General features: G+C 45.2%; 2 protein-coding genes and 1 long non-coding RNA gene across 35 annotated transcripts in view; all 3 read right to left on the bottom strand.

The window, feature by feature from the left end:
- Window positions 1-3342: 3342 nt before the first annotated feature.
- Window positions 3343-68608, bottom strand: mical3a (microtubule associated monooxygenase, calponin and LIM domain containing 3a). 26 transcript variants are annotated; one of them, XM_056417759.1, is made up of 44 exons: window positions 68440-68608; window positions 46971-47347; window positions 45793-46000; window positions 45534-45650; window positions 45330-45431; window positions 44422-44577; window positions 43769-43869; window positions 41948-42205; window positions 41691-41806; window positions 41178-41304; window positions 40981-41080; window positions 40176-40323; window positions 37855-38051; window positions 37617-37735; window positions 37463-37525; window positions 37131-37304; window positions 36057-36158; window positions 33300-33413; window positions 32721-32783; window positions 32417-32524; window positions 32138-32242; window positions 31641-31754; window positions 30495-30596; window positions 29279-29386; window positions 28722-28908; window positions 28162-28256; window positions 27972-28068; window positions 25716-25911; window positions 24645-24895; window positions 24250-24342; window positions 23396-23527; window positions 22883-22945; window positions 21609-21683; window positions 21339-21452; window positions 21170-21243; window positions 18787-20836; window positions 18598-18692; window positions 17099-17149; window positions 16190-16297; window positions 14006-14099; window positions 11956-12006; window positions 6623-6722; window positions 5531-5604; window positions 3343-5412 (listed from the first exon to the last, which is right to left on the bottom strand). In XM_056417759.1, exons 2-44 carry the CDS (start codon window positions 47247-47249, stop codon window positions 5228-5230), a joined length of 7266 nt encoding a protein of 2421 aa, XP_056273734.1. In that variant the 5' UTR covers window positions 47250-47347; window positions 68440-68608; the 3' UTR covers window positions 3343-5227. The 26 variants fall into 26 exon arrangements, with proteins under 26 accessions (XP_056273734.1, XP_056273732.1, XP_056273735.1 ...); XM_056417757.1 differs by lacking the exon at window positions 11956-12006 and adding an exon at window positions 8987-9052; XM_056417760.1 differs by having other exon boundaries at window positions 18796-20836.
- A 6980-nt stretch (window positions 68609-75588) lies between these two features.
- On the bottom strand, window positions 75589-89676 carry LOC130195423 (uncharacterized). Its single transcript, XR_008832059.1, has 3 exons — window positions 89608-89676; window positions 77282-77351; window positions 75589-75801 (listed from the first exon to the last, which is right to left on the bottom strand). It is a non-coding gene; the product is annotated as an uncharacterized LOC130195423 (long non-coding RNA).
- Window positions 89677-94457: 4781 nt separating this feature from the next.
- The window catches only part of si:ch211-1e14.1 (UPF0606 protein KIAA1549), a 41551-nt gene continuing 14112 nt past the window's right edge, over window positions 94458-121896 (bottom strand). For 3 of the 8 annotated variants that reach the window (XM_056416323.1, XM_056416324.1, XM_056416330.1), the window contains 21 exons: window positions 118558-120708; window positions 118301-118389; window positions 117752-117911; window positions 117545-117675; window positions 116617-116809; window positions 116408-116467; window positions 116154-116299; window positions 112359-112536; window positions 109886-110070; window positions 107514-107765; window positions 106178-106389; window positions 105407-105543; window positions 104586-104600; window positions 103992-104197; window positions 103085-103314; window positions 102038-102182; window positions 101194-101517; window positions 99320-99372; window positions 98529-98677; window positions 97883-98040; window positions 94458-96591 (listed from right to left, as the gene is read on the bottom strand). In XM_056416323.1, the coding sequence (XP_056272298.1) occupies window positions 96352-96591; window positions 97883-98040; window positions 98529-98677; window positions 99320-99372; window positions 101194-101517; window positions 102038-102182; window positions 103085-103314; window positions 103992-104197; window positions 104586-104600; window positions 105407-105543; window positions 106178-106389; window positions 107514-107765; window positions 109886-110070; window positions 112359-112536; window positions 116154-116299; window positions 116408-116467; window positions 116617-116809; window positions 117545-117675; window positions 117752-117911; window positions 118301-118389; window positions 118558-120708 (5414 nt within the window). In that variant the 3' untranslated portion in view covers window positions 94458-96351. The remainder of the gene's footprint in view (window positions 96592-97882; window positions 98041-98528; window positions 98678-99319; window positions 99373-101193; window positions 101518-102037; window positions 102183-103084; window positions 103315-103991; window positions 104198-104585; window positions 104601-105406; window positions 105544-106177; window positions 106390-107513; window positions 107766-109885; window positions 110071-112358; window positions 112537-116153; window positions 116300-116407; window positions 116468-116616; window positions 116810-117544; window positions 117676-117751; window positions 117912-118300; window positions 118390-118557; window positions 120709-121896) is intronic. The other 5 variants (XM_056416327.1, XM_056416326.1, XM_056416325.1 and 2 more) reach the window with 5 other exon arrangements.

The following is a 121896-nucleotide window of genomic DNA, read 5'->3' as shown; positions in this document are numbered from 1 at the left end:
AATTGAAATAAGAAAAAAGAATTTATAAATAAGGAAAAAAGAAAAAAACAGAGAAGGTTTAGAAAACCCATATTGAAGAAAATAGGGGTAAATAAGAGCAAATACAAAAGGACACAATACAAAAGATTGTTAAAACAGAAATAGCAGGAAGAAAACAATGGAAGAAAAAACAACAATGCGAAGAAAAGAGAAGAAGAACAAATGATAAAATCAAAAAACAAAATTGGACAGGAAACACGAGAAAAGAAGGATGCAGAAAATTGCTGGCTTTTCAAAAAAAAAAAAAAAAGCAAAGGAAAACAGAAGCAAAGCAAAAGTGAAAAAGAAATTTGAGAGAGAGAATGGATGCTGAATGAAAAAAAAAAAAAGCAAATTCAATTTGAGAGATGACGTCGTGAAAATGAAAACGGAAAAAAACTGGACACGATCAAAAAACAGAAAAAATCAAAATTTCTGAGCATCAATTTCGGGAAAAATCTGGCAACATCCTTTCTTGAGAATCTCCTCTGAAAAGAAAACAACAGAAGGAAACCATTTGACTATTTCAGGATGACAACAACAGAAACTGATCCAAAAAAAGTTGACAGCCAAAACATGAAAAACACAATGCATTGCAAACAAAAAAAAGATGCAGGCATGTCAGCTGCAAAAAGCATTGAGGAAATGGTAAACTGTGCATGTGCAAACCAAAAAAACTCTGAGTACATACAGAGTGTAGAGCCTGAATTTAACACACATAAAAAATTGAGAACTGAAAACATAGAGGTAGGTATTACCAAAGGTCTGAGAGGAGCACACCACAAAAATGGATGGAGGGAGGATCAGATGACATCACTTGAGAAAATGAAACATGACTTCATGTGGACTTGTGAGAGGCAGATGACACAACATATCAAATGGAGAGGCAAATAAGAGCAAATTAGACATTTATAGAATATCGACAAAATACTCCTGTCAGTGAGGAAAGGAATTTCTGTAAACATTCAAATTTTAAGGAAATTACTCCTTGAGGTTCCTCGGTTGATTTTAACACACACTGGTTCCCATCAGTGAGCTTTCTGCCAGACATTCACTCAGCAAACAACCTCACCCAGTCTCCAGTGACTTTCACCGCCCTTTCACCTTTGTTCACCCCAACACGCCCCTGTAGTGGCATGAATTGCCCTGACCTGATGCCTTTGCCCTCCAGAGACCATCACCCTGATATGGTTCTTTAGTACAAACCCCACACTGCCAAAAACCAACAGCTAAAAACTTTAACTTAGTGACTTTCCGAAGATTTAGGCCAAAAAGGCTTCAAGGCGCACAGGAACTTTTTGGGTAACAGAAAGGGTGAACATGGAGATGGTGTAATAGTACGTTAAAAGGAAATGCTGACATTGTCAAAAAAAAATGGAGAAGATATCCCCAATGAACTTTGGAAGTTTAGGGAAAAAAAATCTGGAAGGAGAAAGGGAGAAAAAGGGCGTGGCTTGTGAAGAAGTTGAGAAAAATGGCAGGAAATGTTGGATGGGCAGGAATTGGGTCATTCATAAATCTCCAGGTCACCAAGTCATGGACTCTCTAATATCTTGCCAGGCTGGACCGTGCTAAGGGCTCTGTCCAGCTGTGGGCTGAAGGAGTAAGCAAGCAGTGAAGGGGCGATTCAAGAGGAGCTAGGTAGAGAAAGAAAAGAATTGGGTGAGTCCCCAGAAGGGCCTGGGTGGTGAATCAATAAGATGATGGTGAACCCTTCCCAGAATCATGGTGGAGGTGGAAGAAGACCTGAAGCATTAAAGAAGACATAGAGCCAGTGTGTATGCATAGAAATGCAGTTAATAAAGAGACCAGCCCCAGTGAAGACGGTTGGTACAGAGTTGGTCTCATTACAAGCAGATCCCAATCAATAAGACCATTCAATAAGAGGTCTGTCCAGTTGTTTGAGTCTAGAACAAAGAGTTGCTGGTTTGCTGTGTTGGAGATGTTGATGAATAGATGATTGATAATGGTGAATGGATATATATAATGTATGTTGTTGAATATTATATATGATATTTGTGGACTGGGTGTTTGTTGTTTTGAGTATATTGGATTGTCAGGGGGTGGGGGCGGTGGGTATTATAATAATTCTTATTTTAATTATTGTTAGTATGTTTGGTAAAAAAAGTAAAATAAAAATAATATAATATATATATAAAATAAATTTTTGACACCATATATTATTTGTTAATGAATTATGTTTATGTTTTTATGTTATTGTATAAATATGTTATTATTCCTCCTGTTACTTCCTCCCACCCAAGTCCCCCTGTTACCTTTTGTGTTTCTTTTTTATAAAATTAAAAAATATGAAATATGAATGATGTCTTTGTTATGTCTTTTTGATTTGAATGGGGAATGAAATGAAAAATAAAAATACAATTACATTAAACTTATTTATAAATTATGTTTTATATAAAAACAAATGGGTTGAAAAATGGTTGAACTCAAAATTTTTCAAATTAGTATTTTAAAAAAAAAAAAAAAAAAAAAAATTTGTTTTGTTTTTGACATTATTTAAGAACATGTTAGACATTTAATATTTATAATGATTTATTAGTCATGATTGTGTTTTCTTTTTTTCATAGACATGACAATGTCTGTAACAGGTGTTTTTTTTTTTTTCGCTTGTTGTCGCCGGTTATTATTTAACATTAATATAATGAGCTTGAGCAAGCTTTTTTTTTTTTTTACTTTACAAGCCCATCATTCAGATTAAATAGAAAAAAATGGAAAATTATGTTTTTTTATTTTTGATCAACCTAGCTGAAATGGCACCGAATGCTAGGAATGACTCATATGCTACTAAATTTAAAACTTTGTATCAAAATCCATGCTGACAAAGTGACTGCGAGATATATATATATATCAGTGGCGGGCCGTGCATTTTCTACCTAGGCCTTCAATGCCGTCTTACTACAGCTGAACAACCTAATGTAAGATTAGTTCACCATGTAGATTAAAATGACGGAGGAACGATGAGGTAATACTGTTGTTTTCTTGTGTGATTGAGTCCCTTTAGTCCCGGTCCGGTTGAACGCAGCTGGTTCCACGAGCAGCTGATTCAACGCGCTGTGTGGCGAGTGTTTTATTCGGTTCACGGGGTTTTACGAGCTTCGTTTATTTAAGTGATCACCGAAGGACCTCTCATATCAATGCATTTAACATTGAATCCATTGAATTATATGGCACAACACACTTTGATATATATATATATGGGTTTCCAGTTAATCTCATTGCTACAGTATATCATGTTCTCTGACGAAATAAACAGATTTCAGTCTGACCATAACACTTTAAAAAGTGAGACTTTAGTAGACCAAGCATTTAAAAGAACTGCATTATTTTATTGCCGTTTTTAGCATACATCCAACACCCCTATGCATTTAGCTACATGAAGCACTTACATTACAAGTCATGAGTCAACAGAACAGTTTAAAAATTAGGATTCATTTTCTTTACATATAATACAGTTTGCACACATGTTAATAAATATCAATACAATCATGTCAAACCTGTCACGCATCATCTAAAGCAACAATCACTTTTTTTATTCACATGTCATACCAAGTCATAAATATAGCCTCTAGTGTTTCTGTGCTGTAAGTGACCACCTGGATGTGTAGAGTTGTCAAAAGGCTATTAGAGGTGACTAACCACCAGATAAACCATAGTGTTCCTGTTTGATGCCAGTGGCTCATAAAGCACATTGCATTCCTTCAGCGGCCCCATTTGTTTGGGGACCTGCTGTATAAAGTGTTTGAAAAATAAAAGACAAGTAAAAAAAACCACCTTGAGTTCCAGTGGGATACACACACACACACACACACATGTGACTACCTCAAAAAAAACAAGTCAACTAAGAAAAAATTAAATACTACGTAGAAAAAAAACTGTGAAAATCAAAAAGGCATTTTGTTCAAGGGTAAAGTATTAACACTGCCACATAATGATGAGAGTGGTGTGTGGTGTGCAAGTCTTTGTGGCGTACTCCTCAGATATTGCAGCATATCTACCAACAGAGACATTCCTGTGGCACAAAATGAGTAACGTGAGCTTTGCCGATCTCCCATTAGCAGGGACATCGGATCCATTAATGAAATCCCGATGTTGACACACACGGTTTGAAACATGTCTGAACTTGAGGACCGTTCCTTCAAAAGATAAATCCAATCCACAGTTGATTGACACCAGAGCTGTTGCCAGTCGGAATCATAAACATCCAATCTCGCCCGTGAAGTGTTGGTAAACGCTAACCGTCAGTGTGATGTGCAGCGAACAGCAAGTCAAGGAGAGGGCCATCATTATCCAGTCATGTGAAATGCTTCAGTGTTCATATATATATATATATATATATATATAGAGAGAGAGAATACGTCTGTAGTCTATGTCCTAGCTATAAAAGACAAGGGTAAAGGTAGTCAATGCGCCTGCAGCCTTCATTCCTGACATGCAATGGCTTATGGGTGCATACAAATCATGCACGAGTGCAGGATAATGACATTTGGGGCACTCTCCTGTGAATGCAAAACAAATCAAACATGTTGGTCTGTTAAAAGCAAACAAAAGTAATAAATACATAAAAAAACATGGCCATATTTAATGGATTTTTAGTGTTGACAATCCGTGAGGGGGGGGGGGGGGGGGAGACATTTATGATGTTGTTATAAGGATGCAGGACTCCGTTTGTCACTGGATAGAAAGGCAGCTTCAGGAGAGGAGAGTGCAGACATCACACACCTCTGTAGCCGGCCTTTTAAAATAAAAAAAGAGAGAGGACCCTCATCCGCTTTAAAAAGTGACTTGTCCTACACAACTATACACACACACAGAACACAATTCTTTACATCAGCAGGACCAAACTGCATTATTCCCTTTAGATTATTGAGAGTGGAACAAGTCTTTAAACATTCTCCCAAAGCTCCCTTCCCCTTCCCGTTTGAGACGATCCACTTCGAGGCCGGGATGATAAAGCTGTGAAGTTACTCGCCTCTCCAGGGAGGGAAAGCAAAACGGCAAAGTGATGAACTGGGACTGCTTTGTGTAAACGTGGCGGACTGCGACAATGCCAGGGACAGTCGTAGTGTGTGTGTGTGTGTGTTTTGAGGGAATTGTTGACGCATTCACTGCTGCAGGTGTTCAGCAGACCAGTCTCATCACCATCTGAGGCAGATCACACCGATCCAGAGTCAAGATGATTCCACTCCTCCTAAACCCAGTTGAGGTTGAAGCCCTTGGAGAGCATCACGCCCTCCAGGTCCTTGTCCTCCTCCTTCTCCCGAAGCCTCTGCTCATCCAGGAGGGCCACCAGGGCATCGCGCTGCTCCACCACCTCCAACATCTCATTCAGGATCTGCTTCTCTTGGCTGAGCTCCTTCTCCGTCTTCAGGTTGTCTGAGAGGGGGGTGGGAAGCAAGGGGTTAAAAGAGAGAGAGAGAGAGAGAGAGCAGATCGGAGCGGTACAAACATGTTGCCCTGAAGAGGCCGTGAGATAACTGCCGTTTGCGTTCACCTTCCACGGCCATCCGCTCCCTGAGCTCCTGCTGCAGGCGGCTCTGTCGGTCCTCCAGCTCCAACTCTCTGGCGCTTGAGGACGGGAAAAAAAGGAGAACAAATAATTAACGAGCGAAACGTTTCGGCGATTAATCATCGCTTTCAATATTCAGGCTTTTTGGTTGCATCTGCATATATCTATTATTTTTTGTATTCGTTGTTTTAAAAAGAGATAACTATATAATCTAAAAGCTTTTAGTACCCGATCACGAGAACGCTGGATGATTTAGTCACTTGTCAGAGGAATGAAGTCGTTTTCTTTTAAGCTTCAAACCACACACAGTATCTTATTATTATTTTTGAAAAATGATACGACTTCAACAGGGCTACAGCCTTTTTAAGATTCAGTACGTCATAACCACAAAAGAAAGGCAGTCAGCATTACCTTCTGTACAGTCTAGTTGTAGCTTATAGTTCCCTTGTTCTTAACCCTCCTGTCGCCTTAGGGTCATTTTGACCCGATTCAATGTTTCACCCTCCTGTTACCTTTATATTTACTAACATATTTTACCCTTTGGGTTAAATTTGACACCAGCAATTAAAACCTCCAGAAAATTATTAGAATTAATATTGTTTTCCAAGTTTAAGTGTGAGGCACTTTATGTTTGTTTGTTGACTACCGAAAGAACACCGATATTAAACATTGAATGGGGTCAAATTAATCCTAAGGCGACACAAGGGTGTAATATTGATTCGGGTCAAATTGACCCTAAGGCAACACAAGGGTTAAATAATAGAATATTATAAACATCATATTGTTTCACTGCCTTTTTTAGGATGCCACTATCTCTAATTTCATTGCTTTGCAGACAAACTTGATCCCAGGAATCATCCTCATGACTGTGGAACGAATGCCAATATCTAGAAAGTACAGCTTGGGGAAACTATAGAACGATCAAAATGATATCTTTATGATGAATTAAATGATCGTTATATGATAATGAGAATGCTTGCTAGCGACCAAGAACAGGCAGCTCATGAAAAGCCCCTTTTTTGAATAGTCAGCGCATCGATTAGTTTCTCCATCTCGACAGTCTGGAAATGTACTCACAATATCATGAGCTCTGACTCATAGCGGACCAGGGCGTTCTTCTCCTGCACCAGCTTGAACCACTCCTGCATTAGCTTGGGGTCGTCCTTCTTGCCCATGCCTGGAGGGGGAGGGGGAAGCACAGGGTGGGGGTGAGACCGCCGGAGGGCTTGGAGACGACACCAATGTCACACAAACAAGGACCGACACGGGCAACGCAGTGACGGCCAAGCCGGGATGTCCTCGGATGAGGGATGGCGAGGTGGAAGGATGGACTCGACAGCGCTCAGTCGCACCACGGGGAGGGGGGGGGCGCACAGAAGATGGCGTGGAGCGACAGGTTTCAACTTTGGTATACAAAAACTCAAATACATACAGGCGTGAAAACACACATATGTAAATCACACACACACAGTCAGTCAGACGTAGCTGCTGAAGGAGCAACTCGGTCCTTATAAGAGTTTTGGTGTAAAACACACACACACACACACCAACCGAGACATTACAGAGACGTAAACCCAAGGACCCGATAGCACTTCATCCTCCTCCCCGTCCCACAAATCCTTTTACAGGGAAAAAAGAAAAGAAAACGAAAAGAAGAAAAGTGCATGAATTATTCCGCCGCCTTGACGTATTACACTGATAACGTCAAGTGTTCGTGGGATGACTTATCACCGAGACCAACCAGTGACGCTCGCGCTCCTCCATCAGCTCCGCCTCAGGGCGATGCATGTCCGGCGCTAATGACTTTGTGAACTGCACAGTTTGCAGAATCGGTCCAATCCGTCACAGCAGAGCGGCGGCAGAGGAGACCGGCCTGTGTGGCACGCCGAGGACACGCCTCCTTTCCCTTTATCCGACTGCAGGGGGCGGGGCCGCAAGGCAATCAGACGCGGCGCGACATGATGAACTTAGCCGGGGAAGAGGAGGCTCTTGCCGAAAGGAAAAACAACGCACGCGCGTGAACCGCATGGTGTCGGGGGCGGGCCTTCACCAATTGACAGACAAGAGACGGAGGGGGAGGAGCTGCATACGATATGTGGGTTTCCAGGCCTATTGGACGAATGGATGTTATTTTCCGTCTCTTGAACGACCTCCACTTGTTCCACCGTCACCACCCCTCAGCCCCAAGGCTCCGTACGAGCCGGCAATAACAAGGACCGCAAACACCAGATCACGTTTCAGATACTGGAACAAACCAGAAGATCCATTATTGATTTAGGCCCCGATGTGTGTCAGACTTTAATCTTCATAACAAAATAGTCACGCCAGGCAGGTTTATCGCTCCTTGCGGCACAAAGTCGCCCGCGAGCTCGCCGCGTCTCACGTGTTCACCGCCGGGGCTTCAATGGTTCCACGAGTGCACCGCGACGCCGTAGAGCTTTTTATGGAAGGAATCACAACGGCAAAGACGACAAAAGACGATGCAGCTGCACGATTAATTCGAGCCAAACAGAAGAACACCACATGCTGCAGAGTAATTTCCCCTTTAAGAAAATGATCTTCTTCCCTCGAGTTCTGAGACACTGTGCGTGTACGGTTAACTGTCTGACAACGACACAGCCTAAACATCAGTCTGAAACTGGAGGGTTTGTCATGTGTTGCTAGGCGACACATGACCACGAAGTTTTGACAAAATACCCATTTCACAAAACTAGCCTGAATATTCATTTCTACTTTGGCGACGTACCGGTTACAATAATGAAACTTTAAAAAAAAATGATATTTGCATCTTTGTCCTTGACCACAGAGCTATGACACATGATAACTTCACCTAGTTGTAATAAACTGAGATGGCATTTTGGTGTCACTGTGTGTCATTGCTATCCGCCTAATTACATTAGTTATATTTCTACCTCCAACATGTTGTTGGATTACAGGATACCTGACCTGCTCAGGCCTTGAGCATCCACCCTGGAGGGCACTGTCATGATATCGGTTCCATCCGGCTCCCTATTTGGTTATGGAGAGAATATGACAATCTACATTAAATAACTGTCATGGTCAAGTCAAGTGTAAAATAACCAACCGGCCAGAACCTTTGACAGCAAACATTCTGACGCAGGGAGCGAAATTGTGATGACATTGGAGCTATTTTAAAAAAATGTTTTAAACATTTTAAATCAATTTCCTCATTTCAGAAATGCCTCAATACTTCACTGAGTTTTGGAAACATTCTGGGGAAATCTACTGAGCCTGATCACACACACACACACACACACACACACAAACAGGGTTGCGTCGGGACGGGGAGACGGGGTTGGAGCAGTTGGGGGGAGGGAGGGGGTGGGGGGGGCTCAACGGGGTGGCCCAGTTGTGGAGATCCTTACGGTCGCCATGGTAACCCGCCACAACCGTCAGCGGAGGCGGCAAGGGTTACGTTACCTTCAGGGGAACAGCAGAGGCAGAAGGAGAGAGGTCTTCGGCGTGGCATCCCCACAAAGGGCTCAACTTCCACAAGAAAGGGGGGGGGGGTGAAGAGCATGAGGGGGTGACGCAGATTGGTGCATGGGTGGGTGTGAGAGAGAGAGGTGGAAATAATGCAGGAGGGAGAGCAGAGACATGACAGAGAGAAAAAGAGTCCACAGAGCGTAGGTGGAGGGGGAGGCAGAAGGGGGAGGAGGGGTGTAATGAGGGAGAAAGAAAATTGAGGAGAAAATCAAAAGAGGGTAGGAGTACTGTGCTAGAGAGAAGACAAATCACCTCCACAGAGGAGGTGAGAGAGATCAGCTGTGTGGCGAGAGGATGAAAAAAAGGGGTAATAATAGGAAACAAGAGAAGACAGAACACTCGGTGAAAGGAAAGGAAAGGAAAGGAGGAATCCCCTCATTTAAGCTTTCCTCTGTCGTTCTTCAGATAAACGTGTATGTTACAACGGGAATCTCCTTGGCATGTGGCCGGTGTTCACCCCAGGATCCCATGTATTTAAGCCGTAGCTGATCACCAGTAGATACACACCTCCTTCACAGAGAATTGCTTCTCCCTTAAAGATGTTGCAGCCACTTCTTGTAAACACCAGTCGAACATGTTCGGGCCAATTAGTTGCCGGTGTGGTGACTTTTAAAGTGCAGCTACTAATGAAGTGAAAATCGGCACTTCTTTTTTCTTTCTTCTAAAATGCAGCCGTTAAACTCGTTGTTTCCTTAATGAACCCCCAAAATAAAGACTACAGAATGAGTGTAAAATGGAGGAGATTCAGGGAGAATGTGAAGATAACTGGAGGAAGCAGAGCCGCACACTTGGAAGGACTTGAACCACCGCGTGACACGAAGAGGAGGCAAGCACAATGTCCTCAGGCTGGTGGGTAAAGGAGGAAGAGTGAGACGCCAGATAATTACTGAAAGGGACTATCACAGAGAAACAGTGAACTTTTTGGGGGGAAAAACTGCAGTTTAGAAAATCTATGTTGGACAGATTAGAGTCCTAAAAACTTTTTATGGCTGCAGCAAAACAGATACTTAGGAAGGAATGAAATAATCAGAGGAAAACATGTTGATCCAAGCTTTAGTTTTGGTGCCGCCTTCAAGGCTAAAAAACGACCATGCACCTTACAGCAGAATGTATTATTAAGTCAAATATTCTACGATTCCCCAGCCTGTGATGAAACGAGGCAAGTGGAACTGCTCTTCTCCTTTCTCCATTAGTGCCTCCTCGCTTCCTCTGTCCTCCCTCCTCTTGCCTGTGACCCGGAAAGTGACCTTCGCGAATAATTCTAAAGGATGTCTTTGAATCCTAAAATGCTTCATCAGTGGAGGGCAGCGAGGATGCACATGTGTGTAAAAAGAGCCCAAAAGACAAAACCTCCCCCGCACTCAGAACACCACCGACACACCGCACCGCGCTCGCCTCGCAAAGACTTGCAAAGACACCATTCTTTGATTTTTTTATTTTTAAAGTTAGTCGTCACACATTCTTCATTGAAATTAACTACCTTTATGAACCCCACAAAATTGGATTAGAGCTCAGAACCGTCGAGTCCTGTTAGAACCGGGGTCAACCAGTGAGGCTGGAAAACTCCTCTCAGGTCCATTTGTTCATCTTTGTGTCGGACCTCCACGCAACCGCCCGTCTAGTTTAGTGACAACGACCAGCGGGACAAACCCAACAGAGAAGCACAGGCCTTGCTGAAATATGTGGAAATGCACCTTTAATTCATGTTCCCCCCACACACACACACACACACACTCCTACTGGGACACGAAACCAGCAAAGCCTACTGACTTTGCTGGACACATGTGGAGGGAAAAAATGCATTTGTATTCATATTCAAACAAGACCACCGACTACACAAGAAAACAACAGGTGACACATGGCATCACGGCCAGACACAGTGTTATTGGCTCATAGGAACTACGGGTCAAGGGTTGAAACATGGCCTATTAGCACACACACACACACACACACACACACACTGGGAGTTATGCAACTGAGCAGGTATGAGAAAGTCAGGGGAGCGTTTGCTGGGACTACAGGACAGAAGTTCAGCAGCACTCTGAGGGGAAGCTAAGAGCCATGCCAGCAGATTAGTGTGGGACAGGTTATAGAATACTAATTGCAGAGTGTGTGTGTGTGTGTTTTTCTTCATCTAATATATCCTTTGGTACAACATCAGAAACATCTGAGCCGACATTACTTTAACAAGAGTAAACAGCAATTCTTGGAGAATGTTCTCAGCTGTGGCTCACTGATGTGTTTTTTTAATTAGTTCTTGGTCAACAACGGAGCTCTATGATACAGAAGCGTAAACTGTATCGGCTTAAATGTGCGCATTATATCGTGGCTAGTAAACTACTCTTGTTTTTCTTGTTATGCAATTCACTGACGACGAGAAAATATAGAATATTAACATCTTCAAGCTATAAATCAAGATCCAGCACATTTACACATTTCTTAAAGGTAATCTTTACAGTCAATTGTGCCGCTGCTCTATTCATGAGTTTCGGCTCTTATTTAATTGTTTTCTCTGCAGTGTTACTTCGATTGTTACAGCAGTCTGTATCGCTGCTTAGATTTCAGACTCCGTCGTCGTCTCCACTGCAGCTCACATTACAACATCTGCGTGCCGAGGACTCACGAGTAAAAGTTACTTATTCATGAATGTATCATTTATGAGTGTATGGAGATCAAAGACAAACTTAACAAGACAGCACGAGGCCAAGTGTCTGATCTTTGTTTGATGTAAACTCAGTGCAGGTGGAAGGGGGGGGGAGGTATAGGAGCAGAGAGTATTGCAATGAGGCTAAAAGCCAGTCAGGGTAGATATGAGGGGTACGAAGCTCAAGTAGGGTGAGGGAGAGTAGGACAGGTGGGTTAGCCATTAGGTTAGTTTAAAGCGACAGATTTGAAATACATACCGCCCAGATGCAAGTCCAGGATTTCACTGTAATTAGAATCTCCCCAATAGTCTACAATGACAGGGATATATTAGAGATATGCGTTATTTCACACAGCCCCAAACTGGGCTCAGAATCACACGCACAACAATTCTCCGACAACAGCAACTCATGCATGGTCTTGCAAATAGTCCTTACACACACACACACACACACACACAGTAACAGTCAGAACAGAGAGAGTCCATCGGTAAAATGCAGTCAGGCTGAGCAATACTCATATATGGCTTTTTCTTTTTCTTAAAAAAAATAATTTAAAAAAAGGCCCAGATTTGCTGAGTTGCTGTTTATTGGCTGAGTCGGCTTAATATCACACAAAGCCTCTCTTGTAATGAGTTGAGGAAATTATTATTTTTGGATGGTGTGCACTTCATTTGACAAAGTTGCAGCGAGATGAGCTTTCACGTCTCCAGTTATGCGCTATCCGTGTGCACGCATGTTACATTGCAATCATTTAAATGATTTAATACTTCATTGTTTAGCCTCAAAGAGCAGCTGATTGTTAAATGAGATCTCTGCGTGCAACAGACCAAGTCGCAAACAACTCTGGAATGCTTTACACAGAGAAACAAAAGAAGAAAGAAACATGTCAAGAGGCACAATCTCAAAAAGTCCTCTGCCTCAAGTCAATCAGCCACAGTGAAGGTGGGCAGAAAACATGGCAATAAAGAAGTCGTCAGCCTGAAAACAAATACAGATTTGATTTCTCTCACTCCGATTGTGTTCATCAAACGTAACGTGATCTGAGTCTTGATCAGAGCACGGAAACTCTCGTCACCGGGAGGCAGTGAAGGAGACGCGACACATCCAGAATGAGCTAAACACAAATCTCTGCCGGAACACGCTCCTGATCGCATGCAGCTCGCACTGACGATGGCGGACGAGTTATGAACGGACAAAGACCAACATGTTCGGGGATGGAGACATGTTGCAGTGTGCCCACCACAGATGGAGCCTACGATCACAGTGTGACACGTCCATTAATAAAAAATAATAAAATAAAAAAGGAAACTACAGTAAAAATCTAATACCTGATCTTCTTTTGTGCTCTTTGGGTAACGTATAAGTACCTTTATACAATCCTTTAAGAGAGTAGAGTATTACAAGTTAAAACAGACTCAAACACTTGGCTGGAGACACAGCTGATGGGGAAAGCAAAGAGTTATTTGGCCGGATTTAATGAAACGCTCGCGTTGCGCGCGCTCATTTGCGTGATGGAGGCGTCATCGTTAAGTCGGATGGACTGCACGGTCGGCTCCGTGAAGGAACGCCTTCGGGCCTTTATCGCACACAGAACCGACTATAAGTAAATGATGTTATTACTACGGAGCGCTATTCATGTTTTACAATGTACTAAATAATTAACTGTGCTGCCCTCTAACACATAACGCATTCTTCACCTCGGAAATATATCGTCTGCGATAGTCCCTTGTCCGGACCAATTTTGTTCTTATTACTTTGGAGAAACAAATGTCTTTATGAACCGCTCAAATCTACGCGCGGCCTCAGAAGTTGTAAATGAAGACTCGTGATTGTGGAGTCGGTGCAAATGATTGCAGAGGGACAGCTTTTCTAGGTTAATGCAGTTTCTTGGTCACATCGTCCTAATCATCGATATTATTATTATTATTCCCTCTGGAGCTGTAGAAAAGCCTGAACTCATCTCGCGCTACGTTAAACATGGTTTTCCGCGGAACCTGCGCCGACACAAAAACACAATTTAATTGCCACACACAGAGTAATTCACTTGTAAAATGTTAATTTGAAAACGGTCCTCCGCGTTATGAAACTTACGACACCCTTCGGTTCACTGAACGTGGGTAATTTGCCCACCTGCCGTAGCACTGCTGGTACAGCACGCCACGTGGGATTGACTTAAAATAATTAATCAAGGTAGAAGTGCAAAGGTTAGTTTCAATTAAAATCATTTGAAAGAGCGCCGGAATCACAGCGGAAGTTATCGGGAGACGCCTTCCATGCCGAGCCGGCGCAGGCCGCGGTGATTGGTTACCTGCTTCTCCTCTCAAAGCCTTCTCCACAGCGACGCCCTTCTCCTCCAGCTGCCGCTGCTTCTCCTCCACCTGCTCCAGCTGCCTCTGGATGATCTGAGCGGACAGGAGAGAGTCGCGTCACGAATGGAACGCAGAAACACGACAAAATTACAAGCAATCGAGAGTTATCTCGCGTCGGCCACTAATTACGAGTGCCGCCAGTTTCTCAGGGAGGTTGCTGGAGAGGATGGCTTTAATGTTACCAACGCAACGCTTTGGCCTCATTAGAAATGAAACAAACCAACGGAGCACGGCTAATTAAAGCCGACAAGCACGTCAGTTGTGATCGGCCAATATTGCACAGATTCGAGCAGGAAACGATTGATATTTAATTATTGTGCCCTCGTTGGCCCACGCCACGGGGGGGGGGGGGGGGCAGCGATAGAGGGACGCAGCCTCTGAAGTCGTCTGGGAGGGCCGTGCAGAAGATCTGATGAACCAGTATCAATCTCACGGACATATTTACATTTTGTATGTAGTAGTTCAGACATTATATGAAGAACATCATATTTCCATTATACTTAACTAGAGGGTTGAGTAGTTCAAACAAGTTCAAATTGGTGTTGCATGTCTTTTAATACCCCATTGGTCAAATTAGCGCCACACTCCTTTTGGTGACACATAATTTAATTTGGGATCCCTGGGATTTGGTCCAATTGAATGATATTGAAGGTGGACATAATGGAGAATGACTTGATACATTATTAAGTGGTTCGATGCGAGTGAACGTGATTTAAGAATGAGAGACATGAGCAGAAACGGCTTCCTCCGTTAAGTTTAAGTCCCGCCCCTCAGACTAACTTCCTCTGTCAGTGCTGAAATTTATCAGCGCCATGCGGCAAGAGAAGCGAAACAAGAAGCGTGGTCGGAGGTTCTGCAAATAGCCACAAAAAGGAAGCAGGATTTAGGCCGGCCAACCATTGCTCCGGGAGCAGACTTGGGCTGCGTCAGCGGACAGGAAGCCCGACTGCAGAGTTTTAACATCAATTGGAATGAATTTCCAAACCAAAGTATGAATTTGGCCGCAAACCAAAGACGGCGTTGAAAGTACGCACAAAATGCTGGTACAATATTCAAGTGGTACTCTATGCTGTTAATTTCCAACCCTGGTTGAGTGACATAAGAGTGAGCATATGGTACGGAACAAAAACAAAAGAACGTCGGGACAACACAAGACAATACCTTTGTAGCCCGTTTCCAGCACGCCACTAAACCCATTTTTAAATTGTTTAACACGAATGGCATGAATCATGGTTTGGTGAAACAGTTTGAAGAGCTGTTCAGCTCACAAACCCCCCGGGTAAACAGACGCAGACGACAGCGTCAAGCCTCCTTTCAACACGGCATCAGACGCCCGGCAGTCGAGAGCCGGCAGCCGTGCCGGCAGCTCTGAGTGTGTAATCACAGAGCTGCAAGAAGCTGGGCTTAATCAGCACGCTAACACGCTCCCAATGACAACGGGCACATTCAGGTATCATGTTGTCGCTTCCTCTTTTTTTTTGCATGTTAGCCGGCACTAAATCAAAAAGTAACGCTAAAACTGATGTCAAGTATTTTAGTTGGGAACCAAATTATCAGACCAACTGAAATGTTGACGGGGCGTCAACGATGGAAAGTTAGAGGAGAACGCAAACGTCAATCCACTCGATAACCACGGAGGAAAGGTCACCAGAGGGGCTGTCACCAAAGTGGCGGTTACCAAAGGGGCGGTCACCAAAGGGGCGTTACCAAAGGGGCCTTACCAAAGGGGCCGTTACCAAAGGGGCCTTACCAAAGGGGCCGTTACCAAAGGGGCCTTACCAAAGGGGCCTTACCAAAGGGGCCTTACCAAAGGGGCGTTACCAAAGGGGCCTTACCAAAGGGGCGGTTACCAAAGGGGCCTTACCAAAGGGGCCTTACCAAAGGGGGCGTTACCAAAGGAGCCTTACCAAAGGGGCGGTTACCAAAGGGCCTTACCAAAGGGGTTACCAAAGGGGGCGTTACCAAAGGAGCCTTACCAAAGGGGCCGTTACCAAAGGGGCGGTTACCAAAGGGCCGTACATCAAAGGGCAGTCACCAAAGGGGCGGTTACCAAAGGGGCCTTACCAAAGGGGCGGTTACCAAAGGGGCCTTACCAAAGGGGCAGTTACCAAAGGGGCGGTTACCTGAGCTCGGTGCAGCCTCTTGAGTTCCTCCTGCTTGGCTTGCCGTCGTGCAGCTTTCTGGACCTTTCGCGTCAGCTTGGCATTCAGCTCTTCCTCCGTGTAGGTTTTCTAGTGCAATAATAAAAAATGAGAAACAAGGGGTCAGAGAAGTCTCACTCACAAGCTACTCGTATGTGGAGTTGATTCCATGAGGCCCTTCAGGAAAAGCTGAACAAGCGTGGGGGGGGGAAACGTACAATGACAATCTTTACACCACAACAATAACATCTATACTTGGGATTTCTTAAAACTTCACTCCACAGTGTCCAGCTACACACTACAAATTATCTACAGGCTTTTCTAGTCCTTCAAAGTGCATATTCAAAGGTGTGGAAACATAACAATCGAGAACACAGTGTGACACATTTACCATCAGCAGCACTGTAGCTCTCACACTTATAATCCTTCACATTATGAAACCTTCCAGGAATAATAGGCGGATACAGTACGTGAACGAGCTGTTAGCCGACTAGAGAGGACATAGAGAGCCGGCATGAATCAAGAGAAAAGAGAGGACAGCACCGGTGGAAACAGCCAAAAGTCATTCCTGCATCCAGGCTGGAGTCAAAACTGCGCCGCAGTGACAGAAAGGCAGGTTATTATCACACCAGCCCCCTGATATCAAGCCATGAAGAGCTGTCGCTGGGAACCAGGAAGAAAAAGTGAGCGCGATTGAAAAAGTCGTGTTTTAACAGAGTGGATGTCCAGCGGTGAGTGAGTGGGCGCTGCGGTCCGACTGCCACATGCATACAGAGAGGACGGTTAGTTATAGGCCGGGTGCACGTGAGGCGTTACGACAGGAAACCAGCACATGCGCTGAGGGCTGGTGTGTGTGTGGGGGGTTATCAATGGGAACGTATGTAATACTACCTTTGTGGCGTACGATCTCTTGAACGCCAGTGCGTGAGGGACATAAACAGACTTGGGGAAGACAAAACAAAAAAGGGAGGAAACGATGGTGATTAAAATGGGTTAATGATTATGTTAAATTGGTCAAAATAAACACAAACAAACACAACAAAAATGTAATGATTTAGCTGGTAATTAACAGGCAATGTTAATATCCCACACCACGAAATGACAATGTGCAGCGGCATTTTACACATCTACGCGATTCAGGAATTAGACGAACAAAACAGCACTTACAAAACATATTGTAAGAAAACTGACAAGGATTAAGGCAGATAGACGAGTCTGTTGTTTTCACTACACAATGACCTCTACGACAGGATATCTAATACACCCACTGATCTAGAGAACTACGAACACCACGACGAGTCGACTGGATTCCTCTGGGCGCCGATTGAATTACACAAAGCCTGCCAGGCATGATGCAGCTGTAACATAACATTAGGTCCACATTCAGATCAACGTTATTGAAAAGTAACAAAATGTCAATTCTTCATACGCGTAGTAAAAATGAAGAAGGCAAAGTGTTTGAAAGGAGTGGAAATTAATCTGAATTTCAGTCAAACATAAGAAATACCATTGGATCCAAATAAAGGGACTCGTACGGTAGAAATGTGGATATTCTGTAATTAATTTCTGCATATTTAATCAATGCAGTCTTTTGAACAATTCCCTCGTTTAGTCATTTTGTTATCGTCCTGTTGTGGTGCTGGGTTTTAAATATACTCGTCTGTTCTTAGATTACCTCGGGGCAAGAATTTAAACACTATTATAAAATTTAAATAAAAGGATGGATAAAGTATTGAAGATTCATTTGAGGTGTTTTTTAAAGCCAGATGCAAGCTTTGTGAACTAAACATTTAAACTAAATTCATTCTAAATCATTTAACCCCTTTGTGCACAATACCTCCTCATTGTCTTTCTCCTTTTCTCGATCAACCTCTTTTTCCCGCTCTCTTTTATTATGACTCTCTTTCACCCTCTTTCTGTCCTTTAACTCCCTCCTCCTCTCCTTCTCCAGTTTCTCCTCCTTAATCGCTTCCTTCTGCATGTCTGACACAAGGTCAAAGATGTCCAAGTGCTGCATGGTGGGCGGGGGGGAAGAAATCATTGAAAGAAAAAAAGCTGTTCAGAGGAAGTCGAGCAGGAGAGGATGCAACAGATGTGATGCCTATCCTCGCTAATCCACACATTCATTTCAATCACTACGGTCTGAATATTTACATCGACGAGAGCCAGCGCCTAGAACAAATTGCTCAGAATAGTCAAGAGGTGGTGGTGAATCACGTCCAGGTCCGGGCCGCCGCCGCCGCCTGGAGTCTGCCGCCGGGCTCCGAGCAGCTGCTCTCCGCTGATTGTCAGCAGATGCTTTGCAGACTAAAATGTATCGGCAACATTGAGCTCACGCTGGCGTGGCGAGGCTAAGCGCGACATGTTTTGCCGCGCCTGTTATTACTCACATCAGCCTTCGACTTCTGGGAGGACCTCTCCAGAACGTCGTCGCAGGACAGGTCCGAGTCCTCGGAGAAGCTCAAGTTTCTGCGTGATTTCAACTCTGCAAAAGCAAAAAAAAGCAGTTTTTATTTTTTAAAATATTTTAACAAATACTACTTAAAAAGGTACCACGTTAAAACAGTGCTCTGGGTTACCTTTCTTACCCGACGATTTCCCGATAGGCGAACTTTTCTTCTTCCCAGAGCTCTGAGTGGTGGAGCTCGAGGACGGCGTGCTCGGGCAAGACTTATCCTCCTCCTTCTTCTTCTTGTCCTTCTTGTACCCCGAGAAGACGGCCTTCCACAGGGACTTGTGCTTCGGCGGCGTCTCGTCCGTGCCGGAGAGCCTGCTGCTGTCGTTCTTGGCCTTCTTCTCCTTCTTATTCTTGCGCGGCGAGAAGAGGGAACTCCGTTTCTTGCTCCTACTCGCGGCGGAGCCGTCGGAGGAGGCCACGGAGCTGTCCAGGCTCTTGTTGCCGCTGAAGAAGCGCTCGGGTAAAGTCTCCGCCTTCTTCGAGTCCAGCGCTTTCACGGCGGATGTCTGCGGGGATCCGGCTGACTTTTTACATTTCGCGGCAACGTCTTGGGTGACGCTCCAGGCCACTTTAGGAGAGGCGCCCTTGTCGATGTCGGACTCTTTCATTTTATGGAGCTGCTTGGCCATGGCGTCCTTCAACGCCTGGCTCTTGACCGACTTCTCTCTGGCCTTCATCCTCTCTTCTGCGATCTCCTTGGCCTCTGGGGAGAATTGAGTTGCCCTCTGGTTCTTAAGGGCTTGGTTGACCGGGATATTGGGTTTACCATTTTCCATCGCGAGAGCCAGATGCAGGGGAGGCCTCTCCCTGCTGGGCGGAGTATCGTACTTGTTCACGCTGCTTTCAGGCGTCCGCTCGTCGTACGACTCCTCCACGTCGTCAGCGAACGGAATCTCCTCCACCGTCTCCACGAACGACTTCCTCGCCTCCTGCGGCCGGGGCTTCTTCTTCTCCCTCATGACGACCACGGGAGCTGGTTCCGGATCCGCCTGAGGCGAGGAGACCTTCCGGGGCGCGGGTCTGGGTGCAGACGCGGGGCTCAGTTGGGTCCTCGGCGCGGGAACGGGACTCTTGCTTTTCGCTGGCTCTTCGGCGCGCTCGGCTGGAGGCCGATCCGTTCCGTTGGTCCAGGACACCTGAGGCCTCTGCTGCCGCAGCACGGCTGGAGACTGGTTGGCGGGCACGGGCGGCGGCGGGCTGGAGGGCGGCGTGAGCATGATGGAGTCCGACGTGTTGTAGCCGTCGCTGTTCGCCGTCAGGCTCGTGGCGGTGCTCCCATTCAGCCCCAAACCGGAGCTGCTGCTGAGGTCCCTGCGATCAGAGCCGTTACTCTTGGGCTCGGCGGGGGCGAGGGGGGTGATGACATGCCCTTCAAGAGTGATGTTGAGTCTGCGAATGACAGCTCGGCCCGTAAAGGCGGGCTTCTGTTCCCGTGGCGCGTCTGGAGACTGAGGCTTGACGGGGGCGGGGTCCTGCGATGGAGCAGTGACGGCGCTCTTCTCCAAGATCCTACTGCTGCGGTCCAAGGGAGTCAGGCCGAGGCTCTTCCTGATCTCGGCGCTCTTCAACCAAAACTCCTCGATGATATCCGTCTTTTTCGACAGAGTTTCCTCCGTCGAGGAATCTATGGACGTGGAGGTTTCAGACGTGCCCGTGTCCGTTTTGATCACGGGCGTCGAAGTGACGCCGGGGACAGGCGGATTTCTGACGGGAGAGTCCGAGGTGAGGGGCGACGAGGGTTCCTGGCAGGGCAAAGGCGGAGCACAGATTGGGGAGAGGGGGTTGCCCGTGAGAGGGCAAATAGAGCAGGGAGGGTAGACGGGAGATGTAGGTGTGCAAGTCTCTGGTAGCGGGGTGGGCTGAGAGCAGATTGGGGAGCCAGCGGGGGTCTTGACTGATGATCTGACGGGTGACTCGATGACTGGAGAGTTGATTGGTGATTTGGTGACTGAACTTAGTGGAGATGAGGCAGGGACCTGGACCGGAGAGGCGGCAGCAGCAGCAGCAGGAGAAGGAGAAGGGCCAGAGGACGGAGCGTGGAGCGGAGCAGGAGGAGGAGAGCACAGTGGGCTCCTGGCGGCTGGAGAAGGAGTTGACCCCTCGGCCCTCCTTTCCTCGGGTGTGAAGGGTTCTGGGAAGAAGCGCGTGCCGGGAGACTTCACCGGCGTTATCTGGGAAAAAAGAAACGGAGAAGATGAAGATTCAGCGGTATCTAACGTCACATACCTTCAACTTGGTGTACATAAGTAAGTCAGTAAAGTTTATTTATATTACAAAGTGCAGTACGGTAGTCACTTTAAAAAATTTGGCAATAACAGGGGCAAAACATTTCAACAGTTAAAAGAGAAAAGTACAATACATGGTAAAAGATGGTGCAGTAAAAAACTAACCAAAATAAGAAAGATAAATAAACAAAAAAGATAAAAAGATGGCCATACAATATGTTATTTAACCATATGCGAGTGTAAACAGGTATGTTTTTTGGAGGTGTTGAGTTATCTCACCTGTGGTTGGGGCTCTGGAGACGGTTTGAGTGGAGAAAGAACAACGTCTTCTTTCTGGTCGACGCCGGATGGCTCTGAATGGAACAAGGACAACAATGATGCCTTCTTGTTATTTGTGTACCAATTATTTCTGCGCGTTCAATTTGGATGAATTTTTAGGGACAAGTACCGATACTGGAGGCTGTTTTCAGACTTTCTAATTTCCCGTCTTCCTCAGGAAGCACCGCAGCCCGCTCCGACTGGTGCAAACGAGCCTCAGCTTCAGCATCCGACGGGATGTCGTCTAGAATTCAGACATAACATGGTGAAATATTACATTGTCCCACAGCATCATATTGTTCATATTCCACATTACGTTATCACAATAGAGCAGAGTTCTTTGTGAAGCAAACATGTCGCGATTGAATTGACACACATTGTGATTTGTCCCACCGCTCACCCTGATCCGTCTCTGCACCGGGCTCAACATCCGGACTGTCTGCTTCTGCCTCCAGATCTCCATCCTCAGAGGGCTCTGACGTGACAACGAGATGGAAAGAGTCAGCTGCGTGACACATTCTCTTCAGACGACAATAACAGCAGCAGCCCAGCGTGAACCTTTTCAAAACTTCCTAAATCGTAACTGAACTCTTTCCGGAAATTCTCCCTTCAGGCACAAATGTTAAAAGCAGAGCGCCAGAGTTCAAAGACTGCTCGGTGAAATCAATCTGTCAAAACTAGTGTTGTGGAGTTATAGGAAAGAATTATAGACTGAAAAAAAATGATGAAAAGGCTTCAAAACCAAAAGCCATCGTTTTTTTTCTTCTGAAGACAGCTTTGGGGAAAGTTCTCTGGCGAGAAAATCAGACATTAGTTTTGCGTCAAAGGAAATCCTATAAAACAGTCGATAGATAAATGATTTTGGCTCGGAGCAGCATTAGTAATAGAGACATGCAGTTATCCATTCTTAAATGTGCAAATGGATGACATTTAAACCAAGCAAAAGCAAAACCGAAAAGGTTAATGACATTGGTTAAGTGATGAGCAATAATCCCTCAGTTAAACTAAATGTAATGGGAGAGACTCTGCGTCTGACAAAAGGTGAAACCAATCTATTTAGTTCTAGAATAATATTACAACATTAACGATCACAGTAGACAGGCCTTTGTCCTTGTGGGAGCACCAGCACCAACATCTCGTGGGTTTGAGCGCAAGGAGATTGTCACGAAGCTTTTAACCTACAACACAAGTGTTGCCTCTGAATCCAAATATGTGTGGGGGGACTCATTACTTTCAGACAAGCCATTAAAAAGTCGAGAATACCTCACAGCCTCAATTTAAAAACGATGTGTGGGCACAAGTGCCATTTACGGGTTAGTCCAAAAAAGGAAAGAACCACAGTTATGGCAGATTCCAGCGAGAAACACTGTGGCGTTACGTGTCATCAAGCCTTCGCGGCTCACCCGTCTCTACTTTTCATTACAGTACAGTGATACTCCACAGGTAAAGTGAGAATTCATATTGTTGGGAGTTGGATGGGGTAGGGTGAGAGGTTGGGAAGTGAGACGAGAGCCACAGAGTGCAGAGCTCTGGAGAGCGGCAGCCTGGCAGCATGCGAGCTGTTGTGAGGTTACTGGCATCGGAGCGTGTTCTCTGCATGCTCCCGGAAGAGGCCAGACGGCTCGAGAACGAGCCTAAGGCGGGATGCCGTGATCCCTTAGAAGTCTGTGCTACCTCCAGACATGGACTCCAACCAGACTCTCACTGCCTCGTGTCGGGCGGATGTGTGGGCGGGGGCTACGATCAAACCAGACGATACGGAACAACGAGGGATAGATGGCAGGGAAATAACAGGAAAGTAATTAGACACATGGGAAAGAACATCGCAGAACACAAAAGAACAAAGCTGAACGAAAATCAAAAGGGAACCGACAAGGGGGTTATGGGGGCGCACCGGGACGCGGTTAAACATCACGTTCACCGCAACGACAAATTAAAAGATTGGACACAAAATGAGACATTCTGAGGGGGGGGAATGACAAATGACAAAAATATACAAAATCAGAGATGATTATGAACAACAGGTGAGTTAGTCGGGGGAGGTGGCTCCTCCTGTTGCAGACAAGGACGTACGAAACTGATCAGCAGCCACGTGACACACCCTGAACCGTAACCCAGCCAGGCCTAGAGCCTTGGACTTCGCCCAGAGAAACCGTCCCAGGTGTTCAGCTCCTCCAGGTGGGTTACCTGTGGAGGAGGGCCGCGCGAGCTCAGAGAGCTGGGAGGCTGAGGCCAGCTGGTCCGGGCGCGTTCTCACCAGACCTGGAATGGCCTGGGGATCCACAGGCTGCAGGACTTGTTGGATCTGTAGGTTCCTGGCTAAAGGAGGGAGTCGGCATACGGTGGGCCGCGCGTGTGTGTGTGTATGTGTGTGTGCGTGTGTGTGTGTGTGTGTGTGTGAGGTGTTGTGGTGTAGTTGTGTTTGATCCGAGACGTCAGAGGCAGATGAAGAGAGATGAAGGCAGTTGTGCCAGAAAGGTAGCAGCAGATGACAGAGAGAGGAGGGGTCAAGAACAAAAAATGAAAGAGAAAAAAATGCAGAGAGTCCGTTAGAATACAGTGGCACTCAAATAAAATCATCAGAGAGGTCCAGTAGAGAGAGGCTGCATGCACTAGACTGCAAAGATAAAATAAGATCAAACCATAAACTTCAAAGATACAAGGTTTAAAAGGAAAAAATAATATCCACAGGTTGAAAACGACAATTCTGCAAACTCAATGGCAAAACATAGCTGCGGTGCCTACGGGGGGGACGGGACACAATGATCTCCCAGATTAGTTCATTTAAGCCATACCCAAAAACGGAGGTATTAAAACAGGTTAATGGCAGGTTGAAATGGCCCACAGCGAGTCTGAAAGAAAAGCCATCTCTGAACACAAAACCTCTGTGAGAACACAACTGCAAACGACAAACCGAAACACAAAGACAACCAAAAAAAAAAGGAAAAGCCACACTCTTATTGTAAAAACCCAAACCAGCCAGGATTATATTTCACGCTCATAGACACTGCAAACGCATCCACAGGCCGTTGTGCGGCTACCTTTAAATGTACCAACATCGTCTTCATCTGTGAGGTGCTTCTCCAGCCAAAGGCCTGACTGGAGCTCTTTATCCCACGGGCAGTAGTCCCCCTCTGCCAGCAGGGGGAGACAGAGGCCCGGCAACAACACAGATACACACATTCGTGCACACACACACACACACAGACACAGCGGACACGGGGAGGGGGTGGAGTCGTGAAGAGGAGGGGATGGAAGAGGAGGAAATCAGAGAGGATGAGGAGAACAACGTTTGAGACATCGACACTTCACATGAAACAGATTGCGGGTCGGATGGAGTTCGGACCGGGTGTTAACGTAACAACAGACTACATGTCCAATCTTTACGGGAAAACCGTCTTCAAATCGCAGCCCAAGAGTGAAAAAACTAATTTACCATCGCTCGACTCGTCGTCGTCGTCTTCGTCCTCATCTTCGTCCTCATACTCTTCATCGTCTTCGTCTACCTCCCGGTCTCTGCTGACTGCGTCGGCCAGAGCCTCGTCCTCGTTGCCTCTCAGTTTGGAGTGGAGCTCCACCGCCTCCCTCCAGGGAACGCCGCCGAGGTCCGAGGGGCTGAGAGGCTCCTGTTCCTCCAGATCCAGATCCTCCTCCTCGTCCTCCTCCTCCATGTCGGACTCCGAGCTACTGTTGGAAGAGAAGAGGAGGAATCCCAGGAGTGTGAGAGGAGAACACAGACACATTGAAGGTTCAGTGAAGGAACGAACTTCAGCTTATTGGAGAGTGCGTGAATAATATTTCTCTTTCAAGAATGTCCACCTGCATACTCTTCGGGCAATTATTTCTGGATTTACATTTATTTTTAATTATTTGATTAAACTCTTAACCTGTAGAATGTCAGGAAAAATAAGGTTTTAAAAAAGGACATCTCAAATCGCCCACCGTGACATTTTCTCCTTCCATTTCTGTTTTTTTTTCTATTAATTAATGCTTCACTGTCTGATGAAGCGTGCTTGACTGAAAATGAGCTTTCCAATATAAACAGAGTGCAGGAGCTGATTTATTATTGAGAAGAAAAAAAACTGTGGTTTCAGCTCCTTAAATGTACATTTTTACTCCGTCTATAAGTGAATATCTTTGGGTTTCGGCCTGTTGATCAGACACAACGAGACATTTCAGGACAGCCATGGGCTCTGGGAGCATGTTGGCTATTTACTTACATGCTACCTAATGATTAATAGATTGATTAATAACATGATCAGTAGATGAATCCGTATTGAAAATGTTTCTATGTTGCAGTTTATTAGTGCTTACTGCTGGATGGAGTTATTCAGTCACTCTCTCTCAAACAATAATGAGGATTTTTGTGTGAATCTGACCAACTAGAAACAATCCATCAAATGATCAATATCAGAATTCAAGCAAACTCGAAAATCCCCAAACTCAGCATTCACTAACGGTGCCATTTTTGTTTAAAGTGCCCATTGAGTTGTTTCCAGGCTGTTACCTGGAGCCCAAGTCGCCGTCTGTGGGCTTGTCCAGCACACTGCTGAGGTTGTGTTCTGCCAGCGTCTCCTCAGGCACCTCCTCCAGCTCCTCCTCCCTCTGCATGGACAGACGGTAGTTCTCCAACTCGATGCGCTCTGGAGTTCCCCGCAGACGTTTGGCGAGACTGGGGTCCTGCAGACCGTTGGCCACCGGGGCTGTCGATCGAGCGCAGGGGGAATGGTGACATCACGGGGAGGGGGGGGGGGGGGCACACAAAACAAAAAGGCAACTGAGAATCATATCGGTGCAACAGTAGAGGAGCAGAGGAGAACATCACCCTGACTGCTCTGCATCCGTCTGTGTGCATGAACTCAACCAACACAGTGTGACAATCCACCACGCAGCCAACAAGGTCACGCATGTTGTACTTTCACACACGCATGTCTCCCCCCCCCCTCCCACCACTTAACCCCCACTAAACCAAAGCAACTCGGTATTTTAAGAACAAACTGACAAGGACACACCAATTGAAGATCTATAACTGAATTTATTGCATTAGATTATATTCCTACAGCAAATATTATCAACAAACACACATAAGTTTGACATCCTAGAATTATTCTGTCACACTACAGTTGTGAGTACCAGTTTGGTGCCTTTCCTTTTTCCCATCCCGAGAAGCAAATCTTAAAACTGCTTTTGCCTAAATTTGTCATTTGAATTTACTTTCCACTAAAACAAAACCAAACCTGAACTACAGCCTTTGGTTTTATATATTTAAAATTATATATATATTTCAATACATAGACATCTACCTTAAATATAAAAAATAGTGAACATTAAGAACCCTATTAAATTTTGAAAATAATAATAAAAATAGTTGTTGTTAAATGCATGTTACCATGTAATCCTTTGCCTTTCATAACACTATTTTTCCATGACGCCTATCGATAATCATTTAAAATTAATGTTGCATATCTTCATATAATATTAGTACACAATTTCAATTCATAATACTAAACTTGCCACACAATGCAGCAGGCCTATACATAACTAGAATAATTTAAATTAAAACGAATATTCTTAATCTTACCGGCCTGTTCAGCTCTTTCTAGTGTTATTGATTATACATAACAATAATACGCTATCCAATTAATGATGCAAAGATGCACTACATTAAGCAAAGTCAAGAAGTTCTTGGCAGCGATGCGTCGAGGGTGAAAGGTCGAGGGATGCAGGAGGAAGGGTCAGCCAGGAAGGTCGGACAGAGGAGTGAACAAGAGAACCAATCACAGGCACCGATTCACGCACTAGTAGGAGCTCTCAGTTTTAAGCTGCTCTGATAGGAGGGGGAAAGGTAAAGCTCACAAAAGCACTAATACAGGCACTTCATTACAGTATGGAGGAGTTTTAGTATAAAATGGACACTGTAGGTGCAAAACAGCTTACAGAGAAAGAAACACATCACGAAGCAGGCTCTAAAAGAATCAGATCACACGGGACGAAGGTAGAGCTAAAAGAAAGCAGTCACAGACCACTCAAGGTTACAAGCACCACGGAATAAATAAAGCTTTGCTCTTCATTAAAACACAACGTGTCGATGTAATTACCTTAGATGATAGGAATGTATTGCTCTATATGAGTTTTAACTGATGTTTGGTGTAAAACAGCTGTCAAATTATCTGATAATAAAATCAGGGCAGGAGGAGAGTAACAAATAGCTGATACTGTCGCCTGGAGAGACGACCAGAAGGAACTCTGTCCAACTCTTATTTTTGTAATTACCAAGCCAAGAAAAATAAAAAATGTATTTAAGATGCACCATTAAATTCTAAAAATACGCTGCCGGTGGGCTGCTTAACTGCCGCGACCAATCACAAGTCAGAAAGTATCTGAGACGGAAAAGAATAATCTTCAAATGAGGAAATCAAATCACCGAGACAAGGAATCACAGGATTTACATGAACAGGCCGCAGGCTCGGTGAGTCAACACAGTCGGCAAGATCTAAACAATCCCACTGGCGTTAGTTGGCAACGGATGGGAGGAAGGGAAGAAGAGGAGGGGCAAGAGAGTCATGCTAGAGGAGGTTGAGCAGGGCATTGATGGTGAAACAGCAGAAGAGGTAGATGCAGTAGGTACACAGAAAGGGAGAGTCTAGGGGGTTGTGCGCCACCTGGTGGCAGGTCCAGGAGAGCGTACGGCGGAGGGCACGCAGCCGGACTCCCGCGCCCTTGACCAGACGGTAGGGCGCCGCAAGAGAGGAAAGTGGGGTACCTGAGGGATGGAGCTCGGCCGAGGGCGCTGCCGCCGCCGCCATCGACCTCCCGGGGGCATCCACGGTCGCCGTGGGAGTTTGGGGCGCCTGGTTCTCCTGCAAAGACAGACGACGTCAACCTATACGCAATCTGCATGTTTCCTCCTCGGACAAACAAAACAGTTAATGTCTTCCCGGGGAAACGGGTACCTTAGCAGTGATCAGAGTCGGGGAGGGAGCAGGCCTCTTTCTCTGAGCGTAGCCAGACAGGCGGTAGCAGAAGTGGGGCTTGCAGTAAAATTTCCCTGCAGGGTAAAAGGAGACACATAGCAGCAGAGCAAATACATTCAATACACAAAATAAATGTGTACAATGCACAGTCTGCACATTTCCCCTCACAGAGTCCGCGGGCTTCATCTCTTCTACAGAAGTGCACTGTCTGTTTGACATTTTGAGTCAAAAAGATCTTCAGACCGTCAGTGGGTTTAAGTCCCACGGCTGACTCTGAAAAACAGCTTCCCTTTCTAAATAAACAATCTGCCGCCTGTCCTTGAGCAACTCCCTTGGGAGATTTTGGGTTGCATTGTCTGGCAGAGTCTCACACTTTCAAATTGTACAAATAGAGGCTTAAAAGGCGCATTTGTTTTTTTTTCCCCCCTTAGATTGTTTTGCTTTTATGACAAGTTCGGTTCGTCTCGTCGACAGTCAGGAACTTTTACGACTTCACAAAGATAAAGATAAGAAAAAAGTTATCTCAACAGCAGTCTCACCGTCCTCCACATCAAAGGCGTAGGAGGACAGTCGGAGCGTGGTGCTGCAGTATTCACACTTGAAGCAGCTGCGATGGAAGAACTTCCCCTCTGCACTCAGCCTCTCCATCACGTACACACGCTTCCGGCAGAAGAAGCACACGTCGCTGCCCCCGATGTTGGCGGGGAACTCTTTTCTGAGCGAGCCCTGCGGAAGGGAGAGGAGGAAATGCATCAAAGCATTTTGTGGACGTCACATGCCGGATAAACGCTGGGTGCTGAGCTACTTTATAATCCAAGGACAAGACCACAACAGAGGTTATTTGTCAGAAGGAACGGGGATCTCTTATCTTTATGAAAATGATCTACAACTACAACAGTTTCCCAAACAGCAGGTACTTGTGGAGGAGCAAACACACACACACACACACACACAGGAAATGGATTAATGTTGAACTGTGACGGACAACTAACACGTCAATGTGTTAACGACATATCAGGGTTTGAACCCACACGCTGCTCGACACTGGCGATCTATGCAAACCACATGCCTCCTACCACTGGGGCAGCACGCTTACCAAGTCCCTCTTTTCAGGTAAAGGCTGAGGATCTCCCTGAGATTGAAGCCGATTGGCTATCTGCTCAGCCAATGAGCTAACACCGCCTGTGTACATCCTGACATAGCGCTAATAACAGCATTAACAGGAGGAAAAAGAAAGATACATGTGAGAGAGGGTAGAAGTTAAGAGAAGAACGTTAAACACAGCAGGCGTTCACAAACACTCGTGTCTGACAGGACATTTCGCAATGTGTTCATGCTCGATTGGCCCAGTGCTTAGATGTGCCGGGAGCCCCGCCCCACCACCAAAACAAACATCGCTTCAGGAGCTAAAGACGCACTGCGTATTTATTTGCCAACACAGAGCATTATTGGATTTGGGACATCAGGAAAAGAGAGAGACCATTACCGGATTTCAAAAGCGGAGGCACAACTAAGTGCAGGCGTGTTTCTGTAACGTCAATGTCTCTGAAGAACAAGTCAAGCAGTCAAGCGTTTTTGTCTTCACATGCACACACACTCACACACTCTCACACACTCGTATCGCACTGTTGCATTATTAATCAAACAATAAAGATGAAGAAAATGTTGGCGGGGACCAGTCAACTTGTTTTGTTATTATTACTCAACCTTAGTCAAAATCCTGCATTAATATACGTCAGGATGAAGGTAAGATCGATGGGAAGTCAAAACGAGCTTTGCGTCATCCCCTACAGGGGAGGAATTGAGGTCAGTTTGTTTGAGGCAATCCTAAACCACGCAAACGAGTTCTGTGGAGGGGATCGGAGCGTTGCAGTCCCACCGCGCCGCAACGTTGTTACCCTGACGCAATTGGAACAGTGCTCGTCAACATGGGAATTGTACTACATTGTTTCTGGAGCCAAGCTGCTCTTGCAAATCCAGAACAACTAGAGACTCCCTTGGCAAAATAACTGCGGGAAGTCTAATTAAGTTCAAGCGTGTGCCAGCTGAGACTATTTTGACATCCGTCCAGATAGTCACAGGCACAAGGACCGATGACTCACCCACACGACGACAAGAGGAAACAATTAACAGGTTGCAAATTAGTGTCTTAACATTTTACAACAAGCAGACGGCTTTTAAAGCAAGTCTCGAGGGAGCTTAAGTCACGTTAGGCGACAAGTAATTAAGTGAGTCGAGGCAGCTTTGTGAATGGCGGCGTGCAGCGTATTAGCGTCACCACACTGCAACGCTAACGGGCGTGAAACCACTACCTGTCTATAGGTGTCGGAGGTGGAGGGGGGAGAACCAGGGGGAGAACGGGCTCGGGCCAGGTGCCATTGTTCCGTTAAAAAACGGGAGTTTTTTTTCTTTAGCTCCACAAAAGAGAGAGAGAGAAGAGAGTTGTTTCAAAACAGTAATTTTACAATTAAGAGACTCAATAAGAATTGTTTCACAGCTTTTTATGAAATCAACCTATCAAACTAAATTGTGAAGAGCAGCCTCTCGGTCAGGTCCTTCACCTCGGGGGAACTACGCTAACACGCTAGCATAAATTGCTGAGTTCAGCTATTTCTATTTAATGTAGCCTCCATGATCTTAAAATAATAATAATAATACAAAATGTCTATTACTTTTGGCATACCTTTGCTAAATGGCAAATACAAATCCCTTGAACTTGATTTAAAGATCAAGTGTGTCTATTGTTGCTGTTGAGTCATTTCCTCTAATGTTCGATGCTACAGCGTATGCATAAATTTCTGAGTAAGAAAAGGCAGCTAGGCTATTTCTATTTATGCTTTCATAAACTGTCCTTACATCCAGTTTACATATGAAATGTCATATTAACCCTAGTTGCTAGTTTATATACAGAAAATAAACAGAAACTGATACCATTTGTGAGAAATCTTATCCATCATAGATTTTTTTTTATGCACTTACTGCTAATATGAATTGTTATTTACATGCTGCCCTTTTACAATTGATAGTTTAGCCTAATAAGAATTTAAGAATATACACTTTTATTAATCCCCAAGGGGAAATTAGTTCTCTGCATTTAACCCATCCTTAGTTATTAAGGAGCAGTGGGCTGCGGTGAAGCGCCCGGGAAGCAACTGGGGTTCAGTGCCTTGCTCAAGGACACTTCGACTTGCAACTAATGGGGAGAGCGGGGATCGAACCCACAACCCTGCGGTTGCAGGACGGCCCTCTTACCCCACTGAGCTAAAGCCGCCCCGGAGTATTGTCTACTGGAGCAGCACCAACAAACATCTGGGATTACATGGACGATGGTCATGTCTACTCCTGAAAAGGTAAAGTCGACCAACAGATCAAGTCTCGCAAAATTAGTGTGCTCCTTTATCAAAATGTATAAATATTGGATTATCAATCAGATGCCTGTGTTTATGGGGAAATGTCACCTGTGGTCCGGCTGGCTTGCCCTCAAACTGAGAGGCGAGTAGCTCAGCCCTCTCCTGAATACTAAGCACATATAAGGGCATTTCATCATCGGAGAGCAGAGGCCTTGCCGGCTCCTGCGGAGAAATAGATGATTCAGTCACAAAAGGGATCTACAAAGCAGAAAATGTCATTCTTCTTCCCATTTTGTTTAGTTTCCAAAAATAGAATAATCTCCTTGTCATTGTGGTAAAAACCACAGATGGTTTGAAGGCCATCGTTTTTTATCGTTCGAGTTGTCGCCTTTAATTCAAGCATTAAGTTAATCCGATGTGGGTAAAACGATGAACGCGAAGGAATGCACTAAGTGGGGCTATCCAGCAGAAACACCGAGCTAAACAACAGAGCACACTTGAGATAAACAGGGACTGAACGGGAGAGGGCTTGAAGTGAGGCGACGTTCTCAAAAGTAAAAGCTTGCATCGGGGGGGGTTTACTTAAAGTGCCACCTAAACCAAACCTTTCTAGAAGAGTCCGGAGAGGAAAGTGGGGAACCAGGACTCGCAGTCGGGTCCCGGGACAAGTGCCACTGCTCTAAAAAGAAACGGGACGGCTTTTTCATCAGCTTCAGGGCGGGAAGAGGAATGGTTGAAAGAGGGAATTAGACTCAGGAGGATGTGCATACGAACACCAGTTGCATGCCCTTTCCATACAGTGCAGGCCAAGAAGTATAACCAATAGAAGAAAGTCTGAATATTGTAAAGCGCGTTCTCCTAAAACGTCCATGCACGGCGTTCACCTTCGGCGGCTTGTCGGGTTTGCCCTTAAACCTGGAGATTAGGCGGTCCGCCCTCTCTTGTATGCCAGGTATGTGAATGGGTCGTGTCAGGTGGGGCAGCTTCCTCTCCTGCCAAAGGAAGCTCTGTTGAGACTTGATGATGACTCGGGTGTAGCTAAAGGGCTCGTGCTGTTAGACGCCTGATTTGTTCCACGAGGCGGTCGGTTTACAGCTGCTAAACCATGATCTCATGAAGGACATCCAACCACAAACAACTGCAGAGACGAGCTGAACACGTAACCATGCAATCACTCGTGTACTCTACCCCGTATTTCAGAGGCATCTCGTAGTACTCGAGCTCCTCTTCCTCCGGACTTTTACGCAAATGCTTGAAGGCAGAGAAATGAGCAGACACACACGCACTATATTAACACTTTGGGTTTCGAATCGAGCGCAAGACACATCGTCACAAAAGGGGTTGTTGTGTTGGAGAACAGCGTGTTATGCAGAGTCTCTCGACAGTGCCTGGCAGTAAGTTAAAATTACCCAAGATCCCCCTGGAGACTTGCATTTATTCACAAGCTGTCACATCCAAACGGCATAACCTTCCACATGAAAACAAGCAGGTCGTCTTGATAACGACTCACACCCACACACTCACAGGGTCAAGGGAAGTAAACAAGACTGTAACCTCTCGAGGTTGTTTTCTTTATTTACAACGCATGCTGCAGAGGTCAAATCTGAGGTGCTGCAGACACAATTAGAGGATGGTTTCAGAGAGGACACAAGGGGAGTGGGGGGGGGAGGTAAGAGGGCTGCTAGATGGGCTTGCTATGGACTTGTGGCAGAGATAGACACACACACAGAAGAGAGAGAGAGAGACAGACAGCAGACCGTGTGTCACCTCTGAGTGAAGAGAGAGCGAGGAAGTGGATGAAGAAGAAGGGAGCAGAATGGTTTTCTTTGGGCAGCTCCGAGAGCCCGAGCTGCTGCACAGTTGGTCGGCACCACCTCTGGCCTTGAGAGATGAGGGACAGGGACAGCAGGTTCAGCAGAAGATGAGGAGAATGACGATGAAAATCATACTGCCAAGAGCAAATAGGCGAGTTTTGAAAACCTTGCGGAACAAAAAAGGTAAAATTATAGCTGCAGATATTTGCATGAGCACAAATTGTGTAATCCATTTGTTTAATAGAATTAGTGCGGGGCACTTACAGGACAAGCATCGTTAGCCACACGCACGCACACACACACGTTTCCATACACATCACTTTTGAAACAGACCACCCACAAAGTGAATATGGCAAAAATAAAATGTCTGTAAATACAGTCCAATGGTCGAAAGGGAAAATAATTCACTGGCTCTGTAATTAACCTAGAAATATATCCAAGGTCTCTCATATTGGGAGAGCACAACAAGCACAGAAAAGGGGTGCAAGGAAACCATAAAAACAACGCGTTGTGAAAAGCCTTTTCAAAGTTTTACGTTTAAAAGAATATAAAAACTGACAACTGAATACAAGTAGCTTTTTTTTTTTAAATCAACTAAAGTGTGTCGAGTAAGTGTTTAGGATTATCACGATTATCTCCAGTCTTTACATTTAAGTTAATTACCTTTGCTGTGCGGCGAGAGGACATTTGAGAACACCCGGGAATTAAATCCCTTTAACCCTTGTGTTGCCTTCGGGTCATTTTGACCCGATTCAATATTTAACCCTCCTGTCGCCTTCGGGTCAATTTGACCCGATTCAATGTTTAATGTCGGTGTTCTTTTGGGAGTCAACAAACAAACATAAAGTACCTCACACTTAAACTTGGAAAACAATATTAATTCTAATAATTTTCTGGAGATTTTAATAGCTGGGGTCATATTGACCTCAAGGGTAAAATATGTTAGTAAATATAAAGGTAACAGGAGGGTTAAACATTGAATCGGGTCATATTGACCCGAAGGCGACAGGAGGGTGAAACATTGAATCGGGTCAAATTGACCCGAAGGCAACACAAGGGTTAAAGAGGGACGTTTGGAGTTTAAATACGTCTCTGTGAGAAGAATGCTTAATCTAGCGACGAGAGCACGAAAAAAGGACGACTTTCTTAGCATCAGCAGAGGACAGGCGCTGCTGGCACTCCACCGTGTTGAGTCTGATTATTTGCATGAGAGAACATTAAAGCAGGAGGACAACCCGGCAGGCCAGCTGCCTTCTGCTGAGGCTGGAGGAGTGGATGTAGCACGGGAGACACGCATAATAGCATTTCCACACCTAGGAGTCTGGTTGGTGGCCAACAGAATAGGTAAGCTTAATTTGATCTACTTCCACAGTGAGGGCAGAAGCATTGCGGGGAGCCAACAAGAAAAAGGGGGATATTATCGTCACAGAAGAGTTCTTTTTTTCTCCATACTTCTCAGGCACCTTGAGAGGTGGTCTGAATGTGCCAGGCAAAGTGTAGGGATGAAGACAACTCCAAGGACCCTAATCAATGCCGATTTCAAATAAATAAAAGAAGAAGAAATGCCTCTGCTAATGTTTTATGTGAAAGGAAACAAACACACACGTTTTGCTCGTGCTCAAGGGTACCTACACCCCAAAACTCTTTCTTATTTTTATGTATACAATGTTTATGATTCCTTCTGTACACGTGACATCTATTGCACCTGTCCATCCTGGAGAGGGATCCTCCTCTGTTGCTTTGTGTACAGATTGTAAAGCCCTGAGGCAAATTTGTAATTTGTGATATTGGGCTACACAAAATAAAATGAATTGAATTATGTCTACAATGTTCTTCTAAGCTATTTGGTGTTTTAATCATCACAACAAATTGCTGCCCCGTAAGCATTCTACGAACATGGATTGGACTTTTTCTTCGGTTATATTCTGGCTTCAATGCAGTTACATGATCATGTTTCATTTTAGATTTGCAACACGTGGTTTATACAGTTATATAACCATCTGGACATGTTGCCGATTGATCTGCTCGGGGCTCAGTTAGCCCTCAATGGAGATGTTGTCTGGCTTGGGGAGGCCATCCATTTGCTCTTGTGGGTGGTGGTGGTGGTGGAGGGACGGGGAGACGACGACTATGTGGACTTAATGACGATTCAATGTGTCAACAAACAAACAAAGTACTCACACTTGAAAACAATATTAATTCTAATAATTTTCTGGAGATTTTAATTGACCTCAAGGGAAAATATAAAGGTAACAGGAGGGTTATTAATGTGAGGTGATAGTTGTTGGAGGACTACCAGGCCAGCGTAGCTAACCATACCTGCTCCCCTCTGTGGGGCAGCGTCTGACCCTTGACCATTTCTTTGTAGCGAATGCTCAGCTGCTCCTGCTGCGTCTCTGAACTAGGTCAGGAGAAGCAGAGGAGAGACCATGAAGGTGTCACTCTCTCTCTCACACACACACACACACTCACACACACACACAGCTATTTGACTGAGAAGTTAAAAGCACTCACACACTTTTGTTAACCACACAACACGTGCTATTGAGTGAATTCCTGCAAGTGGTCTACAGGGGAAGGTGAGGCTCAGACTAGTACAGGTCAGCACAAAGCAGCTTTCCCCGCTATGACACACCACAGGGACATATGGTTAGAAGGTCAGCTGTAAGTCTCCATGGGGACGAGGATGCGGGGCGGTCCCACTCTTTACCTTTCTCCATGCTGGGACAGGTGCCAGGCGCACTGGCTCATTCACAGGGGTTTGTGGCGAGGTAAGGGGGAAAAGGCGATCCAGGTTGGGCAGAGAATCCCCCTTTGTGGTCAGACAAAAGGTGAGGGACATCGAGCGGGGCCAGTGAGAGGGCCCGGATAACCATGCAAGGAGGCACCATGACAGAGTCCACGATGAGAGGTGGAAACGAGGAGAGAGAAAAACAGAAAGAAGGAAGTGAATCATGGGAGGATGGAGTCAAAGTGGCTCGGAAAATCATGTGTTCAGGAAATCAGGAAATGACCGAGTCATAGTCATAAAAAGACCGTGAAGAGAGTTGCGTAGTACTTGGAATAGCACTTGGAGATATATATAAAAGGAAATGTCATGCAGATGGTGCATCAACAGTACCTGGAAAGAGAGGACAAACACTAATGTGTGCATAAAGTATCTTTAGCCAAACAAATGTTCCGTTATTCAGCCTTTATAAATCCTCAAAGACTTACCATGAAGTTAAGTTCTCAACACCATCATAAAATCATCTATTATCAAATACACCAAATATAACATCTCTTTCTCAACTCAAAATCAGAAGCAGCTATTCCAATACACATAAGACATTTTCACAAACAGCCCCCGCCCCCCCCCCCCCCCATATACAATACCGTCTAGTGTTCCCATAGGCCCACTGCTCCCTCCCACTCTGTGGCAAGCGAACCAAAACCCTGCGAACCAATTCACCTCCGAGTCCTCCGAGCCCGGCCATCGCTGCCTACATGACCCAGGAACAATACCCAGCCTGACCAATAGCAGCATTCTGGACCTCAGCTCATTAATACAGTGGCCTACAGGTCGTCCATCATGAGACCAGAGCCATCGACATGTTCATCAAACTATTCATTGAAGGGAAAAACAAACCACAAAGAGTTTGTGGAAAAGTCACGGGAACTCCAACAAAGTCCAGAAGGTCTGGCCGTCTATTCCCTGCTGCTTTATCTTCCCTCAGTGGAAAGACGGTGTTTCCATCTCGTCCGCAGTAATTCCACAAAATGAACCGCGTGACTTCCTCCGTACCTGTCGCTTGAGTCCGCTCGGCTGTGCAGCGTTCTCCTCGAACTTGGCGAGCAGCTGGGTGGCCATCACTTTGACTTTGTTGTGGTTCCCCACAGCGCTCAAGTCCATCTTCCTCTCCGACAGGACGGCCGGGGCCGACGGCCTGTCGTCACGGCCGGCTCTGGATACCTCCTCCTGTGAGAAAGTGGAAGAACTGCTTTTCAAAACTGCGTTTTGCCTGTTGCCGTCTGTCTCGTGGGATTAATTAGTCTGTTCTGGTGGGGTAGGCTCCTCAAACAAACAATCCATCACAAACTCAGCATCTGAGACGCTTCGCTGTCAGAACTACTCACGTCTTCAGACTGGCTGGTTTTCCTTCTCTTCCCCAAACCGTCAACATCCTTCTCCTTTTGGTCCTGTTGATGACACGTCACGAGTTATTTCCGCTCCACCGACAACGACGAGGCAATTAAGTGCCAATTTTGACATTTGACGTCAAACACTGACCTTTGGATTCCGTTTCCTGGATATTGCGATGCTCTGACCAAGTTTGCTGAGGAAGGAGATGGGGGACTTTGTGCTGGATATCAGTGCCGCCTTCTCCTCAGGACTCAAATTTTGGTTTTCTGTACAGAGATAATAATAGAACAAAATTGGAACACTAAGTATGTATGAAGAGTATGAAGGGCAGTTGAGTACAGACGCCTCCCAGAAGCAGCAGCGCCGCTGCATCACCCACTCTCACCTCCGGGTGGCACTGTGTCCTTAAACATCTCGTAGAACTGGCTGAGGTACATGACCATGGAGAGTTTGTCTGGCTCCATGACAGAAGACATCTCCTTGCCCGTCATGCAGGGCGAGATGCCAAACTCCCTCTCGGCCACGTCGAAACCCAACTGGTTGTTCTTCTCCTGGTCTCGCTCGTCCAGGGAATCAAAGTCACTGAGGGAAGAGGGCAGAGGGCATGAGGGCAGAGGGCAGAGGGCATGAGGTAGGACAGTATAGGTGCAGTGCATGACATCACCGAGATAAGAGGCAGACAGATAAAGATAATCACAAGCACACAAGCACTCATCTTATCTAAATAACTTTAAATCGCTGCTGCTCCTGTAAATGGAACACCAATTACATTTAGCAGATGTTTTTACACCAGATTACGTTGTTGTTCTTTAATATAATATTACTGACAGTCATGTCAAGGCGATTATATTTAATCAAAGTATTACGCCACAGCCTTTAAGGTGTTCTTTAGTTGTACTAAAGTGTGATTTTCTTTCGCCACTTGGGGGCAACAGAAACAAGCTGTGGACACAGTGTTGACATGGTGTCACCAGATTGAGATGACAAACCGGTACTTATTTACAAATCTAACAAATACACAGCAAAGTCATCATTCAGTATCCATTTGGAGTCATGTTTCTGATGAGTGGAAGTCCAATAATCACTTGCCCTGCTGTGCGCTCGACTGCCTCCTGAGGGGAAACATCTGGATCTTTATCTGCTAAACGCTTAACTATGTTCACCAGCTTACTGCTAAATTATTAACCGTCTGCGAGCATATTTTAGTTTTAAAGTTGTGTCTCTAAAAGAAAAGACAGCAGCCTGTTGTGGCTGCAACCTACGCTATGAGAGCGAGGGCAGAGTCCACTAAGCGCGACCCCTTCACATTACACTCTCTCATTTGATTGTCAATTAAAAAAGGTATTGACTAATGAAGCTTTCTTTAAATTATTGAATACAAGCTAAACATGATCTCCTAATGTAATATGTGATTTGCAACGAGCTGATGATGTGTGATCATCTCGCACAGCAAATCAATGAAGAACTTTGTGATGAGTCTGCAAAAAAAGCTAATCGATATTTTCCAACCACAATTGAACGGCAGCATCGGATAGGAGGGACGTGAGCGGACATCGAGCCGGCTGCATTTAACACTAATGAAGAAGCATTTCTGTACTTTACATGTAGGGGAAAGCATTGCCGTGAATGTCATTGCACTGCAGCGCAACAACAACATTAAGATGGGCCATCGATACATTGGGACCGCTCATGCAGTCCATTTAAAAGGCATCAGCGTTAGATCATTACATGAGGCACAGAGAGGACGCTCCACCCGGGCTACGCCCATCTTATACACGAGTACACGTGAATGCAGCATCCCAAAGGGACCTCCGGTCATCACTCCCCCCATCAACCGGCCCATCAAGTGCAGCAGAGCACAACCGCTGCTCTACTTGGTAAAGGTCAGGCTGGACATGGATACTAATAGCTTATAATGCTAATCGCCTCTTTGCCTCCAGAGGGTAACAAACTACATTAGGCTGGAGGCTGTGTGGTTTTTACTGTGTGTGTATGTGTGTGTGTGTGTGTGTGTGTGTGTGTGTGTGTGTGTGTGTGTGTGTGTGTGTGTGTGTGTGACAAAGCCAGGACATGAGAAGGGCTCCCTTCAGGGAGCCAGGAGGTCATTACGCCTGGCAGCTGTCAACTCATTTACAGTGATGTACGACTCAATACAAAAGGTCCCAACCAGACAATAAACATTATTGCTAACCAACAAGGGCTCACGTAAAGCGCAGCGGGCGCGTCATTACCGGCACGGCAGGAGTTTTCACCCGTTCTCTCCGACCGTGAAGGGACACGCTTGCACATTTTTTCTTGCCAAACAAATCTGCCGCCTGTATCGATGCGGGATCAGGATGCACCGATCCAACTTCTGCAGCACCGCTAGTGGAACCTCCACGCAGAACACCGGTCATGTGACCAGCCTTTAATTAATAAGCTAAATGCCTCACTGTGTGGAAGAGACTGGGATCATCAGGCTTGACCTACACATTGCTTAATTACTTTGTAAAATATACCAATTATTTAGATATCAATTTGGTGAATTGTTATTCTGTAGTAAAATAATCAATTATTGTACACCGTAAATCTTCTAAATTAAGAGTAATTACTATTCAAGTGTTATACTTATTATAGCTATAGAGTTTATCACCGATTCCTGATCCAGCTATCCGAGTCGGTACGGGCCCTTCCATAGTTCTGCGTGCATCTCTTTACGATACTCACATGAGGTCCGGTCGGTACCGGTCGATGAGGGCGCACAGGGCCAGACCGCTCTTCCAAGACATCGTGAGGTCGCTCACACTAACATTCCTGTAACCCTCCGTCTGTCTCTGGCACCAGTTCAGCAGCTTACTGGGTCGAGCTATGGATTCTGGTGAGGCGGAGAGGGAGAAAAGGAAATGCTTGATGGCAAAGCAGCAGGTGGAACAGAATCGGGATGAAACATAGAAAAGAAATAAAAACTGTTTCTGGGCAGCACTACACAGCTCTTGCTGGGCACTCTCATGTCCTTGGTCAGGGGAGGCCGAGCGTAGGATCATTAAGTTCTGTCATCATCCATGTTAGGAGTAGGACTAGTTTTAGCCAGCCAATGAGGAAGCTTTATGAACTGTAAGAGTTTTAAAAAGGAGGAAAAGGATACAAATGAGAGGTTAGGAGATGATGCGGAACCCACAGGAAACTTAAACCTTAAAAACAGCTGGAACGGACATTAAATAAAACTGCCGACCACGGAGCCTGAGTGGGGGTATCAATGCAGAATTAAATTAAGAGGCTGCAATCAGCCCATCCACAAAGTGCCATCATTCCACTATTCATTGTGCATTACTCATTCATAGCAGGTAGACTTTCAAACTGTTAAAACTGTAAGGAATCCCTGGAAAGCAACTCCGCGTGACCTCGCAACTGCTTCTCAACCAGGCAAAAAGAAATTGTTTAATAAAAAAAATAAAAACATTTGTTCAGAACGTCTTTTCCCACGACCGAAACAGTTTAGAGTCTCTTTTTGAGGCACGGAAAAGGTACAAACCATTCCTGGCCAACTTTGGTGTCGACGAGTTGATCACGTTCTCCATTTCAATGCGCATTTCCCGGGACTCTCCCGTGTCCGTGTCGCAGAGGTGCCTCACCTGCAACACACACACACACACACACACAGCCATTGCTATAGGACATGAACAACGCGTAAAAGCATGGCGGCGGAGACCTGTTGGCCGTCACACTCACCTGGCTCGGCTTGAGGAAGTTAAGGCTGATGTTGGGGTAGCGCGTGGTGGGGTCCACGCTGTAATGACTGAAGTTCTTACTGATGTTTTCTGGCGTGGTTTGGGGCAGTAGGCGGTATATACTCTCCCTAAAGCACAGAGGAAAACACTGAATATATGTCCATGGGCTGTATAAACAAAGTATTGTTGATGGGAGGAAAACATAAGGAGATACATAAGGAATCGATTAGGAAAACTCATTAGCATCGTTATCAAAGAGCAGAGAGAGTTATTGCAGCAGAGTCACATTCCATGCAGTCCTGATGTGAACCTCTTATCCCATTAGTACTGGGAGAAGTGGGACTGGTGCTTGAAATCACATACAGGCACATTTCCTAGTAAAGCACTTAGAGATAAAAGGGTGTGTTTGTACAGAGTGTCCATGTATGTGTGTGCGTGTGTGTGTGTGTGTGTGTGTGTGTGTGTGCGTGCAAGCACAAGAGAAGGGGGAGTCTCTGTGTTTCCACACCCTCACCTCTCAGCTAGCACCTCAAGAGGGGTTTTGCCCTGAGCCCAGCTCCTCACCATCCAGCCCGAGTCCATGGCTGCCAGGAAGCCGCGGGCGATGCCAGTGCCCATGGGCCAGAAGGGCTGGAGACAACAGCGGACACCACATTCAACTACCAAACATGGCCACAGAACAACCACGGATTTATGAACACAAAAAGAGGGGGGGCGGGACTACGACGCAACATTTCGAAGGACATGAACTTCACAAGTCCTCTCTCTCACCTCCAACAGGCTGTCGCCCACGAGCGCCACCAGCAGCTTGTGGCCGTGGCGTTGGCGCAGCATGGCGGCGTTCTCCGAGGCGTACATGCAGGTGAAGTCGAACATGGCGACGTCGGGCTGGCCGTAGTGGTTGATGGCGAAGTCCAGCGTGGGCAGCTGGTGGTTGGTGGAGAAATCGGCAGCCTCGCAGGCGTAGGACAGCAGGGCCGCCTGGTCCACGTTGGCCCGGGACAGCAGCAGCTCTGTGTCGGCATAGTCCTGCAGCGAGGGCGGGCGCCGTTAGAAGAGGAGGCAGCGTGCGATGTTACAACTCAGGACGGAGCAAGAGAGTCACGAGAGAAACTCATGCTAGCCAAGTCTGTAACGGACATAATGCCGTTATTACACGGGACACAAAAGACCCCATTTACACTTTATAACAGCCAGTCGGCATGGAGATATCTCCTCTGGATCAGGAGAAACATGCTTTTGTCTAGCATAGAGAATACTTTGAGATTGGAGATTGTCTGGCTCACGAAATAAGTGACATTTAAAAACGGCACAGCAATCATTGAGGGATACTTGACGTTTGGCAATAGTGGAATTGTGTAAAGTGTACACTTCAAATTGTAGCCGTGTCTACACTTACTTTGGTTTATTTGAGAAGGGACGGTGCACATTAATGAAAACATTTCTGTAAATGTGCCAGTTAGCCAAGAGGCCATTTTTCATCCGTAGTCCCAAAAAAAAGCCTGCGGTTTCCTGGCACACTGTGAATGTTGAACGTGTCGTTTACACCGTGAACCGAGGCACGTGTAGTTCACGCCGTAAACAAAAGAGGAGCGTGTTGAAGCGGACCGCCCCTGTGAGACTCCTCTGTGCTACAAAGCTGTCGTAGTGGAATAAACCGAGCCGTTCGCGAGTCTCTCCGACATGGAGCATCAAATCACATGTCACTCTGAAAGAATGCAGTGTTCACAGAGCGCATCAGAGGCCCATTCCTCCACCTTCAATCTCCCTGGTTGTCCAGTGCCAGGCCGGTGGTGGTGGTGGTGGGTGAGGAGAAGGGGAAGGGATAGGACAGGGTGGTGGAAGATATGAGAGTTGTTTTCTGCTACCTTGAACTGTGTGGACCTCTGCCATCTCTTCCACCCTTCCTCTATCCCGTTCCAAGGGGCAGGACAGAGTCAACTTCATTGCTATAAAAGGATTCGTCTTGGACTTTCTATCAAAAGGGAACTTCCAGCACTTGCGACATCAATAAATTATGACATTTCATTAACACAAGCCTCCATACTCCAAATCCCCCTCAGGGCTCAGACTTGTGTAGAGCAAAAACCTCATGAATGTCATCCGCTCACTATGAAAACACACACACACCTCAAAATTATCCAGAGAACAACGATGACTGTGTCTGGTGCCGCAAAAACGCTAATTCAAGAGACTTCTTGGGCAACTTTGAATCCCAAAAAAGCCAACACGCAAACAGAGCACACCTTCAGTTGGGTTTGTGCATGAAGACATTAAGAAAAACAAGGTCTTTCCCATTTCCTGTGGAATGTGGCCATGGAAAGGAAACCAGCGTGTACAGTGAGGACACAAACACTCAGTGAGTGTGCTTGAGTTGCCTGAACGCCGTTGGCTCGGTCAGACCATTAGGCCGACGTCGGGCAGAAACAGAAGGAAATTAAAAAGGCGGGGAGAATGAAAGAGAGGGGAGACAAAACAGAAAAGGCGGAGACAGACTTGTGATTTTGTCGGCCTGCATTCCGGCTTCATGTCGAGCCCAGAGAGACAGAATGAGATCTCACAATCACACGGACCCGGGCTTCGGTCACTCACATGCAGAATGACTCCTTTCTCCAGCAGGCTCTGCTTTTTGGCGGTCATCACAAAGTAGTGCGTGTCGTCCTTGTAGTAGACGATGTTTTCCAGGTCGACACCTGACAACAACCCGGGAGAAAGACGCTCTGTTAACATCGAGAAACAATCGTTTTCCTTCGTGCCGTCGCTGGCTGTCATGCCGTCATCCGAGGAGCAATTACCCGAGGCCCCGGGGACATCGGCTGCGGCAGGCTTGGCATCAGGCCGAATGTTAAGCATTTTAATTGGAGGAGCCGATTTATCCAGTTTACTTTTACTTTACCAAATAAAGCACCGATTCCAGGAACCAGTTAAGAGATCTTAAAATTTAAAGAATAAATATGTTATGCTGTATCCTGAGGGCTTTTGTTTTTATAGGTCCCGGAAGAAAACAAAACGCAAAGTCACTAAATCAAGAATGAATAGAATAGAAAATAGAATAGAATATATACTTTATTAATCCCCAAGAGGAAATTAGTTCTCTGCATTTAACCCATCCTTAGTTATTCAGGAGCAGTGGGCTGCAGTGATGCGCCCGGGAAGCAACTGGGGGTTCAGTGCCTTGCTCAAGGACACTTCGACTTGCAACAACTAATGGGGAGAGCCAGGAGCAGAACAGAGCTGTGACCGACCTGTCGCTTCTCTGAGGTCTTGGAAGAACTTCTGGTTGAAGATGAAGGCGACCCCGCTGATCTCCTCCACCTTCGCCTCCGCCGACGTGTTCCTGTTGATGAAGTTCGCGGTGATGGCGATGGCGAGCTTTCCTCTGAACTCCTTACGCCGAAACCCTGGGGGAAGTTACAAAGAGGATGAGGAAGCGGTCCTCAAGGTCAGGAAACAGCGGGCATGGGACCTTGAGAGGGGATCCAGGAATATTAAAAAAATAAAACGGAGTGTAAGCCCACCCAAGTGTTTACGTTCGCTTTTACACCACACGTGACGTACAACATGATCTGTAAATGCAACCAGATGCTCTGGATCATGGCAACGTAAACAGGTTTTATTAACAGTTTGAATTTCTATGCGATTGCAGTTCATGGTTATGCCAGAAGGAGCTGCTTCCCTTCACCGATGCAGCAGTCAGGAGTACAGACAGGGCTCATGGTACTCTACTCCACAGGGGTGTGGCTGTGTGAGTGTGCGTGCGTGTGTGTGTGTGTGTATTTGCATGTGTGTGTGTGTGTGCGTACGTGAGGCCTCAACACAGAGGAAACAGACAGTCAATTCAACAATTCCTACTCTGCTGGGAGAGCCGTCAGAAATACACTTTGGATGTAGCAGCCAGACAAAAAACAACAAACACACGCATACACACACACACACACAGATGTGCACACATGTTCATTCATACGCGAGGATCGGAGGAGTGAGGTCAGCCGCCCGACCACAGCTGGACACAAGTGAGATCATCATCACTCAGTGACCTCCGAGTAAGTTTAGGGAGAAAACAAATAATGCTCTTCGTGCTTCGTGTCGTTTGGTGAAGGAAAACAAACAGTTTGGCTCGCGCCGTCTTCCCACTCAGCACGCGAGGACTTGCCTGGCAGCGTGTTCCTCCTTCCATCGGCCCCGACGATGACGTCGAACTCCAGCTCGTTGACAGGGTGTGTCCTGGGGTGGACCTCAGCCCTCCAGCCTATCCCTGAGAAAACACAGGGCGTGTGCAATCGGAGAAATGCATCACTGCAGCCAGCGTCGCGGCGGACATCACGGTCCGTTTCCGCTCGTCTTTTGACTCACTTACTTTCAGTCTCTTGATCTTCCGGGGGCTCAATAAGACCCTTGAACTCGACGTTGACATGGATCTCGATGCCCACCAGGAGAGCCACTTTGAGCAGAATCAACTGTAGCTGACGAATACCTGCGACACAACACGGAGGAGGAGAGGGAATGCGAATGAACCGCAGGACCCACGGATGCATCTCCTCTCCCGTGACTCAGCAAATCCTGTCCTCCGAGCAAATCATGTCAAAACCAGAGGGACACGGGTCAAGTGCACTCACTGATATGATCGATGGCACCGGCGCAGAACTTCCCGTAGAACTTCTTGGCCCCGAGGCCCCTGAGGTCCTGGATGGTGAAGGGCCAGAGGTGCAGCACATTGTTCCGAGAGAAGGCGTCTCTCTTCTCCAGCAGCACCACTTTGGCCCCGAGGAAACCCAGCTCGATGGCTGTACGTAAGCCGCATGGCCCCGCACCGATGATCAGACACTAAACACAGAGAGGGGCGGATGGAACGGACGGGCTTTAAGACATGGGTGGAGTCGGGACAGCAGAGCCACTGCCCAGCTTTCGCCACAGGCTCAAACCCACCTATTCAGAGTGGGAAGAAAAAAAAAAACGAACTAGCTTGTTTTTGTTCACTGTATTTGGGGGGTGCACTTCAAACCCTTGCTCTTTTAGAGTTTGAGCACACATATTGCAAGCCACTAGATAATGGGATGCGACGCATGACGAGAGCACGAGTCGTTAAAGCAACAGCAGTTACCGTTAACAAGCAACGCTGACTTAAGAGAAGGCCGTGATCCATCTGTAAATCGCAGTTCCAGGCTGCACGAGTGTTTCAATTCATTAGCAGTCAAATTTTAATTTCCCCTTGGGGATTAATAAAAGTGTATATTTAAAAAAAAAAAAAAAAAGTGCCGGCTTTAGCTCAGTGGGGTAAGAGGGCCGTCCTTCAACCGCAAGGTCGTGGGTTCGATCCCCGCTCTCCCCATTAGCTGCAAGTCGAAGTGTCCTTGAGCAAGGCACTGAACCCCCAGTTGCTTCCCGGGCGCTTCACCGCAGCCCACTGCTCCTTAATAACTAAGGATGGGTTAAATGCAGAGAACTAATTTCCCCTTGGGGATTAATAAAAGTGTATATTTATTTTTTAACTTTTCAACAGAAACAACAACCGGTTCATCAGCCCCGACGACTATTTTGGGGTTGTATATACTGGAAACCAGAGCCGCTGACGAAGCAAGATCCCCAGACTGAACTGAGGTCAACCGTCTTCTTAAAAGAAATGAAAAGGTGTCCCTGCAGTCCACTCGCCCATTATCACCCACCCACACCCCCCCCCCCACACACACACACGATTCCTTAACATGGAGAATCACATTGTCGCTCTCATTGAACTTGAGCCCGAGGCAAAGCCGTCCCCGAAGGAACCCGGCAGTTTGTCGAGATCACCGCGTACCTTTGAGTTGGCACAGACGCGGCCCTTCTTGTACTCCTTCTGGCAGGCCCGCTTGTCCAACTTTGCCCAGAGCGCCTTGGCCTTCCAGTAGTTGAGTTTGGACTTGAGCTTGTGATAGAAGACCCTGTACCCGCAGGGCTTGACCTCGAGGTGGTCGCACAGCTCCTGGAAGGCCTTGAGCGTGCCCTTGCACGTGGTCCCGTGGACGAACTTGTCGAACAGCACATGGGCCGTGTTCACCCCGTCTCCTCCAGCTGCACCGGCGCCTCCATCCCCCATAGTTCAGACTCAGGCAGGGGTCTCTGGGTCCAGCCCCCAGCCCTGGAAAAGCTCTCTCTGGTGGAGGGCTCTAACTCCCGGTCTCGGGCATCTTCATTCTGTTCGCAAGAGGGGGAGAGAATTCAAACTCAATGAATCACAGAAGATAATGCAGAAGAGCAGACATCCAGGATTGAGATTGACGAGGACTTCTGGCGCCCTGTTAATGGACCGTGCTCCGAATTTCTCAAACCAGACCACCATATGTATGACGGCCGGTCGGACAAGCAATCGAAGCAGCAATTGAGGACGAGGACCAGATCATTCATGGTCTTGTGTCATTCTTCGGCAGCAACACGACCCCAAACAACCCCAAACAACCCCTTATCTGTCGAGGAACGAGGCTGCCGGACACAGGAAAGGGCACCGAACTCACAGAAAGCCAAACAGGAAGCACTCGGTGACAGATATGCGTCTGTGGTGGCGCAAATCACTCCAGACACAGGAAATAGCCGGTTCAACCCAAAACACGATGAAACAAAATACTAAGAAAGAAAAAATATTTGGCGATAAAACAATGTTTCGTTTAACTGCTATGACTTGGAAGCAGTGCAACTTTATGCGCTGCATTGTGGGGGCAGGCATCATCCATGTTTGGAGTCTGTGGTGTCGTGGCTCTTGAAACTCAAGGTTTCCCTTCAACATATCCCAAAGAAGTAGCGTCAATTAGGAAAAGAGACTAAAATATGAAACGTATAGTTTGACATTTTGGTCCACGTTCTCATATCATAATATCTAGACTGTTAGATTAGCTTTCCTCAAAGATGAAAACACAAGTTCTCTGCCTACCAGTATTACTTGAGCTCACGAATAAACGTGTTATTACCTTCGCATTGAAAATGCGGAAGGTAATGTTTTGATCGCCGTGTATTTATTTGTATGCGTGTTATTCGCATCAGTCCAAAAGTATTAAACCGAATCGCATGATATTTGGTGGGATGATTGGTTATTATCCGGGGACCATTTGATTCGATTTTGGCATAGATCGGGTCAAAGGTCAAGGTCATGAAAAGGTCAAAATCTTCTTTGAAACGCATGAAATTTGGTGGGATGATTGGTTATTATCCGGGGACCATTTGATTAGATTTTGGGATCGATCGGGTCAAAGTCATGAAAAGGTCAAAATCTTCTTTTTACCATAGCACGGTCAATTTGTATCCAATTGGCATGCAACTAATGCCAAAATGTTCATAATTCAATGCCCAATCTTGTGATATACGAAGGTATGCGCTCTACCGAGTACCCGTTCTAGTTATCTCAGTTATTGTGCAGACTACTCGAGACATAACATGTGCATGTGTGAGCTTTGTGAGGTGCTAGTGGGCAGAGTGTGTTACCTTTGGAGAGAGCAAAGCCGTTTCCGGTCTTTACACTAAGCTAAGCTAAGGCGGCTATCTCTGGCTTCACCTTACAATACACTAGAGTTATGGTCAGTGGTTAGCAGGTCCGTCTTTCAATCAGGGTGTTGGCAGTTCAATCCCCGCCCTAGTCGATGAGTCCTTGAGCAAGACACGTAACCCTGCATTGCTCCCGTAGCTGTGTCTACGGTGTATGACTGTAACCATGATTGTATACTGCTTTGGATAAGAGCGTTAGCTAAATGAAATGATCAATCATCTCATCTCACTATTTACATCAAAGGAAATGTGTTTCCCCAGAAAGGTCAAACGATTCCTTTCAAGGCCATAAAGTATTGTGTGCACGAGTCATCACTTTAATTTCAGGTAAAGATGAATGTAGGTTCAGGTTACCTTATGTTTACCTGTAGGTAGACGTGTTGTTTCGCAATGTCAAGCGAGGCATTCATCTCGACATACATTACAATCAACACAGGCATGACGATAAAAGTACACAAAGCGACAGATCAGTGCACTGTTATAATCATAATGTGTTCAACTGAACTGGCTGCTGGAACAAAGCTGTTTTTATACCGCCTTGTTCTAATCTACACCGTGGGAGTAAATACCTCCGTCTAGAAGGAAGAAGCCGATATTCTCTGGTTCCTACCCAGAGTCTTTGTGACTTCACGTCTCACAGGGTCCATTGGACCTGGCTGGGTCTGATGCCATGGCCCTGCTGATGCCCCGCCCACTCCTCCTCTCTACCTACATCTGCCTGATGGATCATGGAGGTCTGGATCGTGGTCCATGCCTACTACCAACTATTCATACACTCTGTCATACTCATTGAATGTGTTTTAACTCTAATCTGTCCTTCTGGTCACATGACATCTATTGCATCTGTCCATCCTGGAGAGGGATCCTCCTCTGTTGCTCTCCTAAAGGTTTCTTCTCTTTTTTTCCCCGTGAAGGGTTATTTTCCATTTCTTGGGAGTTGTTCCTGATCCGATGTGAGAGGGACAGGGATGTCTATGTGTACAGATTGTAAAGCCCTCCGAGTCAAATGTGAAATTTGTGATAATTGGCTATACAAAATGAACTGAATGTAATTGAATATTCGCGGTGCAAAGGGTGGGAGTCGTCCTTTAAGATGGAGCCGGTTATCCGTTGTAACTGTGTTGTGTTCAAGGACTCTGAGCTCAGCTGTGACTCACCAATCAGCCTGCTGGACCATTTCACAATCTGATGTAGAGAGTTGCTGTTCTTTAAAGACAGGCCTCCAAACCATGACACAAAATAAAAATATTACATTGATTCAATAAAAGCACGATAAATTAAGGTCATCATGGTTTTGTCAACGTTGACATATGACAGTTTCCTCTGTCAAAACAAATGCTGGTGCCCCTCTTTGCACACGGCTTTGGGAGAATAATTGTCCCAAAATATTTGTAGGATTTCACACATTCCACCTTAAGGGAAAGGACATGTGTGGTCATGTTTTTTTTTTAAATCAATCATTACGTCTTTAGTTTTGGAAATGTATGATTGAAGATAGGACTCCTCACACCACTTCACAAAGTCGTGGATGACCAGACAATAACAGAATCGTCTGCATACTTTAAAATGGTCCTATTGTCACACCTGGTCTGACACATATTTGTATCGAGGATGAATAATAGGGGCGAAAGCACACGTCCTTGGTGTGACCATTTAACCTCAGTCTTTGCGTCCTATTGGTTAAAAAGTCAAGAATCCGTCAAATTGTTCTAAAAGCCAACTGGTTAAAATATGGGGTTGTATTGTGTTAAAAGCAGAGGAGAAATAAACCAATTAAAAAAAACTTACTTGAGATCCATTTCCCTCCAAGTATTACATTTAAAATTACGAAAATAAAATTAAACAAAGTGACTGTGGCATCTTCTACTCCTCTGTGTGTCCTATAGGCGAACTGCATGGGATCAAGGGATTGCTCAGTTTTCCTTAAAACTTCTGACCTTACCAGTTTTTCCAAAGTTTTCATGTGGTCTAAAATCATCATAGACTTTTGGGGCAAGTGGATTTAGGACCAGGGACCACCACAACATTATTCTAGACCTCAGGTACATGCTGTGCCTATAAGGACTGTTTAAAAGTTTTAAGTACACAACCACATATGTTGGTCAGGTGTCTTATGTACATGTATAGAAAGGAAGGCCTTTTCCACATCCTTCTGGTCTATATCAAAGTGTTGGTTCTCCTCCAGTTTGTAATTCAGTTCCTGAGTTTCATGAGTAAAATCAAAAAAGTATTAAAAATGAATATAAAACCCATTGAGGGCAGACTCTGTATCTGAATTGAAGCCTTCCAGAGTGACATGACTTGTTGGATCCCCGAGGACCGCTTCAGTGTTTATGCTGAGCCAAGGTTATTTGCAGCCAACTTCTTCTCTTGTTCTTTTTTGCAACTATGTTTTGCTTGTAAAATGTCTATTGTCAGCTCTTTGGTAGCTATATGCAGATCAGAGGGGTTTCCCTGTTTAAAAGCAAGTTTATTTTTCTGTATGCTGGATTTCAACGGATTTCACATGGTTGGTTATTCGGGTAGATTTGAACTCGCTTGCCAGGTATGATCATGTCCCTGCAAGAGGTAGCATATGAGCACGTTACATCAGCAAGTTCATCCGAATTCTTCCCACAAGACTGGTTCAACATGTCCCTGTCAGTGCAGTCACAACATTCCTGCAGAGCACCGATTCCTCTGTCCGGTCTTTTATGCCCCTCGTCTGTGCTTTCTCTCTCTTTAACACCATTTTATATATGTGGGCAGATGCACGCAGTTATGATCCGCACCAAGACTGAGCCAAAAGGTGAATAACGGAGAGGTAAAACATTCATGATCACCGATCAGGGGAAGACAGGACTCTAGGTACTTAATTCCAGAGGAAAACACGTGGAATATTTACACCGTCAGCCACTTTCTCTGGAAAACCTTGAGCTTTTTATATATATATTTCACTGTCCAGGATGTCGAGCCGCTCCATGACGCACAAACTAGTCCCAGTGGCAACGCACGAGGCAGGCACAGAGGTCAGCTCGCCTCCCTTTCACACATTGCCAACTCCTCACTGCGGTGGAAGCGGCGGCTCTGCCTCGGTCGGCCCGGGTCCGGGCCGCGAGGTGCAGAGCCAGCACAAAGGAAAGGGGCCTCCTCCAACACAAGCAGACAGACAACCTGCAACATCATTATTGCTACGAGAAGAAGAAAACCTGTACGGTCCGTCTGCACCTGCAGCAGACGAGGTCTGTGGTTACGCACAGTGGCGGCTGGTGAATTTTTTTTTTGGGGGGGCGCAGTTGGGCGACGCGGTTTAAATAGCACTCAACAATGAGAAGAAAAGAGGTTTTGAGTAGAATATTGTAAAAACCAAAGCTTTATTTCAAGAACACAGCGTGCTCATCAACACTGTCCAATAACAACTATCAACACACTGTAACTTTGGGCATGAGAGGTTCAGAGCAGAATTCTTTAAGAAACATTGGGTTGGGTTTTAGAGGTTTGCAAAATAAAAGAGTTTCACCCTCACATGAAAGAGGTTCAGAGCAGATGTTACAGATGTGGAACGGGCATGGAAGAAGTCGGCTCAGATGGTGGATTTTCCCAGCACTTATTTATTCTGCAGAAGACAACAGAACACACACATTTGCCTTCTGATCTGTCTCTGCACTTCCACTTCCCTCAGCAAAATAAAACCATTGTCCATGGAAGACAGGACCACATTAAATCTAAATAATAACAATTCTCATCAAAAACCATGACATGTAACATACAAGGGAAAACAGAGACCCTAATGGACAAAATAAATAACTACATGAGCTAGAGTCATTTCAGCAGAAACAGAGAAAATTCTAACTTTGAACAAAAGGAAACACATACCTGCAGAAGACAACAGAACACACACATTTGCCTTCTGATCTGTCTCTGCACTTCCACTTCCTAGACACGCAAAACACAATTTACACAAGGAAAATATACGTCGGGCGACCGGATGTAGCTAAACAAACGGTGCCAAAGTGGCTCAATGAGACCGCCACCAAACGTATATGTTGACGGTCTAAATGACACGACAGCTGGACGCCGTGATCGTATTTGCGACCATTACTGTATGTAACATAAACGGTTAATTTTATAAAAGAATATAGCCAAAATAGTGCAACATCGTTTTCACTCAACTCACCCTCAGCAATATAAAACCATTGTGAGCAGGGTTGCCAGGTCTGTGTGACAAAACCAGCCCAATGGCCAATCAAAACCAGCCCAAAACCAGCCCAATATCAGAACTCAAAATATGCCCGTGCCAAACCATATACACTGCTTTTAAAGTCCAACAGCATTGCTATCATTGCCAAATATATTGTAATATCTACAAAGTAACAACATATGTTTAGTTTGCCAGCATTAAAAGCAGTTTTCCCTAAACAGTTATTTCCCCTATGTCCTAAAATGGCCTTGTGTAATTAGATACAGTATATTATCATAAATAAAATGTGTACGTGCTGATCTGGAGTCAGTTTGGTAGGATTTGGGTATGAATAAATTATTTCATTTAAAATATGGATTTTTATTTAAAGATATTCATGTAATTTGCATGCAAAATAGGTCTACCCGAACCAAGGACAAAAAATTCAACCCGCGCAACACTTCAAAAGTGGCCCGATTCCGCAGGAAAACCGCGGACCTGGCAACACTGCTCTATGGGCTGAGGGAACATACGGGTCTCTGATCTGCCGAATAATCCAATCACGGCGCACATTTTTGCGACCCAAGATTCACGGTTTCATCCGCCAATGAGAAGCCGTCATTGCCAAAACGACTGAAATGTTGTATCAATGCCGTACACACGTTAGACCAGCGCCCGAAAAGGGAGGGGCTTCTCTCCGTGATAATGGCGATATATTATATTTTTTCACATTAACTTAAGTGGTTGTTGACAGGGGCTTACGGTCTCCCACACACATTTAGCGCGTCAACACGGTATATTTACTATTTAAATGATTTGGCATATAATGTTTTTTGACAGATTTTTTTTTTCTTCTTCTTCTTTTTTTTTCATCTCCAAATTTTAAGAGGGGCGGCGCCCTAGCGCCCCCTATGGACGAGCCGCCACTGGTTACGCATGAGTGTGGAAAGTATCATTTTAGCAGATTATACTCGAAATACTGTCTTAACACTGGTGAGACGGCACCACTAAACATAACAGGGGTCAATCAGGGGTCATGGAAACTGCCAGTGTTCATTACAAATGACTCATCTATGGCGCTTAAGTGGCTAGTCAATAATAATGACTGTGTGGTAATGGGCAGATACATAAACGTCCCTCAATAGATATTATATTGGGCACCTTAAGCCCTTTTCTGTTTAGGTGCTGCGGTTGATGACAGTTCAGACTGAGATTCAGTGCTGGGGGCCCGTCATAAAACGCCGAGTATGAACAGATATGAAACACAGTTTCAAGGATATTTTCAGGCCACTGTATTTCCGCACTCTCTAGCCGTGTAAACTGTAATCTCATCAACCACCAAAAGCCTGACGAGACAAGTCTGAAAGCGCTCGGCTCTCTGAGCCCGGCTGGTGGTTGCAAACTCGCTGACGGAGGGCGAGCGAGGAGATCGCAGCTCGGCGGCGGCATCGAGGCCGTTTCGTGAGAAAGAGGTCGTCTCAAACTCAAAAAAAACTGGTGGAGCCGACGTTAAAGAAAGAAAAAAAAGACACCAAACAAAAGAGGAACCCGAGAGGACGCTCTCAGAGGGGCAATAATTCACTTCATGGTGGAAGTGCATCTTTTTTTCGGAGAGTCGCTCCTCTCCCAGTCCACAGCGGACCTAAGTGATTCCCTCTGCGGACTTTTCATTTGTCCATTAAGGACACAAATCATCAAAAGCCAAGCAGGGGAGATGAAGAGTGTGTGTTATATAACCTTTATGACACACACCTGAGAAAGCACACAGGAAACCTTTAACAGCTCTTTGAGGGTGATGCAACTGCTGGCGGACATGCTGTGTGTGTGTGTGAGTGGTCAATAGACAGTGTGGCTCAGGCAGGTCTGCTGTAACATGCTCCACCCTGACCCAGTTTATTGTCAACAATAACCCCGGCCTATAATTTGAATAACAGCAGCGCCTCCTGCAGAGACCCATGTGCTCACTCAGTAAATGTTGCACCATGCGTCTCCAGATTAGCACGTCGTTGCCCATTGATGCTGCTGGACAGTAGCACCATGACATTACCAGGATTAAGTGAGGGTGGTGGGAGGGTATATGACATTTGTTTTTCTACAATACTAAAATTCCAACTAAACCAACTTTAAGTGGACTGCACTAAAAATCAAAGCAGCTTTAGCTCAGTACGCACTCAAAATGTCCCGACATCAGGATGAGCTGCAGGATTTCTCGCATTCACAGGATTCACAGGAGAATTTACACTCAGCTTTACACACACACACACACACACACACACACATGCACAGCACACACCACAGAAATGCAGACACACACACACACACACACACAAACACATGCACAGACCACAGAAATGCAGACACACACCATGCCTCTGCTTTTTACTGGAAGTATTATATCATCCTCTACTCTAAAAATAGAGCCAGAGATTAGGCCACTGGGCTACACGTTTTACATGCTTTACAGCACTGCTTTTACACATGAGTGCTGCGACTGCCAAACAGACTATGAATAAGAATTGATTTATAAAGCCTGGATACAAAAATAATATGTCAATTCATATTATTTAAAACGTAGAGTGGCTGTATACGCTTCGTCGTTTTCTTTGCAAGTTTGGCGGTCACCGTTTTGGGAACAGAAATCTGCGATGCCACATTGATCATTAAGCATCTGATTTTTTAATTTTCATTCTCGGCTTTAAGCCCCCGGACTGAGAGGATTCACAACAACATACAAACAGAGAACAGAAGACTGAGGACGATGAGACGTGTTTGGTGTGGCGCTCTCTTTCTGCAGACAAAAAAAATGAATACAAACACAACACGGGAAGCTTTGAGGGAAACTCGTGAAGTAAATGGATTCACCGCCATAGCGGCACTAAATAGCCGGGATGACTGTACGCTTGCGTCTGCGTCCTGAAATGGCGCGTTGTCCTCCGTCGGACTCCAGCTCGATGACGACCGGGAGACGGAGACGACACCCTGGAGACGAACATGATATCCAGATCCGTCTCCTCCCGTCATCCAGCAGGAGGTCGTCCTCCATGAGCAGCGGACGTCTCCACAATGACGGCCGAACACGCGGAACATTTAGTCCGGCAAACTTGTGGCAGACCACGCCTTGTTCGCCAGGTCTAAAGCCCCGTAAGAACGGCTGGATCAGACTGATTTACGTCTGCGTCTATTTCTTCCTGTTCGCTTTAAGAGAACTGCTGTTTAACAGCTAATCATCACCTTCACATCTCTTTTGTACTCGGTATAAGTCCCTGGGGACGGCATGGGATACCTTATAGTTTGACTATATTGTTAATGACAGAGAAATGCCGAAGCAGGTGTGGCCTATTCATGGGCTGCGAGGCTACACGTTCATAACCGCCATGATTGATTTAATAATACATATTATCAAGATACATTTATTTTATAGGGCCTCTCGGCGTTCTCACCATACCCGCTTGTTTTGCTTATTTCTCCATCTGCTGTCATCTGTGTCATCATAGTATGTCGATTCTGAAATATTTAAACTTCTATAAAGCAAACGGGGTGTTATGATTTTGTGGGTAACCCACATATTACTTAACCCTTGTGTTGCCTTAGGGTCATTTTGACCCGAATCAATATTACACACTCCCCCCGCCTTAGGATTAATTTGACCCCATTCAATGTTTAATGTCGGTGTTCTTTCGGTAGTCAACAAACAAACATAAAGTGCCTCACACTTAAACTTGGAAAACAATATTAATTCTAATAATTTTCTGGAGGTTTTAATTGCTGGCGTCAAATTGAACCCAAAGGGTAAAATATGTTAGTAAATATAAAGGTAACAGGAGGGTGAAACATTGAATCGGGTCAAAATGACCCAAAGGCGGGGGGAGGGTGTAATATTGATTCGGGTCAAAATGACCCTAAGGCAACACAAGGGTTAAACCATGACACAGTCAGTCAGCCTCCAACGACAATTTCCTCATCAAAGTGTTGCGAGAGAGAGAGCGAGAGAGAGAGATAAAGACAGAGCAGGGCTCCAGACTAACTTTTTTTACTAGGAGCACAGTGGCCCCTAACTTAAAATTTTAGGGGCGCAAGCAGAAAATTTAGGGGCGCACACAGGGTTTTTCCTGGGTCAAAATGGGTCTTCGGTGCTCCCCAAAAAAAATTTTTGCGCGCTGCGCGCACCGTCCATTCATACAGGTCGAGCTGATGAGTGAGTGATCAGCAGCTGGCCGCTCTGTCCATTCACGCACCTCACAGTTGTATATTGATCAGACAAGAAGACACGCTTATCAACTCCAGTGTTTCCCCTACCATTATAACAGGGTGAAATCTCCACCCGCCACTCTGTAATTTCGTCACACCTCAGTGTTAAATTAAGCTCAGGGCACCAACATGGCTAGCGGCACTAGTCCCGCCCCCCTGAAGCTGTAAACCTCGGGGAAACACTCTACTCGATTACTATTGATCAAAACAGAACGAGGGTTCGGCTGTAGCCGACTTGAAACATACTATTGAGAACATATTCGCTGACATGCACGTGATGAACACAGTTTTTATTTTTTTTCATCGCAGACTTTTTTTTGCCTTAGGCGCTCGGGATTTGTCATAGGCGCTCGGGAAAACAGCTTAGGCGCGCGCCCAAATTTTCTCTGCAGGAAAAACCCTGACACACTATAAAACGACTTGCAAAGTTTTCCCATCATTTTTACTGTATTACTGATAAATAATTTGACAATATACAATCTTATGCCTGTTTGCCTTCATGAACTGCAAAACATTCACAACAGAGAACTCTTCAGAAGTTACTGTTTTGAGTTTAAACATATTTTAAGAGAAAACATACCTTGAGCATGTGCATGTTGCACTTCGATGTGGCCAATCAAAACATTTGTTGGTTTCTAGAGATGCACCGATCAGGTTTTTGGTGCCGATCACCGATCACTGAAATCAGTATCTGCCGATCACCGATAATACCGATCACTGAAATCTGTATCTGCCGATCCGATAATACCGATCACCGATCACGGTGTTGATTGAAGCATTCTATTTATTGTGTAGCATTATTGCCTAGGACTATGAGGAAATACATATATAAAGCAACTCAAACATTAAAGAAATTACCGATTTCTTTAAACATTTAGGACTTTTACTTTGAAAAATGTCCTAATTGATACATTAAAATTGTTTGATTGCTATTGTAGGGGATTTCAGATATGTATGGAACACATCTGCATTATTCATTTCCTGGAACTCTTGGGGAAATCTATATACAGGACTTTTCTTAACATACAAAAGACTTACTAATTTGTATAAACTCTTCCTTGGTCCAGTAAAAATGTTTTAATGTAAGCATAATTTAAGCTAAATCTCAGAAACGATCTCTAAAGATACAAAATCAGTTAATTGTTTACTTTTATATGTTCGTGTATGATTTGTCGACATCTTCTTTTGAAAAACGGATGTTGTTTCACGTGGTTCTTTCCGCTAACTTTGCAAAACCGGATGTTGTCACTTAAATCCTTCCGCTAACTTTATCAAAATCCTCGCGCGCTCCCGATCGAATGCGTTTACCGTGAGCATCAGTCTATAGGGGCAGACATGTGAGAGTCGGCTGAGTCGACCCAGAGATTCAACTCGGGGGACGGGGACGCCGCTCGCTGGTGAGGATCCCCTCGTGGACCTCTCACTCTGCGGCCCTCGCCCTCGTTGTGTCTCCGCTGCGGTGCGCCTCTTTTCACGCATTAGCACCCCCCCCCACACACACACACACACACAGGCCAGCCTTCTTCTTCTGTTTTCGTCTCCTTTCTTCTTCTTCTGGAGTTAATGTCGGTTAGCAAACCAGTCATTCAGGCATTACCGCTAACTATAGTGGGCTGAAGTGTAGAACAAGTTTGTAAGCAACAAAAATATTTAATAAAAAAAAAAGAAATCTGCTAATTTACTGGTCGCGCATGCGCGAGTTGATGAAAAATTTACTCGCACTGTGTCTAATTTTAGGCGCAAAATGCGACCATTTGGTCGCAGTCTGGAGCCCTGCAGAGAGAGAGGTTTTTTTTAGAATTGGGATTTTTTTCCCATGTACTTAAAAGCATCAGACTTACATGTCTTCAAGTGTATTTTTTGTATTCATATTTCAAAAAGGAGCGAATCTGTGTCAGTCGCTGTAAACAGAAGAAGGGCATTCAGAGCCCCGGGTCAAAGGTCGGAGATGTATTATCCATATTCAAGTCGATCAACAAGCGAGTAGAAAGATCAAAAACGAGCGGAAATATAATTACCTGAAATGACAGTAATAACGGAGCGTCACGTCAAACATTGTCCCTGCGTGTCAACAGAAAGATTACAGACACGAAGCTGAAGTCAACAAGATGAATGACTCTGTGACTGTTACTGTCCAGATGTATTCACGATGTAAAACCACCATGCTGTGTTCTGTTATCCATACACACTGGATCGGCCTCCAGGAGGACAGACACTAGTGTGTCTATCCACATCAGAGATAAACACTTTTTTAAAGAACACAAATATTTGACGACTGAATCTCAACTCGCTTCTGCCGGAGGCCGTCTCAATACGTCCGGTTTTGGAATCACTCCCGCTCCCGACAGTCAGGCCGAACGCTTTCCTTCTAGCTCCCGTAACCGATGGGAATCTTTCACCGACTCCAGCTACAGATCGGCCACCGAGTCGATGAATGAATCAATTCCATGTTCTTGTTCCTTAAAATCTCGACCCAGACTGACACTTCAATAGCGACCGGGCCGTTCCAGGCCTTTAATAAAGGGCACCGCGTGCTGTGCATGCAGCCTCATCCCCGGTGCCGTGTGTTCATCTTCTCACTTCCCTGACCGACGCCACATGGGCTTTTACTTTTCTGACCCGGAGGTTGCAGCAGGCCCCCAGTCTGCTCAGTTGTGCTGCCACGGCAACGCAAAAACAAAAAAGCGGAACCGAATCTGAGCCCCAATACGCGTCTGTAGCGTACAACAGACCCGATCCAACCATGTCGGAGTATTTCAAATCAATTGGTCTCGAAGCTCAAAACAGCACAGCCAATAAAAGAAATGGACATCCAATCTCTGTCCGAGACGACAAAGGGTCTTTCTTATGAAATTCACATTAGTAAAACATGCTCGATTACAGCTGCCTGCCAGAACTCGCCGCAGCTATTTGATTTGGAGAGCTTCTATACGACCCCGACTCCAATGCCCCTTCTCCCACCTTCCACAGGAAGAGTGGGAGGCCGCCGCAGCTCTGCAGCCAGAAACACCACGAGAACCACGAGAAGGAGAAACACCAGGAAGCACGGCTTGTACAAAACAAAATCCTTGTGGATTGAAACATTTGATTATCTGTTCTTTATTTGCAAATTTCACACCGCAATGTGTGTGGAGTGAGATGGAGGCGATGATGTGGTTACTCATTTACACCCGGATCGAGGGGTGGGAATCTCTCCTAGCGATGACGTTCCCATTCAGAGCGGCTACGACGCAATTATAAAACGATAATCGATCTTATTGATTATTTTCTTCCCCATCTTACTGCAACTATATATATATTAAAATATCACTTCCATTACCTTTTCTATTTGTTACTAATATTACATTAATAGGAGATGTGTTAACTGGAGGGTCAACTCTTCAAGCACTGCAAAGAACACCAACAATAAATGATATATTTTATATTTAATATTTAATTTAATTTGTCATTAGTATTGTGTATTGTGTATGCATATATGTTATATATATACATATATATTTTATTTTATATTTTACTTTGTATACTCCTATATCTTTCATCCCTGTTTTTTATATTTTATTTTTTATTCTTGTGTGTTTAGTTTATTGGTGCTGCTACTGTGATGACAAATTTCCCCTTGGGGATTAATAAAGTATATATCTATCTATCTATCTATCTAAGTGTGGCCTGTAGCAGCATCCTCGTCGTAAAAACACACGTCAGCAGATCAAGGTGCGCTTAAAAACTTTTCTTCACTCTCCACCAAACCTCTGCTGGTATTTAGTTCAGAACGTAAACAAGACGCACAGGTCTGTTGCGTTCAGGGTCAGCGGTCAGGAACGCATAGCCCGCCGTCACGGGCGATCATAACGTTGAGAACAGAGCTCGATTTAGTCTTCGAGTCACAATCTTTCATGAGAGAATCGGTCCCGACTCGTATCCATCTTCCCCTGTGAACTAGGAAGCGTAACCTGAAACCTGGAGGCAAACAGTCAACACAGACCAGTCTCCAAGGCTTAGTCATGACCGCTGTGGAATGGAGGCATGCAGGAGAGAAGAGGAGGAGAAAGTCTTCAAAGACGAAGATCAAAATAATCAAAAAGGTGGATCAAAACTAGGCCTGTGGTACATTTAACAATATCTCCCACGTCAATCAGAAACCGACTTCTTTTCTCCCCGACAAAGCAAACATCTCGTTCTTTTGTCTGTCTGTGTGTTCAGACGTGAAGGGTGATGGACAGGAGCATAAACAGCCGGGCCGAGATATGAAAACCAACCTTCGCCGGCCTCATAACTAGATCACACATGAAATACACAAAGGCCGAACCAACGCTGTGTTTCTTCTCATTTCTCCTGGCACACCCTGGGAATCTACAGTACAACTCTGTCGCGCTCCTTTCTTCCCCGTATTAATTACAAAGCTAACAGTTAAACCTCCAAGAGGCTCAGCCCAGTCTGCGTGGACCGAATGTAACAACAGGCAAAGGAGTAATCCGGTGTCCCGGCCACTTCTTTGCCAGTTGACTGAACTGAGAGGCTGAACTTGTGCCAACGATACTATTAAAAAGGTTATTTGGTGGGGATTGTTTTTCCCCAGAAGAAATAACATAAGAGAAGCGACAGAAGTAAGTGAGCATACGTCTTTCTTTTTTAAGAAAGATTTACAAACACACAGTGTGAGCAGTTGACAACACGCAGACCACAAAGGAAGAGCAGGACAACGCTGCAATATTCTGACGTTAAACATTTATCAAAATAATCAGTGAAAGAGCAAAAAAGAACAAATACGTGAGTCTTCACCGGCCTCCTGTTCGATCGCGATTCACGACTCAAATGCAGTTATTTCCTATCATACTTCACATCTTCTGCACACAAAATAAGCTTTTTAATACCAGTATCTGTGTGATTCTCATCCGCACATAAATATTACAAAAACTTAATATAAATCCGGCAAAGTGTGGTGTAATCTACAAAAAATAAGGATCACATAGCACTTAACTTAATGTTAGAGGACTGCCCAGTGTGGTGTGTGTGTGTGTGTGTGTGTGTGTGTGTGTGTGTGTGTGTGTGTGTGTGTAAGCTCCTCCCTCTGGGAAACGCCAACGAAGAGGAGAGGAACTAGTGTGACAGTAGCTGAGAGCGAAACAACGCAATTGAGAATCCCAATAACCTTCCGTGATGCATCTTAGAATCCAGAAACTCACGACACACAACCGGCCATAATAATCCCGTCACATCCACACTTGATGTCTCTAATCTCGGCGCGTGGGCGCGGCGGCTGTGAGCCGTTCAGATGGCAAACAAGCTGCAGGATGTGAGGTGATTGATAAAAATGTGGGGGGGGGGGGGGGGGGGGGATTGACGGAAGGAGCCGTTGGCGGAATGCCTTGAGCTTTCTCAAAAGGACTCCCGACATCCTCGGCTTTGGACTTGCGACAGCCTGTCGGAGGGCTGCAAAGCAGCTGCAGGGAGCAGGCGACCCACAGGGCTCCAGTTGCAGTCGAGGAGGAGGTTGTGTGCTCACTGAAGCCACCACTCGAGGGAGGAGCGGGATACCCAATAGGTTGACCGTAAACCGAGGACTGTGGAGCGCAGGTACACAAATATCAGCTATCCCCGTTGGTATGAGCGAGAGCACACGGATACATTACCGCCGCGGCAGACTGTCAGCGGCACTGCTTCGCTGCATAGTGCGTCTTTTGCCAGACTTTATGATGTTTATGTCCCCATCGTTATCTCACACCCACCAGGAAAACCTGTAAATGTGTCGCAGAGTGTAGACCGCCACTGCACGCATCATACGCTCAATCCGCCCCCCCCTATCTCTCCTCGTGTGCCAGTGACACTAAATAGTTCAGCACACCCAGGACCCAGAGGGAAGTCGGCCTTCCTGTGCGCACTGGGCCGACCCGCCGGCTGATCCAGGAGGAAGGTAACCGAACACCCGCACAGAGCCGTGCAGCACGATGCCGATGGCTTTACAGAAGAGAGCACGGACACAGATTCCTTCACGCTTTAATCCCTGGCTCACGTATCGCAAGAAGCACAATCGGGTGCAAAACCGATTACATTTAACACACCGGATGGCCAGTAATCGGCGTTAAATCGCGGTTCAATAAATACAAAAAATGAGGGAGAGGGTGGATGAACTAGAAATGAGGTGAGGAGAGGCGCCATAGAGGCAGAGTTCAATCCAATGTGAGAAGGTACACGAGGGAAATCTTAGCTTTCATAAACAAATACAGGAAATCCTTTTTTGCTGAGGTAGAACCAAGAGCAATACAAAGGTGAGGTTGATTGATGACATCAGGGTTACGTTTCTTTCTTCTTCTTTTTATGTAAAGCTGAGTTATATATGTCCTTACGGTAAATCTGCAAAGATCTTTTAAAGTGCATGTCTACCTCGCCTCCATCTCGCAATGTATTGGCCATAACAACGCCGTGTGCATCATTAAATACCATTTTGCATCCCTTTGTAGGTCTTGATTACCCATTCAAAAAAACACTTTGTGGATACTGTAGAAACAACCTGAAAATAGGTCATAGCGTAAGCACAGACCTACCAGAAGTGTAAGTTTAAGTAACCAGATTATAAAAAGGAATAATTTAACACAAATGCAAAAAAATAATGACTACATGTGATTTTAGGAGAACCCTGAATTAAGGAGACATGCATCCGTCGGGTTTGGCCCAACGGTGCCTGTAAAGAAGCCAAAGCACAAAACATATCTGGCTACCCTTCTTATCCGAGACATGGCACCGAAATACGAGGCGCGCAGCAGGCAGATGAGATGTAGTTTTGCCAAGAAACCATTTCTGGTTGCGTCCAGGTGAGAACAACGAGGTACACAAGGTGTAAATACATGAGCTCTGGAGGTGTGTAGCTCTCCCGATACCATGGCCTTTGGGTAGAAGCACATTTCCCGACTACATTGACACAACTCACCTTGCGTTTGTAGTTCAGACAGCTGCTGGTCGAAGCGGGTGTAAGTTAGCATCCATCTGTATAATTAAGCAGGCAGGGCCCTCCAGTTACCACCCAGCCTAATATTACAGGGCCAAGACTCAGACTCACCGGTTGCCTTCAGTCACGCGGGTAAAGGAGGAGCTGTGGCCGACGCCGGTTACCCGACAGACGGATACCCGGCCCCACTCCGAGGAAAGAAAAGACTTGCTTTCTTCTGGGAAAGAGCCTTTAGTGGGCTGGTTTCTCCATCAGGTCTGCCTGAGAAGAATCCATCTCTTGTCCAGGCAGATAATAAGACCCCGGGACTGACTGACTAACCACCCACCCACCCACACACACACAGAGAATGTGAAACATGATGTGGTCTGGAGAGGGGCGGACGGTTAACTGGAGTGAGAGGGCTTGACGTGAGAGGACGGTTTGCGGCGACGGGCTGAGCCGATGTTCGATGCTTCCTTGAAGCCCGATGGGTGAAACGGACGAGCGGGTTGCGGAGGCTTCAGAATAAAGCCTTTGAGTCAATAAGACCTGGCGAGTTAGAGGAGATATATCAGTCTGTGTCTGTTGGAGTACAGAGACACGGAGTCTTTATTGGGGCTATTAGTCAATCTAATGTCGTTTTAGTAAAAGTCGCTATGCTTCTTTTTATCTCACACCGAATTACTCATTTCCAAGAAAACATATGAACACAAAGAGCTATTCAGCCCACACGAGGCATGATTGTCAGCAGTCAGCGCACACAAACAAAGCAAATACAAATATGACAAAGTCACGTGACCAAAGGTTATGTTTGAGATACACACGGTCTTTGTCAATGGCGGCCTGCATCGCAAGGCCGGATGAATACGTTGAATTATTACTTTCAAGTTGCTATATATGTACGGAGGGAAAGATTTGTGTTAAAGTAACAAATGGAACAGCCGTAGATATCGTCACAACCGGTTTAGTTGCACGCGGGTTTGGTGCGATGAGCGTCATAAAAAGGACCAGAGATATATTATCGAGTTGTTAAAAGACCTCCCATGCAACAGGTAGCGACAGGTAACAGGGCAGGTATACTGTCCAGCGCTTTATATTAGCAAACAATGAGCGTAAACATTTTTAAGGTACTGAAAACAGCTGTAGAGCCGAGTGATAAGTCTTCACTTCACGCAGCAGCTTTGAGAAAGTGCCACTCTGCTAAAAGAAGCGCGTCACCGCTGCATGAGTCACGGCAAGTTCCACTGAACAAGAACATCAACCTGCAATAATCTGGATAAGTGTTTGTTCACCGGAGCTTTAAATTGGATTGATGGGGCGACATGACAGAAAGCACGTGCAGGACGCAACTCATGAGTCACCTGCTCACACACACACACACACACACACACGTTTGGTTGAGGGTCAGCAGACCGGCAGAGAGCTCGTACGGTCTCACGAGCCTACGTCTGACCTGCAAAGTGCAACAAGAAAGGAAGCCTTTAATCCGGGAGCTGTGAGAAGTCGCCAGAAGCAAATGTACGTCAGACACACAACATCAGCCAGTGGCTTTGCCGTTAGTCCTCCAAATCTGATCTGCATAAAGCCAAGCTAAAAAAAATATGTAAAAAAGCTTCTGTAGGATGGAAGTGGAACATGTGATGGATTCAGTTTCTCCTGTAGCCTACTGACCTCAAATGGTATCTTCATGGCTTCTAGCGGGCTGTTTGGGTTTACGACGCGCGTCTGACTCAACGCTCCAAACGACGCGTGACCTCATTTAGTCAATGACACATGGGAGGGAGAAGCCTGGGAGTTGTCCTTCATCACGCTGGCTTCCTCACAGCACGCACTCGCTGCAGATCACAACTCCGTAACGGCCGTCAGAGTGGAGCTGCGGACTCCTTTTAGGGGCCTCGCTGGCTGCAGGCTACAATATGCACGTCGGCTTGACATCGGCCTCCGATGAGTCGACCACAGCAACGGACCTGGCAGTCGAGGTACATCCAGCCGCTCGCGACGCAGCAGGAGCTGCTTCCAGAGCACTTCCTTCCTTCCTTCCTTGTGTCCTTTCATCTCGCTGTGCGTTTCCATACCGGTGGTACTTTGCAGGGTCATGGGGAGGTCAGAGCTGGACAGGATCTCACTTTCTGAGTTGATCTGCACTTCACACATTTCATTTGTTTGCACTACACACATACATTTCATTTGCACTGCACACATGCACACACTTTGCATTTTGCACACTGTCTATATTTAATATTTTTGTATTTGATTTGATTTGTCATTGATGTTGTGTGTTGTATATGTACATATATATTTTGTTTTGTATTTTACTTTGTATACTTTTATATCTTTCATCCCTGTTTTTTATATTTTGTGTTTTTTTTATTTTATTCTTCTGTGTTTGGTTTATTGGTACTGCTACTGTTACAACAAATTTCCCCTTGGGGATTAATAAAGTATATATCTATCTATCTATCTATCTATCTTCTCTCTCCCTCTGAGAGACAGTTAGCGTGGGGTCAGAGTGACTCAGCTTCACGCCTACCTCTCTATTTCCACCTGCCGCAGACCCGGTGGAAATAAAGAAAATCGCACTCTAAAGTCAAGCTGGCCTCATTAATGTTATACTGAGCAGTTTCAGCACATTTAGGGTGGCCCATGAGACCACTTTGTGACGAGGAAACGGCTCTTTAATGTGGTTCTGTTTCCAAAAAGAGGAAAAGGGAGACATAGCAGGGATGTGTTGGTCCTCACTGAACACAGACTAATACAGAAGGAAACCTTCATTACATTGCAGCATGAAGAAGGGTTTAATGCAAGTCTAAACAAAGTCCACTAAACTGTAGATTTGATTGACGGACAACCGTCCTCACGTCCGAGTTAACAACCGGGACCACGGCCTCCTCCATTTATTTATCGTGGCCGAGTTGGCCGTCGGGTAAACATCCTCCTCCTTCTCCGCTCCACATCCTGATCTCTTAAGAGGTAAACAGTGAGTTATGAAAACACACGGTGGCTTAACAGCGGGGCAGCACATCCCAATTAGCGTCTGCCTGAGCTGCAACGCCCTGTGACCTAAAAGAGAAGATGCCCAAAATGTTTCTTGCATTAAAGCTCCGGCCACATTAAGGTGGATGAAATACGCCAACGGTCAATATCATGGATCAATAGAACAAATGCTCCGTCACTCGACTGAGACCAGATAAGGATCTCTGGCCTGCCGGGTCAGGTCAGGGACCTTACCGCCCCGCTAAGCCACAGACCGCCTCTTGTGGCTGAGCGTGGAGGTGAGGTCCATTCTGGGTCAGCTGGAATCACATCTGATGCTGTAGTCAGTGTCAATGAGCAGTCGCACAACAGACTGGCCACAAAAAAACCAGCCGCATCGCATAGTGACTTAATGTATGATGTGATGCCGAACACAAAAGACCTCTGGGCACAGACCAGGTGCATCACAACCACACCCCTCACTCTCTTGGAGCAGCAACATCATCACAGCTGCTTCCGTCTGGTTCCTCACCTCCAACACAGTGCATAATTCAGTGTGGTACTTTGATCAGAGTAGGAGAACGAGCTGTTACGTTTATTACGAAATAGTGTATTTTGAGTTTCTGCTTTTCAATGAACACACCTCAGAGAGAGCAGTACAAACAACTGATATGGCTTGCCTTCAACTGGAAACGTTGCTACATTGCCTATATATATATATACATACATACATACAAACACACATCTATTGTACGTTTAACACAATCGTGGAACGACTTATATTGTCATCCAGTATTATGCAACATGTGTGTGTGCGTGCGTGCGTGTGCGTGTGTGTAAAATATGATGCCAAGTCACGTATGGGGTTGCAGTAAGAGGAACATCCTACCATAACAACAGGTTTTCTCCCCATGAGAGTTAGGTCATGGACACATCAACATATGGGTTTGTTTAATTATGACATTTATTTTAAAAAACATGTTCTCAAAATGATTAGAACTAAGCATATCTGAATCATTTAAAACGTGATCTGTCCTTGCCCATTCAATAATAGCCATCAGCTATACGTCCCCGAGATGAAGGCACACTTCCAGGGGCAACAAACCACATGATTGTGTCCGAGATGAGGATATTTCCATATGACTGACTGAGGGGTAAATAGTGCCACCATGCAACACATTCCACAGGCTGTCCCTTCCACCGCGGGACAGACGGGTAGCGCAACTGAGTTAGATGGCAGATGTCCTCTGGTGCACCATTTCAACAACGTGCACGTACAGTGCAGTTTTTTTACAGGACCGCGTAGTTAAAACCGTGAGTCGCTCCACTGAAACCGGCCGACCGTGACATTCCCAAACACCCCGAGGTGCAGTCCGCGCAGCCCCGGGTAACGTTCCCACAACGCACCGCGTGAGTCAGGCGACCGGGAGGAACGAGGTCTCCTCTTACCTCTGAATCCAGTGTGTTTGTGATTCACTCGTACATGGCGGGAATCAATCCATGTCCGTGTGTGGTATCCAGATATATCCCCCGTATATTTAAAAAAATCCACAATAGCGGTGTATTATTGAAGTAGTTTATGCTCGTTGAGGCCAGAGCAAGGAGCCATACAGCAGAGCAGAAGGCGCGACTTGAAACTGACAGAGAGGGATCGGGCGAAACCATTACCACGGCAAGGAGGGGGGCAGCGAGCAGGTCTATACAAAACAACACGTTCCCGGAACATCGCAATCTCATTTATTTCGGATTAAAGGGATATTTCTAATAGTATCTTATGTTGTACTATGTTGAACATGTTGTGTTGGATTGTGTCGGGATTTGTTTGATAGTTTGAGGTGTAAAACCCCCACTACTCCTTGGAGTGAGCCTGCGTGTTTTAACTCAGTTTAATCCGATTGGTCTCTTCCAACGTGACGCAGCGGAACGGCTGCCTTCACATGGTGTCCGAAATATGAAAACTGGTTTACACAACAAGGAAAGGCGGCGGCGAACATGGGCGATAGCCGAATTGCAGATATTGTATCCCTATTCTCGTTTACTGTGCGGTACTCCTTGATACCTTATGTCTGATTGTGCACCCTAAATGATGACCGACTCGACTTGACACGTTTAGGCAGGTTAGTGTCAACAATGGTTCCTGAAGAGAGCTTAATGATGAATTATTAATAATAATACAAATTGCGCAGAACATTGACTGACAACCGTCAATTACATTCCAAACAATAAGATTAATTGATGTGACATATGTAGGTCTACTTACAACGTATCTTTGTTGGGATTGAAATTAAAAGTAATGCATGGTCCGCTGCGGAGGCGGGCGGCATTCAAGCAAAACATTTATTTAATTCGTTGCATTAGTCATGAATCTAATTCCTCAGTCTCAATGAGTGTGTTGTGTCCGTCTGAAAGTGTCTTTTCCACTGCATTGCATCTTGAAAAACATACATTTCCCACTGAAGCCTATTTGTTTGTTTTCTAACAAAGCATAACCATGGATTTGGCCGTGGTCTTTGAGTGCAGGCTGAGGTGAAAACCACTTAAGATTACAACTCGGGATAATAATAATAAGCTTCAAACAATCTCTCATGGAAAACAGTGAGTCTCTGGTTACTTCCCACAGACAGAAGTATGCATCATTGATGCACCGCTTTGTTCTCTCTCTCAATCAAGACACAATCCAAGACTTATATTCATATTACAGAAACATATTGTAGTTTACAACTCGACAGCATAGCAATCCGGATAGAAAATGAGGACCTATTAAAAGCTGCAATGATTATCAATTATTATTAAGTGTCTTGGCTGATTCAATGGAAAGGCCAATGACATGCAGGCCCCTTCATAACATAAAACCCACTCAACCACCAAAGTCACTGCTCCTCTAAACGTGTCACTACCAACATCCGGTTCACAGGCAAAAACAGAGGAATCTCAATATATGATGGCTCATTCACCTTGATCAGAAACAGGCTTTTATCTGTGTCCTCTACTGAAGATGGAAGGAGGAAACTTTCTACTATACTATCAGCTGTCTGCACATTACAGAGTCGGTCTCTCCCTCTCAAGCATCCAGCAAGACGGACACCTTCCTGTCCCATGTGTCTCTAGGTAGGCCCGTGTGGCTGGGACTAGCCAGTGACGTATGGCGTTTGTTATCTCTCACAAAGTTGTTGTGTCTTTAACTTCAAAGTCAGCCACGTGGAAGGATCAGTGCTCTGTTATTTGTGTTCATTCGACACACCGTATTACTTATCTCACGGAATTAGAGATAAGAGAAGTGATATGTATCAAATTAGGCACAATGTGATACTACATGAGTGTATGGTTAGATCATACAGGATACTGTGCTGCTAGTTCACAGGCAATCTTCTTAGGCAGTCTGCCTTTTTTTTATGTTGTAATGTTTTCTTGTAGGATGGTACAACAAATTTCAACTTCTCACTTACTCTTATATCATAGTGAATTTGGTTCTGTAATGCCGCATACCTGTGTAAGTGTAGACTAACTATATAATTTCCTGCAACTCAAAACAAGAATTTCTTCAAATTGTCCTTGAAAGCATTTGTCAGCTTGAGTTATGAGTTTACGGTTATGTGCTTACTAAAAATGTAGCTCTGTCTCATGTTATTGAAAACATGAACATTACATCACATCTTTCACGTGCCATTACGACACACATCTGAGGTTAACACCTGTGTTCATTCACAACAGCAGCATTTTGACTGTGAGAGGACGTTCCACATATGAAGTCTCCAATCAGAACAAGCTGTCCTAGTTGGATTTGCACGGATTTGCTAATTAAACAAACCTCAGCGGACACAGGAGGTCAACCGGGTCTGCTTGTGAGAGAGAGAGAGAGAGAGAGAGAGAGAGAGAGAGAGAGACTTGGAAGCAATAAAGAAAAAACAACAGACTGGGAAAAAAAAAGGAGTGGGATCAGGAGTGAGGAGCAGGATGCTCGCTGCCGGCTCACAATACATCAGAGAGAGTTTCGCCACATGATGAAACCGCTTCCGATTGTGATGAGCACCGGTGCCCACCACGCCTCTGTTCCTTAACAGAGGTTAGCCTTTCACTGAGGATCAGCGGACGCTGACTGAAGCCTTCAGACAAAGGGTTGTCTGCCTGTAAGGTGAGGCAGGTTGCAGACATTCCCAACATAACAAAGGAAATACACATGATGTCATCGTTGAAAACTTCAAAGGCATCTGCCATTTCACATTATCAAATACAGATGGCGATGGGCTGCATCAAATCTCCATTCATTCGCCCAGGATGAAGCGGCCGAAAGAGGACAATGAAGGCAAAGTACTCACTGTACAAGGGAAGACAGACACACGGTATTCCTCCGGCTGGGATTTGGTCTCTTTCTATTTATATCTCCGTCCCTGTCCTCGTCTCTCCTCCCGCCTTCTCCCCCCTTTCTTCCCACCACAGCAAGATGCTGCCTGGACCAGTGCTCGTTGTCATGGTAACCCAGACTGGGGGGGGATTCTCACGTGACCGTTTCTCCCTGGGCACTGATTGGTCTGACGCATTTAAGGGGAGGAGGGAGGGATGGATGGATGGGGAGGAAGGGGGCGGGGTGGGTGATGTCACTCAAATGGGAGGGATCCTCACTCACGGCTGTCTGCGAGCACACTCAGACACAATGGGTGTCTCTTTAAGGTGGGGTTGAGCTAAAGTGGAGCTTTATTAGATGGACAGGGATGATCCTACTTGACTGACTGACTCACAGGACATCTGGCTGGCTGGTCTGAGGTGTCTGGCTCGACGGTCCCTGCACTGTTTGCTCTCATCTGCGATGGTGCCACTGACATGTGCTCCAGGAGTCCAAACTGCCGGGGACCAGAATGCAGAAATAACACACAAGTGTTACAAGACATACGAGAGCCGCCATATGTGGCAGCTTGACCTGATGACCTAGCACACTTCAACCTCTCCTACAGAGGGGACTATTTATAGCACTGCAGAAAGCAGCCCGATGCACAACTGCTGCTATTCACACAGTAACATTCGTACTGCACACAAAGACAACGTGAAACAAAGGAAGCTTGGGTCACTGAAACATACAATCCAGAGCAAACTGCCATTTACGTTCCCTGAATGGATTTCCTGAATTAAGAGATTACCTCAATGATACACTCCTTATGCGTCTCGCTTCGACAGTGATAAAGATACAAAAACTAACACAGCACCACGGGCATGTAGCAGCCAAAGTTCCATCGTTGCATAACGATAAGCGCCCGGCTGTCATTTTCTAAGCGTTTTAGACTTGAAAGCTGAGGAGAAAACTTGGCACAAGAACTGCAGCAATGAAAGCTGTTGAGTGAAACTTTCCATGTTCATCGACGCAATAAAATATTTCAAAAAAGAGAGCGTGGGGGTTTTTGCATCCCATTTGAGGGAAATAAGTTCTCTTTCAATTGTTCTCATTCCCAACGATGACACGAGTAATCTTGTTCCAGGCATGTTGTCCAGACTGTTGTGTAACGGTCTGAGATCGGTCCAGCTCTGCCAGACATGGGAAATGATCATGTTCTTGGAGGATGTCCGATGTGGGTTTATTCAAAGCTGATGTCAAGTGTTGGAAAAATGTGTTTTAAAAAAGGAGGCGCAGAGTTTTTTTCTTTGTTTGTGTTTATTTATGCCCATATTGTGTCACAGTGAAAATGTAAAGAGGCCTTTTTTGTGTATAGCCTTCGTTTCCTGATGGGCATTTTGACACTTTTCTCACTTTGGACAAAGATCCAGACACCTCATAGCTTTGAGTGTGTCATTATATGCAGTACAGAGCAATTATACACACCAATTAATAAATACACATGTTCCTCAGGCATGTTTTGAATTTGTTTCAATAAATATAACTAGAACTATAAAATATGATGTGGGAGTCAATTAAAAACACCCAAATGTTTCTACTCTTCCATGCAAATAAATCCTGAAATAGGATCTAGATTAGAACATATTTCCACTGTGATCTAAAACAAGTAACTGTTTGATGTCTTGAATATCCATTGTTGTTGTGTATTATTCTCACAGAGGCTGTCTGAATCAATCAGAAATGCAGCTCAACCATAGGAGAAGCAACCAGAAATATGCTTTATGCAGACATGTTTCTTCCAATGCCATAACTGGCCAGGAAGCTTCATTAATAAAACATACACCCACCGCTGTCTCAAAAGCCATCTGTTTGGAGACAGCAGGCACTGCACACATACATTTGATATTCACTCGAATTATATACAAATTTCAACAATGCTATAGACCTTTTATATATACACAATAAAATAAATGTGTCAAATTACAGGTTTGAAATGTCAGTAAATGCATACATACTACAACAGAACAGCATGTTGGTGCCTGCATGTGTGTGTGGTGGTCATGACAGGACTGGCACAGCATGAGAGTCCATCGGCCGCAGTGAAGGAACAGGAGTCAGTCATTAACCCATTAAGACGTATGCTCTCTCTGCCCTCTGTCACTATGAGCATACATGGTGGAGAGACTTATGAGAGCAGGAATACAAACAGACGGTATCATCATGGTCACGGCTTGCCATCAGGAACCTGGAACGGGTCAGTGAGCACTGGAGGAGGAGGAGGAGGAGGAGGAGGAGGAGGAGGGCAGAGGTACTACTGCAGATCAATGGAACTCATTGTGATGATAATTGTTTCTCACAAATTGGTCTGTTTGGGGTTCTTCATTTTTTTGCACATACAAACAGAAATCAGAAATACACATTTGAGTCAAATACTTTTTACGAGTCAGTAATTTAGCGGCTTCATGTCAGATATAACCACACGTTGAAAGAAAATAGTGTTGCAAAAGAAGGGTCCAGGACAATTGACCTGCCCTCTGACATCTGATGTCATATAGAGTGTTAGCATGCTAAAAGGCTGCTGTTTAGCAGCTCCACCGCCATATAGAGTGTTAGCGCGCAAACATTTGCTAATTAGTGCTTAACACAAAGTACAACTGAGGCTAACGGGTTTTTTCAGAGAGCAAACTTTAGCCTATATGAAAAGGCAGGGGATCATTAAAGTCTTTATTTTCTGAGGAACAAGTGTCTGTACAATACAACCCATCTAACAGTTGTTATTAATAGTATTCATTCATTACGGGGAAAAGTAGTTTTCTTGCTGCTTTAGTGTAAGAAACAGGATTATCGTTAGTGGATGATGCAAGTTGCCCATCTCGCACTGAAACAAACACATATACTGGCACACACGAACTGTAGCTCTAACTGAATAAAAAACAAAAAAGTTCACAAATGTATGAATATACAGAATAATATCTGAATTCCCAGTAAGCACACTAAAACAAAGACAGACCAGTGAGGCGGGGAGAAGGTGTCCAGCCTTCCTAAGAAGCGAATCGTTTCAACCCAGAGATGAACACAATGTGAACTATCTCGGTCGAAACAACTGATATTTGTAAAAAAGATCTTCCCAGAATCACATCAGTACTTTAGGTCACTTCTTCCAGCTCGTGGTGTAACTTGAACATTTAATTTTATCCAGAACAACGTGTGCTTTGGTAGGCTGCCCCTGAGAGTGAGGAAAGACCAATGAGGTCAGATTTCAGGAGGTCTAGCTTTGTGTGTGGTCAGTCTGAGTCTAAATCCAACTGAATGTGTTTAACCCTTGTGTTGCCTTAGGGTCATTTTGACCCGATTCAATGTTTCACCCTCCTGTTACCTTTATATTTACTAACATATTTTACCCTTTGGGTTCAATTTGACGCCAGCAATTAAAACCTCCAGAAAATTATTAGAATTAATATTGTTTTCCAAGTTTAAGTGTGAGGCACTTTATGTTTGTTTGTTGACTCCCGAAAGAACACCAACATTAAACATTGAATGGGGTCAAATTAATCCTAAGGAGGGGCGAGGGTGTAATATTGATTCGGGTCAAAATGACCCTAAGGCAACACAAGGGTTAAGAGACCTCAAACCAGGGCTCTGTGACGACTGGATCAGCAATGGTCAGGGCCCGCCACACCGGACACATTTCTCATACTGCGAGCTGTTTACTGTGTCCGTGCACTGCTGGAATCTTCTCCTATAAGTTCAACCCTGCCTAGATGTTAAATTAATCAAAAGCCAAGGCCGTGACCCTCTGTCCCCGACCTCTTCGTGACCCTCAGTGTGGCTGTGAGCGCATTGACTCCGGATGTTTAAGGGTTAAAGGTAAACTGCTGCAGATGTCTGAATGGGATGTCTCTGACTGGTTCCCATGCTGAGCGGGGAAAGTGTCCAAATCAAATATTATTGTTCCGTTTGTGTTCCACAGCGCACCGTTTAAGACGCTAGGCACTTATTCTTAGAAACAACAAAGAGAACAAAATTACATCTTAAAGGACCAGTTCACCCAAATTACAAAACAAATCTCACTCGGTAATCTTTTGATTTTATACATTTTTACCAGCATTTTTCTTTTTGTTCTTCCACACCAATAGAATATGGGTGCATTTAATTTGGTTTTCTGTACACACAGCACGGAAAAATTATATTTAAAGAAGACAAAGTGTCTTCTTGCTCGTGGCCCTGTACTTGTGGAGTAGCTGTAACATGCTGATGTTTAGCAGGTAATTGTATTAGTATGTTAACATGCTGTCATTTGCTATAGTATAAACATTCTGTGGAGCTGCAGCTGATGGGGATGTCAATAGTTAGGTATGAAAAGTTAAAGGGGACATAATAAGAAACTCACTTTTCACGTTTTTGTGCTGCCTGCATCAGAAAACAAAACAAGCCATTCAGATTTTCAGGAGGTGCTGAACCAGAGCATTTTAGAGGAAGACCTGTCCCTGTTCAGGTACACACAGACAAACAGAATGGGAAAATAGGGATAAAGTAAAAAGATGCAGGTTTTTTAACTGAACCAATATTTATACAGGATTAATTTCTTCACTCTGCTATCACAGTCACGAGCGTGTACTCAGAATGGATCTTTCCATAGTTCATGTGGAAGACCAACAGGATGCACAGCCGGTAATTATCTGATGCGCTCTCACAGTACAGCACAATAATGCTACACAGCAGTTTAAAACCACTCAGTGTATACGATACTAAATTGCACTCCATTTTCAAATGCAATAAAACAATGAATGTGTGCGACTTGGTCTTGATGAACATTTAAGCCAGTTTTCACAACAGCGTTCCAAGGTCGGCCATGAAAATACAGATCGGAAACACATGTCCTGGCTAAAAACCTCGACAGCCCATAATGTCCTCTCGCACATCGTACAGGCAAGAAGCAGTTGTTAGGTGTTAGCTCTGCTCATTTAGGCCCTCATTAAAAGGTTGAACATACTGTTCCATTCACTCTAATGACTGCTGAAGTATGCTGGATTCCTGTTTTACCCGTACTGTTTTACCCTTCGACAGAAAGTCATCTTAAAATAACCAAGTCTTAATTTAATAGGATCATACTTACTGAAGACCATATGCTGGCACAGGCAAAACATGCCAGACACAGCATGGAAATGGATAATTGCGCCTAAATCCAAGGAATTAGATGGTTTAATAAGGTGAATTACATCCACACGGTTTTACTGAAGCCACCCATGACTGTGGACTTGATGGTTCAGTTGTCTTACAACCGAGAACCGGTCGACATGATGCATAATATGTTGCATTTTAACCCTGTCATTAGTTATGGGGATGGCTTGTTTTAGACGTCACAGGTCCAGTTATGTAATAGTTACTCTCGGCTGATTAAGCTAAAACACTCATGCTTCCCTGAAGGGAAATGTGTATCATATATTCATGAGTAAGATGCACTTCATTACGGCACATTTGACTATATGACGCCCTCCTGCTCAACATATGAATATCATAGTCTGTGAGATGCATTTAGGAATAACTTGGCGTGACAAATAAAATGCATGGTTTGCGACATGTTCACAGTGTCAGGCTGGAGGTAAAACACTTGAGTCCTCTACTTTTGCACCTATGTCTTATATGCATTAATAGAAATACAGTATACTTATGCACATTACAAAGCGAAGAGCCGACAGTTTGACCTGCCAAGCATGACGAAGAGGGTGTCGTTAAGCAGCTCCCCATCATAACAAAGACAGGAGAGGAATATTAATTGTAGTCTGCTCTGCACTGCCAAGGTGCCCCCCTCTCTCTTTCCATGCACTCGACCCCTCCCCTCACCGCGGCCATGAAGCTGCTGTGTACTGAGCAGACCATCAGCAGTCAGTAAACACAGTCCTGAGCACAAAGCTTGTGTCTCCAGTCAGAGACAATGCAGAGCTCAGCTGGGGTCTGCACACTGACCTCCTGGCCCGGTAAGAATCACTCCACACACGCAGCGCCCTGGAGGGGCCCGCGAGAGGACCGCGTCCATCTGAAATCAAAAACGTGAGCTTATCACATAAGACAACATAAGCCGGGCTGAAGTGCTGTTTGCTCGTTCTGCATCAGAGCTGAAATGTTCTTGACCCCGCAACACGACCTTGACTCATAATGCGAAGAGAAAAAGATCCGCCCTGCGCTGTTTATCCAACGTTCCGCTTTTGGGCTTTTCAGGTCATGGTCTCAGTCGATTTTTGAACCGGATCCAGATCGGCCATGATTGGTCACGTTCTGCCTCCTTCACAACGGGGCTGTTCACAATCACAGCCCAAGGACAGAAACCAAATCTGTCTTTGCGTTGACACTGTACACAAACACACAAGGAGACACACAGACACACACACACACACACACTGTGGCTCAGTGGTCAATCAATCAAAAGATCGGTGGTTCGATGCCCGGCTCCACTAGCCCATGCCGATGTGTCCTTTGGCAAGACGCTCAACCCCAAATGGCTCCCGTAGCTGTGTGTATGAATGTTAGTTAGTCCTGATGTGCAGGTGGAACCGTAGCCCCTCCCATCAGTGTATGAAGGGGTGTGTGAGAGAATGATGTCATGTAGTGGTGAAGCACTTTGAGTGGACTAGAAAAGCACTATACACAGATCCATTTACCATTACACACACACACACACACACACACACAACGAATACCTCTCACACACAGAAACATTACCATATTTGGTGTCCCCCTATTATCACTGATCACTGTTGCAGGAGGCCGCCTATCACAACAATGGCAGCTCTTGTCTTGCAGCTTTAAAGAGACAGACACAGTATTTGACCTCCTTCAGCTCGTATCAACACTTCTTTTTAAATCTTTAAAAGCTGTGACCTACATTCAAGGCGGACCCATCAGTTGTACAATGTTCAGAGGCTCAACCTACACTGGGGTCGTGCAGGTATTAGTTCCTGTTGTGACCATTTTCTTTCTCAGAGCCCTGTGTGCCGCACGTCTCCGGAGCAGCCTCCTGCTGCCAGCCCTCCGGCTCGGGGTCAGTTTCAGGGACCTAATAACACAACAGGACATGTCTGCAAGACGGAGGCGGAGTCAGGGTTAACTTGGGTTTCTCCCAAGTTAATGCGGCGTCAGGGTCCTTCTGTGTGGAGTTTGAATGTTCTCCCGTGTCAGCGTGGGTTCCCTCCGTGATCTCCGGCTTCCTCTTAATTTCATGTTACTTGGACTTTAAATTGTCCCGTAGGTGTGAATGTCAGCGTGATATGTGCCCTGCGATAAACTGGCGACCTGGCAGATGAACCCCAGTGTCCATTTGGATAATGTAATATATATTACTCATACTTCTTAAGCTAAATAAAAGTATATAAAAAGCCTCTTGGAGAATGCATCGTCACAGAGCCGACGGCTGTTTTTCTGAGCTCTGGAAAAGCGAGAGACACAGTGTGGGGTGAGTACTTACTTACGTAAAGGATCGGAGCACTTCTTCCATCACTGCACCCAGCGGACGTGCATACGAGGTGAGTCATGTTCCCGGCTCTGATATTGACAGGTTTCAGTTGAGTGGCAGCCTGTCAATGACTCTCCTGACAGGGTTTCCAACACGAGGCATCTGGTGTCTTATAGACACTAATTGATCTTGCACCATTTCGACACGTTCACCCAGGGGACGATCCTCAGACGGCTCTTGATGGTCCGCTTCTCAATCTTGTATTGGATTATACTGGTAGGACTACTGTGTGTGGGAGTGGGGCTGTAATGGACTAGTCTTTGGCGTAATCTATTGTAAACTATATATATACACACTACTATTCAAAAGTTTGGGGTCACTTAGAAAAAAGAAAAAAGCACTTGTCCCACAAATGTCCTTCTTTTTCAAAGTAAAGCACTGATGTTTTCAATGAAGATAACATTATATTAGCCAAAAATACACGATACATCGCTAATGTGGTAAATTACTATTCTAGGTGGAAACGTCTGTTAGCACAACTGAAAACAGTTATGCTGGTGAGAGAAGCTATACAACTGGCCTTCCTTTGAGCTAGAAGTTTGAAGAACAAAGTTAATATTTCAAATGAAAAACAATACTTCTAACCTTGTCCATGTCTTGACTATATTTTATTTTCATTTTGCAATTAATTTGTTATATAAAAGTGTGAGTTTTCATGGAAACCACAAAATTGTCTGGGTGACCCCAAACTTTGAACGGTAGTGTATATATATATATATATATACACTACCGTTCAAAAGTTTGGGGTTAGAAATGTCTTTATTTTTCAAAGAAAAGTACTGTTTTTTCAATAAAGATAACATTAATCAAAAATACACACTATACAGTGTTAATGTGGTAAATGACTATTCTAGGTGGAAACGTCTGGTTTCTAATGAAATATCTCCATAGGTGTATAGAGGCCCATTTCCATCAACGATCACTCCAGTGTTCTAATGGTACATTGTGTTTGCTAATCGCCTTAGAAGACTAATATCTGATTAGAAAACCCTTGTGCAATTATGTTAGCACAGCTGAAAACAGTTATGCTGGTGATATAAGCTATACAACTGGCCTTCCTTTGAGCTTGAAGAACACTAACCTTGTCAATGTCTTGACTATATTTTCTATTCAATTTTCAATTCATTTGATAAATAAAAGTGAGTTTTCATTGAAGACACGAAATTGTCTGGATGACCCCAAACTTTTGAACGGTAGTGTATATATATATATATATATATATATCACACTGACTTAAACAGTGACAGTAAAGGAAGTGAAGACAGTCCCAAACCATATTGTCAAGTTCTCTTGTCCTCACACTCCATCTTATCAAACCAGATCTCTGCCCTCTGTGTCGACGGGAAAGAGCAAACAAACAACTATCGTCTGCAGCTGTTCACATATTGTGACATGTGACCTCTGGGCTGGCACAAAGAGCGCTTGTCGTGAGCGGGACTGGGACACAAAGACTGGGAGAGAGCGGGGAGCTCATCTCTGTGCGGCCTGCCCCCAAAACAGACACACAAACACACAGCATTGTATTTATTGTCTCCGCGCACTCTGACCGATAGCCGCGCGGCCAGAAGCTTCGCTCACACTCAGCGTTTGCTCCACAGGACTGTCGCCAGCTCACGGCCCACATCAGGCGGCGCAAACACGGCAATCGGGAGATCGGAGGAGAAGCGTTATCTCCGTAAACCATGCGTTGAATAAACGTGACATTGAGCGCTGGGTTTTAAACAGAAATCGTCTCGTGTAATTTAATTCCTTATCTGGTGAAAGAACAAACCTGCTTTTCTTTGTTTGCTCCGCTCCGTCACTCCTTGACAAGACGCTCACGTTCATGCCACTGCCAACGCTCGTGTTTTCTGTGCTTTGTAGCTTCTATTACAAGCATATAGCTGGGATCACACGGACAAAGCCTCGGTCTCTAGGCTCTCCTGACACTTAAAATAATCTGACATTAAATCCTTCCTCTCAAAATCTACAACTGAAACTAATACTGAGATCTGACAGGATTATCTCGGGCTGAGTGAAAGAAAACGTTCAGCTAGTCACTGGAAGTAAGGGCGGTTCACATTTTTACAGTTGAATAGACCAAAGAAGACCCCTTCAGAAGGTCACGGCGACGGTGACCTCTACACTCAAAGAAATGACTCATTGGATGAACTCAATTAAATTGTTGGCAGGTTTTCCATCCAATAATTATATGCAACTCCAACTCAAATTTAGGACATCAGTGCAATAAAATGTAATTAAGTGAGTCCAACTCATTTGTATCAAATACATCTCAAATAAAATAACGATATTCATTAAATTAAATACATTTGTGTTTGTCCAACTCAAAATATAAACTAACTAACAAAATATGCAAACTCCACAAAGAAGGAACGCCCAGACTGGGAATTGAACCCAAAGACCTTTGGCTGTGAGGCGACAGTGCTAGCCACTACACCACTGTACATCCCTGAAAGTGTCTTCACCTTGTAAACAACTGATTTTCAGCTGGCGCATGCGCAAAGGGTAGTCCCCAATGAAACACATTTATTTTGAGTTGATATGCACACCATCTAACCTAAATAAATCTAATAAATGAAAGTATTCATACATTTTGTGTTACACCCATTCAATATAAATATCTTCGTTTTGTAATTGATTTATTTAAATGTATCAAACAATATTTAAATGTGTCATCTCTAAGAAGGGCTTGAATCGTTTTTTTTGAGTGTCGGAGGAGTCTACAGACATCCAGTGACTTGTGATGCTGTAATGAGGACCAGCTGTGCGTTGAGCTAAATGCTCAATCTAACATGCTCCCATGACAATGCTGACATGCTAGTTTAGCGTGTTGGCATGATAGCGCTAATTCACATAAAAAAGGAAGTACACTTGGGAGTGTCAGAAGTAGTGCAGGTGTTTTGGTCAAAACACAAATACAAATGTAGACTTGATGACAGCACGTCGTGAAAAGCTAAAGGGATCATCCAAGGTTAGTCCAATTCACCCTGAGGGGGTGAAGGTCAGCGACAAATTTCACACCAATTTCTCCAATCGTCACTCACAAGTCAACCTCATGGTGACGCCAGACGCCAAGTCAGCGGATCACTCCTGTGGGAACCACAGATGTCTGTACAACATGATCCTTGAGCACCAAATTAAAAGAAGAGGAACCCTTCAGATTCACACTTTATGTAAGAGTCTGAAATATGAAAATCTCTGGGTGTTAAATTATAGTGCTTCCTAGTTTACACAAGTTCAGCCAGTCTGCACAGAGGGACGCTCTCAATTTAAATCTGGTCATGGAGAACAATATTATATTGCATTGAATTCAAAATTCAACATTCTATTGAGCGCTGGAAATGAAGATAAATGCTTTTCACACATAGCTTTGTTGGGATCTAAGACATCCATCCCATACACTTGTAATGACTCTTTATGCAGCCTCTGCACACGGAGCAAACACCATCGCAGCCAAATGTATCGATTCACCAAATGGAAAGCAGATCGGTCGAGAACGCAGCCTTTCATTGACAGTGGTCAGACTCCAGCTGTTGATGATCCCAGGGTTGAGGCATGACCTCACTGAAGAGGCCTGGACTCGTGTATGTCATGTACGCTTTTCTTCTTGGCCTGACGAGGCTCTACAGACTTGGCTCCTCGTGAGGCACGGAGGTATGAAATCATACTTTGATCTGAGGGGATTCTGGCACATTGGGTTGCCGCAGAGAGCCTGGATACCTTAATACAGAACAGGGCTCAGTGAGGCTATAAAACACACCTGTTTCAGGGGAGAAAAGGCCCCATCAGGGATAATAAACATCCATGAAAACACTTGTCGAACTGCATATTTAGTTTGAAAGCAGGATATAAAGGAGGCCTTCTCTTCTGACAGGATTGCTCGCATGAACGTCAAGTGAGTAAGTAATCATAATTATGATAACTGGATGCTCTCATTTCAACTTTTAAAATAATGACTGATAATCTTTTTGGTAATAAATCCACAGTACAGTCATCAGCTATAGTTTTAAGTGAAACACAAATCTAGCAAAAATGAAGCAACATCTGGACATCAGATGCAAATGAACAACTTAATCACGGCAAACTGATGTCATGGCTTCTCTTTATAATTTGAATTTACCTACAATATCATTCTAGCACACATGTTCAGTAGGTGGTCAGTATATTGGCATGACGTCCCCTGAATACATGCTTGTAAGTGTGTGAGAGAATCCCATCAGCTGATTCAGCTCTGACCTGTGACCTCATGTCGTTGACCCCCCCCCCCCCCTCCCAATAAACCACAGATTGTATAATCAAGAGAGAAAAGTAAAGGTTTCTATTATCAACGCTTAATAAAAAAATGAAATCCTCTCCAACATTCACTGTGCGTGTCAATTCTGTGGAGAAACCCAAGTTACATAACGGTAAAGTGTTTTCTTTGAGTCAAAGTCCTTATCTTCACGGATCAGACGGGGACTGCCCTGGCATGCCGCTGGGTCGAATGTGAGAACATAATTGCGGGGCAGACACAAGCTGCATGTCACCCATGAGAACAACGCTCGTCTCAGCTGCAGCAGGCATGCCATCATTTTGTTATCCGGTCAGGGTGTGGAGCAGAAAGTCGGGAAACTCTAAATCCCGTCGTCAGCCTTACTGTGGTGTGAGTTACCGTGGTAACCGTGCACTCTCGGACAGCGGCCCCGTCGGCAGCTCTCACCGCAACGTGTTGAAATGCTCTGCTCTTCCTCTCTAGCCTTCAGAGAGACAAGAGAGGAGACAGGCGTCAGTGAAGTTGCGTGACACCCTGTAATAACTGGAATATGGGGCAGGCAGATACATGGTTTCAGAGGTGCAGGCAGCGAAGTGTGAAAGCCTGACATGAACCCATTGTCCCCTCGCAGAGGGGAAAAAATCCACTGAAGCCAAGAATACAAGGCAGCCCAACCGCACCCAGAGCATCTGACCACACTCAACGGGACTTGACACAGAATACATCTGGTGGAAAGAAGATTCCCACAATCCATGTGGCAGGTTGGCCCGCGCTCAACCACTTCATGGAAGTACAGAGATGTGGATTATGAAAATGGGATGAACATTATTCCCTGCACAATCCCTGCTGTTCTCCCGCCGAGGGCTGCTCGCGCTCAGCCCTACGCCTGACTTCCCTCAGTTGTTGAACCTGCATGAGTGCCCAGCTGGAATCCCTCACCCGGTCAGACGGGCTTTCTTTAATCCAGCGTTCAATTGGGACTCTCGCATCACTTTCACAACCGCACTGTCCCCTCCCAGTGGGTTGAGTCACTGTGGAGAGTTACTGGATAGAAGTCCCTGTTTGTTTAGTGCTGTGGTGATGAAGAAGAACAATGCAAGACGATTACATTACATTACATGTCATTTAGCAGACACTTTTATCCAAAGTGACTTACAATAAGTGCATCAACCATGAGTACAAACTCAGAACTACAAGAATAAAAAAAGTAATATTTCTTCAAGAAAGCCAAACTACAAAAATACCATAAGTAATACCATGAGTAATACCATAAGTAACACCATAAGTAATACCATGAGTAATACCATAAGTAATACCATAAGTAATACCATGAGTAAAACCATGAGTAATACCATAAGTAATACCATGAGTAAAACCATGAGTAATACCATAAGTAATACCATAAGTAATACCATGAGTAAAACCATGAGTAATACCATGAGTAACATCATAAATTATACCATAAGTAATACCATGAGTAAAACCATAAGTAATACCATAAGTATTACCATGAGTAATACCATGAGTAATACCATGTTGTGTCATGTAGATTCATCTTTTTGAGTAAAAACCACTGATATTAGCTCAGTAGTGATATTCATCCCCATCAGTATTACTACAGTGTGACTACCGATGGTGCGTTTCATAACTCTGGTTGTCGTGTGACTGACACACACCGCCTGTCCGAAAGTTGATCCCGGTGGGATTGGGAAGAAGAACCGGGCAGACAGCTGCAGCGGAGCCGTAAGTCCAGTTGGGACTCGCTCCCCTCTCTGTTGTGTGGACATGAATCACATGTCAAAATGTGCGTTGCGTCTATTTATGAACTTCTGACCCCGAGTCTGACCTCATGCCGACGCCCGCTGCTCTGTGTACGTGTTGAGGTGTGTAACTCGCTCCTTCTCGCTCTTCTTAAAGTTTACAGCGCTGCCACATCCTGTTTTCTGCCTGTCTGCCCGTCTGACCTTCACTCCCTGCTGACCTCCTTCAGACACGAGCACAACCACACACTTACGAAACAGATAGCTTAAAGTAATTAAAGCTGCACTGTATTTAAAATAAACATATACACTACCGTTCAAAAGTTTGGGGTCATCCAGACAATTTCGTGTCTTCCATGAAAACTCACTTTTATTTATCAAATGAATTGAAAATTGAATAGAAAATATAGTCAAGACATTGACAAGGTTAGAAATAATGATTAATATTTGAAGTATTAATTTTGTTCTTCAAACTTCAAGCTCAAAGGAAGGCCAGTTGTATAGCTTATATCACCAGCATAACTGTTTTCAGCTGTGCTAACATAATTGCACAAGGGTTTTCTAATCAGACATTAGTCTTCTAAGGCGATTAGCAAACACAATGTACCATTAGAACACTGGAGTGATCGTTGATGGAAATGGGCCTCTATACACCTCTGGAGATATTTCATTAGAAACCAGACGTTTCCACCTAGAATAGTCATTTACCACATTAACAATGTATAGTGTGTATTTTTGATTAATGTTGAGTCACGGATCCATTGTTGAAGTAAGAACTTTAATTGATATATAATTACTATATATTCATTTCTATATATGCACATGTCTCATCACCAAATGTGCTTTCTAAATGAATGAAACAAGCTAAAATAATTAAATACAGAACCTTTTATACCCAAGTCAGTGATGCCCAGGTGATCTGCAGCTGACAGTAGCGTCACATCGGAGCCGTCCTGCTTCCCTGAACGCTTTGTGCCGAGGTCAGCGGATGGTTTCAGGTCCGGGACACAGCAGATTGGGGTTGGGTGAGGGTACGTTGAGGGTACGACATTGGAAAAGTCAACAGATTGGGGTTGTGGCTCCGGTTGGGGGTGGGGGGGGGGGGGAGAAATACAATAGTGATACAGGCTTTGAAACAACCGTGACTCTGGACCCATATCTGCCAGATGTGGAAGTGTGGCTGATGTCAGTAAAGAATCAAAACCCAGTTCGTCAAACAGCCCTTGGGCTGACTTCAGTCTGCAGGTGGTCCTTGGCGTGTCCTCCGTGGAGAGTCCTGCCAAAGGGGTGGAGGAATTTAGGACTTCTGAGAAATGTTACCAGCCTCTTTTAGACTTGCGCCATCAATCACTAAAGTCTCACTTTCTCACTTATGCTACAGAGTAAGAATGGAGGTCAGATAAAATGATCCATAACTGTGTTCATTATTGAATGAATACTCAGCACTTTATTTTCCTGGACACTTGGACCTGCTGGAAATTCACTTTGGTCACTGCCTTGTGTATATATTTTGTTTCTTCTGTATATTTAATATTTTAGTATTAGTATTTAGTATTGTTATTGTGTTTTTAATTAATTCTCTTATGTTCACTCACTGCTGTGATCCAGACATTTCCCCACTGTGGGACTAATAAAGGAATATATAATCTAATCTAATCTAAAATATGCAGAGAACTGGGCCCAGACCTGCCGCGGTGCCCTTCGACCTCTTTCTTGCCACAAGTCGCCCACATGTGAAGCCGGTTAGCGTGACCATGTGTAAACAACAACGACAGCACACGACACATCCGCCAAGTATCACATCGATTGGAAATGTTTCTTCATCACAGACTGCAATCTAAACTTCACCAGATGTGTCTTTGTCTATTAGAAATAGCAACGCCTCTGAGAGAGGAACTCTTACCGGCTTAGTGTTGTTTAGTTTTTCGACTTATTTACCGGCATGTTCGATCATTTTCACGTCTTCTTGCGTGTGTCTTTGTTCTAAATAAAAAAAGTGTTTGACAATATCAACAATGTTTTCAGCAGAAGTCAGCAGTGTGATCCCATATGGTGTCCGTGTGTTTCCCGTGTCGTCCAATGAGCATACAGCTCATGATTAGGCACCATTGTAGCGTAATAGCAAGCTGTTACTTTTGAGAATGATGAAAATTGTCGGCTCATTAAAATGAAAAGTTGGTTTCCTGTCGTTGCTGTTCTCCTCATTCGACTCTCGCTCTCTTTCCGCGTGTCCTTCACAAACTTCCCCAAAGACGAACACAGACGACCTTCATCCACGCTTGAGGATGAGAGGGGAGCACCTCACTCAGCGAGGCCCGGAGAGTCAAATAAACATCTGACTCAGTGGGGGAGGGTATCAAAACAACAATGGCCGACTGTCCCCATGGTGATGAGCTCATGGACTTGTGTTGCAGTGAAGAACTCTGTTTACTTGCAGCAAATACATCTCATCAAATAAGTGTGTGACGATAATATACGCATCTTCCATTTCACTTCATTTCAAACTATCGATCAATACTTTATTGATGTAAATACACCATTTGTTTTCACACACACGTGTACACGTGGACACGCAGAGACGACATGTGTTTGACTAACACACTGACAACTCGCCTGTAGACGAGCTCCTCCAGGAGCAGCACCACCTCCTCCAGGAGCAGCACCACCTCCTCCAGGAGCACATGACACATGCACCAAAAGCACTGCTCATACTGCAGAAGTCTCCTCTCCCACACAAACACACACACACACACACACACACACACACACACACACACTAGCACAGCCCTGACGTGTCCTGCAGAAGTCTCCTCTCCACACACACACCCACACACACACACACACACACACACACACACACTAGCACAGCCCTGACGTGTCCTGCAGAAGTCTCCTCTCCACACACACACACACACACTGACGTGTCCTGTCAGCGCTGCATTCTGCTGCTCTGAGGACACCCAGAGGCTGCGGTCTGCAGGACGCGGTGCAGAGAGCTCCAGTGTCTGCCAGCGGGGATGAAGGCTGTCAGATGACCAGCTGTAGCGTACCGGGCCGTATTATGCACTCCATATCGTACAGTGGGATGTCTCCACTCGTCTCTCTGTTTACTGAAGAAATGGAGGCTAGAAATCATAAAGAAGTCCAATTATTTTTGAATGACAACTCCGGGAGAGGGAGAGCCCTCCACCACAACACTTATCACAGCGCAATCAACACGCTTAAAGTAACAAGCCTGTGGTGGGGGGCTCGGGGGGGGGGGGGGGGCAGCAGCTGACTGGCAGCATCAGTGTGTGAAGTCAGAGCGGAGGGCAGCTGCCGAGCAAACGGCCACTCTCTGGTGAATGACATCTATTCAACCCCCCCCCCCCCCCCCCGTGGACATCACATGAGCGCTGCCTCCTACTCAGCACAGTGCGGCACAATATGGCACTGTGTGTGTGTGTAAGTGTGTGTGTGTGTGTGTCCTGATACAGTAGAGCCTGGTGCGGAGGGAGACGGAGATAACCTGCGCCGCGACCTTGACGACAGAGATCTGGCGTCAGGAGGCGAGGAGAGTTTGTGTCAGAGAGAATTGCGACGACCACAGAGGGATGGAGGCGGCACAAGCGGCGAGTTCAGCTTCTGAAGCTCCGAGTAAACACAGCTCTGCGTCACGCAGCAGCAGCCACTGGCCAGAGAGACAAGCCTCCCACCTTCATATTCCTGTTAACCCTTATCCTTCCCTCCTTCCCAGCTGCTTCGTCATCTGTTATGAAAACAGACAGCGCTGGGGGTCCCCTCCTCCTCTGTTATGTCAGACGCACACACACACCCACACACACACACACACGCTCAACATGTAACCTTTACCTCACGGCCTTGTCTTTCTGCACTGCCAGCAAGGAAATCAAGGTCTCCCCCCCCCCCCCCTCTTTGCTGTGTTTCCTGACGCCAACAAGATGAGAAAATGACCCAATTATGGCGTGAAGACAACCTGCCCTGGGAGGGCCGCTGGAGAGGGAGCGGGGCTGATGATGATGATGGTGGGAGAGAGAGAGAAGAAAGAATCGGGGGTGGGAGGGGTCGGTGGTTGGAGAAGAGCTGCAGTGACATCATCACCAGTGGACTTGTGATCATAACAAAAAAAAGATGGTGGAAAATTCAGATATTGGTGGATAGATGTGTTGAGTTTGGTTGACCCCCCCCCCCCCCCCCCCCCCGGTAAAATTCACTCACACACACACACACACACACACACAAAGTGAGACTGAAAGTCAGCACAGTGACACCCCTCTGTGACAGCGGTGCCAGTTGGCACACAGCTGGATGCTGCAGGAGATGCTGCAGCATCGCTGTAACCTCCTGATGCCATCGATGCACCAGCAGCAACTCTGAGGCTGCGGAGCAACGCAGCATGCAGAGAGTTGCATCACAACAATAATAAATATTTTTAAAAGCTGGGAAACGAGGAGGGCCGCGACCACGTCGTCACACTGCAACGAGGCTTACGGCTGCAGGCCGCTAGGATACAGAATACTTGCTCTTGGATCCTGATCATTCATCCTCATCAAACCTCAGATAACTGGAGGGACACGTGCTATGGTGGCCACACACACACACACACAGACTGCATGAAGCAAACACATGTCTGCATCGAGCTCCGTCGCCCCACTGGAGAAAACAAGCATGCACCGTGGTGGCTGTAACACACACTGTGGAACACAGTGAGAAACTCTTCTTCGGCACATTCCTGAGGTGTAGCGCGAGGCAGCGATAGGGCTCTACTCACAAGTGCTTCTGAATCTGTGCTGGGATCAGTGCGACGGCAGATATCCTCTCTCCTCTTGTGCCAAAGGATTTGTCTCACACTCGTCCTCCTCCCTGCTCTCCCTGCTCTTCCCGTCTTTCACCGGCAGACTAAAAAAACGAGTGTTGTGAAGACAGAGATCTGCAGTGCTGGAGCTCTGGTGTGCCTCCCTCTCTGTTTCTCTCCTCCCTCCCTCCCTTCCGCCCTCATAGTTTGCTCCAAGGTCAGTGGGAAGATTTGACTATTTGACTCCACCCTTCGTTGACCAGCGCTCCCTCCCCTTCAGCCTCCTCAGGCTGGACACCGGGGCAGTAATTAGCGTCATGATCCAGATTAACTGGGTGTGCTCTTGGTGTGCTCCACCTGGGCCGCACTCAGCGAGCAGAGCTGGGACGGGACAACACACAGACAGGATTACTGTGTGTGTGTGTGTGTGTGTGTGTGTGTGTGTGTGTGTGTGTGTGTGTGTGTGTGTGTGTGAGGGCCAGAGGCAGCCAGACAGGACGGGACACTCTTAAGCCCCGCAGGAGACAAGACACTGAGCTCTCAGCATGAAGATACCAACAACTCTGCGCCCACGAGGACACGCGTGTCAAATTTGCCCCACGTGTTCTAATGCAGAGCGTGATGAATCAATAACACACACACACACACACACACACATTAAAGTACATTCACCCGTATGCGTGGATAATAAACACAGATATTAAAGATGATCACAGGGATAAAACTTCCCTCCATGGACTCCATGTATGTGCAGCGCCGTCGGAAAGAGACTCACTCCACCAGCTCACTCTCTGCTCACACACACACACACACACACACACTGCACACACAACCTGAGACACAGCGTCGTCACCCACAGGACACGTTTTATTTCAACAGTTTCCTCCCTGCCAGTCAGACTGATGGCAAAACAGAACTCTTGAAAATGTGTTCTATCTGAGAAAATGTGCAATATTCCCACATAACCTTCCCACACCTCTCGAAATGTGCAATATTCCCACACTACTCTCCCCTTTCCTCTCTTTCTTTTCACAAGCTAGGAGCAGCATTCAGCATTGGCCTATTTATTTATCAACCTCTGCCCTCTCCTTTTTTATGTTAATAACCTGTTTTTTTTTTAAACTGTACCTACTACTCTGTATATCCTACCTACTTATGTACAGTGTGTTTTTATATATTTTCTTTTTATGATAATGTGTTTGTACCTCTGCAAAACAATCCCAATGTGTCTGGACTGTTGGTCTAGGCACACATGGCAAATAAAAAAACCTTGAACCTTGATCACTTGGAAGTGACACTAATCTGCCACCGGCTCTTTAACATCATCTCCTCGAGCTGCAGTGCTGGAGTCTCACAGTAACGCACGGAGGGGAAGAGCTCAGGAGGTCAGGAGGTCAGGAGGAGACTCGGCTGTGGAAGTGATCACCTGAATCAGGGCTCCAGACTGCGACCAAATGGTCGCATTTTGCGCCTAAAATTAGACACAGTGCGAGTAAATTTTTCATCAACTCGCGCATGCGCGACCAGTAAATAAGCAGATTTCTTTTTTTTGTTATGAAATATTTTTGTTGCTTACAAACTTGTTCTACACTTCAGCCCACTATAGTTAGCGGTAATGCCTGAATGACTGGTTTGCTAACCGACATTAACTCCAGAAGAAGAAGAAAGGAGACGAAAACCGAAGCAGAAGGCTGGCCTGTGTGTGTGGGGGGGGGGGGGCTAATGCGTGAAAAGAGGCGCACCGCAGCGGAGACGCAACGAGGGCGAGGGCCGCAGAGTGAGAGGTCCACGAGGGGATCCTCACCACCGAGCGGCGTCCCCGTCCCCCGAGTTGAATCTTTGGGTCAACTCAGCCGACTCTCACATGTCTGAGCTCCTAGAGACTGATGCTCACGGTAAACGCATTCGATCGGGAGCGCGCGAGGATTTTGATAAAGTTAGCGGAAGGATCTAAGTGACAACATCCGGTTTTGCAAAGTTAGCGGAAAGAACCACGTGAAACAACATCCGTTTATCAAAATAAGATGTCGACAAATCATACACGAACATATAAAAGTAAACAATGAACTGATGTATCTTTATAGATCATTTCTGAGATTTAGCTTAAATTATGCTAACATTAAAACATTTTTACTGGACCAAGGAAGAGTTTATAAAATTAGTCAGACTTTTGTATGTTAAGAAAAGTCCTGTATATAGATTTCCCAAGAGTTCCAGGAAATGAATAATGCAGATGTGTTCCATACATATCTGAAATCCCTACAATAGCAATCAAACAATTTTAATGTATCAATTAGGACATTTTTCAAAGTAAAAGTCCTAAATGTTTAAAGAAATCTGTAATTTCTTTAATGTTTGAGTTGCTTTATATATGTATTTCCTCATAGTCCTAGGCAATAATGCTACACAATCAATAGAATGCTTCAATCGACTCGGTGATCGGTATTATCGGTGATCGGCAGATACTGATTTCAGTGATCGGTGATCGGCACCAAAAACCTGATCGGTGCATCTCTAATCATAACATCATCAAACCCTAGATGGTATTGAAAAGAGAACATGCTGCATAGTAATATTTATTTTTGATTCCGTTTCCTAAAAGAAACTGCTTTCTATGAATGCATTCAATCAATGGGTGGGGGGGGGGTGGTGAGTGTGCTCACCCGTGTGCGCGCATCACGGCAGAACTTCGATGTCGGTGCGCGCATCGCTCTGTCACGCGAGCCGAGAATTGTTGACGGGGGGGGGGGGGGGGGGGTAGACGAAAATTACAGAGTGGCGGGTGGAGATTTCACCCTGTTATAATGGTAGGGGAAACACTGGAGTTGATAAGCGTGTCTTCTTGTCTGATCAATACACAACAGTGAGGTGCGTGAATGGACAGAGCGGCCAGCTGCTGATCACTCACTCAATAGCTCGACCTGCACGAATAGATGGTGCGCGCACAGCGCGCAAACATTTTTTTTGGGGAGCACCGAAGACCCATTTTGACCCAGGAAAAACCCTGTGTGCGCCCCTAAATTTTCTGCTTGCGCCCCTAAAATTTTAAGTTAGGGGCCACTGTGCTCCTAGTAAAAAAAGTTAGTCTGGAGCCCTGTGAATAGTCACCAATTCTATTGGTTCAAACGGAGACTAGATTAAATTGTGTCATTTAGATATACAAGTCATGACAGTCAGACTGTGAACAGCGTCAACGCCCTGACTGTCTGATACCTGCTGAGTGGTGTGCGGTCCAACGCCTGCAGAGGGACTCGGGGAGCTTTGCTGACTGTTTAGCTGCTTCACTCGGTGGCTTTGGATCCTGTGATAGGATTAGAGGGGAGACGCATCTGAGGAGAGAGGGAAGACCTCAATATATGACCAGGAAGTACTCCTTGAGTGGAAGTACAGGATAAACAGGACTCACAGATAATCACACTGATTGACACCAAAAACACCGCATTGTTTCCAGTAATAGTTCAACTTTACCACGGTGTACACACTGCACATGTATGGACTCATGAGTCTGAAATTGATAAATATACACTGGTCTCCATTTATATTCATCGATATAAATAGATTATTGCCAACTATTGCTTGTGCTGTACAATAAAGACATCTTCCCTTTTGCGTATCAGTCATCCACATGGAACTATTCCTCCTCAACAAACGCCACTTCCACACTTCACTGATGATTATTATTATTACAGGAATTGTGAATATTTCCACCAATAATAATAACAATGAAGAGTACATATAATAATCTCTTTTCAGCCTCACTGAAACATCCTCAGGAATTGGTGACATCATCCCAGTCAGGGGTGAAGTCTTCGTTGTGAATAGTGTATTTGGTTTGTGACGTGCTGACACCTGCTGGTGATGTGAGGTAAGTACATGCTAGAGTGCCTTGATGTTGAATGAATGACGTGAGATATGATGATGTGGGCGTGGTAAGCAACATGTAGCTCACCTTCAGGATGGAGTATGAGTAGTGTACAAAAGAGTATGCTACACAATGTTGTCATAAACTTTACGACAACATTTCGTGTGAAAACATTTTAGCCTCTGTGAAAGTTCATATATAAAAAAAAAAAGTAACAGTGTAGGATTTAGGGTTATTTATGGGCAGAACTTGAATAGAAGTCATAATGTATATTATTCTTCGCACTACTCCTTTAACGTGGCAGTTTGGCCACTGTTCTGGGTGAGTGAAGAGAGATTGAGCTGGATGATGATATGATGCGATTTGAAGATCATTGCTCTCCAAACATCTCACTTTGCACATATTTAGATCAGAGAAGTCTTTTTTTCTGGTGGTGTGCCCACAAACCCTTTTAATAAGAATATAATAGATATATATACATACTATTAATAGAATAGTTACAACACCTTGAAAGATGATGGTGAACCAGGTAAGATGGCCGCTACACCTTGAAATATTCAGTAATATATATTTTGCATGGGCCCAGGTGTAAGCGACAATCACACGGGTTAAAAAGTCCAACGGTACACTATTTTACAAATCAAGTAACTTCCTGAATTAAAAATGTAAAAATAAAAAAAAGCTGGAACCATAACATGTTTTTTTTAATTATTTAAAGTGAAATTATTAACAATCTATATATATAGTTTTCTTCTCTTAAGCAACTAATTGATTAATCTAATAATATTTTTTGCTGAACTTTGGTAGTTTTACAACAAAATGTATAAAGTGGAATTATTATTTACCAGTGTCGTATAAGGCTGGTTCCCCCATCACGTCTACTAATGCAATGAGGAGGATGTGTGAGAACTCATAAGACACAGCACATCAACTTGTGGTTATTAACTTAAACTCTGAGGACACATCAAGTGAGTTTCTTTTGTATTTCAAGAACTTTGGAACAGCATGCTCAAAAAAGAACAAAAGGAAATACAATAATTAAACATGCAACATCCATCAAACATAAAGTTGGGCCAGCCAACAGATCAATTTTTACAAAATACAAGATGTAGAAATAGATGAAAAAAACTACAACAACACCAACAAATAAAGAATGATCATAAAAAGGAGTTGAAGATGAACACAGGAGTATGTTGGGATGTTGTGACAGTACATGACCAGCAGATGGAGGCAGGCAGTGTGAGATTAGAAACACAACACGTGACCATAACGTGGGATCGAAAACCAGACAGTAACCATCTCCCCGCATGTCGAAGGAGACACGATGACCGTGTTTGTTGTCGTTTGTTTCCTGAATGGATTCATCCCGACGCTCCCGAGAGCACCAACAGACCAGAACTGTAACATCTACGTGATAGACCGGACCGCTGCAGCAGAACCTCGGATACCATGACAGTGACGGTTAAACGGGACCCAGGACCGAACGGGTCCAGGTGAGTCCAAAAGGCACGACACATTGAAACAAGAAAGGCTTGTTTACCCCCCTCTCCTCAAACATAATCCCCAGCGCTGCTTTACGCCATCCATCATTTTCTCTTTTATTTAATTTAAATATAATATCACTTCAGGCCCCAAAATATCACAACATGTCGAGGGAGGGGCATGTACAAAATATATCGGTGACCTCGGATGATTTCCCACCGGTCCGATGACTGAGAGACTCTGAGAGGAAACAAGGAGGCGAGGTCAAGCCCAAGACATGAAAATACAACAAAACACAAAGCTGGCCGAAGTAAATGGTAAACGACAGCAAACACAGAACACGTCTTCCCCTTCCTGTGTGAACAAAGAGCATGTTGAATACTGCATGGAGCAGACATGGTGGTTGAGTACATAGTAAGTACAGGTTCATGTCAAAGGAAAGAATCGTGGTCTCTGGGACTCCCTCGCGAACAGTTCTCACACGTCACCGTTCAGACGTGACCTGAGCTCGGAGTCGGCATTCAGTGCATCAAACTACGACCCAACACAATACACCCTGATTCTCAAGTGCAGACCACAAATCGTCACTTATTATTCGGAACACATCTGCGTCTCATGAAAAAACGAATGTGATGTCAAGGCCATGTTTGTCATATTGGCTACGAAACATAAATCAAAACACGGGACATGAATGCAAGTTGTCCAGAAAGCGTATTTACTGTAAGTCAAAGAGTTTAAAGACTATCGACGTCACACTAGCTGTGCTACTGCCGTGAGTACGGACCGACGAGGGAGTGTTAATACGTCTGCCCCTCCGTGCCTCCTGGCTCGCTGCGAGCTTTGACCTCACTGCAGGCTCGTACAACAGATCGGGTCGGGTGAACTCCATCACAGTGTCAAGGCGTAGCGTGGCTCATCGTGGCAGGAAACAGGAAGTAGCACCCGGTGGTGGTAACGAGGTTAAGGGCCTGCATGGTATTGTAATGCGTCTTGGGGGGTGTTCCTGTGAAGGCAGCGAGAGAATGAAACCACGAGTCTGAATCAATGCAGCACAACCTCAAACAGATCCTGGACCTGATCTACGACGGGGTGCGGGACTGACCCGTCACGTCGTCTCACCGGTCAGCAGCTCCGGTCATATTGTTCTTGGCTTCATAACACTGTCTTTGATTGGACGCACTGCAGCTGTGGCGACCATCCCGTCCTTCAGTTCTCCGGCTGTACATCTCTATGAGCCACCTCCTCGTTTCAGTTGAGCGGGATTATCTCTCCGCTGCACACCCTCGGGGACTTCCATGGGAAGTGGTTTCAGATTAGGCGCGGCAGGCGGGGGCGGGGTCAGTGGCGTGACTGGTGAGAGCGACAGGCTGCAGGCCTCAGCTGTGGTAGCTGGGCACAGCTGCCTGTTTCTGGGAGAGTCGCAACAGCTCCTCCCTGATGGCCTTGATCAGGGAGGCGGAGGAGTGGGTCGGGGGAGATGTATCCAGGGGGGGAGGGGCCGACAGATATCCCACCCCCGGAGTGTCGAGGTGGCCCGGGGGCGCCGAAGGCTCCCTGATACCACCTCTGGGCTTCTGGAAGACAGAGGAGGACGTGAAGTCAGGACAGTCCAGGAACTGAAGGCACAAAGGAAGGAAGGAGAAGAGGAGGGAAACAGTCGAGAAGAAAATGCAAGGAAACATTTTAAGTGACAGAACTGGAGATTATGAGCGAAGGCGTGTGCATCAAATATAATACAGACATAAAGGAACGGAGAGAGCTTAGAGGATAGGGCCGGCATGACTCCCTCCTAATACTGTCTGCTTTCTGTTGTGGAGCCTGTCTGTTGCTCTCAGCCTGTCTGTTGCTCTCAGCCTGTCTGTTGCTCTCAGTCTATCTGTTGCTCTCAGTCTGTCTGTTGCTCTCAGTCTATCTGTTGCTCTCAGTCTATCTGTTGCTCTGTCTGTCTGTTGCTCTCAGCCTGTCTGTTGCTCTCAGCCTGTCTGTTGCTCTCAGTCTGTCTGTTGCTCTCAGCCTGTCTGTTGCTCTCAGCCTGTCTGTTGCTCTCAGTCTGTCTGTTGCTCTCAGTCTATCTGTTGCTCTCAATCTGTCTGTTGCTCTCAGTCTATCTGTTGCTCTCAATCTGTCTGTTGCTCTCAGCCTGTCTGTTGCTCTCAGTCTGTCTGTTGCTCTCAGCCTGTCTGTTGCTCTCAGTCTGTCTGTTGCTCTCAGCCTGTCTGTTGCTCTCAGCCTGTCTGTTGCTCTCAGCCTGTCTGTTGCTCTCAGTCTGTCTGTTGCTCTCAGCCTGTCTGTTGCTCTCAGTCTGTCTGTTGCTCTCAGTCTGTCTGTTGCTCTCAGTCTATCTGTTGCTCTCAATCTGTCTGTTGCTCTCAGCCTGTCTGTTGCTCTCAATCTGTCTGTTGCTCTCAGTCTATCTGTTGCTCTCAGCCTGTCTGTTGCTCTCAGCCCCGATCCCATTCGTTCCTCCTGGAGATGTTTATTTTTAACATTAGGTCACAAATACATATACGTGGCAATTTTCTGAAGCTGATGGGCTCTGTTGTTTTTAGCAAGCATCACTCAAACCGGATTAAAAAGTTTTTTTGGGGGACAATTTCCAGCTTTAGATTGATCTCCATGTGGTGCAGCAGGGCGGCGTGTGTGGTCGTGACTCAGTGCCCAGTTTCATGGTAATTAAAGGAGCAGTGTGGCTAACTGATGTGTTTCTAATAGTTTCTGAACACACACATGGCACAGAGGAATACGCTGCTGTGTACCAGCTTTAGATGCACAGACAATCATTGTTTTCAGGATCAGTTCATCTTTGGTTTTTTGCTGTTTTCATGAGATTCGTTGCCGTGATGCATCGATTTTACACTTTATTTTCAAGTCCAAATGAACGAAGAATGACATCTGTGTTTCACTCACTGCATCTTTTTCCGGCTCCGCCCTGGTGGAGAAGTTGTCGCCATGGTAGTGGTTCCAGCCGATGCCTCCGTTCTGCCCCGGAGCCGGCCTGACCCCCGCTGGGTAACCATTCATCCGGCTGGACAACCCCACCTGTGTAAGATGATGGAGCTGGGCGCCTACACACACACACACACACACACACACCACATCAGAGCGACACTCAATCCTCGGCTGCCCCTTTAATATACTTTGATGCAATCACTGCAGTCTGAGTAGCACTCCGTCTCTGCTGTGCTGCACTCTGGGGAGTAAATGCCAGAATCCATTTCTGTTACTGTAAGTCACGTGACGGCAGCAAAATCACGTTAGCTCCCTTAATGATTTAGGAGAGAGACGAGGCTCCTTCAGTTTGACAGGTTTGTGGGGTGGAGGTGTGCGTCCGTATTTAATGAACGGCGCTGTGGCCTACATCCAGGAGTGATCTTCAATAAACTGTGTCGACGGACGAAAAAATATGTTTATCAACCGATACGTGTTAACAAATGTTGTTATTCCAGACACAAATAAATAAATGTTGTACTTAAATGAAGACGAGAGAAGTGTAAATGAGATTCAGGCGTCTGTATGGACACCATGGGCTCATGTGTGCGGTTCCCTCGCGTACCTGTCGTTCCGCCCACTGGTCGCGGTCGGGCGGAGGAGGGCAGCTCGTCAGCGTAGAGGCCCCTGCTGGAGTACAGGCTGTCTGGCTGGAGCTGCTCACACTGCCCCGCAGATTCTCCTGGTGGCAGGTAGCTGGAGCCGGGGCCCTGCCTGGAGCACACGGTCGGGGAGCTTTCATTCACATTTAAGGGAACATGTCTGTGACACATTGATTGGAGTTTCTGCTCAGTTGCAGTCTGTGCAACAGTGCCTTGAAAACTAAAAAAAGGTGTACCTCTGGGTCCAACTCAACACAAGCAGTGACAACATGGAGGTCTGCAGATCAACTCATGAAAATCATTCACATAAAACTACTTGCTGAACTGATGTCAATCCGGCATTTAGCATGTTACAATATGTTCATATTGTGTGTTTGCATGTGAACGACATGGTCGCTGCTCACCCTCATTGACAAGATAAAAATCCCCTCATTGGTCACATTACTATTACAATTAACATCCATAAATGATGACAGCCGCTGATGATAAGTTGCTCTTTCGGGAGCCAGTTCAGAGACAAATGTTTGGACCCGATCCATTAATGCAATATAATAAATATAACTCCTCCTTCACTATTCATGAGGTCCAACTCACTAGGTGTCCCGAAAGGAAAACATTCCCCCCGGTAAAGTGGTGGAAATCACGACTGATCAATAAGAAATCACTTTGGTGTGGCGAGAGATGAACATCAAAGAGGCATATTAGTTATTAATTCATACACGAACACTCCATTTCCATCGCTCACTCTACTCACCGTGGTGTCAGGCCTTGGACCGGAGGAGGGGACAAGCTCGGCTCAGTGAACCTCTGGGGAAGACAAGGAAAGACACACGAGTGCTCAGGAGGACGTGAGCAGCAACAATCATGACAAAGACGACGGCGTGTGTGTGACAGCTTGTATCGAGACAAAGATCAGACTCATCATACGAGCATACTAACACTGCAATGGATACAAAGACAGCTCACGCTGGGTGTTGATAGCAATGCTGTGGGGATTGCTTTGTGCACTATATTTGGGTCTTGGGGCTCACATTGTTGTTTTTACCAAGCATAGTTATATTTTATTTTTTTCACAGCCTTTAAAGCTCCAAACCTGCAAAAAGCAGAACCAGCAAATACTTTTTTGTTATGGCTCCACTGCTAACTATTAGGTTTCTCTCTATATTTGTGTGGCGTTGGACTATCGGAGAACGAGTCGTGAGTCATGGATGATGAGAGCTGTGAAATGCAAGCAGACATTTTAATAACACAAGTAGAGGTAACTAAGCTAGAGGCAAGACAGGAATGTGTTACGTGGTCCTCCTATTAAATTAAACATTATATCATAACTGTGACACTGCCTCTAATGTAACGGGCAATAACCGGAGCAGCTTCCTGTCATGCTGACTTGTGCTCTGCCATCTCTAAACTACTCTCAACTTTTTCCTCTGCATATCTAGCAAAGAAGGTGGTATGCTACAGACTGTAACAGTTTAGCTCCACTCCTTCCTTTTTGTCATAGTTGTTTTCATCCTGTCGCACCATCTCGTCAATCCAACTCCCCTCACCTGCCTCTGATCACCTCGTTAGTCCCTCATTCCCTTCACCTGGTCCTCACGCCCTTCTCACCTGCAGCCCATCCCCTCATTAGTCCCTCACTATTTAGCTCCCTCACTTCCACTTGTCCTCTGCCAGATTGTCTTGTGTTTTCGTGCCAAGTTCTCCAGTGTTATTAGTGTATATTCCTGACCTGCGTGTTCTGACCCTGCCTGCCTACCCTGCCTGCCTGCCCTGACCTCTGATTCTCTGCCCCTCCCCTTTTTGGACTTGTTTGCTTCTTCGACTGATCTCCCGGTTTTGACCCAGACTGTTTCCAACCAAAGACAGTATTCTTTGTTACTCCTGTCTGAGTCAAGCTATTGGGTCCACTCTAATAGCGCCGTGACAACAGACAACTACCAGATAACTGCTGCCCCCTTAGCATGGAACACGAGGAGTGTGTGCGGCACATGAGCAGTATTATGCACTTCAGGTTGAATCTATTAACCAACTGCAACATTGCATGAAAAGTGCTGATTTGCCAGGGCCCTTATTTTCTACAAATAGAATAAATAAAACAAGTACAAACACAGAGCTTTACTCCAGCAGCCTTCAGGGCAGTTCTACGCCTGCTCTGTCTTTGAAACCAACGCAACAGGAGAAAACGCACATGAAGCATGTGCAGGGTATATTCACTACAGAGTCTTAGGACTTGTAGATCCTAGGGGTTGTAAGGTCGCAGCTTCGTGGGGGCGACAGATGGTGGAATACTTAACTGATTAGTTTGCTAAGAGGACACGAATAAACATGGAGCCACAGGCCTCATGCTGCGAATGAGCTTGAGAAAGGGAGGAGATAGAGAATAGAAAGGATTTCACATGTGTCTCTTTCCTGTTTTGCTATTAAAAGTTTTAACAGGGAGCCGATCCCGCTTTACTCTGTGGCCAGATTAGTGATATAATACATTTTACGGGAACTTATATGAGCAAATGTGCCGTTGTAAAGGAGAACCATTTGCTGCAGACACATAACGGGAAAGCAGCCTGATCTACAGTTGACAGGACGGTTCATTCTCTTTTCAAAGCATCCTGCCGATGGATGGCGACTTACACCGGGGAAAGGACAAAGCGCTTGGTAAGAGGGACCCCAAGGCCTGGAACCACGGCCTAGGGGGCTGGAGACCGGCGGGTTGGTGTTGACCCCAGGGAGAGTGATCCCTGACGTGCTGCCCTGGGAGTTGGGCGACACCAGGGCAAAGGCGTCGTCCAGCAGGGAGTGCATCTGCTGTCGTGCCTCCTCGATGGTCGGCTGTGGAGGCATGTAGGGGGGCGGGGGAGGGGCGTGGCCTGGAGGGGAGGAAGCGGGACCCAGGAAGATGTCATCGGTGGGGGAGGGGCTCTCGTGAGGGGACCCTGGGCTTTGGTCAGGGTCCGACTGGAATAAACACGACACATTTACAGTTAAGAGGAGATACTGCATTTGTAATAAATCAGGGTTCATACACATTTTGACGAAAGCATTTCCATAACTTTAAACCAAATTTCCAAGACCAAACATTTTTTCAAATCTCGGTGCATACATGAAAAAGTGAGAAAATGTAGTATTTAAACTAACAATGCGAATTTCAAAGCTTACAGTATAACCTTAAATGACACAAATGAATGAGAGACAATAATTTTATTAAAAGAATAAACATGTCTTTTCAGGTCAGGTGCGTTCACTTGCAGCGCGAGAAATGTGCAAGTGTGAGAGCGTATACCGGCGTATATTTTGAGCGCCATTCTTTTAAAAGCATATTCATTATTTAAAACTCAGCGTGAATGCACATATGAATAGAACACATTTCCATGACTTTTCCAAAACGTTGGGCCTTTTTTTTCTTCCCAGGACTTTTCCAGGTTTTCCATGAGCGTACGTGCCCTGATAATTGTAATAATTCTCCAGGACTACTCACCACGTAGGCCACGTTGTGGACTCCAGGACACTTTCTGTAGACGGCATCGCCGTCTTCAGTGATGAGGTGGTCTTTGTCGGGCTCCAATCGGCCTCCGTTCAGCTGCCCCTTCATTCTATGTTTGGGAGAGCGCCGACCACGATAACTGAGAAACAAGGGAAGAAATGTGACTAATCTAATTATTTGTAATAATTTTATTCACTTAAACAAGCAGTTAACCCCAAATTATAAACGCATGTATTCCTCTCACCTGTCGTGTTATGTATCAATCTCGATTGTTTTGGTGAGTTTTGTAGATATTGACTGTGTAGAAGTCTGCCATCTCCAGTATAATGGGATAAAATAAGAGCTCCTACGTATGGATGAGGGTGGTGCTCATGACAGCTGGAGATGTAAATAGAGACCTCCTCAGCTGAGCTGTAGCGTTAGCTAGATCAGTGGTGCTGGAAGACCAATAAGTATGGATACGCCTCCTTCTGCACATGATACGGTTGTCGGGTGTAGTGCGGAAGGAAGAAAATAATGTTGAGTAACAGGGTCATGATTTCTGGAAAGAGACATTGCGGTTGAATTTATCCAAATGTATTTTCTTGCCAAGCGCCATGTGGTCGCATTATATTTGAGAGAAGGCCGACATCGCTCCCGACAATATCTCCCAAACTAGGCAATTCAACCCAAAACAATCTAGATTGATAAAGCATACAGGAAAACACGTGAGAGGGGAACACATTGTTTTAGATTTTAGGGTGAATTGTCCCTTTAAAACCCGGCTAGATGTAGTCCTACAAAGCCATATACACATCTAATAATAATACAATAGTTATCTGCATTTAATTATGAAGGATGGGTGGGCTGCAGTGAAGCGCCCGGGGAGCAACGGGGTTCAGTGTCTTGCTCAAGGGCACTTCAACATGCGACTAATGGGGAGAGCGGGGATTGAACCGGCTACCTTGTGGTTGCTGGACATTCCCCATGAGCTACAGCCGACCCCAACACCCTCATATCAATACATCGACCACAAAACCAACCAGGTGCAATGACCCAAACCTTTTCTTGGATTCCATGAAGATGGGCGGCATCTGGGCGTCCGGGTCCAGGATCTTATCGATCTGTATCTGTGCTTTATGATAGATGCAATCCTGGTCCCTCGCATCTCCGAGGCCACTGGCCGTGTCATCCATAGCAGGGAAGTCGTAGTGGCCCTTCCTCTTGGCACGCAGACGGATCTTATTACGATGGTGCTCGATCTCTGACTTGTGCCTCAACGCGACCTGGATCTGAGGAGACAATTACCTCATCAGATGCCATCCTTCATTACGCAGCAGCTTAACCAACTTTAAGGAGGAATACACCTTCAGTGACAAATCACAAGAACTACAGCAGCATCAGATGATGAATACTATGAGGTCTATTTTAACCAGAATATGATATATTCTAAAGGACTTGAAGGCTGTCATCCGCACCGACAAGGTCTTCTGTATGCACTGATGAAAGTAATACAAATCTTTGATTCCTCTGTAACTGACAGGGAGCCAAATTGGGCTTGAAACATTATAATGTGCCTTTGTATTGCAGAAGAATAATTAACAGGAGCAGATGACAGAGCTGCCAGTCCTTTGTGGGATGATTCACAATCACTGTTCCAATGTGGCTGCACGAGTTTAATGAAGATACGTTTGATAAAAATACAAAATGCGCTCCTGTTTTCTGGGGGCTTTTGTTTGTCACGTTCTTCTTGTGTTGCAAACTGCATTTCGTTGTGCATCTCTGTTGCATAATGACTATAAATGATCCTTGAATGCTTGAATAATGACCCACCTGTATCAATAAAAAGACGCTCGACTCGAGAACCGTAGCAGATTTTCTTTCATATTCGAAAGAACCAATGTTGAATAATCTATTTGCAGAAAGAAAGGACCCATTTTTGCCAAGCAAGGAAGTCAAGAGAGCAAACCTCTTTGTTGATTTGGTTGCTGTCGGACAGTTTGCCGTTGATGGGTGGGTTGTGCAGTGGGGGGACAGGCATGGGCTGCATGGCGATGAGCTGGATTTTGTTTGGTAGTCTCCTGCTTGCGTCTGTGGCACGAGACATCCGATCAACATGTTCAAAGATGGAGGCTGAGGACAGCTGCTCGTTTGTAGCATTCATAGGAGGAGGACCTGAGGAAGGAAGCAAGGAAGTACAAAATAAAATCAGCTCAGTGTCGTCATTGTAGGGCTAAACGCTCATGCCGATGACTACTGTGTTAACATATTAAGACTATATTTGAAATATTACAGAAGTGTGGTGATGGTGACGTAAAATGAACACAGATTGTTATTTCCAAAAGCTAAACTTCATTTCAAACAACGGCGTTGCCTTTGTTTGTGAGGCCGGTTCTCTGGACGCTGTGATTGACGGCTCAGCCGACGGTGACGGACGGTGAGAGCAAGCGGCGCACAAAACGAGCACAGAAACAAACGGACAACACACAGACACAGCTGCTGGAGGTCGAGCCCGAGGTCTCCGGGGACACAGAAGAGAGGCGGGAAGAGGACAGACTCTTACCAATTCTATTCTTGCCTGCCAGCCGCAATAGAAAAGGAAAAACAGTTTTATTGAGGTGAAAAAGAACAAATAAGATAGAAGTGGTTAAAAAAAAAAGCCGAGGGAATTGAGGTGTGTCGCCACCATGAGTGCTGTTAAAACCTTTAGGATTAAAAAGAAATTTGTGTGGGAATGTCAAGCTTCTCTTCACTTCATTAATCAGAGAGAAGAGGGGAGCACAGGCAGAATGAGCAGACAGAAAGACGGTACATGACTAAATACTGCGAGTCTTATATACAACCTCCTTCTAAACATTGAAGCAGAGCATATACAGTCCCAGGCGGAGCGTTATCATAACAAAGACCATTCCTCTGTGGGTGAGTCAGGCTGCAGGCTGTGTGCCTGAATGCTTCTGGCTCCAGCACGGAGCCTCGGACTGGCATTGCAGGCTTGAATATATCAACAGGCTGTCAGATGGAGTAACTTCAGCTATTTCTCCCCTCCTACTCCGCTCTCCCTCCTCTCTCGGGACTTCTCTCGACCGCCGGATAGAGTTGCTACCAGGTGTTTCTTTTACCGCTGCTCCCCCCTGTGACCTTCATGTCACTGCTTGGCAGTTGACACGCCACTTTTTCTCGGCCTTCCTCTGCGTCCTCTTTTTTTCCACCTCTTTAAAGTCTCTGCTGCCCTCGATCCGGCCCTCTTGTCAATCAAATCCAGCTGGAGTCGGTCTCTTTGTGTCCCTTTATGTCCGACCCAGTGCCTTCTCATTCCCCTCCCCCGCCCTTGTTATCTCTCTCTGTGTTTGGAGGATGGACGGGAGGGTTGCCACGGCTACTTGCCATTTAAAACATTGATGGGGACCTTACGGGTCTGCTTGCCGTCGTTGGGCGTGGCGTGGGCTCTCAGGTTCTCCTCAGTTGATTCCCGCTCGCTGGAAGGGTCGCTTACCACAGAGTCCCCATCAGACGGCGAGATCCTACAGGGAACACACACACACACACACATAAATAATAGAAGCCCAAGAACACACTAACATGGTGAAATGACATGCATAATCGGAAATAGTGCTTTCCCCGAAAGATAAAAACTGAGGAGCCTTCTAAGAATTACTGATCTGATTTGAAGCGTGTAGTGCCGACATGATGAAAGGTATTCCCACTGACGGAATTATATAATTCCTGATGAATTTGCCCTGGCTGGCTATCAAGTGGCAAAAGCGATATAGACAGCATGACAATAACCATCAATGTCTAGTGCATCAATAATTGATCGGAGGATCTGTCAAAAGCTTTTTGTCTGTCCCAACTGAGGTGGGTGGAAAATCAGCGCGATGGGAAGGGGAAAAAAGGAAGAAAAAGCAGTTAAATGTCTAAATAAATATCTTAGATGTTGTAGAGGATTAAAAAACAAACAAAGAAGACACATTTATGATATTAAAACAAGTGTTTTGAGGAGGAGGTGGAGGAAAAAAAGAGAGAGATTATGAGCCATCGGGTGAGAATAATGAGAGTAAAACGAACTGGTGGTGCTAATTGTTTTACTAATTGTTTTGTATGACAGCATAAACCAAAAAGACAAAGCCTAATGTCCTTTAATGTATTTGGACTGACCTTTCTCGCCTGCGACCGCTGCGGGACGCCTTGGTGGAGGTCTTGGACACGGGTGTGGGCATCTCCCCGTTCTCAGATGGACTGAGGCCGTCTTTAAGGGACAGGTGGAGGGGGCCGGGGCCGGGCTCCTGGATCACCATGACATCATCCTTACTGTTCTGGCCAAGGTGCAGCTTGGCAAAGTCGAATCCTTTCACACTAGGAGCCTGCAACTGAGGACACATCCAGAGGAGAAGGAATATTCAGTTTTAGGACATAGGAAAAGGAAATCAAGTCGGAAAGCGATATAGCAGACGTTACAGAGGACTGTTAGTGTATACTTAATGACAGAAGCATGTTTAGTCATGTCATCATCTTCAAATGGAATCATCTAATATGACACTTTGGCCTCATGACAATAACCGGTAAGTCCATCCATACAAGAAAAACAAAAATATGGTATTAAAGTGTATGCTTTTACATCGCATAGGTCAAATCAAAACATACAGGTTGAATTGCACCAAATCCTACTTCCATGAGACATAATTAGACTGAATAACTGATGAATGGGTGTCGAGGAAAGAGACTCAGACAGGCATTCATTATTAAAAAGAAAGAATATGAAAAAGAGGGCCAGGGAGCGCTGTGGGGAAACACTGAGCGGCTTGCTTTCCTTTGAGGCGGTGGGGGTGGAGGCTGACGGTGGGAGCAGTGAGACCAGTTGAGTCTCAAAGCCCTCTGGACTTCCCAACAGCAAGAGAGTAAACAAAGGGTGTCGGATCTCAGGACGTGTGCTTGCAGTTTGTGAAACTCTGGTCTTCTGCCCCATGAGCAGAGACATGACACCGACGCACACTCACTGACTTCACTGACGCAAAACGTCTGGCTTAGAGGAGGCTTGTTGGTATGAAACTGCTAATCTAGTGTGATCCTTGCCAGTATGAAACTGCTAATCCTGAGAGAGAGAGAGAGAGAGAGAGAGAATACGTTTGTGTGTGCTGCTCTCAGGCCGCTCTTTGAAAGGGTTAGCATTCAGAAAGCTGCAGCTGATACAGTAAGAGCTGTTTCATTAGAATTAAGACTGAAACTCAGCTGGTGACATCCCCCATCGACTCACTAAATAATGCTCAGCCTGGCCTGATGGTAAATTGGGGATTTACTCACAACAGACCACGTCTATTAATCTATTCATCAGGATCTATAGAGGATAAAGACAACATGAACAAATCCACAGCGAAATCCAACGTAATCTCTAATACTGGATTTCCTGTGGTCTGGATATCATAACCGGGTAAAGCGGAGTCCTAATATCTATTAGTGCAACAACAAGACTATCTATGACGACTGAACATTGTACCTCGTCCTTGGTTCTCCTCCCTTTAGGGAACACTTTCATTTTGTCTTCCTTCTTCCGCTCTCCTGTTTTCATCAGCATTGATTTGCTCTCTTGTCTTTTTTGTTCTTCTCGTTTAACTCCTTTCTTTTTAAATGTCTCTTTTTCCTCATCTTTGTCTTCGTCTTCTTCCTCCTCTTCCACTTCTTCCTCTTCCTCTTCTTCCTCCTCCTCCGTGCTCATTCTCCGTTTGCTCTTGGGAAGAGCTACTGGTGTCTGAGCAGAAGCAATGTGGATAGGATCAATATTTCTCGTGATGCTATTTACTCTGTGTCCGACATTTAAAACCACGACTATGAACTATTGATTATGGTGTTGTTATTCATATATATATATATATATATATAAATATATGCAAGATCTTAACAACTTCAAACACACAGAAACTAGGTCCCTTCTACATCTTCTAAAAACCAGACACGGCTATGTACCTTCCCTCCTTTAACCTCCTCCTCCTCCTCTTCTTCCTCCTCCTTCTCATACTCCCCCTCTTCCTCCTCACTAAAACCTATTTCCTTTTTGGTTGGTTCCGCCGGAGACTGAAAACACACCTTTTCCGACTACATCTGGATTAAAACACAGATTTGCACTTCAGTGACACTGGGATGGCATTTATTATGGTACTTTTGTAGTTCGACTGAGTTGAGGAAATGTTACTTCCTGCATTCTTGTTGTTCTTAGTTCATACTCAAGGTTGAAATGCACTTATTGTAAGTCGCTTTGGATAAAAGCGTCTGCTAAATGACATGTAATGTAAATGGTCGGAGGGAGAGTCTGCTGAAGAGAGGTCCTTGATTCTCTGAAGGAGGTGGTAGACTGAGAGAGGGGGGCACGGTGTTGCGTGACAGATGATCGTGTAAAGCAGAGGGGGCGGGGCTTAGTGAGGGTTACTTCAGCACATGAGATCTGTTGCATTTACCCATCTGGAGAGTTGAGGTCACAGCTCAACTCAATATAAGAACATTGAAGTGGAGGGAAAAGAAAGCCAGACACAGAGAACGACCAGTCGGGAAGCAGAAGAACACAATAACAACCCTCCACAACAGGCCAGTTGGAACTCTCCATTCAAAGAAAATCTATTTTAGTCGACGACATCTGATTTAGTGATGAAAGAGTTCGGGGGACTTGACTGCAGAGCGGCAGCTGAGACTGAGATCCAGTGACTGCGGCTCTCTGGTGGTCGGTGCAGTTGCCACGCAGCTGTGCGTCAGTCCTTCACGTGAATGCAAGACACTTTTAAACTGTTTTGACATAGTAGGAACTTAAAATGATAGTTTGGCTTCTCAAGCTTTGGGCTTCTTTAGGCATCGAGATTGCTTTCAAGTATCACAATAAATTATCAATAATAGTGAGCTGACTATATTGCCCGTCATTTTATTGTTGGATAAAACCATTTTGTTTATCAGGATGAACATAATTATTTTTAGTTTTAGACCCCTCAGTTTGAGGGTCCTCAAAGAGCAGAGGAAATGTCTTGTGTCAATCATCTTCAGGGCAAAAGGGGCGAGAGGCAATATTCAGACAGGAAATGACCTCTGAGCATTATTTCTATTTCAAGTGAAGGCAGAAGGGAAGAAGTTGTTCACTCGTCTCAACTGACGATACAAATGTGACAGGAGCGAACTGAAGGGCAGGGTTGTTGGCGCTTTCAGTGAAAGAGTGTGTCTGAGCACACCCAAAAAAGATTTGAATAAAATAAAAGAGCAGCAGAGGCCCGTTAAATGCACCAGGAGCATCGTGACTCCTACTCCAGCTCATGTCCCCTAACAAGTCTCTCTCATAAAAGTTTCACTAATCCCATCTAAAAGAAGAAATGATGAGGTCCAGACTGCATTCATGACAATGACTGATACGCCTAATTAATTAGAAGTTCCTTTGAATTTAAAAGTGGTCTGGTCTTTCTTCTGCCTTGAACCCTTCTATGCAGAAACACAGTAACGTTTAGAAAACGGGTCGTGAACTCATCCCAATATTGTGTTAATCAATACGTGTTTATCAACCACGTGCACTGCAATGATCCAGTAAGGAAGTAATATACATTAATCTCATATCAAAAATGTACTCGGAGCGCTGCGGTCACTTTTTGACCCCCTGTGATATTTTCTCGTAAGCTCGGCCAGAACCAGTACGACCAGTACGACCAGGGCATCACTACGGCCCAATGAAACACCTTCAACACATACACCAGCTGTTCAAATGCAGCCAGTAGACTTCATGGGTGACTGTTGTGCTAATTACTTAAATATTTCTAATATATCTTTAAAGGAATTAATTGTATATCTGAAAATACTTTAAAAACACGAACACAGCCTTGAAGCCAGATATTGCGTAACTACCTTCTGTCTCTGCTGGATGGAGGTCATGGCGTCCGGCTGGAACTCCAGCTTGTCTGTCCGACACAGTTTCCAGTACAGGATGGAAATGATGACGAGGACGACGAGGAGGGGAATCACAACCCCGATGACGATCCACGTGTTGGTGTTCTCGGCGTCAGAGGGCGACGGCGCCGTCTTCTCTACAGCTGTGGAGCGAGGAACGCAGAGGCTTTAGTTTAAAGACACAAATATGCACCGTAATGACTCGCTTCATTTGTGTTCAACGCTTCAAGCACAACCGTGTGTTGCCTTCAGGCTCGGACACAAACACCCAGAGAACGCTAAGCTTAACATGCGTGTATGGCTGCCTCTCCTCTCAGTGCTGTACTCTTTAATGCAGACCTTCGTTAGTTTTAATTAACACTCATTGCATCCCCTGGGAAAGTCGTGTAAGAGAACACGGGCAGCGCAGAGGCAGAGCTCCCTTGAGGGGCTTTCTTTAGGCACTCATCCCTTGTTTAGATTCTTAATGAGGAAGACGGGCTTGTGGTACATTGTGTACAAAGGATGGTAATTAGCTCAAATGTTACTATAAACATACACAGGAACACATGGAGCCAGCAGCTGCATTGTGTTCTTTTGTTATGACTCATGAGGAGCTGGTGGAGGATCCGGTCCTTTCTCTTTCCATCCCTCTGGTCCAACAGGGATTCAGCTCAACTCCGTTTGGTGCAACTAGATCAGGGGTCAATGGTGTCCGCTCGTCAGCTCAAGGGCCATCGGTCATATCATGTATTATGTTATTTGCATTCATGATAATGGTCAATAAATAATAACGGAAAAAAAAATATAAATAAATCCTCCTTTCTAAAATAATGGCCTGCGTAAATCACCTGGCGAACCCTTCTCCATGCTGCCTCGCCGAGGAAACGGCAAAAAAGATTAAAAAAAAAGGAAAAAGTTGTGGAGATACCGGTGTTCCCCAGGAGCCAGACGAGGGTAAGGGTGGCCTGCACAGTCTATCAGGTTCTACAACAAAAGTAATGTCATAATGCTTTATTCAACTAGCGACAAGTACATTATTGATGTATATCGACATTGATCGATGTCATTTCTGTCATGTCACTTCTCCACATTTCTGCGTCTCTCCTGGTGGCATGACTCCTTATCCCTCACCGGTGCGCACAGACAGGCGGCACGCACAGACAGAGCTCGCCACCAGGTGGCCACAGCGCGCCAACCGCCCAACTAGCCCTCAGTGAAGCGACTGAGAGCGCTCCCAGTGGTCAGTCTCGACACGCCGATTCGTGCCGAGAGCAGGGTCCTCGCTCGAGAGACGAGGGGAAGATGAGGAGGCGAGGGAATTTGTGGCAAGACCTTGTTTGAGAACTTCACATATTACAAACTACACGGATAACATAAAACTATAAATAAAACAACTAAAATAATAATAAAAAAGCGAATAATGTACGTCGGTAAATGTGTATGTTACATACGTAAACAACCAACTTTATTGGCGATGCAGAGACATTTTGACGGACAGGCCAGGTGCCTCAGCGTTCAGCAGCGACGAGCTTAAAACAAGACATCAAATTGAGAGTGGCCTGCAAGAGCATTTAAAAAAAGGGCCTAAAACCCGGGTTTAAAAACCATTTTATCACACACAGTTAAGCGTGATGACTCAAAACTCGATGATTGTTTGTTTTTTCAAAGTTTTTTTTTTTTTTTTATGCAAAAATATATTTTACTAACCATGCAGTCAGGACTCTACTAAACCAAACTCTTTTCTTATTCTTATTTATTCTGTCACAGGTTTGTGATATTATCTATTAATTGATATTATTAGCAAAAACCAGTTAATTTCAAAAACAATAACAATAATGTGAAAGTGTGTGAAGAAGTAACATATGTCATTAATGTAAACCACAAAAAAATGTGAGATTGTGTTTCTGTTGAAAAGATCTAAAAAAGAAAAAAAGATAGATAAGGGCAAATTTAGTTAGTGTAATGACTATAAGACCACTCTCATTTATTTATAACTCCTAAAATTGTTAAACGTTATGTAACGTTATAGAAATGTAAGGTATTCTATTATATATATTTTTCATTGTTATCTGACTGAATGAAAGATGAACTTGGTTCTGTTCTATTATATGTGGTTACATTGTCAAAATAAAATAAAAAGTAATGACAGTTAAAAAAATACATTTGTTTATAAACAGTATATATGTGTGTTTTTTGTGGTTTAAAATTTAAATGATGAACTGGCCCTCGGGTATCTTTGACTTTTATCAATTTTGGCCCTCATTGCAAAAAGTTTGGACACCCCTGAACTAGACGCTTCACAGTTTCACATGAATATATTTACAGTGCAGGGATTGTTTTGCAAATGTAGTTTGTCCATGTCGAGGGCCATCTTGTACTTTTGTACTAATCACGACGTCGCTCTGCTGCCACTTAAATGGCAGTTATCTAATATGCAAGCGGTACTCACGCTGTGCCAAAATGCCCTGGACACGATATCCCAAGACGATGGCCGCCCTTTGAACATCCAGGCCGTTGAGTAGGTTGGCTGTATGCGCTGCAGGCATCCTCTGACCACCAGGACTCTCCACAAAATACACCATCTCCAAGGGATGGTCCGCACCCACCAGTCGGCTCGCACTTACAACCTGGGAGTGGTGGTGGTGGTGGGGGAGAGAAAAAAGCGCTGTGTCATTCGTCCAACCATTGTTTTTAACTGATGTAAAAGATGTGAAAATGCCTTTAAATATATGGACATCCACAACATAAATACACAATACCTAAAAAGATGCAAGGCCAACCCTCGTCCACAGAGCAACTTTAATCCATCTCTGGATCCTGTTATCTCAGCTCCTGAGCTGGTTTCACCATGTAAAACGCATTTGAACACGTAACAAAGAAAATGTATTAATATTATTGATGTTCTTGTTATTATCATTAACGTTGAGTTACTGGAGTAAAAATATGTTGTGATAATTCAGGAGGCTTGAATCATTATTATTTTTTTACATTGTCTTGTATGTTGGCCGTCTTACCATTACAGAGCAACCACCAGGCCGACAAGATGGCCGCCGGCACTGGCCACAACTCTTTTAAGACATCGTATCTCTTTTTCCAAAAATGAACATGTGGAGGGAGGAAAAAGTCTGACGGTCATCCAATAACCCCCACTACTGATTCACATTGCCCAGGCACACACATGCTTGAAATCTGCTTTTTTTTAATAACAATTATGCTGTTGAAGGTCAACTGGAAACTGTGGTTCCTAAAATTAACAAAGGACTCATGGAAGATGAGGCACTGCACTCTCAACATTAAACATGTACATTCTGATGACGGTCCTAATGAGAGAAGTGTCCCCATTTTATTAAAATAGATGACTTTTTAATGCAGTGCGGTGCCTCATTTTCTACGGCGTCCGGAGACATTAATCACTTTGGGAATTTTCGTGACTGCAGAAACCAAAATTCAGGCACCAAGTATTTGGCTTCCTTAGCTGCCACATGATGATGGATACTTGTTATATAAAGCATCCAAGTGAAGATTAATGTTCTGTTCATCCGTACACATGTCATCTATTGCTTCTGTCCATCCAGGTAGAGGAATCCTCCTCCGATGCTGAAGGGTTATTGTTGGGGGATTTTTTTATTGTTCCGATGTGAGGTCCCAGAGGATGTCGTATGTTTCCCTCTGAGGCAGAGTTTTGATTATGGGCTATACAAAATAAATTAAAATTGAAATCACATGTACTTTATATTGTACATACATGTTGCTACTCGCTTGTCTTCAATGTCTTTTTTATATTTATCCTGCTATTTGTAAATTCTACGTATGTATGACGAGAGCATAAGTGTAACTGGAGTCAAATTCCATGTATGTGCTCACATACATGGCCAATAAAGCTGATTTATGTCTTCAGGCACAGAAACCACATGTTAAATAGTGTAATTATATTAGAGGTATTTGTATGATTTGTAGAGCCCTTTAATTTAACTTGCCTGTGCAAGGCATTTTACACGAGGTGTTTTATGTACAAAAAACATTGACATGCATTGACACACTGACATACACACACACAAGTTCATATTGAGGTGAACTACCCGAAATAGACTTTACCGTTTTAAACAACATGCACAACTAGACGGCAAACAAACCGCAGACGTTATGTCATCTTTCTTTGTAGTCAGGGGACGACGAGCTTCACGGAGAAGAGTTGATAACAGTGGCCTGAAGGTTGAGACAGCAATCTTACGACTGGAAGGTCGCCGGTTACGTCGGCCTTGAGCAAGGCACACAATCAAACCTCCAGCGCAGCTGCTCAGAAGCCCACAAACAAGACCGCGGTTGTTCGGAGCGTCTCTAGATGTTGACGTGTGTAATCGTCTCAATTATTGCAGAAAGTAGGCAAACTAAACTAATCTACCCGGGGTAAATAGAGGTTGAATAAAAAAATCTATAGGAAGATAGTTACGTTTTGTAATTTACTGGTACTCTGCAAGCACACACATACACAAAAACACACACACACACAAAGCAAATCGGCTCGCATTCTGTAGCCCCATTAGAGTATTCATTGTTTAAATATTTGTCCATGTTGTCGAATATGTCTGTGTGTGTGTGTGCGTGTGTGTGTGTGTGTGTGCGGTCGCCCTCCGGGTGCCCTGAGGCACAGCACAGTCTGCTGTCTGCATTACTGGAGAGAGTAGAGTGCAGGTCATGCCTGGGCTGACACAGAGAAGCGGCGATGCCGGCGCTCTGGTGCGGGGTCTAATCCAGTCCATGCATGGTTATTAGAGTGGAAAGACGGCCGGGTGAGTGTGTGATATCGCACGACCCCAATTCAACCGCCTCTTTTATCTGTCTAGGCAGACTCATAACACATCATCAAAGGTGACAACACCACACTGCTTCTGTCAAATGATGTCTATGACATCTGTTTGAGATAGTGCCTGTGTGTGGTTGTGTGTGTGTGTGTGTGTGTGTGGTGTGTGAGTGCAAGAGAGCGAGTTAAAGGATTCTTCTGAAGTTTAGATGCTCAGTTATTTAACTCTCATTATATTCAACAGACATTCAAGGAGGAGTGTCTTTGAAATGCGAAAAAAGGAAACAAAGAAAACATACACGAAGCCTTTGATGTATGACATATTCATCTTTGAAAGATAGACGGGATGCCAAAGTCTAAAATTAAAGATCTTATCTTAGCACAGAGACAAGTACGAAGATTTAGCCACCGATAAGATCAACTGTTTTCCTAAATTGCTCTGTGGGTTTTATGGCGACAACAATTCAGGAGACAGAAGGAGTGAGGCCAACACTTCTCATGACTTCTCATGATCACTCTGATTGCATCCCTGTTTAAAGATCACCACATGTCCCCTGATTTCTAAATATTTGTTTCACCCCCGTCTCTGTATCTCTCCCTCCGTAATGTCGAACCTCTCAACAACAGATGTGCACTCTTAATCATCCCAACTGCAGGATGCAGACAGATAAAGAGAAACAATTAATAATTGATCCGCTCTTAGCAGTCCAGTGGCTTACAGGAGACGTCAAGTAACGGGACAGGAGAAACGAGGAAGGGGAAAAAGAACAAGGACTCATGAGGTTGTGGTCTTTGAGTGGCTTGCCCCTGGGCTGAATGGGATGCTGTTGCCATGGAGACAGAGCACCATCCTGTCCCCTCACCATCCTGTCCCCTCAGAGATGAGCAGGTGCGGGGCAAACCCACAAAAGCTAGTGCCTGATTAGTAAAGCGGGAGGGCTTTCAGTCGTTAGGAGCGCTGCTGCGCTCTCATAATGAGCTCTCAGTGCTCGAGACAAGGTAGTTGGAGAGCTTTCCTCGGGGAGCAATGATATAAAAAGCTAAGGGAAGGAAGCTTTATCAATATTTAGTAAGTAATCCTTTAACAAACGTCCTGTTAAAGAGTTTTTAAAGATTTCTTATAAACAAGAAATTAAACTTGTATTTATTTTGTATCATAAGTCTAATGTTGAGTTTAATCATTTTGATTTATGATCAACAAGTCTGCCTGTAACTAATTTATATAAAATAATGTATATTATGTACCCTGGTTGCCTTACACCCCCCCCCCCCCAAAAACCCCCCAACTAAAACACTTGATATGAGATTACTACGTCATTATTTGTTTCTGATTTCTAGGGATGCTATATATGTTTTTCATTGTATGTATCATATCCTCCAAAGGCTACGCAGCTGTAAGTAACCACTCACAATATTGAGTACATGTATAGATAGATTCACTACCTGAACACTGCTGTTGCCTATAAGGGTCGCTCTCTTAACACGTCGGATTAATCCCGTTGCCTCCCCGAGCAACATGGCCACCCGGCGCTCCATGTTGGCCTGGAAGGTCCTCTCGCCCACTTTCTGGTCCATCACACCCAGGAGCACTGTGTAGGCAGACAGCAGCAACACTCATCCATCGAATCCGCACACAGTGTCTCAGCTTTAAGGAGCTGGAGCAGCTTTTAACCACGACATGAACTGAAATCAGGTACCTGTTCTAACCCAGGAGGAGCGAAGCACCTGGCTGGTGTTCAATTCTGGATAATGAAAAGCTGGTAGAAAAAGTACAAAATGAGGTTTAGAGTAAAGTTTTACACACGTTAAATGTTGTTGATCAGAGAGGACCAGATATTACAGTAAAGGTGACATACGAGAAATAGGAAATAGTTCAAATAAAGAGGGACAACTCTGTGTTACTCACGCTCAGCAATCTGCAGTACAGGAAAGCCCATGTAGTAGCTGAATTCCACCATTGTGAGCTTCATCAGAGCATTGCTGACCTCTGACCCCACCAGATAACCCCTTGGAGCACGCACTGTGAAGGTCAAGTCCACTGGTTGCCTCACCAGCCGTTGCTCCTGATATTTAGGAGCAGCCGTGGTGATGTTTACAATCTAAAAATCAATCAGACAGACATGCACTGTTCAGTGGCCTGACGATTACGCAACAGACGGTACCAAACAATTTACAATCTGATGTTGATGTTGTTTCTAGAAAAGCTCGTAAGCCTCTGTAAGAGTTCAAATGAAGTTCTCAATCTGAAAACCACTGGTTTCAGTGATTGGAAAGGAGAACTCAACATTGGGCATTGTGGACACACAATGGACAACTAGCACAGTTTGCTCGTTGTCCATAGAGCATTTCCATGCTGCAAAGAAAATGCTTGATTTGATACTTAACGATAATACAGGCGTCAGTGTAATAGGATTACACGCAACTCTACCGAAACCAACTAACCACGGAGCCAAATAAGCTCTTTATTAACAAACAGTAAGCTTCTTTAATACTCCAGTACGAGGATACAAGTGAAGTATTCTGGTGTCTTGTTTATGAGTGATGGTAAGATGGACAATGAGGAGGGAAGGATGAAGAATGTGTGGACAGTCAGAATAAGGAAAGAGTATCAGTGTAGTGACCTGAAAGACTACGATTGTGAATATAGCTTTCTAATTAGGATGATATCTGACAAGAAGAAAAGAGCATGGGCGGGGAGAGTGACGTCTGGACTGCGTGCTTGCCGTGCTGATAGTTTCACCCAGACCCCTGATGAATTATGGGAAATTGATGGGATGGATATATTTGGCAGGAGCGAGGCTAACCAAGCTCCCCTGCTCTCTGGTCCCACTCACATGCACTGTGAAGTCGGTTGACTGCTTTGAGCGCCGGCGCACTTCTGCAAAGGCCATGGTCAAACCTTTCTCGACGCTCTCACTGAAGTTGCAGAACCGCACATCGATGTCGCTGGGAACAAACTGCAGCACTGCATGGAGAGAAGACATCAGGTTTAAACACTGAAGGTGTAAAACATCTTGACAGCTTGTTGAAAGGCATTCGACCTGTGTGGACTTGATATCTTCTGTCGGGTGTTGTCCAGCTGGGAGACACAGACAGGAATCGGCGTCCTGACCTCCGTAGAGCATTAATGACGGATATGGCCGTGTACACGACTGGACCGGACACCACTCGAAACACAAACTTTGGTGGGGGGTCCACAACCTTCAGAGACAAAGCAAGAATATATGACGGAGTCATTCACTCAGTTAAATTACTTAATAAGCAGCTGGTGTTTGTGGAAGGTCAAAATGAAGGTCAAAACGAGTAGTTGATGCGACTACTCGTGTGGTTTGTTTATCACAGAACCGCTGATCAAATATTTAGGAAGTGGTCTGGCCTTCATGGCTCATCTGACCACTTAATATAGACACTCATACAAAACCATCCACCTCAGAATCATATTAATATTAATATCATTTATATTCTAATAGGATCTCTTTTACATTAAGTTGTGCATGTGTTGCCCTTAAAGATCCTTCTTAAAATCACCAAAAGAAGGCAAACATCTTGCCTAGTATTACCTTACAATGAATAGAATATCTTAAATGTACCTGCAGCTCCATAGACTTGTTGAATTCCCCTTTCAGTATGTCTCTCACTTGAGATTTGGCATATCCAACAGTGGCCCCGGAAGGAAAACCTTAAGAAGGAAGCGTAAGCATGTTATCATGGCTTATTCCATTATTGTTCTCATATGCATACATTTTAATAAAAAATGATAGTTTTCCGTCACAATTCTGAGAAATTGTACAAGTGGATTACATGTTTTCTAATATAAACACAAAGCATAACCAAGTGTCAACCGTACCAATTTTGACTAAATAAGCAGGCCTGTCAAGGTTGCAGGAGTCGGGTCTTGACGTTGGTGCTGTTGTTGTGGTCCTTCCTCTGCTGGTGGAGATGACGTTGACACTCGAGGCTTCGGTGGTGGCAGTAGAGTTAGTTGTGGCTTGATGAGAAGTAGTGAGGGCAGCTGTGGTTGTGGGTACTTCAGAATCTGTATTAGCTTCGCTGCTATTTGGGATCGAGGTCATTGTGGCTGGGATGTGAACTTGATCTTCAGTCACCCCCTGATCCCCCAACACAACCAGAGGGCCCAGAGTGCTGTTAGATATGGGTTCAGTTGAAACTGGAGTTGTATTTACAGTTGGTTCAGTTGTGAAAGTAGAGTCCTGGGGAGTTGATTCTGTCAAACCAGCAGGTTCGGTGGGAACTGGAGAGAAGACAATGGTTGCAGTTACGACAGGAGTGGTGTGTATGGAACTTGATGGGAATGACTCTGTAACAAACCAATGGACATCTGTCAGAGAGGAGGACACTATGACATCATTTGGCAGCAAAGGCGTGGCACTGGCTAGCATAGCTTCTGTTAACACAGAAGTGCTTTCCGGGCCAACAGTGGTGGACACTTGACCACCCCGGTCAGAAGAAGATAGCCCAAAGACGTGTAACGGGACTATGGACGGATCCAGAAAAGGCTCAGAGGCGTTGACCGGCTGAGGACTCTCCTCTGTTGCCACGACTGGGGTTGATTCATCTTGAGGCTCCAGCCCTGATAGTTCACTGGAGGACTCATCCTCAGTCCATTCGGGAGCATTGGTGACACTGCCTGTGGGTGTGATGTCTGTAGTACCGATGGATACCGAGGTAACCTTCCCTCTGTGTTCAGCTCCGGGTTCTGAACCGTCCTTCTCCTTGGACAACTGAGTGACGTAATATTCCAAGCTGTTCATGTCAGGTAAGAGAACATCTGTCGGTTGAATTGTGAACGTATTGGGCCAATCTACGTCTGATGCGTCGGGTACATCACTGTCAGCTGCGGGAGTGGGGTCCAGTGTCAAATGAATTGTAGAAGACAAAGAGGAAGGATCAATGGATTTAAGAGGATCAATAGTGGTGTAGGTTGTGGTGAGGCTGGGAGAACGTGACGCATGCAGAGGTTGCAGAGACGACGGGGATATGCCGACTCTGGAAGGGAAGGATGTGTCGTAGCTTTCTGTATAGTCCTCCAGATCGTACGAGTCAGAGGGCACCTTTGTGACCAGAGAGTAGTCCTCTCCATCTGCATTTAGGAAGGACATTGTCTCTAAGTAGTCTCCAGACCCCCAGTCCACTTCCATGGTGTTGGTGGAGTAGAAGTCCTCTGGAGGGACCTCGGTGGGTTCAGATGAAGCGGATGTAGGGTGGGGGACGATGAAAGGCACATTGTAGCCAGGGGCCAGAATCTCATCTGGGTTTGGTAGCATGTTTATGTCCCGTGTTGGTTTGTTGTCCTTCAAGGGGGCGCTGCTGGGGCTCGGCTGGTTCGCGTCCAGGATTCTACTCAAAGATTCATCTACTGCAAAGTCATGGACAGACAGTGTAGGGGGCTGAAGAGGCTGAGCGGGAAATGAGGTCACAATTGCCTCCGTTTGATCTGATGCACCCCCCTGCTGCTTGTTGAGTGGGTTCTGCTCATAATTAGGATCTAGCTGAGGTGAGGTTGACCTTGTAAAAGCAGTGGGGTTTAATGACGCCATGGATATATTCGGCTGAGGCTGCAGCTGGGATCTTGTAGGAATTGGAGAGAGAGAGAAAGATTGCGTGGACGGCCTTGTCCTGGCCAGCTTCCAGTCTGCGAAGGATTTAGCTGCCTCAAATTGTGGACTAGAACCCAATATAGGTTCAGAGGGGCTTAATGAAGGAGCGTCCAGAGGATATGGTTCTTCTGCAGGGACTTCACTTGCTGGGGAGGATTTGGAGTTTTCAAAAGCAACACGTCCCCACTGAAAATGTGTGTTGTCGGCAGTCCTAACTACACGTTTTGGTTCAGAAACTGATGGCAGGGCACCGGGTGAGTGTGGGCCCTCGAAGGCAGTATGATATGAGGCTGGTAAGGCTGATGGTTTGAACCCTGTTGAACTTTGACCATGTCCAGGAAATCCCCCGGGGTACTTTGCGGAGGCCAACGGAGAATCATCTGCAGAGGAACAAAGAGAACGCTTCAGTTTAGGATTGAATGAAAGAAAGATTTTACACTGACTTCCAACAAAGTAAATTCCAGGGATGAGGGATATATCCTGGGATTAAAATGCTGCTTCCACTCAATCTGATGTGAATAATTTTGAACAGGAGTTATCAGTTATTTCAGATTTTATTTGAAACTATGTTAAGTTCCCGTGGGCTTTGGATGACTGAAATGGATATGTCAAGAAATGAAAAAGGTTGGACTTTTTGAAGGTTTACCATTCATCACTACATGAGTCATTCTAACACCGGTCACTTCCGGAGCGGAGTCAGTCACAGAGTGATAAATAGGATGTACAGTAAGACACTCATTCAATCTGCAGGAGGAACAATTATTGCGACAAAGTGACATTTTAGATCTGTAAAATAGTGAGGTTGGTTTACCGGTAAACACTAATTATTCAGCCCAGCTCATTTAGTCCATCAACTGACCTTTACCACTTCACATTCGCTAAAGTGGCGACAAAATTGATCCACTCACCCTGAGAAAAACGAGACGAGGGAGTAAGAAAACGGTCACATGATAAATGTTAATGATAAACTGCCAATGATAAAAAGACAATGCTCGACTAGTGTGGATTTGTAATAGAAGCTGATAATAACTGTGTTTGAAGTGAAGGGAATATGCTGACATGCATGCACTGACCATACGCTACAAAGCCAATGAGTGGTTGTTTGGGCTCCGCACCTTGATGACCTGAGCTTTTTAGAGATGCACTCTCTGGAGAACATCTATCCTTTCTTATAGGACCTGACCTTGGAGTGATGGACGGGGCAGTTAGTTTTGAGCTCATCGGGAAGGAACTCTACTTCTCACACACAACATTGAGATTGTTAAGGGTTACATTAGATCATAACATGTGGCTTATGCAACACATGTCCGACTTAATTTGAGTGCCAAAAGCGGGTTTCTCCATATTGCATAACAAAGTGTATCATGCATTATTTAATTTGGGAAGAGCCTTTCTTGATTACAGTACATGGATCTAAAGTACTCAAGGAAAACTAGATAAGCTGAAGAGAAAGGAACAGAATAGTTCCTAGATAATTCATGGTAATAAACTTCACAATGTAGGCTTAGTGTAAATTAGCCTCTTTATATGCCGAAATATGTTTAATATTCAAAGTCCAAACTGAATGT

This window comes from Pseudoliparis swirei, chromosome 6 (assembly GCF_029220125.1).
Source record: "Pseudoliparis swirei isolate HS2019 ecotype Mariana Trench chromosome 6, NWPU_hadal_v1, whole genome shotgun sequence".
NCBI lineage: Eukaryota > Metazoa > Chordata > Actinopteri > Perciformes > Liparidae > Pseudoliparis > Pseudoliparis swirei.
The sequence above is the reverse complement of the archived record's forward strand: the minus strand, read 5'-3'. Positions and strand labels throughout refer to the sequence as shown.

What these genes read in the sequence shown, in the direction of transcription:
- mical3a (XM_056417757.1), bottom strand. Translation starts at nt 47,249, where the DNA reads ATGGGGGATGGAGGCGCCGGTGCAGCTGGAGGAGACGGGGTGAACACG. An exon ending in AAGGAGGAACACGCTGCCAG is followed by an intron (nt 44,578 to 45,329) that starts GCAAGTCCTCGC and finishes AACTTCCCCCAG; the next exon opens with GGTTTCGGCGTAAGGAGTTC. An exon ending in AGATGCCTCTGAAATACGGG is followed by an intron (nt 32,525 to 32,720) that starts GTAGAGTACACG and finishes TTCCTTTGGCAG; the next exon opens with GAGAGGAAGCTGCCCCACCT.